We start from the raw sequence: 144,179 nt of genomic DNA, 5'->3' as shown, positions 1-144,179 counted from the left end.
AGGTGTTAAAGAAAGGGGCAGAAATGGTCAGTATGGCAAGTTATGCCAGAATGCATCGTCTCAATGGAAAAATAACTGTACAAATAAATGGGTTTGTTCTTGAAATGTGTCTTTCCTGACCTATTAATTATATTTGTCAAGTTTTGGCTGAATTCTCCTCCTGTAAGGAACGCCTGCTGTCAATGACTGCAGGGTCAGGCTCTTTGCTGGTACGTGTGTGCGGTGACGTATTGATACAGCTCTCTGATTTGAGGCTGCTTTCTGTGTTACTCTCCCCCTGTGCTGCTCTTGGTTTGTCTTACAAACCATCTTATTAAGCAAATAGTAGTGGCCTGTTCTAGTGAGAGTAGTCAAGCAGAGTTGAAGTGGTGGTTTTAAGTGTTTTAATACTCCAGGGAGGGTTTTCTTACTTCTGGGGGTTAAGCAGAACATGCAGTGTCCCATGGTCAGTTGTAACCATGTTTGGGGAAGATTATCGTTATTATCCTCAAAGATTCTACCCTGGGCAAACCCCAAAGATGATGTAGAATAGTCTACAGTGTTTGGACTGGGCCGTGTGTATCAAGAAGGGCAGCCTTTCAGGGTCTGGAATGTAATTGCTACGTGTCCTTGTTGCAAATGTGGTTGTTCAACACATGATCAGGTAGTGCCTGGTGTCCTTTCTTCATCTTGTCTTGGGCAGCTCCTCCCTTTGGAGAAATGGGAAAAACCATGATAAAACTGTGCAATCTGAAGGAAGAAAGGGGGAATGGAAACCCCACCTCTCTTTGGATGCTCGGCTGTGAAACGTGTTCCTTCTCTTGTTTCAGTGGTTTGCTTTGGTTGAATTTCTTGGGTGTTTTTAAATTCCTGTCAAATTTAACTTAATTGTCCGGGTTTGGATCTGGAGATAGCTCTCTTTGCCAAACGTGACCCATCCTGAGGGTCTTGGCCTGTGCAGCAGCACCGCACCAGGCTGTCTGACTTATGGGGTCTCCCTTGCTTTTTGTACTGAAAACAAAAAACTGAATGCAAGTAAACCTTGAATTGTAAAATGGACTGGTGTGTGTGTCCCTGGACTCTTAACACTGCAAGTAAACCTTATGGCAGGTGTCCGCGTGTATGTTAATCAAAAGAGTAAGCTGTCTGGATAAGATCCCTGTGCACCATACCCATTGTACTGATCCCCTCCCCTTTGATTCAGGGAAGGAAAAAAACAACCTTATGAACTGCGGAATTGCTGGCACTGCTTTCTGTAGCACCTGAAAGTGTCTTGGACATCTCCCAAACATGTAATGACCTGGTCTGGTTCTACTTCTATTACAGCTCAAGCACGGGAAGTCCTGAGGTCAGATCCTCAGCTGGAATAAATGAGCATTGCTCTGATTGCAGTCAAAGATCTCTGCCAGCCAGCCTTGGCTGAGCACCTGGCTGCTGGTTTTTAAGGGAAAATGTGGGCAAATGTAACCGGTAGCAAATAGGATACAAATGGCTGTAGGTTTAGGCAAGGTGAGTAAAAGCGTGGCAGGGGGCGTGAGGGGGAGAGGACGACAGCAAACACCCGAAAAAGCTGTCACTGCAGTATAGATTACTTAAGTGAAAACATTTACTCAGAGCACAAGTGGAAGATCTGTCTGTGTGGCTAAAGTTATGTTTAAGCTTGTTCTCTCGGGGGTGAACAGGGAGGGAATATTCCTTTTTCTACTTTTAAAAAAAAAACCAAGCCAACCCCCCTCAGAAATCCCCAGCAATGAGCAAACCCCCGTGCTGGCAAGGGGGTCATTGGGATGCAACTGCTCTGGCCCCCCGGCAGCTCTGCGTCTCTTTCCAGAGCAAATTGCTGTTTCTCAGCAGCTCGCTTGCCCTGCCAGCTTAATTTCAAGTCGGTTGGATTTCAGGCGTCCTCCTTTTAATCCCCACTTATTTCTTTAAACAGAAACGGTCAACCGCTTTGGGGCGAGGTGGATTAGTGGAAGCGTTGTGTGTGTTGGCAGAGAGCGATCTCTCGGTGCGGGAAAACCCACAGCGTGTTTCCTCCCCGTGCCAGATTATCTCCGCCGGTCCCTGCCGAGTGAGGAAATGGGTCATTGCTAATGTTGTTTAATTTTGTTTCTCTGAGATGGGCTGTGGCTGCCTTAGGTCCGTGCAGCTGGGCCGCATTCAGGTTGTCACTCGTAAGCCTCTGTGCCTTTCAATAGCAGGATGATACGGGTGACGCTTTCACAGAGCTGAAGTGGGTCAATTGTGGGGTTTTTTTACCCTATTCAGATGTTAGCCTGCACTCCTCGCTAAGACAAAAGTTCATTTTAGCCAAGTAAGACTTGGTGGGTTGAGAATCTAATCTGTTCTCCTTTTGCTTCTTACTTAAAGCCCGAAGTGGTACCTTATGAAATAGGCAATTGTGCCACCGCCTGCCTTACTCATCCCAGGCTTAGGGCAAAGTTTCGGGGAATAGTTTTGTTAATTGCCCCTGTAATGAAGTCTGTTCCCTTTGCTGACTGCTGGGTGCTCTGACACACCGCTACTCTCTAAATAAGAAGCGGTAGTACTAGCAATTTGCTGCCTTTTGTGAAGATGAGGCACACACAATATTTCCTTGGAAATAGAAAGAACACAGCAAGAAGCCCTGTTACTTTTTTTGCTCCAGCTCGAGGCTTTGCAAGTAAATTACTGAAAATGTTATTCTAGCAAACATCCGTGTGTGCTCCTGTGCGTTCACACGTGTGTGTGGGTAGCGGTGGGTGCCAGAAGCTTTGCCCAATGCGTGTTGCCTCCAGGGCTGGTCACTGGTTTGTCACAGGATGTGAATCTCACTGCTGTGACCGAGTCCCTCCTGTAGCGCTGGTGGTCAGGGTCTGGGTGCTTGCGCTTGAGCCTGGGTTCAAGCTGCTGTGCCAACCTGCCCAGGAGGCTGTCCTCCTGGTTAATTGAAAAGCAATGCCAAAGCGTGCTGTGGCTGCCCTCCCCATCTTTTGCACTGATTTAGAAGCTGATTATGTATCGAGTAGTTTATTCATCCTTTCCTCTTTGTCCCCCCTTACACTTTCTTGGTCTGTTTTCTGAACAAACATTAACTCGTATAATTTTATTGGCTGTCAAGCTGTGGTGGAGTTTATTTGGCTAGTCACTTTTTGTTTTGCAAAATTAATTAGATAAGGATAGATTTAAGCGACTGTGGAAGTCAGCAAAGAAACATTACATTCTCATTAACCAGAATACTACAGTTGCTCTGCTGTAATCTGCAGAATCTCTGCAGAGCCAACAAGATGAACGAGAGGAGAGGAAGTTTTGCAGTGACCTCTTGCCAAGGGGGTTGGCAATGGGATGGTCACTTGTCATCAATATGCCGCCTTTGGAAAGGGCAGCCTTCTTGGTCGGAGCTGCAGAGGGTAACTGGGGGGGCTGTTCTTGGCTTTCAGGAGCAGAGTCAGCATTTCTGGTGCATCTCCAAGGCACTTGGTTGTCCTCCCCCTCCCACCACTAAAAGGTTCCCTTGCCCACCCTGTCGCTGCAGACTTCCCACCGGGGAAGGCAAAAATAGCTCCTTCCTTTACAAATAAAGAAGAATAGAAGGGAAAGGAAAAGGACGAGGTAATAGAGAAAATCAAATAGGACAGAAGAACAAACCGCAGACTACGTAGCAAAGTGGGACTGAGTCTGTTCCCGTGTTCAGGTTGGTGTGTGTTCAGGCATGTGTGGTTTTGAGCACTTTGAGGTGTTTTGTTGTCATCGCAAATGCTACCATGCTAGAAATAATAAGGCTTTCTGTTGGGATGAATAAAGAACCGCATTTTATATTGGAGGATTTCAGTGTTGTGCTAGGTTTAGTAGCCTGAAAAATAGGTTCTGAGGACCCTGCTTTTACCCATTTAGAGTTCATATCTCTATGTGGAAATGGCTGTTGTGGAGACTAAATGGAAATCTTATGTCCGGGAGGATGGAGCTCTGCTTCTGCAGAGAAGATGAGCTGTCGTGAATGCCGATCTGCAGCCTGCAAGCAGAAAGGTGATCGAATTCCTGGAGCTGGAGCTGTACTGACATACGACTGGGGGCACGGATTCGGGGAGTGGATGAGTCCCTTCTATAAATAATTGCTGAGGAATACAGCACACGGGATGCAGAGGACAGAAAACAATGGCAAGGACAAAAATGCACAACTAGGGAATACTCTGAGAGAGTGGAATGAATCATATAGTGAAAAACAAACCTGAACAGGGGAAGGTGCTGGGGTTACAGCAAATAATGATGCACCTCTCCTGTGGAGTGCCTCAAATGAAAGGCACTTGGTGAAAGTGGTTTATAAGCTGTACACTGGATTGAATTCCCACTGAGGCCCGTGGAATTGCTCCCATTTATTTTTTTTAATGAGTTGATTTGGGCCTCGCAGGCCACGCTTTGATCCCTTGTACTTTGTGGATGTTTTCTTACTCTACTGGGCAAATACATCAATTGGTTTCAGTTGGACTATTTGAGAACTAAGACTGTGTTAATTGTGAGTTAGGATATTGCTGTTGTAGTTTAGGATTGTAAATGGTCATGGGATGAAGAACCTTTTTGCCTACCAGAGTTTTAAAATAGATGCTGTGGCCAACGCAGATGACGCTCCAGTGCGATGCTGGGTAGGGCTGTAGCTGGGGAGCAAGACTTTAAGGGAAGATAGAGAGCTGAGAATATTGCAAATGTGTGAAGAACTCAGCAGCAGCTTCTAGCTGAGAAGTCAACACTGGCAGGGGACACTTCTCAAAGCAAGACCCCCAAAGCATTTCTTATGCTTCAAAGCAGCATACGAAATTCACCCCGATTATTGTTACTTAGGCCATGCACCTAATTCTTTTATCCGCTAATGATACCAAGCGATTAGTTTGTCAAATGTTTGTAGCTGACTCAAAAATATAAATATTTTTTAGCTTTGAAACAGAAAAGATTATTTTGCTCTTCTCTCCTGAAAGGTGCCAGACATTCAGCTGACAGCAGTAGGAGTCTGAGGCAGCAGAATGCTGTCAGCGGAGACCGCGCAGGGTCAGGTTTGAACCCCCATCTCCAAACTGCTACTGGATCTTTAGCTCTTCCAAGCTGTTGGGTTTTTCCCTCCAGACCTTCCAGTTAGGGTAGTAGCAGGACACTGACACCTCTTCGGGTTGTTTTTTACTTCTAAATTACTAACCCGGGCTCTCTATGTTTATTTTAAAGTTTGTTGTGACCATGCACCACGTAATTGCAGATGTGAGTGTAAATCAGGGAAAGGCGCCTGGGGCTTGAGTTTTATTGTCAATAAATAACTGTAAGAATTTGGGAGCTGCAGCGCGGTGAGGAGTATCTGTGCACCAAAGGGGTAGGACACTGAAAGTGCAGTGAAGCAGGAGAGTGGAGAAAAAATAACTAATTAATGCTTATTGAATAAAACTATTTTGCTCTTGATCTGTGGGAATTAGATTTAGAAAGAATTAGATTTAGAAGAGACTTGAGCAAGCTGATTCGGTGACATGGGTTTTGGTGTAGCGCTGGGGCCGGTGTTGTTTGCAGAAGCACAGACACCAAGGTCGTGTCTTTGAACTACACTCGTTTTTGATGGGAATAAAAAAGAGACATTCCTGGTGTCTTTGAACTAGTATCCAAAAAAAAAAAAAAAAAGGAGCTAGAGGTCACAATGTGACAGTGAAGGAGTGGATGCACCCGAAATATTCATGACAAAAATTTCTTCAGCTGGGCAGAGCTTGGTACTGCAGAAGAAATCAGCTGCGTTAAAAATACCCTGCAAGAAAATGCTCAAAGGGAGAAGAATGGTTTTGTATTAGGAAAACAGTGTATAAATTAAATCTTGCCTTGTGTTTGGAGTGATGGCTGGGCTGGTGCCTCAAAACTCAGCTGTGGAAAGCAGCAGCAGCACCTGTGTCGCTGGCAGACACCGGAAGGAGGACATAGGACCAGAGAGGTTACCTCCATACTGTTGGTAGGAGAAGGATGCTCCTCTCCCATGCAGCTGGTATAGTAGAGAATACTGGTGAGTTGGTGGGCAAGGGGAGAGAGGCAATGGGAGGTATGTGAGAAGTTTAGTACTGGTTTTTCTCTTCCCCCTGCTCTTTTGCAGCTTGTCCTGGAATTTTCAGCCTTGCAGACATCTTGGTGTCCCAGCATCCCTGGCTGTCTGAGGGTGAACAAGGGTTCCTAGCACAGGGGTGTTGCTGGGGTCTTGCCCCCCAGCAGAGCTCCTTCCAGCATGGACCCTGCTGTGGCTTCTCACTTGTTGTTGGGACGTAACATGTCTGCAGCAGGATGGCCTGGTGCAAAGTCTCCCGAGATAAAGACAAGGAGAGTGTTTGAGGTGGGGAAGGCTGAGCCACATGTCTTGAAACAATTTATAGAAGTTAAGTATCTAAAACACCCAACTTTTTTTCCCTATTCTGAGCAGCAGCAGGACCCGTGCTGAGGCCACAGGCTGTTTCATCCATGCAGCCAGCCCCAGTGCTGGTTCTTCCCTTCCCGAGGGCTAAAGTTCAGCTGAAGCAGAGCCCCTCTGAACTTAGCTGAGCTTAAGGAAAAGGTTTGCATTGACTGTGGGTCTGTTCTTGGTGCTGTTCTTCATGCTTACTGACCTTTCCTGGCCACTTCCTCGCCTGTCCCTGATATGTCTTCCTCCTGTCTATGATTATCCACGTTATCCATCCATCCATCTAGGAGGGGTGCTGTTAGAAAGTGCCGTCACTCTTGATGATTGACAAAAGGAAGGGCATTTGTCCTTTTGTCTATCAGTGTGATAAGCAAATCCAGTGCCAGTCATTTGCATGCAGAGAGGACCGTTTCATTAAGAATTTCATTAAGATGGTAATGTTTAATGTTTCCTGGAAAAAATGAGTTTTTGGGTTGTTCAATTATATAATTAAAGTTAGAGAATTAGGGAAGATTGCAAGCTGCTTGCATAATGTGGGCAAGTTTAATGGTAAAACTTGTAAATAAGTTCAAAGGAAATGAGCTTGCTTTATGTTACTTGCCTTGAATGGAGTTTGTCCCCTGCAAGGGTGAGGGATACGGAGGAGGGCAGATGGGGAGTTAACAGGCTTTGACAGAGGAATGTATTAGCAGACGGATCTCTTTTTCTTTTTTTTTTTTCCCCTCTGAGTTTGAGCAACAGGAGACAGGTGACCTGGTAAAACACAGAAAGCGCTGCTAGAGAGCCTGCTGCGTGAGCTCTGCCCGTGGGCTCTCGGAAATCGTGCCTTGCAGAGGCTGAGATTTAAGAACATTTCTTCCACTTTATTTAGCACAGCGCTGGGTTACAATGGCATTGGCCTAGTATTTTGCAAGCTTTGCATTAATTTGTTCCCGGTGATGTTATCTCCGTTCCCACCACGAGTGGGGTTGAAATGCTACCCCATATGTTGTGCTAGAATTGTCTGCCTGCTGTGTGTGATTGTGTGGGCAAGGGAGGAGCATCCAACACTGACCTGAGTGAGGGCCAAGAGCAGGTGTATAACCAGGCTTGTAAGGTGAAGTCAAGGTATGTGAAATATGCGCATGCGTATATGTATGTATAGATCTACATATCTCCATAAACACATATGTATACGTGTGTGTTTATCTGAGAAGAACAGATTCAAACGCTGTAGTATTAATTCCTTAAACTAATAGAACATTCCTTATCTGCTTTTCGGTAGAATGGGTTTCCTTCAGGTCTCAAGGCAGTGGGAATGGTTTGAGAGGGATCCTTTTCTCTACAGGGGACAAACTTTTAAAGATAACTCTGCCCCATCAACACAGTTTCCATTGCAGCAGGCTGAAGACCTTCTGTCTCCCCGGTTTGCCCAAATCCTACCTGCTAGGAGGAGCTCTCCTGATCACACCCTGGGTTTTTCAGAGCACTAGAGGAGCTGAATCTGGAGTTCATTAGCATCCAGATGTCTCATTAGACTCCCTGAGTCCTGTCCTGCACCAGCACTAGTTATCATTCAAGTGATAGGGAGCTGATGTGCTCCTGTCTGCTGAGGGCTACCAGCTCCATGTAGTTACTCCAGAAGCTCTCTGAATCTTTTGGTAGCATCCTTTAAATGACAGTCCTGAAAAGGGACATAAAAAGGGAATTTATTAGGGGGAATTCCCAACAGAAGCTCAAGCAGTTTAACACCTTAAAAAGAAAATGGTGACCTGACAACGCTGCAACAATAAGTCATGTATTATGTGCTTCTCTTTTTAGTGCTTTATATAGCTTATTTTAAGGAGATGATCATTTTGGATGCACCATTATTCTTTATAAGGAAGACCTATAGTTGAGTGATTGAGAATAAGAACTGTTTCCTCTTTTTTTTTTATTTATTTTTCACAGTGTTCCAGTTCAGTTCATTATGGGCTTTTATTTGGTTTAATTTGTGCCTTTGAAAGCTGGCCAGCATATTAATAATTTCATATGGAAAATCACTTATGGATTAATTTATTCAATAGTCTTTCTCTCATTCAGCTTGTGAAAGATTCACAGATTTCCTTAAATTTCTTAAATCCTGTCATTTTTTCCCTTCAATATATATATTGCAACTGCAGCCTGGGTTGTAGGATAGTTTGGAGCATTTTATTTGGAGTATGTGTTGATACTACATTTTTGGACGTGAGATCAGGCTATGTTTTGGCTAGGGCTGGCCATCTGGTCTTGGTGGCAGGGTCCCTTTTAGCCCCCTAGTAAGTTTATGCCTCAATATCTATTCCCTATTCTTACAGATTAACACTTGATTTTTTTTTTTTTCCCTCTCCCCAACCTCTGTGCATTCAGCAAATCTTTTCAGTACATTGACAAGAATGATGCATAGGTCTTTCTTTATTATTTATCTGTAATGTATTATGAGTCAATGAATCACATATTTGCCTCCTGCCTGATAAATACTTGCCTGCAGGGAGAAATATACCCAGTCATTAGTAGTCAAAGAATGGTAATTCCTATGAGTTTACTACCGGGTCAATAAAAATGTGTCTAGGCATTATGCTGGACAAAAGGGGATTACTGGGTTACTGAATGGGAGGGGAGCGATTATCGATTTGAAGTATTTGTGTTTTGAAATGGGTTTGAATAAAAACATACTGCGCATGTTGTCACTTGCCAAACTCTTGGATTGTCTCTGTGACAATAGAAATGCTCCTTTTTGTGTTGCTCGTTAATCGTGATGTTATTCACCTGTTATGTTTGTAATGCAGGCTTGATCTGCAGGTCAGCTCTGCATTTTTCCCAATGAAACTGTGTGAATTCTGGGATTCACGAGATCCAAAATGTGCTGCATGGATTTTCCCATGACCAGTGGGACCAGCGAGGGCCAGCCCTTGTCCTACAGCTCAGTCTGGCAATCGCACAGCGATCTGGAGCCGCTCTCTGCTTTAGCACCACTCTTCATTTAACATTTCCATATTTGCTGTCATCATAGTGTTGAGAAGAGTGGGAATGTATTTTGCTTCCCAAATTCCCTGAAGGAACTGGCTCTCTTACTGCAAAGTAGTTGAGAATGCTGCATAGATGGGGAAGATTGATGAGCAGTAAGTAAAATATTTAAACACGTATGTAAGACAAGCTTTGCATGGTATCCATTTATCATCTTGAGTGAATTTCATTTCCAAGCTGAGTTCAGACTGTTAAAGGAGAAAACAAGAGCTTTCGCTCTTGGAGCGGCAGCTTTAGAGAACTTCAAGGAGCAGCAGCCACTGCAAAATTAGTCTATCTCTGGATCTTTATTGAACTGTTAGTGGTTACACATTTGTCGCTGCAAAGGCTTGGTGGCTGCTGATGGCAAGAGGGACACAATCAGACATTTCAATGGTGTAATTACTCTGGTGTGGAGGCAACAAAGTTGTTCCAAGGTCATGTTGTCACATCAGAGCAGGCTGTTTCCTGCATCTCATTTTTATGCCCACACACAAAGAGACACTTTTCTGGCTGATATTTATAGAGAAGTCCTACAGTCATTTTAATTATGCACAACATACTGATGCCTGCCTCACTGATCATAATTGCAGCTCTGACCTGTTTTATTTTGTGATTTAGATGCTTTCTCTTAAGCATTGCTCTGGGGTGTGATTTACAGTGGCAGGTACTGGAAGTGAGGAGACAGCCATTGATAACGCGGCTTCAGCTGGAGGAGGCTGAAATGTTGCTGTGGGCTGTCGCTGAAGGGCTCCTGCCTGTTCTTGAGGAAAGTGTTGCCAGCAACAGCTGGGAGGGGACAAACCAGGACCTGCCTGTCCCGTCCTGCCTGGATGACTTATCCTGTCTGTCCCCTCCAACTTCATTTCCCCTCCTAGCCCTTCTCGGCATGAAAAGTCCACAGCCAAAACCTTCACTCTCTGTCTATTCCTTCTGAAAGTGATTTTTTTTTTTTTTTTTTTTTCCTGATCCGAGTGACTGGTTGTGCAAAGGCAGGGCCAGGAGCAATTTGAGCGCCCTTCCATAGGCAGCCTCCTGCATCGTGGTGTCCAAGAAAAGCATTCCAGCACTATTACTGTGTCCCTTCCTTTTGTCACATTAAAGATTCAATAACCAGAGAAATCTGCTTCTTGTAAAACAAGGAAATGTGGGAACATGGCATCTCGCGAGCAGCAGTGCTGCCAGCCTGCATATCACAGCAAAAGAACCCCCAGGGAATATCTGGGAAGACTTAATTTTTTAAATCCCTTGTCATGTTTTTATGCCACTCGTTCAGTTACCAGCAGAGGTGTCAGAAGACAAGTCCCGTGGGCCTTCTGCAGAGCTTGGCAACAAAGCATTTGTCACCTAATGCTTTTAAGTGGTTATCCAGGACAGGAAAGTCATGAGTGTTTGGGAGAGAAGATGACCCATTTTTATCTTTCAGAAATCTTGTTTAGATGGAAGCTTTGCTAGCAGGGATTTCTGCTGATGGAAGAAAGCCAGGAGACAACAAGCCCTTTGGAGAGCTGCTCTTCTTTGGAGCCCTGTCTGCGGAGCCCTGTTTCGGTCGCTTTAGCCCAGTTAGAGTCAGTGAGGGCTTGCATCTGCTCTTTCTCTGCAGTAAAGTCCTGCCATGTTCAAATCCACTGTAACCAGAGCATCAGGACGTGGTCTGTCTGCACACAGACTCTTTGGTGGTTCTCGTGAGCTAAGTCTGGAATCCTGAACCCTAAAAATGAGTAATCCTGTGTCCTAGGGCTACAAATAAAGCTCTTCCAGCTGCAGCAAAGGCTTGTATTCCACAGTGGGAAAAGATCCTTATGCTGAACCAGGTGAGGACACTGCACCAGCCTCCCCCTTGTCAATGGGCAGATACAGAGTAGAGGCCGGTCCCTGTCTGAACTGGGACCAGTTCAGTTCTTTTGGGGGAAAAAAAACCAAACAAACAAAAAACCACACACCCAGAAAACAACCCAACCTAATTTAACACTTCCTCTGAATTCTTCACTTCAGCAAAGAACACCTGGTGGTGGTGGGGTAGACTGGAGAACCAGCTCTGCGGACAACAAAAAGTAAACTAATCATAGAATGGCTAGAGTTGGAAAGGACCTTAAAGATCATCTAGTTCCAACCCCCCTGCCATGGGCAGGGACACCTCCCACTAGAGCAGGTTGCTCAAAGCCCCATCCAGCCTGGCCTTGAACACTTCCAGGGATGGGGCATCCACAACTTCCCTGGGCAACCTGTTCCAGTGCCTCACCACCCTCACTGTAAAGAATTTCTTCCTTATATCTAATCTAAATCTCTTCTCTTCCAATTTAAAACCGTTGCCCTTTGTCCTGTCACCACTCTTCCTGACAAAGAGTCCCTCTTCAGCTCTTCTGTAGGCTCCCTTCAGGTATTGATAGGCTGTTATAAGGTCTCCCCGGAGCCTTCTCTTCTCCAGGAAGTGAAGAGAAGGAAGTCTTCTCTTCACTTCTTAATGAAGTGATGGGAAATGTGGCTCATTGCTTGCTTTGGTTCTCCCCTGGTGTCTATTTGACTGCATTCCTCTACATGGAGAAAGTCTGCTTTCTTTGGTACGGCTTACTCTAGTATTTTAAAGAAACATGACGTGGCATAACTCCTGTAGGAGAAGTGATGTTCAATAACGTAACACTTTAATCGCTGTGGAAGCGTTCAGCTCGGGGCACCTAATAGTCCATTGGAACGGGCTATGGCTTTTCTCACCTTCAGGTTAATAGTTTGTATTGCACTTCACTGCTCTGAAATGGGTGTAATGCCATGTGCTGAATCTAGTTTGGAGGAGAAGCCATAGTAAGAGAGGAAATGTTGAGATACATTTCAGCTGGGTTGTTTTGTTTGATTGGTTATTGAGTTTTTTGTTTGTGGTTTGTTTTTTTTTTTTTTTTCCTACTGGGGAAAGAAATGCAGGAAGTGCTAGCCTTATTCTGTAGCATTCCCAGGCTACTTCTGCTATTATTTTAGCAGGAGCTGAAACAAAAATTCCCCTTTTCTCAGTGTATTTCAGCACTACATCTTTATCCCAGGCTCGCTGCGCTGGCATGAGAGAGATGAGAGCAGCCTTTCACTCCACACTGACCTGAAATGTGGAATTCATTTTATTTAAGCTATTGAGTTGCTGTGATTTGTCCCTTATTGTGTGAGAGTAAACAGTATGGGAATCCTTTGTGTCCCCTCACCTTTTCAATATGGGAGCATCATATTGTCTGCTCTCATTTTGTCCTGCCACAAAACTTGTCAGAAGCTGCAATCCTGTACAGGGATTTCAAAGTGGTTCTTTAAAAAGCAAAAAAGGAGGAAAAAGAAAAAAGCTCCACCCACTGACATGCTGAATAGGGACAACTTAATTTACAATAACAGACAGGTGACTTCAAGTGTGGTCTTCAAGTGTCCTCAGTAAGAGAGGAAAAGTACCTGGAGTCCAAAGCAAACAAGTAGCAGCCTTGACTGGTGCTTCCTCTGCCTCTCTCAAAGCTGCACCCCGCAGCGACGACCTTACGCTGTTGTTTCATGCAAGCAGAGGGCTTGCAGACCTGACTGCTCCTTGACCAGGAGCCAGATGGTCATCTCTGCAGTGGCTGGACCTGCTCTTAACGGGTGAGAGTGTAAAACAAAACTAATCTGCGCCACCCCAGCTGCTTTCTTCTTTTTTCTTGGGCTCTTTCCCCACTGAGGCAGGAAGTCTGTGACTTCCAAAAGCAAATGCCTCACTCGGTCTGTCTCGGATCAAACTGCATCACAAGTGGCAGGTCCTTAAAGCAGATGTGACAGCTACAATAGGGCACATCCCCCCAGCTGGTGCCATCAGGACCTGGTGTGACAGCCACAGTGCATTGAGGGCCTGGCAATAGGCAGAAGAGCCCCTGGAAACTTCTCAGCACAAAACCAGCTTATGAATGATTGATCGTCAGAGTGTGGGCACCGCACGAAGTGCTCGCGCCAGCTTGACTGAATTCGGTATCTGCCGTTCTCCCTGACCGACTCTGCAGGGAGATAAGTGCTGCTTATTGACCTGAAGGGGACTATTGCCGGTTGACTTTGCAGAAGGGGGTTGCAAGATCCTGCCTGTTTCAGAGCTTAAACCTACCCCTTGGAGCACAGTGTGACTGCACCATGTCTGGGTGGATCTCGTTTGAATTGCGCTAAGAAGGCGCAGACTCTGCTGGTCTGTCCTTGCGCTTGGGAACTCATTTCAGATAGGTTCTCTGCTGGGTGCTCGTACCACCTCCGGAGTGCTGCTGGTGAAAATAATCAAGTGCAGAATCAAACTCCATCAAATGGGTTATGTAGGCAGCGACTGATAATCTATCTTGAGGAGTTAAAGCCTGAATTTGATATCCGATGTGCCCCTGCTACCTTGCTTGCGTCAAGTGGGAGTTATTGAGAAGTTAAGGTTTAGGCACTTGGCTGATCTCATGCAAGAAACACTTAATTGCCCTTCGGCTTCTGTCCTTACAACCTCAAAGTGCTTCAAGGTGTCAGCATATGACATCTTCTGTGTCTCCGCATAACGGAAAGAAGTCTGACAGTTTGGATAAATGTCTCTGGGTATCAGGCGCAGGTATGAAACAGGATAATAAATGTGATGAAATCTGAGGCCATTTCCTTTGCTATCTTGTGCACCTGGGAGGTGCTTTATTTTGATGTGTGTTTCCTGCTTTTACCAAAAAGTATTTCCCCTTCATTCTTAACATTTGGTATTCGCAGCTCAAACGAGGTTGGCAGGAGATGAGCAGAAAGCAACCGCTGAACTCTGGTGCTCTCTTGCAGTGTGAGAGCTGCAGACCTGTACTCTATGAAGCAGCGTTCTCCTGCCACAGGCTCTGACTTGGTCCCGATTCAAATTCACGTGGGCCCCAGGTTTTGTAAGCACAAAGCTTTCTGGAATAACCTGCCTCCATCACCCTTGTTGCAGCTTCTATGCATGTTTTTTTTTTGTTTTGTTTTTGTGGTTTTTTTTCAACACCAAAATGCTGCCTCTTTGTATATCATTGGACACTGGGGGCTTTGCAACTGTCAGTCTTTTCTTTCCAGAGCACAGCAATATGCTGACACCAAAGAGTTAGGAGAGGGGTAACGACATCGGCAGGACGAGTATGGGAGGCTGTTCAGGGTTGGATGTGCACAGAGAGCTTTCCCCAGCTCGCAGGAATTGCTGGACTCACCTTCCCCTTCCTATCTGGCAGTAATGCACCATCAGCTGAAAGCCGAGAGCTGTTTATTGATTATTACATGCTGTCATTAACCAGCACGTGCTGAAAGGAGGCATTGAAGTAGAGAGTGAAAATCTGGCTTTCGACTCCTGGGACTGATTTTCCAGGAAGGTGAAAGCAAGCCTGTAACAGTCAACAAATTGGGAAATTCCTGATGCGTCACACATCACTGCCAGCCTGTACAGCAGCTAGGGAGGACCTGACGCAGAAATACGACCCATTAGCAGACCTCATATGTTGTCAATATTCTCGTGAATGGGCCAGGCTGTAAAACTAGCCAGGCAAGACAACAGACTGCAAGCCTGGCACCTTGAGAAAGTTCATCTTCCAGAAGCACCCAGGAAGGGGTGATGTGACTTTGAATGTGCTGCCACTAAGGTGCAGCAACTGGTGGCCCAAAAGCAGCTTGGGCAGTGGAGATGTGGTAATTGCCAGCTCAAAAGGAGGAGGCGAACGTGTAGGCAGGCAGAGGAACAGGACTGTGTTTTCTGTTTGGTTGGTTTGTTTGCAGAAATTTGAGCTGTACACCAATTAGATGAATCCTTTCAGTGGTGGTGCCAGGGATTTTAGCTTCACCCCAGTGCTCTCCCAGCCAGGTCCTCAGGTGGTGGGAGCGGCGGTTGCTGAGGCTGTCACTGCTGCTCATCGCCTGAAGCACCTTATCGCACTGTAACGGGCAAGGAAACGTGCCAGTACAGGCAGGTGTTAGAGCCGCTTACTAATTTTTATCAAACGATAAATGTTTTCATTTATTCTCTGTCGCAGAAGAAGCCTTGGTTACTCTTTGGGAAAATTGAACAGAGATAATAGGTTTCTGCTAATGCTCCTCTTCTATCTTGCTTACCCAGAGCTGGTCCTGTCTCTACAATGGGGAAACCAGCTTGTCCGTTGAACATATCACTGCCAAAGCAAACTGTGGAAATCTAATGATATTACATATTGCTCTCAAAGGTGGAGAAAACATTTGTAATACTCTGGCTTATCACTAAGCTGCCCAGTCATGAAAGAAGTGGCAAGCTGATGCATTCAAATAATAGTATAAAAATTACAGAGGAGAAGAAAAATGTTTTAAGAAAACTCTGCTTGGTGCTAACTTTTTCTATCAAAAAGACTGATGCTTTGGCTAGGTCAGTATGATTGTTCCAGCATCTCTGAGATATGATTTGATGTGATATTTGTGGAGGTATTGTTTGGCAAGTTTACTTTTACCCTGCCAACCTCCTTCTCTCTTCTGTAGTTACACTGAAAAAATAATAATTGAGAGTGTGTATAATGCCTAAGTTTTTATTCATAGCGACTATCCACTGGTGAGCTTTAGTAACAATTATCTTCCTCCCAAAGTATAGGACTGCATAGCAAGAGATTAGATTGGTTTCGTGACTTTGCAACCAACTTTCTTTCTAACCTTGGGTGAACCTTTTGATCACAATTATGTCCCAGTGCACCAGTGTTATTAAATTTAATAATATTTAATAATATAATTTAAAACAAATACTGTGGTTTAAATGGGTACTCTGACATAAGCCTGCCTCTTTTTTTTTTTTTTTTTTTTCCCCCTCTGAAGATCTCAACTCACAGCTTTTACTGACTAGTTGACCTTTGTGTTCTGAGCTATTGGGTTACTTCATACTACAGTTCTTGATTGTCTGAACCAAGCATGAGCCTTCACATGGCCAAGGCATGTGGGCCATGTGAAATGTATGGGGCTGAGGGAGCCCAGAGCAGCACCTCTGCTTGGAGTGGACACCACAGCTCCTGCTGCATCCTTGCAGATGAGCTGTGCAGGATGCGTGGAGGGGCTTCAGGGACACCCAGTCATGGGCTGCAGCCGTTTTGCTTCACTTCCATCTAGGGCTGCAGGCATGGCCTGGGTGCTGCTCTCTACCACTGCAGGACTGGTATGTTGCTCAGGGTTGGGCAGTTTCTGGTGTTTAAGAGCCCCATGCTAAACACAGATCTCAGCCGAGGTGATTTTGTAATGTCTGTGCTACCTCCTTTGATGGATTTGATGCCTTTAGCCAGATTGAATTGGTGTCTTCTGACAATGGAAAAAGTGAAATGACCTTCAGGGTGCCCAGTGTGTTTGACGTGAAGTCCACAAAGAACAGAAATCATTGCTGCAGCCTTGGTCTCTCTTGTCTTTGGCCATTCGTGTCTCCCTAGTACAACAATATCCAGATAAAGCTGTCCAATTACTAGGGAAATCTCCTTTCCAAGCTCTTCCTGAGTCAGCCAATGCACCTACCCTGGACGTGCAGTTGATAACGCATGCCAGATGTAGCCCAAGGGACATCCTCTTGCTCCACCTCCACCTTTTGCCTGATTCCTGTTTCATGAGAGGACCTGAGGTTGCAAGGGGGGTTCCCAGAAATGATCAATCAGCGCGGTGAATCCTGTTGCTTCCTCCCCATCACTCACTCGAAGGGGATGCTGCATTGTAGATATTGAACTTAATTGCTTTCTGAACGGCTTCGCATTAGGTTTAATTACCCATAAAATTGAAGTACAGATACTTTAGGTTCAAAATAATTTTCCAGCTCAGTAATCTATATGTGGCCAAACTCTTGGCACAATGTCTTATGTTTCCAAAGGCATTTCAGGGTGCAACAATTACACACACATCCATCAAAACATTTTTACTTGGAAAAACTCCTTTTGCATTTGGCAGTTTTTTGGTTGTAATCAAAAAGCAAGAGTTTTGGTTGCAATCAAAAAGCTCTTGGCTAGCTTGCAACTGAAATAACCTCTAGGACTGCAAAGTAGAGGTAAAATTCTACCAGGTCAGAACAGTAGTGTTACCTTTTATCTTTTAGCTGATTGCTCTTGTAAAAAGTAAAAGTGGGAAAACCCAAGCCGATTAAAATAGAAGACATGCATCTTCTTTTAACTCTATTGATATTGGAAGAAATAAGCCAGATCAAATGCAGAGAGGGATAACTAAAGAGAAACTTTAATCTGCCTATGAGATCTTGTAAAATTAAAAGTAGTTCTTGCTCCTATATTGAAGTTATGAGCTCTGTGAATAGAAACAGGATGAAAAGAGGTATCCTAAAAGATCCTATGATTTTTTTTGTTTCTGTTTCTCTGCCCCCTGCTTCCAGCCATCAAGTTCTCCTGGCCAGGGTCCCTCTGGGGCATATCTGCTTGGGCACTTTCAACTGCATGGGATGTCTTCAGATTTTGTAACACGTTGTCATCTTGCTGGGGCTATGTAAGGAATTAAATTGGGAAGTGTTTAAATTGCATTAAAGCATAACTGAGATGAGGCTCAAGAGACGGAAAAGAGAGCCGTTCAACCATTTCTTCTTGTGCTTTTTTTTTTTAGGTGTGTTTTTTTCTGCACACAGGTCACTTACATCCATTGGAGATCATCACTACAAACCCACACCAAAGGTTTCAGGAAGGGAACGTTGTTATTTATCTGAATAAGAGTATCTGGAATTAAATAGCTAGTATTAGCAGCATTAAGGTTTTCAAAGAGATTGAGAGATGACTCACATTTCGGGGAAAAAGTCCTAAACAGTGAGTGTTATGAGCCACCTGTCCATGAACAGGCCACCCCAGTGGGAGTCCATAGCAAGGCACATTCAGCTACTCACTGTGGAATAATTGTTCTTTTGTTTGGAAGGAGAATAGTAGATCCTAGTCTTAACCTGTTTAACTGTGACTCTGTTCCCATTTCTTCTCCGGTCTGTGGGAAGAAAATGCAATGGAGCCTGTTATTCATGATGGCCCTGAATTCAAGGAATTAAATAAGATAGGTACAGGCTAGGTGAGCTCAAGCACAAAAGTGTATTAGTATTTCCATGGTGGCTGAGTAGGATTCTGCTTGTGCTGAGCTGCAGCTTTGCTTTTGCCTGCTCTGTATCTCAAAAACATCATGAGTTTTCCTATTGCTTTCCCTATAAATCATTCTTTGTCGAGCAAGCTACATACCTCACTGAGCAAAAGCTAAATATTCCCTCCTTAATCTGGAGTATATATTATTCTGCTAATGCTCATATGGCTACTTTTTATTTTTTTCAAGGTCATTAGTCACTCATCACAATGGTAAAATGTGATGAACAACCCTATGAAAAGTTCAATGAAATGAATAACTAGCTTTAAACTATTTTATGGAGGAAAAAAAAAGGCAGCAGTAAACTAGGCAGTGTGTTTCACGCAGATGAATTTTCTATGATTAACTTTGCTAGGCTGAAATTCAGTCTTCTACACTGTTTTTTACCATACCCTCATGAAATTACTCTAATGATCAAGAATTTCCTTTATTATTTTCTTGTACCTTTTAGTTTCTCAGACAAGACATGGGTGGCAACTAGAATTTTGCTGCCTCTGAGAAGTGATGCTAGACCTCTTGTGTATTTTAATAATTTCAGAGCTTTCCCCCATAAACCACAGAGTAGATGAGTAATGAACTGGTTTCAGTTGGAGCTGTTCTACTCAATACACACCATACTATGATGAATTAATAAATTCACAACAAAAAGGACTTATCACAGTGGTGGGTACCCTGATATAATGAGTCCCTGGTATTTCTGTGGGAAAGCTGCTATAAAGCTATCAACCCTGATGTTTGTATTTACTTATTGACCTGAATAAGTAAATAAATTAGGTGCAGCTGGTTTAAGAAGAAAAAAAAAAGATTAGTTTGTTACAGTGGCCTTCAGGTTGAGCTATGAGAATGACCTGTGGCATGGCACAAGCAAATCATCCAATGCTGTGAACACATCAACCTTCTCCTGTAGTGACACGGGGTATTGAAGAGGCACTTGCTGTGTTATCTAATGTAGAGGTGTCCAGTGAGACCTGTTTAGGGTTAGGAAGTTGCTCTGAGGTTTTGGCTGTAGGTTCTTCTGGCTGGGTAAAGCATTGCACTTATGAACAGAAATGGAAGTGAATATTACTTTTTTTCCCTAGTGCCTTTGAATGCTTTCAAATTCCAATGTTTTTAGTTCCTGCAAATTTTTGTTTCTTCAACTGCTGCGATGCACGCAAAGGTGAGGTTTGCCCTTCTGGAAAGGCTCAGCACAAGTACACTAGATTTACTCTGCTAAATCTTGTATGGATTTTGATTCCTCTTTGCATAGGATTGAATTTCTGCTACAACTGTGAGTAGCAACTTCAGTGATTTTTTTTTTTTTTTTTCTTATTGTCATATTCATATTCTAAATCTTTTATGATAATCTTATGGTATCTTTATAGATAAAGCCATCCAAAAAGGCATTTCCAAACCACGTTCTTTTGTATTGAAAAAAAATTGGTCTTGCCCTTCATGGTTACACAAGAGGTCTTAAGAGTACAATCGGAGAGTCTTCCATATAATGGAAGAAGACAACAAGACGAGAGAATAAGCAGAACTGCATTTTTGCTTGTCATGGCTGAAACCACTGTAATTTTTGAAATATGGAAGGTTCGGGGGCTTTTGAATATCTGTTGGTGGCAATTGTTATGACATTCGCATTCCTTCCAGTTAATGCACTGTGCAAAGGTAAAAAGGCACCTTAGCAACTCGCGAAGTGTTGCTGACCTGCCTGATGTCAACAGAATTGGGAGATAGGAGTGTATCCTGGTCACTGAAATGACAACATAGCTGTAGAGGTGACCTCCTTGAAGGTGGAGAAGGATATTTGGGTTGGAGATGCACAAAGCTAGCTAGATATCATCTCCCTTGAGTCCTGTAATTTTCAAAACATTACGTATGCAGTAATATAACCATGTAAATAAATGAAGGATAAAACCCCTGGTTCCATGGAGCTAAAACAGCAACACTGTGGAGATGGCTACTCCTAGCTTTGGAGTGATCGATGCCGGACAGGGCCAAATGAGCTGCTCTCTGAGGAGGCCTGGTAAAGAAATACATCTGTTTGTTTCTACTGTGGTTACAAGTGGCAAGAGTTTTCTAAAGATGGCTTCTTGTTGTCAAATTATCACTACTTATACTGTTGTTGAAATGCTAGACGGAATATCTCAAGTGCCACTTGAGACGTAGCAGCAGATTTGTTGGCGAGGGATGGAGACAGCAAGAGAACACAATGCTCGCCCAGGGAGAGGTTGAAACTGTCAGTTCGCTCTTTAATGGAGACAGGAAAGGTAATTAACAGCTAGCGTTGTGTACAGATTTGTATTTCATGGGGAAGATGACTCATTTTGGCTCTGAGCAAGTATGAGAATGAAATTAAACCAATGCCTGGTGCCATGCCAGCGACTCTGGCATTTTAAAAATATCTCCCCTCTGTGTCCCAACACAAGCTCACTATATTTTCAAAATCAGTACGTGCTTTGTGGGAGCAGTGTTTTCCAGGCTCTTTCTGTAGGTGAAATACAGCTTTTCTTTTCCTACTTGCATCCAAATTCATTCACTTAGTAACCTCATTGTGCATTAGCTGTGTGGTTTTTATGCGCATCAGCCTGTTTCCATAGAGTTTCGAAGTTGTGCTAGCTCAAGGTTAGATTTATTGGGACAATGGAGTAGTTTGTAGAAGAGTGCGTTGGGCAGGGCTGGCAGAACAGGATACGCTGAACAAGACGGCAGGAAAGGCTGTGATTATTCCTTCCATTTGGACCATGCTACCTACAGTTTTCTCCTGCATCCCTGATGGTCAGGATGGCTCAGCCATGCTATGCCTGGAGCTTCTCTCCATCTCCAGGGAGTTGTGGTGGGTTTTTTTTGGTTTTTTTTTTGCATGTAATGGATCAATGGGATACTCCAACAGAGCGCTGCAGATAATGCATCAAAGTTTGGGAAAATGCTGTGAGTGAAATGCAAGACAAACTAATATTTAGAGCAGTGTATTCTTTGCTCAGTGGTGTGGATTTACTCTATGTGTTATTGTTTTTGGGAAGTGATTGATGACAAAGGTCTCCAATTAGACCTGCCTTGTTCTTACTTCTCTGCCTTTTTATTCTGCGAGTCTTCCCTTTTTTCTCTGACAATGTATTATCTACAAGTGCCAGCTGAGGGGTGGCTGGATACCATCACCAGTTCGTGGAGAGACTCTTAAGTCGGCATAGAGGTCTACCTTGGCCAAGGATCAGTGTGGAACCTTTGTTGTCAGTGGGATGGAATAGGAAGAAGGGAATTACCTGCATCCTTGAGGAGGCAGTTGCCTAAATATCATGTTGTGACAAATAAGAAGGGAATGGCTGCGGAATAAACCATGCACTGGGTTAGAGATGGGGACAAGCAGCAGCAGCAAGCTGAGGATGGGACTATGTTCCCTTTGATGTGCAGAGCCCTGGGGCAACCATGAGGCACTGCCTCTGTGCTGTCCACAGTTTCTCCGGTGTCACTTGTGTTAACACCAAGCAAGTGTTGAGCAAACGAGTCTCAATTCCAGTATGTTTATATTTACCTTTCACAGCTGTAAAGGACTGTCCAGTGCCTTTTTACTACTTAGGCAAAGTAATAGCCAGAAATAAGCCATATTTTGAAATGTTCTAATATATTCCAATGTTATCTTTATTCTGTGAACTTTTTTTGTAAAAGGTGGTAGAGACCTTGATTATTTATTTTTATTTCATTATTTCTTTTTAGGAAAAAGCATCCATAAATAAACCTCTACTGATGGACTGATTCATTACCTCTTCCCCTGCCCATTTCCAAAATAACAACCCAGATTCAGTTCCCCACCAGCTTTACGACAGCAGGAACAGAATTTGGATAATGAGGGCATGAGGAAAAGGTTACCAAACAAAGCTAAGGGAGTTAAATTTAGAGAAGTAAGAGCTAACAGGTGGCCAGAGAAAAGGGAGGGAGGAAGACTTTGGAGAGGCAGTGAATAGAAATGTGATTGCATTCGTTATGAGGTTTTTATAATAGCGAAAATGTTGGGAGTGAAATAAACTCTATAAAGAACTATTTAAAAATGTATTGTTTGCAGAAAACTGTAATCAATCTAACTGACAGTCAGAAAGGTCTATTTAAATTGCAGGGCTTTTCTCCCTTGCTCTCTTACCAAAATCAGCTTCAACAAATCTGGAGGAGTATAGAAACAGCTAGTGAACTCATCCACCGACATGTTAAACCATTCTTAAGTCTTCACTGCATTTCGTGCCTCTCCCTTTATTTTATGGTATGATCTGATCCGGTTTTGGTCCAAGGGTTCGTTTTGGGATGTTAACACCAAGATCCAAGTGCCTTTCAGGGTTTGGCTTGCTTGTTTATCTTCGTACTAAGTTGTTTCTTTGCCCCAAAGACAACTTTTATCAAAGGAGCAGTGAAAAAATGGGGATCTAACAAAAGTCATCTACCCGCTGCTTTCATTTGGCAATGATAGCTTTGACCGCAACAGTGCACCGTGAACCGACTCCTAAAACAGAGATTAATTGTCCATGTGGGGGACTGAGATGTATCTAAAGAAAGAAACAGAAGTTTGGCCCGTATTCTGGGCAGTGCCCTTGAGCTCAATTCTTGTGATGTTGGAGGATATTGTCGGAAGGAAGGATCTGGTTCACTCTGTATGACAAGAGTGATTTGGTGACTAACTCAATGCTGTATTTTTTTTTAATTGGTACCGAGGCTTTCTAAATTTGTTTTATACAGTTTTTGAATAAAACTATATCTTGGCCACAGAGCTATTTTCCAGGTTTTTTAGACTGCAGAAACGGGATTTATCTTTAGCATTAGTCATTTGCAATGGTGCTTTTGTCTATCCATCAGTAATGGAATGAAAGGGATTTCCCTCCTGAAGTACATGGCTCTTCATATATGTGGTCTAAATGAATTTTCTTATGTAAATATTCACATTGTTGGTAGTTGAAGTTGGACAGATGAATCCCACATGATGTGCTCACTGTACTGAACTGGAATTTGGGAGTCTCAGTCGCACTACATTTCAGAGGTTTTTGTCAGTATAGCAGTATTAAGCCCTTAGGTAATATATTATTGTTTATACTTAGTGGAAATCCTCTAAGGATTACTTTCTTTCTTCTTGTAGAGTTTGTCTAGATTAAGGAGGTGTACTATGACAATGTTGTATCGCTACTCAGTTTTATCTGAAGGAATAACTTGTATTTCTACTGTCCCTGAACCGTGATCAGTTGTGCGTTGATATGGCTGGGGTGCTTTTATGTTACCTAGATGTGGCCTGTGGCTGGTGTGTCAGAACTCGGCGTTATCCTGAAGAGAACCTTTCAGTCTCTTTATGATTTAGGGACAACCTCTTGAATTTCTTCTTTGACATGATGGCAACTGACACCATTTTCAGAAGTATTGATTCTGAACAGGAGCATTTAGATAGTGCCACAGCCACTGTTACAAGGACAATAACAAGGTTTTTCTTTCTCTCTCCTTGATTAATCCCTAGAAAACGTAGCCCTGGCTACCCAAGCCAGATTTAAAAGGGAAAATGCAGCACATAGACTCTGTTCTTCACTTGGTGGAAATACTTTATTTTTGGACATCCTTTTTATTCAGAGGATTGGCACAGCCTCAGATGGCCTTTTGTTCTAATTCTGCCCTGGCTTTGATTGATGTTATCTCTCTCTTTGGGGATTGACTAATTAAGGCTATCCTATCTAAAATCAGTTTGCTTTGCTTGTTGGGTTTGGTTTTTTTGGCGTGGCTTTTTTCCACCCAATAATTATTTTGATTTTGAAATGGAGCAGGGCACCCTGTTGTACAACTTCTTTTAAAGTGTTTCCTTTCCCAGTGCTAAAACCAAATCAGATTTGAACTCTTTCCTTTACTTTAGAGTTCTCCCTGATCCAATCTACCTGTCCTTACTTAACAAAATCACCCTGTTTCAGATTACTGTGTTGCTAATTATAGTATTGATTACCTCTTCCTCTCATTCATTCTTTTTTCAGGCTTGTTAACGGGTAGCTTGAAATTCTGAAAGGGGAGTTTGCATAGCATATCCTTGAAATTACACTTGGAAACTATTACTTGGACAGTTACTTTAGAGGCATTCTTGGAGGTCATTACGGTTTTTGTCAAGAACAGTTTAATTCTCTGCCATTTTCCACTTTTGTTATTATTGTGGATTGTCATGGGAGCAGGTTAATTTGGTCCAATTTCCTCCTCATGTTCTGTCCCCTCATCTCATGAATGCAAACACGCGAAGGCTGGACTCTGCAGAAGATTAAACCTGTGGTGACAAGTAATTCCTGTGACAGAGGCTTTAATGAGAAGAGAAAAAGACCTTAAAATATCTTCTTTCACTTAATAAGAATAATCTAAAAAGTGGTATGAGAATTGCCGGAGGACAGCTCTGACCTGTCTGCTGGTCACATTACAAGCCACACTGGGACTGGCCTTTGGGCATGTACATATGGGGAAGTGACTCCATGGGTAGGCAAAATTAAAGCCTTTCTCTTTGAAAAGCAAATCAAGCTCCTCTATAGTGATCTAAGAGAACATGGGTCGGTGGTCCTGCTGTCTGAAGGCCAACGCATGAAGGGCTGGTTCCTGCGATCTTCCCATGCAGTGTCTTGGCTCCACACTGCTCTGTTCTCTGGCCCTGCTCACTGCTAAGGACAATGTGGAAGTAGCCATCACCTGGTCAGCTAAAGTCTGTCTAGTGGCAGATGCATAGAAAAGGCACAAGAAATAAATAGACATTGAACCTGCCTCAGATAAACCTTTCCAGTTTTTGGCAGTTGCTGGTTTAGAGGCTTTCAAGCCGTACCCTTAGGTACTAAGTCTTCATGACTTTGTCTAGTCCCTTATTAAATCCTTTTAAAAACCTTTGTCTTCTGCAATAACTTGTGTCAAGGAGTTCTATAAATTTACTGTGTAAAAAAGCACTTTATTTAATTTGTGTTAGACATGCTGCCTGATCACATCATCCAATTCCACCCCTCCCCGCCATTTATTAAGTTGGGAGTAGTTGCCCTCTCACTACCTTTCCACTCCTGATTTTACAGACGTCTTACTCCCCCCCTCCAACACTCCCACCACACTCTAGAGAGAGCCCTTGAGGAAACGCAGACCCGTTAAATGGGAGACCAGTTCCAAGCTGCTCCTCAGGGTCAGATTCATCAAGCAGCGCCGTGGACCTCAAAGGGAGTGCACTCTGTAGGAATGAAGTAGCACTTTTATCCGTGATGTTGAAAGAGGCTACTTGCAATGGGAAGCATTTACCATAGGTGTTGCCTTCCACACATACACTATTCGGGCAGGCATAAGGATGTTTTTAGGGTAACTTTTTCACAATAGGAATCAGTTAGTTTGTTGTCATGTGCCAGAAACACCTGCCCATCACCCTAGGGAGAAAATCATTACTTTCTGGAGTTTATTGATGGCAGGGCTCTGATAACTATTTCCAGCTCTGGGTTTCTCCTGAAAGTTGTCTCTTGCTGCTTCATCCCTTGACCCATCCCTAAACCATAGCATCCTTTGACCAGAGGGGCAAAGGAAGCAGGATAAAAAATAGCTGCCATATTTCAGTGAGATTGCCTGGTACATTGTTTGGATGTCCACATGAACTTAGCTCAGCAGGTCAGTCAAGCCTTCCTCCTGTGCTTGCTTCTCATTGACTGCTGTAAAAGCCAAGCACACATAAACCATGTGCTTACAGTTTCTCCCTGGGTCAGGATGAGAGCAGTCACCTTGCAGGTGGCTCAGCTGTAACACTGTGCCTTGGGTCTGCTGGGACTGGGGAAGCTGGAGGTTTTTCTGCTCCTGACCTGCTGGATGAGCTTGGGGAAAAGTCACTGCCCTGTTCTGTGCCTCCAGGCTCCCGGCTTGTCACTCGGAGCAATAAGTGTTCTGCCTCCTTGCAATCTGTGGCAAACCATCCCTGCGTAAGTTATAGCTGTTACTAAACGACTGTCATGGCAGCAGCTTGGAGATTACGCCCAGTATCTGAGAGGCTTTTGTTGTTGGAAACCTGCTCATTTATATGTGAAGAAATCAGAATTTTTATAAGCAGAATGTTTTTGGTTTTTTTTCCCAGGTCTGGATTCTCTCAAAAGCAAGAACGTTTCCACCAGGTATTAAAATCTGACTTTTGCTTTCAGCGGCAGGCAAGGACGTGTGTTATTACTGTACTTGGACAAAATGTCACTCAGGATAATACAGAGCTGCAGACAAGCATTGCTTTAAAAGCAGGCCCTTGTCTCTCTGTATTTCCTCAGCACACTGAATGTTTGGCTAAGCTCCAGGAACTTTCCAAACACAAACAAGCATTTATGTATTAAGCCTTTTTATCAGGCTACGCTCTGTCTGAGCTGGGATGCGGGCAGCCTTTCTAATAAGGTGTATGCAGAATTGTTAATGGCTTTCCCATCAACCCGTGCAGCAAAAATATCTAAACTTTTAAATATTAAATCACTAAAAGTTTTTTAGGAGTAAATCACTGTCTTCTTTTCACTAAACAGTGTTAGAAGAATGAGCTAATTATGGGTTTGATGAAAACCCTAATTTTTTTTCCCCCCAAGTAAATGGATTGCTGCATGTGTATGGTGACAATATGAAAAGCAGGTTTGAAGCTTTTGGATGTGGTTCCTGGTGCTGGAATGAACTTTGGCAACACTGATCCAGCCCTGTCCCCTGGTCAGTGGGTGACAGTCCCACCAGCTCTTGGGTTCCTTACATCAGGGGAGCTGTTGAACCTGGGCCAGGTTCCAGGCAGCAGATAATAACCAAACGAATAATGCTTGTGCAGTTGCTAGCATAAAATGGCCAATAACTTAAGATTTCTAAATGCATTTCTAACATAAATAGCGCTAGTTCCTTTCAATGTCAAGGATGAGTGGGAGCTGGGAAAGGTACAATGCTGTGTGATCTCTGGTCCACCAGCCCAATGCAGTGGGTGACTGCCCTGGAGCAGTTGTAATCACACTGGCATTTTGAGTTGATGAAGTTTGAATTGCTGGTGCTCAAGCTGAGCTTGTTGCAAACTCTAGTAAAGGATTTCAGGGCATTTACTCTGCTCTGTTTTCTTCACCAGACTCACTGAAATGAAAAAGATATGAATTTAAAATATATACATTTAAATATGTAGATATATTTTAGATTTGAAGATGCAATCTGTTGTTCGGTCCTTAGTTTACGTGTTTTATGTCAGTGGAATGATCTCCAAAAAGCTACTAACTCTCAACGCATACCACAGCAAAACCTGGCCTCAAATAGTGCCTTGAAATACAGTCTCATCAGCTGCAAGACGTGCTTTGTATTCACAGTGTCGCTCATCTTGACTCATTTTCCATACACTTATAGGTCCCATGCTATCCCTTCTGTCCGTAGACAGGAGGAGAGATAGTCCTCGAAAGAGAAGTTTAAGTGTTTGCCTCTCTGGACTCAAATTTTGTTAGCCTCAAATAGCATCTGAAATGATCTCATTTATGTTTTCATCAAATAGATAAGTTGGAGTTATCGAATAATACCCTGTGTCTCCATGGGGTGATTGATAGCAGTGAGCTGCATGTGGGCAGGTATGAAAGGGGACAGGATCAGGGCATTTCCTATGCTCCCCTCATCAGGGAAAATCAGGGGATCCTTATCCCCTAAAGTCAATAAGAAAGGGACATGATTGTGGTGGGGAAAAGCTAGCAGCAACCTCTGGAGAGCAGAGGTGGTGGTGGTAGCTGTTCAGGAAGGTGGGTTAGAAGCATCCACCAGGTCTTGTCTGTGTCCAAGGTGGAGGTTTCTGAGAGCTGTGTGGGGAGGACGTTTCTGAGTGAGCTGCTGTCACAGAAACAGGTTCACGTGCTGAATGAATGTGGCTTTGAGGAGTAGTCTTTGATACACCACACTGTTTCTGGAAAAATCAAATATTTGGGTTCAATCACAGTTCATTTTTAAATCTCTAAGGTATACTGTAGTTCGCCCCTCTCTTTCCTTCCAGGAGTATTTATTTTTTTTCTCACCCTTGTTTCTTGCTGGTCCCTGTTAGAATGCAGCTCTCCTTGTATTTAGAGATCAAAAAATCCTGTATATATGACAGGGCTATTGAAAGTAAAAAGGAGATAAAAGAGTGATAGCTGGGAATAAAGCCAATGTTGTGGTTTCTCAAAAAACATCCTTCTGAAGTGTGAGTGTTCAGTAAAAGCACCAGATGTGTGGTGTGTGTGTATTTTTAATATAGCTTTGACTAGAGGGAAGTGATAAAGATGGTTATCTCTAGAAAAGGGGATTCGGGGCAGGTAGGAGCTGAAGACCAAATGCTCCCCTTCATTTGTACTTCCTCTCGTCTGGGAGGGGAGGAACATTTCAGATGATTGATCTTTGGGCCAGAGCAGCTGTGGCTAGTAGACAAACAGACACTTTAAACAGCAAGTTTCTTTAAACTCTCTTAGTGTTAGTCTTTCTTCCTCTTAAATGAAGAGGAGATGCCCTTAGCATCTGCTGTGGCCTGGGATTGCTTTCTCTTGTGTGCTGGGATCCCTTCACATCTGCTTCAGGCAACAAACCTCCCCTGCAGAGCAGATCTCCAGGTCTGCCAAGAGAGAAGGAAAAAGTGATGCTTAGCCAGCTCTCCCCATCCTACTGTTTTGCTGAGGCCTGCACAGGCACTCCAGTTTTGGGAAATGAAGTACTGCTAGGGTTTCTTGCATGAAGTTTGGCTTTTGGAGGCCCGTCTGCAAGTAGGGCAATGCTCAGGGCTGCAGTGGAGGTCAGATTGGTCCCTGCAGTCCCAAGGTTGATGCTGGCACTTGGCAGCCGGTTTCATTTCTCCCAGGGACCTCTTCCTTTTCTTTCCCTTCCCCATTATAGCAGGGCAGGGGTTCCCTGGTTCCCCCTAGCTGGCTAACACATTTAGCTTTGACCCCTGTGCATCTCTCCTTCAGCAGAGACCTACGGCGAGAGCTCGTAGATGTGACCTAGGTCGGGCTGGGACAAGTACTAATGCTCTGCATTAGAAATCCCCGTGTTAAACGGTTCGCAGGCACGCGGCTGACATGACCTCGCTGAGATCAGAGGAGCTGTGGCAGGAGAAGTTTCTGCTCGGTGGCTGTGAATTATGTGCGTCGCCACCGCCGCGGAGGCTCAATTCTGTTTCTGAACACGTCTCCGCTGGCAGGATGAGCTGTGAACAGAACAAGGTGCTGGGAAGGAAGGAAGAGTCAGCTTGGTGGTCTGGGAAGGCAGAGAATTATTTTTTTTTTTGAGTAATTTTTCTGAGCAACTCAAATTACTAAATTAATGCCAAAGCAGCCTGATGGTTGCCACGGGGGTCAAGGAGCCGCTGTGTTTCTTGATGCCAAATCACTAACACTCTGTGCAACTTTTAAGTGAGGTGGGTCTCCCTTTCTTTGTCAGTCTTTTCTGCTGTATGAGAAAAGACAGTGAGAGAGAAGAGAAAGGGAAGGAGCAGGAATCTCCTGGAAAACCTAGGAGATTGCACTGGAGCGTGAGCCGTCCTGGGGTACATTAGCAATCTCAATGTTGTTTGTGGGTGTATCGTTAAGGAAGTGTTTCTAAATAATAGCTCTGATGCAGTTTTTCTACGTAGAAAGCTTACTTAACCGTGATTTCTCCCAGGACATCTAGTGCTTTTCTTTTCTTTTGACAAAACATAGAAGGATAAAATGGATCCTTCCACAAAAGCCCCAAAAGCTGCTGCTTTCACCAGCAGAGCTGGCTGTCACCTGGGATGGCCAGGAGCATCACTCATGGAGTATCTCAGTAATTGGACTTTGCCAAGGAAGAAGTAAATAAAAGTATCCAGTGAGGATTGCTCCAACAGCATGGATTTCACAAATTGAAAACATATTAGCTTCTGACAGCTCTGTTCTTCTATAGACAAAACAACTACATTCCCAGGAGCTCTGTGTTTAAAACTTTAAAACCTTTTCCCTTCCGGTGAATTCTTTGTGCATCTAAAGAAGGCTCCTGAAGTCTGATTTTTACACTCTTTTGCACCTTGGTTCATCATTCACACCAATGCCAAGAAGGCTCAAAATGTTCCGATGCATCTGATTTGGCAGCATTTCACATCCGCTTGGCACTGGGGCATGTGTTTATGTCTCTTACTCCACTGGGTATGAGACAGTAAAAAATTTGGCCCTCTAGGTATTTCTTACAGTTGAATACAGGGTTAGGTATATCCTCTGGGAGTCTGCAAGGTTTCAATTTGTTTATTCTTTACTCGGCTCATCTTGCCTCTATTCTTGGTGCCTGCTGATAAAATTAAAAAAAAAAATAAAAATCTTAAAAGTTTTGAAGATGCAAAATGTCAGGTGCATCTTAGAAACAGACTTTTAGTTCAAGTTCGTGGCTGCCCTGTCCTGCTAGGCTGTGTGCAGCGTACTCTGGACTAGGAAAGGTGGGGAGGAGGGAGACTGGTGCAGCGGTTATCATCTCATAAGAGCACTTTCTCAGGCTGGAAGAGGGGAAGCTCTGTGCTTTGCATCCATCTGCCAATATAGAGTTGAGTCAATAGGTGCCTTTTTTTCCCCTCTCCACATGGATGAATTTGGCTCATGGGTTTTCCAGTAAATCACTAGAAAACTATTTATGACTTAGCCTTCTTTGTATGACTTCTGCTCCGACTGCCAGTTACACCAAATAGAAAAACTGACAGCAGGGCAGATCTATGCTCCTTGTCTCGCTATAAATTGGGGCCATTTTTTGCCCAGTAATGGGTTGCAGCCAGCCCTTTCAGTATCCGTAAGAAGCGGAGGTAGGTGCAAGGTCATCCCGTTAACAAGTAGAGATGAGTGGAGCATGAAAGACTCCAGAGGCTATCTGATAATCTGCCAGGCTTAGCTAGGCAGCTTTGGGGTGAGCTTTCTCTCCTCAGTTTGGGTCTTGGTGAGCTCTTGAAGGGAGAGTAGCCCAGGGCTTACGGTGCTAGCCAAGCTCTGCCCCACAGGGATGATGGCAATGCCTATGGGGGAGCGCTGAAGGCAGGGGTTGACTCTAGTGGGAAAACTGAATCAGTGTCGCCTTTTGCACAAAGTGTGGGGGCAAACTGAGCACCTCCAGCTGTTTCTGTATAACCTGAAGCCACCAGACACCCCCCTGCTCTGAGCTTTGCCAAGCCAGTCTAGTTTGTCCTGTTCTGGGAGTCAAATAAATGGGTTGGGCAGAGGTAGGTAACCACCATGGTACAGCAAGTACCTCCCCATGCTTTCTGATGATGTCCTCCCCTGAAATGGGGACAGGAGGAGGCTCAGCACAGTCCTACTTTGCTGCATTGCTCAAACCAAGTCTGCAGCCTGTTTCGTGCTCAGCTGGGCAGCAGTTGGGAATACTAGAGAAAGGAAGCTGAACTCCTGGGACAGTGTCACGTAGCCCTGGCTCTTAAGCAACTGTTCTCTAACCAACCTGAGAAATGTGTTGACCAGACCTATCCTCTTTTTTGGCTGTGGGAAGAATCAGTGCAGTCTGTGGGGACAGAGAAAATAGATGGGAATGAATGGAGGATGTAAGGGAAGGATTTTGCACGACAAAGTCGTGCACAGAATCAATTTCAAAACAGGCACTGAAGATTGGTGCTTTTAGGGGAACCCAGGGAGCCATCCCCACATCCTCTGCTGTCTTCTCAGGAAGTTTTTGCACTGTGGTACACAAAGGAAGAAGCAACAAAGCCTCTTTCCCCTCTTCTAATGGCAGTGCTCAGCTCTTGACACTTAAACTGTGAATTGGCAGCCCCAGCACAGGTTGCAGAAGCTACTGCATTTGTGTTCACTACAACTTCACAAAGTCCTGCTCTGATCTGCGCTACTGTTGCTCTGCACTGCAATGGTGTTTCTGGAGAGGTGGTATTGAATTTCATGGTTTGTATCGTTTGGTGTGTTTTTCTGGGGACTTGGAGCAGTTTATGCCCTGGCTGCTGTTTGTGATCTGCAGTTGGAGAAGAGTTGCAGTAGCTCACCTGTGTGTGGAGGGAGCCGAGAGCACCATTTCCCAGGCTTCTTGGGAAGCTGCTGTGCTGCTGTTAAGGCATTTTCATGTGGATGTCCCTTGAAAACATCCCAGCCTCATATAAGTCTGTTTAGCCTTCAGTGATTGGATTCGTGTCTCGGGGAAACCTGTGCTGCAGGGAGGAACCCAAGAATTCATTTTTACTGGGCATTTACAGACACTGCTGGTTGGCTTTGGAAACTTCAGCTTATAATTATTTTTGATCATATCAGTGTCAGGGTTTTTATGCTAGTGTGCGTACTATGGGCCAGATGGTGCAACTGTTGTTACCTGCATTGCAGATGCAATTTGGCCCAAATGATGGTGTAAGTCACTCCCAAGTGTCTTCTGGGTGTCAGAGTTAAATATTAGCTTTTAAGAATATTATTTTTACCTCCTAGAGATGAAACAGGGCAAAATAGATATGGTGAAAGGAAAAAAAGGAACTAACCAGTACAGCTAATACAAGGCTAATCCTTGGCTGCAGCTTTGAGCTGTTGCAGCACAAATGAGCGAGCAGCCTTCAGACTTCGCTAGTCATCCAAAAAGGACAGGTCCCAGTCACCCACGATAGGATTAGGAGGGTACAGAAGCATAGAGCCCTTGCCATTTTTGCAATCCTTTCCATCCCCGTGAGTCGCTCCGAGCAGAGATATCCGGTAGACAAGGCAGGGCAGAGAGGCGAGGTTGAAGACAGCAGGAAATTTCAGTATTGCTCAAAGTGCCGTGTTTCTCCGATTCTTCCTCGTCAGGGGGATTTAGTGTGGTCGCTCTTAAAACGGGCATCTGGATTGATTTAACAGCTGTTGTGCTTGTGTGATACCTAATATACTTGACATCTAATGGATGAAAGGCAAAAAAATCAGGGAGGCAGGATAAAATGACCTGTAATCACAGTTGCTAACACTTGTGATTTTATCGAATGTCTTGGGGTATTTGGTAGCATTGGAGAGTCCTGTGATTATGCAGGACTGCTCCTTTGCAAAGGAAAAAAAAAGAAAGGGTATTTCAAGAACAAAGTGTTATGATGTGGTCTTTAAGACTCAAACAACAGGGAATAAAAATAACATTGCATGTATTTTGTTGTTGTTCTAAAAATGCATACAAAATATCATGACTTTAACCTCTTGATTTTCTGACCTATTCATGAGCTCTTGGAGTTGGTCACTCTAGACCTTTAGGAAGAGTGTAACAACAAGGTTTCAGTGCTGTGTGGGTTTTCAGTATTTTGTATTTCCAAAGCAGGTAGTCTGCGGAAAAGAGCTGAGACACCCTTTGTCTGCCACGGGCTTAGGCTGTAAGCTTTACAGGACTTTAAAGCTGTTTTAGGCTTAATCACAGAAGTGTGTGTTACCCCTCTTGAGAATAAACTGTATCGTATATTGTAACTGCAGCTCGCGTAGAGGAGAGGAGAGACTACCCTGGAAATCCGTGTAAAGCCTTTACTCCTTTCCCTGCTTTTTGTTGCTTTCTCCCAGGTGCTGTGACTGTCTTGGGGAAAGCAGAAATGGCTTTTAGAACAAATGAGACAAACACTGAAGTAAAGATCAAGGCTGCTTGAAATGAAGTGTAACATCCTCACACTCCTTCCTTTAATGCATTGGAAAATAAGTGCAAAAAGAGAAATATGATGTGCAATGAATTTTGACTCCTTCGATACTTGTTCAAAAGAACCAATGTTTTTGCTGGGACTTGGATTTCAGGAGTAATTGCTGTGTTAACCTTGCAGCATCAAATGCATTTCCTCTGATCTCTTCTTGCAATATAATTGTTGTATCACTCTGGTCAGCCGCATTCCCTCTTTCCGCAATTGCTTTATGCTTCCCCTGCAATAGGAATGCAGAATTCAGGATCCACGTTTCAGAAGCAAATCAGAAAAAGCATCTGCATACAAATGGCTCTGAAACACGTGAGCTTTTCCTCTTTGGCTCAGAGGTCTTCAGAGCTATAGCACCACTGTGAATATTTTCCTTGCTTGGTTTCTAGCAATGCAAGTAGGCAAGAGCCCATTTGCACTGAGATCGGAAGAGCCTCGTTATGTGACTTGCCGTACTTGTGTGTAACTGTGCTTCCATGTTCCCCATCAGTACTTCTTGTCTTTGCCCATATCAAAGGGGAGGCTGCTGCACTTCTGAAGGGCAGAAGTCCTTTCCCTTTCCCGGGCTGGCTTTGCGTCCCGGCAGTGGCCTGTGGTATCTGTGATGGAGCAGAGGTAATTCCGCTCTCCTCTTCTGCTCCCTCACCACTGTTTCTGCTGCGTGTCCCGATACACTCCTTAGGTTATTTGCTGCCAATGTTGTCTTACAGGTTTTTTGTCCTTAATGTCTGCAGTGCGTCCAAGTTTAGGCTGAGCCTTTTGAAACGATGGCTGGGAATTAGGCACCCACCTCCTAGGAGATCTGCTGGAATTTTCAGCATTGCGAAACTGGGCTTTGGTGATGCTTTTGGTGTATTTCACACCAGTGGTATGGACTTCTGTTGCTCTTTCCCAGGAGCTGTGACTGTCCTGTGGAAACAAGAAACAGCTGATTTTCTACAGAGCCCAGGGTATGCTGCTCCGTTTATACCTACTATTTATGATAAAACTTGGTTTGTGATCTGGCAGTCTTTAATCCCAGCAAAACCATCTGTGGCAAGATAGATGGGGTGACTTTTTGGAGTAATTTCTCATGACTCTCTAGTGTCCTTTTGGTACCACCTAATATTTTCTTTTGTTTGTTTCACTGTTGTACTGTGTGTAAATACATACATGGGAGCCATAGTCAAATGAGTTCAGTTCTTCAGGACTTTGGCTTTTCACAGCCTGCGCCTGTGTTTCCCCGGAGGTCTTCAAGAGAAGTTGGTGATTGCTAAATGTTTTGTTGCCCATGTGCCTTCTAAGCCTTTGAAAAGCCAGTCCCCCACTTGACGGGGGAGACGTTGCCATGATATCTGCACATCGGTGACTGGTGGGTTTGGCTGATTTGAGCCTTATAATGTGGTCTCTGATAGCAAATGTTCTCCAGTTTCAGGTAATAAAACATACCAGGGAACTAAAGCCTTCTCTTGCATCTCAGCTGTAAAGTTTCAGTTCCTGACCCTTTCTAAAAGTAGACAGAAATTTGAAGTAGATGAAATTAAATTGTTTTGTGTCTGGAAGGATCTCTCAGCCCTTGGACTGTCAAATGTTAAGTCTACTTGAAGATAAAAGGCTGATACGCTCCCATTTACACAACTATAAATATAATGAGTATCAGTATTCATGGGAGCTGTATGCAGGGTTTGGGGCCAGCATTTAAATAGAGTGGGGACACTTAGAAACTGAATTTTGCAACTATTGGCTTTATCAAAGGTGGGCCTGATCCAGCCCGATTCTGACCTCTGACATGTCTCTGACCAAGCAGAGATGGTTATTTCTTGCAGGACTCTTGTTTTTGTCATTGTAGGGGGGGCTGGAGCTGCTTAGCTTAGACCAGGGTTCAGCCACTTCAATTTAGAGTTTCACGGAGAAACGTTTGTTTAATTAGCTTGTTGGGGGATATTTAAATAGACTTAATGTGCTCAGTGCATGCATCCTTCTCCGATTCTTTTTATTTTGTGTAGCTCATGTTTTCCTCACGCTTCAAATCCGCCCTAACAAAAAAAAAGTTTCTCCTTTACTTAGACTTTCACAAAGTTTCAATACCTGTTACTTCACAGTGCATGAAAAAGCTGAATGCTATTATATTTCCTATTTACTGCTTGCAGTTATAATACCCCTCTTAATGACGTGAAATATAAATGAATTATGTGCCCTTATTTGTGGTTGCAAGTTGCTAGTATGAATAATGCAAATGGATGCTTGTGAGGTGGTATTCAAAATTTTTTTTGAAAAGAAATGATAGGAAGAATGGAAGAAAAGCAGCTTTTTGGTTGGCTTGTGGTTTGCAGTAACATTTGTGACTTAGCTGTGCAGAACTCTTTATTGACTCATTGCTCTATTTTTTTTTTTATTTAAATCTTTTGTCTTAAAAACTGCTTATATTCCAAAATGCCATTCTAGTGTTACCTCGACTTTCCTGTTAGCGATGAGAAATAAGTTTTAAAAATAAATTTAATTTCAGAATTTGTTTGCTGCAGGAAAATGAGAAACTTGATATATAAATCTTTTGCAGGGACTGTAGGAAAAAATGTTTTCTAAAGGATAGAGTGTGTGGGACTGGTTTTGAAACCAGTGAAGCAACAAAGTTGATTTCTTATACCTAGGATATCATAAATAATTCATTTAGTGTTGTAATTTATCATTACTTACATGAAACTTAATTTTTTTATTTGTATCTGCTTTTTAAAAAGTTTGCCAGCAGCATCTAAGAGCTGCATCTTTAATTGTAAGTACGTGGAGAGTCAAACCTGCTTGTACTATTTGCAAGGCTTGGGCTATATCCCCCTCCTCCCGGCAAAAACTTGCTGCTGCTTTTAAAAATGAGAAACAGATAGAAGATGACCTGAAGGCACCTGAAAAAAAAAAGTCCTCACCTGAAATTAATAAATTGCTCATGTGATTTCTATTATTCTCTTAAATATTTTGTTGAATTGCAGCTCAAATAGTAATATCTTGAGTGATGGGGGTATAAATACATTCTTTATAGCTTTATTCTCTAATAACCGAAATACAACTGATCATAAGTCTTCATTATGTGCTAAGTTTCAATAAAATCTTTTTTTTTCAGAAAAATACATATGTTAAACGCTGTCTGAATTTTGCAACTATTACATTAAAAGATCATCCTTCTTGTTCTTTTTGGCATTGAATTTTTCTCCTGTTTCTCTTTTATTCTTCATTGCCAATTTTGACTGCTCAGCTCAGTCACAGGAGTTTATCAAAATAAAAAATGCTTTGTTTTAGATAAGTGTGAACATCAGCTGTGAAATGATTAAATGAAAAGAGGAATGAAAAATAGCTCCTTGAACATCAGCAGCAAGAGTGAGGATTGGGATTTTTTTTTTTGGGGGGGGGGTTAAACTGCCCATTGAGTTTTTATTAAAATATCCCAATTAGCTGTTATGAGCAAGTCCTGCAGCATCTCCTTGTGCTTGCAGCTTTGAGGTTACTGAGAGTAACTCATGCCCACATTGGAGATGGGAAGCATCAAGGCTGGTTTAGGGATTTTGGAGTCTCTGGCTGCGGACTGAGCCCTCTGTGCTCTGGAGCAGTGAGCTGTGCCCCTGCAGCTCTGCCAGCGAGACATTTAAATCTATATTGAGTCCACAGTGGTATATTTTCCCATATCCAGCACTTGAGATGATATATATGGTCTCTAGCATGCAATGAGTTGTTAAGTTTTTCCAGCGAAGCCAATTCAGCGCTACGAGGCTGAGCTAAGGATGTATTTGGGGCTGCTGATGTGTTACAGCAACAGAGACGGTGCCACTTTTTGCCAGACTGGGTGACTTTCGGGGACATTTTGTCTTCTGCTCTCTCTTCAATGGGCCTGCTGGAGAGTGAATTCGATAAGTGTACTTTCCAGATGATGATGATCGAAGAAAAAGACTGCCATGAAATCACAACAAGGATCCTCTCCCCCTCTTTTCCTTGCACTCTACCTTCATTTATCTCGGCAAGCTTGAATTGCAGTCCCATTGCTATTAACCTTTCGACTGCTGGCATTTTACCCAGAGCGCTCAGCCCCAGCTGGCAGCGGAGAGGATTTGAGCAACTCTGTAGTGATGAATTGGCGTTGGCGCTTCACTCAATGGCCATGCTCTGGAAAGTCGAAAACTCATTGTGCAGCTCTGTGGTCTTAATACTATGTCTGTCCAGCCTGAAATCCAGGAGCAAATGAGAAGGGAGAACTGCAGCACCGCAAGACTTGTTTTTCTTTCTACCTTCCACAATCAACTGCTTTGCCCCTATACAAGGAGGCAAATTTTCTCAGCTCTCATGGCAGCAGCTGCCTTCCAGGCTGGTGCTGACGAATCAGGCTGGGTGGCTTTGCCTTCTGCTGAGGGGTGGTTGCTGGAGGGGAGCACCAAGTTATGGAATCATGGAATCAGGGAATTCTCAGAGTTGGAAGGGACCTCTAGAGATCATCTAGTCCAACTCCCCTGCTGAAGCAGGATTTCCCAGAGCACATTATTCAGGACTGCATCAAGGCAGGTCCTGAAAATCTCCAGAGAAGGGGACTCCACGACCTTCCTGGGCAGCCGGTTCCAGTGCTCTGTCACCCTCACCATAAAGAAGTTTCTCCTCATATTTAAATGGAGCTTCCTATGTTCCAGTTAGCCTGTTTCTCCCGAGGGCTGGCCCTTTCCCTCTCAAATCTGGTACCCAACTCCCAGATGTGACTCATTTTCTAGGCTGTGCCACCAGGTTTCAAGGTGCCTGGTGGACTGCAGGGTTGGTATTAGCTCTGTCATGCTGTTCTCTGTCCTCCCCGGAGCCCCTCGGATGCACAGCGTGATGCTCGGTGCTGTGTTGGCTGGGACTTGGCTGTGTAATCGCCAGTCCTGCCATCTGCTAAGCGCAGGGCAGGGAATATTTTGTACTGGCTTTCTCTGGCCTGTCAGCACAGCGCGCGGCAGGAGGTATCGTAGACCAGGGAGGTGTGATGGAGTCTGGTCGTGTTGCTTGGCAGGGGAAGGGAGGCTGCCTTCCACGGGTCCGGCCCCTGGGAGAGCTGTTGGCAGATCTGCCTGCGATATCGACCGTCACGCTACGGCTCTGCTGGGCCCTCGCAGGTACGTGGCTGGGCACAACAGCCTCTATTCTCATCTCTGCTCTAGAGAATCCTGCTAGATAAATGTCAACAAATGACTCGGTCTTCAGTTAATGAAGAGGGGCTTTTCTTCTAAAGAGCTAATTGTCCATCTTTTCTGCATAAGAAATGCAGGGCGCTTTGGCTTTTTTTTTTTTCTTCCCCCCTAGCAATGTGGCAGAACTTACAGATGTGCAAATACTGTGGGCAACATCTATTATTTAACTTTCATTACCATTAATATGAATTAAATTGATGGCGTTTGTCAGGATGCTTTATGTGTTGTAGCAGATGCCTTAGGGAACTGCTTTTGAAAAAGAATTTCAGGAAAAGAAAAGTTGATTTAGTGGCTAGGAGGAAAGGACTCCAGAGAATTGAGTTTAGCCCTCAGAAGTGAGAGCTGAATTTGGTTCTCTCTATGACCTCATGTAAATATTCAGGACCAGAGTTTCTGTGAAACTCACCTCCTCTTTATACAGCTTCCTGAAGTGGCCGGATTTTCAAAATAGGTCTGGTAACCCAAATGAGGTGATCTTGTGTCCAGTTCAGGAAAAAATGTGAAAATATAAGAACAGGTGGCAGGCAGAACACATGTGCTATTGGTCAGATGTGACCAAGAAGTGTTGGCTGTGATTTGCATGTTCTGTAGACCTGATCGTGAAGTGGCATAACAGGAATTTCTCAGTCTTATCGGCGCTAAAAGACAGCTATGTAGGAACGGACATGTGTGGTGAGGTCCAGGTATACTATCTTTGGAGTGTGAGGGTTGCAGCCATCTACTCAAGCATCAAATGGCATTGCTGCGTGAGCAGATTAACAGTTCAGAGGCTGAGTGATCTGCATCCAGTAGCTGTGGATGTCCCTCTGCTCTCATCTGCTGAGAGGGGGAGAGGAGGAAAAGAAAAAAGAAGAAAAAAAAAAAAAAAAAAAAGTAGAGCTTGAACAGAAGAGTTTCAATTTAAAGGTAGTAGAGGTACTGCAGTAGGACCTGTTTCCTACCTCTGCTGGCTTCTGCAGATGTGTGGCCAGGCCCTCTCCGGGGGCTCTGCCCAGCCAGCTCATCTGGTAGCACCTGCTTTATTTGTTACCTGTGTTTGTGTGGGCTTGGTGAATCGCCGTGCAGGCAGGAGGCCTGCCTCTCTTAATCCCTTTTACATTTCAATTCTTAAAAGCAATTTCAGAAACATTAGTTCTTTTTAAGGTGGATTTAAAGAAATAGGAGAAAGTCACTAGTATTATGCTTAAGTTAATGTGAGTGACTCAGTATGAGATAAATTAACCCAAGTGCCTGGTTACAGTAGTGCACATCTCACTGCAAGTGAGAGATTTGAGCTGCCATTTTCTCATCCTTTTTTCTCTTCTGGTGTTAATTTTATTTGCTGGACAATGAGTACTCCTTTAATAGAAGCATTGACTTGCACAGCAGGTTATGTGAAAGAGCCTCTAAAAATACCTGGGTAATTGGTACTAGGCTAGAAGTGAAAGACGACCCCAAATGCAGCAGTTTTTGCAAGTTCCACCTAAACCGCTTGGGCAGTAGATGGTTGCAGTACAGCACAGAAATGGTCAGCTGCCTTTCAGCAGCCTTGTTGGGAGAAGGAATCTGTCTAACTTTGGCCACACGTGAAACTCAACTTTGTCAGTCTGTAGACAGGGAGTCACTGTGTGCCTGCCAAGAAAGTGCATCAGTGTTTCTTCCGTAGGGGACCAGATAGGGTTGAGAGAACTGGTCAGTCCCCTTTGGCTCCCTTGCTTGGACTTGAGTGTTCCTGATGTTGCTTTGGGTGCAAACTTGGTGGTTTTATTTACGAAGTTGTGTGGAGACTGTCTGCTGAGAAACGTGTGAAGGCGTCACCTTCTTTCGCATTGAGCATGAAATAGTAGCAACTTTCTGAACTCTCTTGGTCCAGACCAGGGCTGAATTGATAAGGAAGAAACTTCCTATCTCATTGCCAATCCCTGAAATTCCACGGTTGCTTTTTTAATATCTACTACAATAAAAATCTATGGCCGTGGACCACCTTTTTTTGATTCCTATTCTAAGGGAGCATCCCCGTTAAAAAATTTAGAGGTTCTGGCTGCCACTTTGGTTTATATATTCTGTCCGTGTCCGGCAGTAGTTTCTGTAAATGTTGGCCCAGCCGCAGTTTAAGTTGCAGTTTATCTCAGTAGAGAATACGGACAGGAGCTTTTCTGAGGAGTAAACTCCCCAGACTGAAATAGCTTACGGTATAAGCTGAAAGGTTGCCAGCCTGTCAAAATATTCACAGCACTGATTTTTCAAGTCATTGTTCATACCAGGATGAACTCTAGACCAATTCAATCTCTCCATAGTTCCTAAATAATACTACTGGTCTAACTTCCTGTACCTTGGATCCAAGCACAATAACAAGAATAAGATTTGAGACAGGCACTTAAAATCTCATCTTCTGGGGCCAGAGATGAGAGAAGGAGCCCTTTCCTTTGCCTCGCTTGCCAAGGCAGGCAGGGGTGTCACCTCCTCAGAGAAGGCGTGGGACAGGTGCTACACACCAGACCAGAGGCCTGGGAAGCCCTGAAGAAATATCCATGCTGCATTTGAGTTGTTTATACCTATGTATTTGGTATTCTGGCTGGAGCTTGTAGCCTTTGGGCCACATCTCCATCTGGGTCTGCACCTTTGCTCTAACTTCACCACGTGTATGGTGCTGAAGAAGTACAGATAATGCTTGCCTTCATGTGTAGGTGAGGATCAAACATGTTGAGATTCATGAGTGAATGGTCCTCTTCAAGTACTGAGGCTCCATCTGCAAATTCTTCAGGAAACATTTCATTTTACATTATCAGCATTTTCTGAGAGGGAAAGAAAAGAAAAACTTTTTCAGAGAAACTACTTCAGGATTCACAAAACTTGCATAGGTTTTGTGGGGAAAAAAGTGTCTCAGTTCTAATCTCTCGTTAATCGAGGTTTTGACCAGATCTAATCAATGACAGCAGCTCACTTCTGTGTCAGGGCTCTTGCTTGGTAAAGGCGCAGTTCAAACTCCTGCTCTACATTAACATCATCTCTTCAATGTGAGACCGCTGCTGTGGGACAGGTGGAGTCCTCCCCGAAACAGCCAGCAGACATCGTGCCCTCATGGGCGTTAAAGAGGCTCAGAGCAGGACCTTAGCTCACATTGCTTGCATCCCATGCAGGTGTTCTCTTTTTCTATCAGGGGGGTTAGGATTACCTTCATGCAGAATGAGAAAACTTTTGAAATCCTTGAGAGATATTACAAGTTCCTAAATTTGCTATCCCCAAATTAGTAGTAATGTCCATGGCATGAGATGAAGTCTCTCAATATTGGAGTACGGTAGATCTGTACTCGTGTGAAAAACTAAATGCTGGTTTATGCTCTAACTTAATGCCTGTTTGAGGAAACTTTTCACTGAACTTCCACTTTCTGCAAAGCAGCAAGCATGGAGATGTTGGGCATGTAGTAACCTGGTATAACATCCAATGGGTAATTTGTTCTGACAATTTTTATGAGCAGGAAAAAAAAAACCTCATCAAATGTGTGTCACACTTTCTGACCCTTCTCTGTGGTTCATTTATCTCCTGGAAGAACCACCTGCTTTCTGCTTTGATGCTCCATTTACAGTACTTGAGGGAGGAATGATTATAGTGGCATGCAGCCACTGGTTAACTTCTCTCCAGATGTGTGCTCCAGATGGCAATCCTGAGAACCCACCCCAGACCCAGATTTCCTATTTAACACTGACAGACTTGATTCAAACTGAAACACAATCTTTTGCTGTACTTTCCTCCTTCCTAACTGGTAGCATCCACAGAGTGGTGCGAGCCAAACACAGTCCATAGGAAGCTACTCTATATCTGTGGTTGACTCACTGGTAGCATTAAAGATGAGGGTGTTAGCCTCTTCTTTTAAAGCTTGTCTCGATCTATACGAATGGCTACAATCTGCTGCATTTCATGGAGATCAACTGACCCTCTGAAACCTGGTATGTTGGCACTGGATGAACTGTTTGAGCAAATGTGAATGCTTTTTTTTTTTAGCGCGTTCACTGGGCTCATACAGAATAATAGCTTCTCTCCTTGTTGCTTCTCACATTTTCTGTTCCATCTCGCTGAACAATAGCACCAGCTTCTTTATTCCTGAGCTCTCTCAGGATGTTATTTGTTTATCATCTTTCTTTAGTAACAACCAGTGTAGCAGAGTGATATAATTTAGCTTTGTGAAGTCCCAACCACAGCAGAATGCAAAGTGGTTCCTCTCGTTTCTCTGGAGTTCAGGAAAACTGCAACAAGAGGAAGAAAGCAAGTTGTGCTCTCTCTATATGCTCACTTCTCTATCCCCTGCCTGGGTCCTTACAAAACTCTTGTATTTCTTCCTTTTTTTTTTTTTTTTTTTTTTTTTTAACATGGAATCGATATTTTCTTTTCCTCAAGTTCTGTTGATCACCTCAGGGTACATAGCAGAGCTAGGCTGAGCATCCTCCTCTCAAGTCACGTCCCCTGCAGATGTGATACTAGGCATAACAAAGCACGTCAGGTCACTGAATTTCAGTGTTGGTGCTCGTGCCTTGGGATCAAGTAACCTCAGGGCACAGTGTGACTCTTCTTCAAGAGAACATCTCTGCTGTGGCACCAGAATACAGTGCAGATCACAAGAAAAGACTGAAGCCTGGAGAACCCCAGCAAGCTTTGCTGTAGGGGATTTGTTGCCTTCCTACCAGGTTACAACATATATGATTACAGTATTTTGAGGTAATCCTCCTATTACCTCCAGGGGACTAGGGGAGACTCAACCTGGTACTTTGTAGATGAAATCCAACCTTTGAAGCTGGTCCTAATAAAGCCTCTCAAGCAACAGGCTGCTCTGATGTTGCTCACATCTCCAGGAATTAAAAAAACCAAACAAACAGGAAATTATAATCAACAGAGGCAGGACAGTCTGATGCTCTGTGTTGTAACTTTTAAAAGTCTTCACCCGTGATGTTCTGTTTCCAAGTTCCCTGGCATGACCCAGCAAGTGGGTACAGTGATTGCTTGGAGGATGTAAAATCTGGTCAATGGCATAAGTATACAGGTCCCCCCAAAGCCTGGGGGTTGGGTTGTGCCAAGGAGCCTGATGAACTCCAGGGAGAGTTGGAGTCACAGGACCCAGGGAGTCCAGCTACACGGTCACAGCATGAAAATGGAGACTTTGGAAGTGTGTGACAGCTGAAGCGTCCTGTGTGCCAGAGGAGGAGGGATGCTGCAGAAGGGGAGCAGCACTGTTTGCTGCTCTGATGCGCTCCTTTCCATCAAGTCTTTGGGAGTGCTTTCAACACCTTATTCCAGGAAATATGCCAAGAAAGGGCAAATATACTGGTTATTTATAGGCCTTCTTATGGCCGCCTTATTACTGCCTGGAGTCCATTGGGGTAGGCATTTTATGTACTGCTTTGACCTTTTCTGCCAGCTGAGAGAACACAGATCCTCTGTTTCTCCAATGACCTTCCAGTGTACTCTTTCTTGAGAAGACAGAAATAAGAAAAGAATCCCCAAGGATCCTCAAGGAAGAAACATTTTTCTCTCATTAAAAGATCTACTGTAAGTATTCATAATTGGCAAAGAAAGAGGTTTTGTAGGCTTCTTTCTTCCTTTGTCACGGGTGTGAATCAAACAAGGAATTTTTATTTTTTTTTCTGTCACCTCAGCTCAGGATGATAGAAATAATGTTTATTTGTATGAAGTCACTGTTGAGAATGTTTTCAATATCTCCTATGAACAGAAGCAAAACTCCCACAGCAAAGACTCCATTAATCTTTGCTGCCCTGATCTAGATTGACTTATTCAGTGCGTGAACTAGATCATTAGCAACACCAGGGATTTCCCTTCATCCTGTGGTGGAGAGATCAGTGGAAATAATAAACAAGTGTGAGCGACTATGCAGGATGATTAGTGTATACACATATTTTCATGCTTGGACGCTTTTGTAATATCTCCCCTGGCATTAGGTGCTGCTTATTGACTCTTGTGTTGCAAGAGGTCAGTGGTATCCCCACTCCCCAGGGCCACTGCTTATCATAGATGGTACTTATGTTTGACTAAACTTCAAAACAACTTTGACCTTTTAATTATTTTTTTATCTGTGCAATTTAATGTTTTTTGGAGGGTGGGTGGAAGAAGAACTCTTCTGGCAGCCTTTCCAAGAGTCACCCAGGGGAGCTGGGTTTCTTGCAAAGGCCAAGTTATCTCCTTCAAGACATAATTTCTCTGAAAATAGGATAGTTTAAAACCTAATTTTCTTACTTAAAAACTTGGAATCTCTAGTGTGCGGGTGAGAGAGATGCAGATGTTTTCAGGCACTTGGGAACTGCTCACTGGTTAGTTTAAAATATTTAGCTATTTGCATGCTTCGTTTTGAGGTATGCAAAATAAATGGAATCATAAATCACTCCTTAAATATTCTACTTGGTGCTGGGTGACTGGAAATAACAGATGGATGCTTACAGGCGGGATTTAATTTCGCTCTAAGTTAGCGATGGGTTAGAAACCAGAACACCACATCTTAGCCCCCTAAAGCTTTGGATCTGTTTGCATCTGTGTTGGGAACTTTCTAAGGCACAAGACTTGCATTAAATGGGTAACAGCTGCAACCCTCCAGATCAGAGCTATCTTCAACATTGGGGCAGTTCAGGTCCAAGCCTGGGGGAGTGCTCCCAATTTTATGCTTAAAACTGCTGTCAAAGTATGGTGGTATTTAAATAGCATGGGAAGGGCTGTAATTTCTGTCTTTTCCAGAACACCATTGAAAATAATACACCTGGAAAATAGGAGGGGGTTGGGGACGGCAAAAAATACAGCAATACAGCTCAGGTAGGTCAGTGATTTAAAGCGAACTTGCACACCGTCAGACTCCTTCTGGCGGTGTGTGTAAGTCAGTCTTGCTACACGGAGGGAGATAAGGCTGAATGCTGGCTGTGAGCACCTGCAAGACGTTGACATGATACCCTCGTTGTCTGTCTGCCAGCTGTGCCAATACTTTCTCTTTTCATGCAAGAAAAGGAGAGCGAGCGAGTGGGAGAAAAGAGATTGTGATCCTCTGCCAGGAGGCTTGTGCTCTTTGTACAGCTCCCCTTTGCATGGACGGCTGCCGGAGGGTGAGATTAAGTCATGAGGAGGGATTGCATGGGACAAGAAGAGAAGCAGTGTTATCCCCTGTTTCTTGCATTAATAAAAGCTAAGAGAGATGTAGAATTGTACCCACTGTCAGCTCACTAGTTTTAAAAATAGTTTAAATTGCAGATCCCGGCTAATGGGACCAGGTCTCCCTCGAGCATATCTCTAAGCAGGAGGAACACAGCTTGGAGCAGAATTTGGGCTGCTGGGCAGGCAGGGAGCTTGTGGAGTCCCCTACTCTGGAGATTTTCAAGACCCGCCTTGATGCAGTCCTGAATAATGTGCTCTAGGCAATCCTGCTTTAGCAGGAGAGTTGGACTAGGTGATCTCTAGAGGTCCCTTCCAACTCTGAGAATTCCGTGATTTAGGTGATGCGGGTGGGGGCAGGCTTGTGTGTGCATCGGCCACGGTGCTCACCAGTTCCTGTTGCAAGGCTAAAGCTGCTGAGCTTGAGAACCGCCCATTGCTGTGCCAAACAGTGCTTTTGTTGTGCTGTGTGTTAAGTCAGAACATGCCCTGTTTTCCCAGGGGCTGACTGCACCACAGGTAGTATCATAAAGATACTGGAATGCATTTGTAGAGACAAGGATTTGCCGTTACTGGGGACTGGGCAATCTGGGAGTGCACAGGGATACAAAGCTCTAATAACTGCTGAAAAAGATCATTGGTCTTGGGCACTGTCCTAATTTTTCTCACATCTACTGCACACAGAATTTGGGATGAGTTTTTTAGGCTCCTTTAAGCAAACTTCTGCTAATGTATCTAGAAATTTGCCTGAGGTTGAAAGTTTCCCCATTTGCTTATCTGTTTTTTTCTAGTAATAAGATTCTTGGTAACACTGAAGTTGAGAAAACTACAAATGATTTAATAGCAGATGTGGCTTCCGTTTCCATTTGCCAAGTCACTGCCTAGTTCAGTGCAAACATTTAGTTTTTCTTTTATCTGAAGGTGAAAGAGTCTCCCTAGCAGTAATCCTGCAGAGCCCAGTGTACACACTTCATCTTCCATGCTGGGCCCACAAGGCCAGCCCAGTGACATTTGGCTCGGAGAACTCTTTCCAAGTACATTTAAAGTTCAACCTTGACTGGGAGGATTCTCCATCACAACAGCATCTTCATTACTACCAACTTGCAGAAGGAGGGAGAGAAGGAACGGCGCTGTTGAGGTCAATTTGCAGGCGCAGTGCTCTTGGCTTGCTGAATAAACTGGGTTTCGAGATGGTGCTGATGATTTTGCTTGCATCCGCCAGAGAAAGGTTATTGAGCATTCAGTAAATCTCCTGGGGATCAGTTATAAAGAATGGTATTTACAGGAGGGTAAACCATAAATCTTTATGACCTTCTTGCAGTTAGTAGCATTTAAAGTTGCATTATTCTTTTCTTTTCCTGTAGACAAGGCTTTGATAAAACTATCTGTCAGTTAACTTAAATAATCCATGGACAACAGGGTCTTTGCTGGAGAAGAGGAGAAATGACTTAGTTGAATTTTAACTTGTTTGTTTGTTTTCTTGCCAATTTTTTTTTTTTTTTTTGGAGAGATTAAAGATGAATTTAATGTTTTGATGGGTTCTCTGCGGATCATTTACCTTGACAGGAGGTGAAAAAAAGGTCCCCTTAGGTCACTCTTGTCTTCCTTTCTGAACTTCTTGTCAGATAGGTGATGACAACAGGACTGTGGAGAGTTGAACAAAGGAATCTCTGTCATTCAAACTATTGCATGTTTGATCCCTGCTATCACACTTTCATGAATTTCGCATGCACAATGTGTGTCTCCACTTGTTACAAATTAGCGCCTGGTATTTTTCAGGCTACCTGGGATAACCTTCCTCTTAAATAATTGAAATTTATGTTATTCTGATTTTACTTTTTCAGTTTTGAGGCTTTTATTCTCAGTATTTCATTTACCTAATAAGAAATTAAAATTTTTCTCTTTTTCCTTGTTCTTTCATTAGTCCCTGTCAGTGCCATAATTTCTTGTCAATTGAGTTTCACTGGCTTTTTAACATTTATTGTGAACAGATTGCGTATCTTATTTGAATATATTTACAGACCTTTTGCTTCTGTTGAAGCCATGCAAAAAACTGTCTGGCATGGATACTTCTATTTTGTCTCTATATTTAGGCCTAATATTTATAAACAAGCTTTCTAAAACCAAACAAGCTAGGCTGCTGCTGTCTGTTGTATGGAGGCAATTAGATGGGTAAGAAGGAACTTTCGCTAGTCTTACTCATTTCTATTCTTGTATAGGAATATTTATGCCATTATAGAACACCTCTACACTAGTAAAATTGCATTCACATTTACGTTGCTAAGCTAGTGCTGCTATATCAGAGACCAGCTGTAATTCTACTGGAAGACTTAAAGCGGGACAACCTCTTCTTGTAGGCAAACCTTCAGGTGGCGTGGAGGCCAGGATGCCCTGTGCAACTCCAGCTGCAGGACTTGCAGATGTCTCTTGAGGACATGGACATCTCATTTCAAGCTAGTACATTTGCAATAGGTGTTGTTGTATAAGTAAATGTTAACGTACAGGGCTCTGGGCAAGTTATAGGCTGTTCAAACCTCCCTAAGAGGCAATGTATGATGTTAGGAAAGAGAGTCAAATTTTTAATCTAGGTTCTTCACAGTCTTTGGTGTAGTAATGGGAGTTTGTACGATCAGAAAACTGAGTGCCAAAAATATTCAGCAAAATTGGTCAACTTGAGTGCAGAGGAAACATGGACATTGGGTGGGAGGCTGGCATTGCTCTGCCTTTCATATATTTCTTTTTAAGAAACAAATGCCAATACAGGAAACTTTCCAAATCATTCTTTGACTTCCTAAAGCAGCAGTTTTAGGCTGCAGTAGGCTGTGGGTGCTTGAGAACAGAGCATCCACATATGAAGTTGTGTGTGATTCCTTACCAGAGGAGACATTAATATCTTAAAAGGAAGAGCAAGTATCTGTGACTTGGAAGTAGACAGTTTTGTTTTGTCTTCTGTAAATTATGCAGAGCAAGAACTTTCACAAATAACTGGTAATGTATAAACATTTACTGGCTGGAGCAAGGTTAATATATATATTTGTTTGAAAGAAACATACATGTTACTCCAAGGGTCTGGTTTGTGAAGCATTTAAGTACTTGCTTATGCCCTGCTGAAGCCAAAGAGAGATACTGTAACTACAGATGGAGCCAGCTTTTCCTATCAACTCCTGCTCAGGTGTGATTTGCAAATGAAGTATTTTGGCTTGGAGGAACACTTTCTCTGGAGAAGCTAATGGTGACACATGGCACAATCATTTATGGCTCTCAGGCATTGCGTGGAAAAGCATCACATCACAGCAATAGGGGAATTAACTGGTGCTGACGATTGAGTAATTGGGAGGGTATGGCACAGAGTGGATATAGTTGGTAGTGCCTCAAAGTTCTTTGTGCCCTTTGCTTTAAAATTAAGAAACAGATGGCCTGTTGGAGTTACTTGCTTCCCCTTCCCTCCTCAGGTGCTCGTTTTATGCTAAAGGCAGCCATCTGCTTAGGGCTGCCGACTTGTACCTGTGGAAAATAAATACCGAATAGGTTTCATTCTACTGTAAGTGACTTTTAAGCTTGGAACACCATACTGAAGTATTACCAAGTTCCTATTTGTGTCTGTTTCTGCTGCGGCACAGCGATGTATATTTAATACCCTAACTGTGTGGTGCGTAGGAACTAGCTCTGAAATACTAGTGCATGACATATGTTTTGTTTCTGTCTAGGGGGAGAGCCATACCCTGTAATGGGTATCTCACTGTGCTCCTTTGTACAGTGCAGCTGGACTCCTCTTTATTTACCCTTTTTATTCTAAAATTGTCTGCCAGTGCTCTTTTTGCTTGTGAACAACTGTAGGCAGACAGGAGTTTCCTGAAAGCCCCTGCTATATGTGAATGAAGGTACCGTGTTGTATTTCACTTGCAATCTGCTCATTTAAGCAAACACTGTATCATACAATTTTCAGGCTCCAAAGCAAATGCCTCATTATTTCCTTTAGTCTTCCAGGTCCCTGAAGATCTTCCTCTGTTTCTCTCTTTACCTTTGTTGCTGTCCTCTGTGGCGGATGCCAGGCTCCTGGTAAAACAAGCCTGACTGGTCTTTTCATTGGTGGTTTGCTTCCAGCTCTAAAATACAGCGAATTTGTTTTTGAAATCCTACAACATTGTGGGAACAATGTTATCCGGGTGCTGCACGCCTCTGTGGTCCTTTCTGTAGTGATTCGTGCCCAGGTTCCTGCCCTGCCAGGCTCTGTGCCAGTGGCCGGGCTCCCCCTTTTGTGAAGGCTCTGAAGCACAGGTTTTTTGCAGGAATGGAAGCATGAAATACGGTGGCATGAGCAAATATGTACAGAATAAAGCTCAGAGCCTTTGAAACTGGCTCAAAACTGCCTTGGAAATGCAGCCAATTGGGCTAGATGCATCCCAGGTATAAAACTGTGGACTTAAATTCACTGATTGCTGTGGTTGTCTGATGCACTCAGAGATGATTCTGGAGCAGAGATCATGGGCATGAGGGACCTATGTCTGTTTCTACTAACAGACGGACACCATGATCTAATGGTTTTGCATGGATGTAGGCATGTACATAAGGAGATCATTCCTGATCTTCTTACACAGAGTGCATGGATTAAATATTGGAAATTTTAGTAACAGGTTCTGGCTCAGACAGAAAAATTCCTTTGCCATCACCACCCTCTCCTCTGTATTGTAAATGGTGCAGCTTCTCCAAGTGGAGGGCACCCGAAAAATAATGAGCACTGCTGTCCATCAATTCCTAGCAGCAGGTCAGGAGAGATGTGAGATTGTGGCAATCGGCTAAAAACTTTGCTGAGAGAAATCATAATGGGGGTGAAGTACAATAAATAAAAAATGAAGGCAGCCAACACAGTACAAAAGGAACACAACTGAAGAGAGAAGAGCAGAATTTGAGTGGAAAACAGTTTAGTGAAATCATGTTGGAATGGGCTGAGTTTGCAGGTAAGATGTGCTCTTTACTTATCCCTTAGAATTGCATTTTGATTCTTTTGTCTGCTGCTTTGTGCAGCTCTGCTACCTCTTCTCAGGATTAAGAAAGTGTCCCCAAATGAGCATAACTAATCCTTGCTTGCCTACTTAATGCCTTCTCCTGGTTATTTGTAGAGCATCTTTTGAGAGAGCTGTGGCTGCTGTTGCAGCTCTTAATTCAGTCCTTCCAGGCTGAAGCAAGAGGAAAAGAGTCTGAACAGCAGTCAGTGACGCAGGAATTTCCTGAGCTTTGCTCCTGGGCCTGCATAGTACTAGATAATTCATTTTTTCAACTTGCTGCCGGAGGTCCTGCGGTTACCTGTCTCTGAGAAAGTGAAGCAATGTTTGCGTGAGGCATGTAAAGCGCCGAGTGATGCCAACAGTGTCGGTTTGGGATTAGCCGCTGCAGCGCAACCACCCTGGTGGCAGAGCTGGAGCTCAGAAGATGATCCCCTCCAAACCTGGAGTGCTGTAAGAGAAAGCAGCAGAGGAAATGGGGCGTTCTCTCCTGTCTGTAGCATTTGCAGCACTCAAAACTTTGCCCATGTCTGTTGCCTCTGTAAAAAACCAAGGCAGCATGAGGGGGGCGTTGGAAACACCATGTGGGGACATGGAGATGTTTGGTCTTAGATAGTATATTTTTCTGTTGTTGCAAGTACACTAGTGCCAGCAGCCCATGATGACAGTTCTGTGTTTCTCCCTATCACAGCAGAAAACAGGCGGTTTTGAAGGCTGGAGGTCCTTACAGCAGTTGTGGAGTTTTTCAGCAGAGTTTTAAGATCTGATGATAATTTCAAGTATCCAGCTTGGATGTGGCGAAATCAACTGTGTCCTTCATCTGTCATCTGAGAACAATTCAGGTTCTTACCATGACCATTTTCTGTGCTTAGAAATTACCTGCACTGACAGCAGATTTCACCAGCTAACATTATTATCCTGGGGATCAACAACTTATTTTTCAAAACATGACCAAAATGATCATAGAATCATTTAGGTTGGAAAAGACCCTTAAGGTCATCAAATCCTGCTTCTATATTCCCCTTGTCCCCTAAAGGAGGGTTAAAAATACTTGTGTTTACTATAGCCACATTCCCCATCAATATGGAATTCAGAAAACAATATGATACTCCACAGGCAAAAAAATATATCCTCAGTGATGTAAACAAATTTAAACAAATCAATCATGTCAGAAGAAGTAATTATTGACTGATAAACAGTTAAACCTTTTGGGTGCTGCTAGAGAGAGGAATGAAACTCTAGCCTGGGATCTACCTGAGACTGTCCTGGGTGAAAAGTGCCAACTGGAGAATAGTGCCAAGTGGATTTAACAGCGCAGGGGCTGGTCTCTGTTCCTCTCCCTGTTTGTTGCTAGTTTGGGCTCTGCTAAATGGAATGAAATCCATTTTCCTTCTTCTTTCCTACACTGCTAGTGCCCTGTTGATCATTCTATTTTCCTGACACGATTGCCAGCTTGCCTTGTGGAGGTGACTCCTGTGTCTGCTCGCTCCAGCAGATTATCTCTTGTTACACTGTTTGTGTGAGCTGGTTTTATGGAGTAAGATGAGCGACCAGACTGAATAAATATACATATATGTGTATATATACATGTGTATACCTACATACCTTTTGTCCCCAGTGATGTTGAACCCACTTGAGTTTTTTGAGAGCCCGAAAACCCAACCCAAGAAGTTCAGCTGGACACATCCTGTTTTACCAGCCATATTGTGTCTGTCAGCCTCACATCTTGGTACACCGTCCTGAAGGTCCATTTGGTTTCAGGTCTTGTCTTGCTTGCAAAATGGCTCCCAGTGCCCTTTTGAGAAGGGTGTTATTTATTACAGATCGTCCACATGCAGTTTAATGTACTCTGTACCAATATACTAGCTGAAAGCACTCATATATGTTATCTATCAGATCAGTATTTTAAATGCAAAAATGAATATTCTGTGTAAACTCATATGTTCTGTGTATTGGATTTCTGCAGATCTCTGAAATCCAGCAGGCTTAAAAACCTATTTTTGAGGGACATCTTGGGCTGACAATTGTTTTGGTGTTGGAGGAGGTGAATTGTGAATTCTGTCTGATATGCCACTCCAGCCAGCACGGGTTGATCTGCAGGGGGGGGCATGACTCTTGGGGCAGGGTCCGAGCAGCATCCTTAGCTACGAACCAGCTGCCCTGCAGTCAGGATTAGGGGCTGTGCAGTCCAGTAACCTCTCTGACAGTCTCAACCCAGGGTCTGCGTGCCTAGCAGGTCACGCTGCAATGTTAGGATCGTGCTCCACAGTGAAGGGACAACTGTCATACTTGTGATGGCTCAGGGGAGAAAGGTTTTTCTGCACTGCAGAACCAATTATTTTGAGAGATGCTCTTAGGTGCAAAGGCATCCACATCCAAGCTGCCTTGTGACCAAATGTGAGATTTTCCAGGTTGGCTAGTCTCTCCACCAGCTGGGGAAGCTGGAAAATGAGTGGTTGAGTGAGCCAGGAGAGAAGTCTCTTGATCCCCTTCCCCTGTTAGGATACTTGGTTTGGCGCTTTTCCAGAGGTAAGCTCTAAATACGAGCTTCTCTTTGCTTTAAGTGGCTTAGGTATTCTGTGCAGCGGTGAGAGAGGGAGAGATGTAGCTTATTAGCTTCAATTTTGCGGTATAGGTAAACGCTCATGCAGTATGTGTGGTACATAAATCTTGACCCATGAAGACTTACACAAAGAGAAAGAAAGTTGAATTGAATAAAAAAATAAGTTAACAGGTTAGTTTCTCTTCTCCTTTTTCTGAAAGAAGACGTTTTCTTTAGTTTGATTACATCTAGAAAGGAAGAGTCTTGTGATGGGAGCGTACTAAGCACAGTGAACAGAATTACACTCCAACTCCCATCCCCATCCCATGAATGTGGCAGCACAAAACATCATCCAAGGACAGATGCTACCCCATTGCGGTTGATACCTGGAATTGAATATGTGTATGTTCTGCTGTACTCTATCTCACTGGATGGGTTTTCTCTGGAAATTTGATTCTTTGGGGTCTGTCTCAGTAAGATGTATCCAGACAGATGTCAGTGTCACCTTAGGAAGTGGCAGCGGGCATGTCTGGAAGCGCTTGGCAGTGGGTGGGATTGGAAAATCGGTTTTGGAGGTCTTTGAACCTGGACTGTTTGCTTGATTTCTGGTTCAAAGGAAGGCTTATTCTGTATGGTGTCTGCTTCATGGTGTTTGGACTGTGTGTTCTGTCAGTTTATCTTCATGCTTAGAAAAAAATCCACAAAACAAAACCCCAACAAACAGCAGCAAAATGATGCCGGCTTTTACTGTATCTCTTATTAGCAATGAAAAGTGAACTAACTGCTGGGTCCTGTGGGACTGCTTCTGCCTTGATGATTTCTTAATATCTTTTGTTTTCTTCAAAGGTTAATCTCCTTTAGCTACCCTGTGGTATCTGGCCCCTTTCCACATGCACCTGCTTTTCTCAGCTGGGTCTTCAGTAGTGACCTTCTAACTCTGTAGACAAACATGATCATTGTTGATCTGTCAAATCCAATATCACCCTACTTAAATGTCAGGTGGATTTATGTTATTGCTTTGGGAGGCAATAATCCAGAAGGGAATTCGTTTTACAGAGAGGTCTTCTGCCTTGCTGAAGGGATGTTGGTTGGATGAGTCATCTGCCTAACATCATCCCAGTTGGTTTGCTGCCTCATTTTTTCATACATCTACTTGGTTCTCACACATAGACTAAGAAGCAAAGTCTGATCTTTCCATCTGAGACTTGGTAATCCCTGCTTACAGCCAATGAAGAAGTTTCTCTGACTTAGGCGTGTAAATATTGCACTGCTGAGGCTTTACTGTGTAATGCCATTGGAGAGAGGAGATAACAGATGAAGGCTAGTTATCATTTGGACCCTGCTGCTTCTTTGGTTGCTTACAACAGCATTTTTAGAAGCCAGACAAGTGAACAGTAGGGACAGCAAATACAAGTTAACCCAGCCAAAACCCACAAAACCAACTGCAATTGGCTGTGCTGGAGGCTTTAGGAAACCTCTGTATGTGTACGACTGTGATCTCTGCTGTTCAGACCTCCAGAGCAGTGCCAGAGATGTAGATTAAGGGCCGCTCTACTAAGCGTTATCACATGCTCTTCTTTCTAGGGGTGGGAAAAGTACACTGAGCTTAATGGAATAAAAATCTGTTGCAACAGAAAGGGACTGAAGTGAAATTTATTAATGGAGTTACATTTGATGATATCCTCTATGGCTGTTTAGTCTGGTTAAAAAAAAAAAAAATTAAAAAGAAGGTATTTTCCAGCTGGTTGTTGGTCTGGCTTGACTGGAAGAGGAATACACATGCATTCAGCATCCAGGGTTTGTGAGCTCTTGCCTTGAGTAACTGGGCTGTGCAGGAACATCTCTCTGGAAGCAGGGTGTGTTTGCTTGAGCTGCAGAGCTGATGGACCCTTCATTCCTGAGAGCCCGATGTCACCTTTGGCACCTTATTTAGCACCTCCTGCTCTATGGTTTCAGCAGGAGCTTTCGCAGTCTCCTTTTAAATGTAGCCTTTCAACATTTAGCTGAGGAATAGAAACAACTTAATGTGACTAAGAGTTTCTGCTTGGTGACCACGCATTCAGTTCAGACAATTGTTTCCCCTTCTGGCCATAGAAAATAGCTGTAAATAAATCAAGATCACCAGCACGTTAAGCACAGGCTGTTTCTCTCATGAGTATCCATGTGGAGTCCAGCCAGCCCAATGGAGCCCAGCTCCATAACGGAGCTGCTACTCAATGCAGGAATATAAACATTAACAAATGTAAAAAGGTTTCTCAGAGTGCTAGAAAACCAAAAGTAGCTTGGGGTGAGGTTAATTCATTTTACTGCAGACTTGTGAAAAGATGCAGGGACCAAAGCAAATGATGAGCTAATTATTTTTCAAAAGTGTTTACAGCTTTGGGTTATTTGTCTTGTAAAACCTCAGAATGTTGTTGCCTTTGTATGTAAGTATGTATTTGTTGTGTTGTTTGCACAAACCCTATCTGTTCACAGATTATATGCCCAGTTTTAGCCCAGACAGGTTGTAACAATTTTTTTGAACTGGTATAAAAGCAAAAAGGTTGCATTAAGGACATATGTGCATTTATTTTCTTAGAAGCGGCTCTATTATTTCAAGATGCATATTTTCTTTAACAGGATTAGTGTTGTGGGTGTTGGTGGTGGTCATTTTTAAAGGGATTATTTTGGCTCCTCTGACCTGATTAGCAAGGTAGCTTTAATGTAGTCATCTGTTAGAGATGGGACTCCTTATGAATTAGACAGATTGGGGGCCTGAATTGACCTGGAAAACAATTTGTTGTGAATCCCCTGAAGGAATGTTAAAATTTCAGTAGTAAAAAATTGCTCTCTGCTCACCTCTGCAAGTTGTGAGTCATTAGGGATAAACTCATTTTGTAAAGAGAGTTTTCGGTTGTTAAAAATTCATCCTGCTAAATATTGCAAGAGAAAATACATTGATAAACTTGGAACTTCTTGGTTTTCTATCTTTATGACAAATGCATACCATAGGGGCTAAGATATATTTTCCATCTCTTTCTTTTTTTTTTTTTTTTCCCCCCTTTTTTTGTCCCCCCACAACCTGTCATGGACTGCTGGGCCATTGGGACACTTGAAGCTACCGTGTTCACAGAAGCAGAACGTGGAGAAGGATCTAGGGTTTTGTGAAAGTGTTTTGAAAGACGGTATATGCTGGGCAGTAGCAGTTGGTCTCTGCCCTAGAAAAGTCTTAGCCCAGCTTTTGCAAGCTCAGTCAGAAGGTTGCTTTGGTTTTTTTTTCTTTTTTTTTTTTTTTTTTTTTTTAGGCTGGAAAGGCAAAGCAGCTGTGCCAGCACAGTGGGAACATCCTAGTCTCAACCTCAGTTACCTCCCAGCATGTCTTTTTGCCTGTCTGGATCGCTTGTCCCAGGTGCAGCACCTGTAGAGAGCCTTTCTGTCTTGTTGACAAAAATACATGTATCGATTGGCATATAAAATTGCAGCAAATGACATTTATTCCATTATATTCTACACTTGCTTGCAGTACAGCTATAGACACAAAGTCAATGGCACTATCAACGTTTGCTGCGTTTTGAGTACAGATGTTTTCTGGTATATCTTCCTGTGCCAGATGCATGTAAAAAACCTGTCACCGTTAAAACAATAACCAAAAAAAGGACATCAAATGGTGTTCCAATATTAAAAGAAATTTCAGAATCATTCTTTTAACTGATTTAGTTTTTTTACAGAATCCGTTTGGATGGTGCAATGAGTTTTGAGACAGATTAATATGGTACCGTGGAATGAGCTGAAGTAAAGTTTGTATTTCTGCATGCTACAGTACTGGAGAGATATTAGAGAAATAAATAAAACCAATGGTGGTCAGTATAATTGGGAAGAGGTTAAAAAATGGAGCTGTTTGAAAAAGTTTGGAAATTATGTTTTTTCTGTTAAGACAGAGGCAGCAGCTTAATGGAATAAGGGGTTAAAAAGCAAGAACTTAGGGAATGAACAAAAATAACTGTTAAAGGACTGCATGGAGCAAGCTCTCAAAGGTGATATCTAAAATTGCTGACACCTGCCTGTTGACTACCTATGACTTGTGCCGCAGTCAGGAAAGATGAGCATCTTCTGAAATTGCTTAAGAACCAGGAATTATGCGATTATGATTCACCTTTCCCACATCTATATGTAAGCCAAGAACTCTCTTTTTTATTCCTGGGATGCCACGTGTGACTCATGCAGGCAGCTGCTCGTCTTTTGCAGCGTGCGTACGGTCCCTTCCTGATGCCCTTTCTCAGCCTGTATTGCACCGGTCTCCTGCCGCTGATTGAGAGGTTTGAATGAGAAAGGACCATAAATCTTGGGTAGAAGATAGCACAAAGAAAGCCGGTTAGACAGCTAATGCAGGGCCAGGTGTGTGGCTGCACCCTCATCTGCACTCCCTTCTTCCCAAATCCAGCGTGCTCTCCTCTCCAGCTCCATCAGGAGCTGCATGGGCTTGGCTTTGTAGGGGCTTGGCACAAGGAGGAGGGTTAGGGCTGAGGACCTTGGGGACTTTCTGAGCTGGGATCCCTCTGGAGGGTCCTGCTGAACATGGACAAAGACTGGGGTCAGGACAGCTTAGCTCGAAGGACATGTGGAGCGGGGCACCAAACCTCTAAGCCCTTCTTGGATGGGGAAGGGCTTGAGGAAAAGGAAAGCAGAACAGCAGCTGGTTTTGTGAGTGAGTTTTCTTCATTCCTGACCCACCCAAACTGTCCCTGCTGTAAGTTTCTGCCGTTTCTTAGTTCTTCTCCTGAAATTGATCGTTATCTATTTGGAAGAACACTTTTTGTGGGTATTTAGCCAGTTTTTGGCTTTCACGAGGAGGGAATCACTTCAAAGGTCAAACACGTGCTTGTCTTGCGTGCAGCCTCACTTACGGTCCCGCTCAGCCCCGTGGCAGCAGCAGGCACAGCCTGCCTGCTGCATCTCCTTTTTGGGCCATGGAGTGTCTCAGGGATCATAGCTTTTATTTCAAATTCCCCGTGTTTTGATTTGAGTTAGTTGAAATATAAATACAATTAGAGTTAGCAGAATACCTCTGACTTCGATTTTTGCCCTCTCGTTTGTGCTCCAGGCATTATGCTTTAGGCAGCAGCTAAAATGGGATCTAAACCATTAAAAAGCCCACAGGTCCTGACTCAAAACTCTGTTTCATGTTTAAAGGGAAAGGCTGAGTTATCACCACTTTGTAGTGATGCCTGCTCAGCAGGGATGGTGCACTGAAACTTGCAGAGAGTTTGAATCTTCTTCTGTATCCGCAAAGAAAGCAAAAGGAATGAGGTCCGGTTTGATCTGAACAAGTGAATTTGTGGAATGCATAGTAAATTGTACCTAGAGACTTGAAAAGACCTGATGATTATTATTTTTTTTTTTTTTTTACGTGACTTCAAAAACGCAGACTCATCTACAAAACTTTAAGTTTCGGATTTTTACGTGTAGTTACAGAGCTTTGCATGCATAAGCATTTTTGTATAGTTTGGGGCTTATGTTTTCTCTGGATACAAATTAAGTTATAAAAGCATGTAATAAGTTCCTAGAAGGAAGGCTGCTACTTCTCCAGTGCTGCACTGTCACTCTACCTGGTTCCACGATATTTACAAACCGTGGTTTAAGCAAAGATGTTTCAGTTTCACTCGTTCTGCCTTTGCTGTTTTTACAGTTGTACGATTGAGGGTATAATTTTCTTATTCAGTTCAATTTGCATTGCTGCTATCTCTCTTTACAGCTATCTATTTCAAGCTATGCCCACTCACTGCATTAGCCTGTAAATGCAGACATCAGCTACTGGAACTTCCCAGAGATTGATTTTATGGAACTTAACTGGAAATAAAATGATACCAATAAAATCTTTTTCTTACTTTGCCTTGACAAACTGCAGGCAAAGTCTGCCATGCATCTTATGATGGGTTCTCCTTTAGTCTGTGAGTGGTCTTATTTCCCTAGAAAAAAGGGGAGCGCAGAGCACTACTCATGGTCTGTAGGGATACAGCGGAATCTGTAGCCCTGTAAATAAGGGGCGATTGCTCTCAACTGGAGTCATAAACTCTTCCACCTTTTTTTTTTTTTTTTTTTTTCAATTACCAGCAGTTGCCATCATTTGAAAGGTGGTAGCAGAGCTCTAGCTGAACGAAACTGTTTAAAAAATGAAAGAATAGTTTTTTCCTGTCTCTTATTTCCAGTGGGAGAGGACGAAAAAGAATCGGCATCCAGCACTGCTGAGCAGAGGAGGTCTCTGACCTTGGCAGAGCCGGTGTTTGAACCAAAGAGTCCCCATAAGCTTTGTGGGAATTAGTTACACAGGAAATAGGTAGAGAGAGGATATGAAAGATACTATCTAATGAAAATGAGCCTTATGAATACGAGCAATTGGAAACCTTACCTTTTAATGGAGAATGCTGTAATCTGAAAAAACCACAGTAGGGAGGTCTGTGTTAGCAACTCTCTGAATGAGGTAAATGCTAGGAGAGGTTATAGGGGAAGGGATGGGTCTGAGTAGACTGCATAGCGCTGGAAAAACTGACTGATTTGGGCACACAAACTCTTCTTCAAGAAACAAAAGCCACATTGGTAATAAAACCCCTTTCATTTGCTCGTATATTAGCTGATTGTGCACCTTTCTTTTATGCTATTTTCTTTGCTTTATCTCAGACCAAAGATTATTTTCCTCCTCTTCCCTTTCAGATATGATCAAAATACATTTATTTGTCCTTGAGAAACAGTATTGTTGTTATTTATATAGCGGTAGCTGTGTTCACAGGGGTAATGAAATAATAGCAAAGCCCTAGTTTGCTGAGATAGAGAAATCTGATATGTAGGAAAATAGTAAAAGTATGGTGAGTGGTTGGGGTTTAGTTATTTATTTCCAGTGTTTTTCCTTGTAATATTTCCTACATTGTCTCTGCATTAGAATATTTCTTTTTGTTATTGCCATTTTCCTTTTAGAAATTCAAAGACCAAATGTTCTTAAGACAGCTGTTTCCTAAAAAACATGGAAGTAGTTGGACCATCACTGTAATTATGAACAAACAACATTCCTGATGTAGTGGAGCCCATTAGAAGGCTGGTGCTTGCTGGACAAGCTCTGTTGTTCTTAGGTATGTTTTTCTCCTTGTGTCTGGTAAATGTTGCTACTAAGTGCCTTCCTACTACAGAGGCAGATGCAAAAAAACCCTGAACATAGTTGAGATGACAGCTTTGGGACCCCTTCAAGAATCCTTTAGTGTTGGTGGAAATTCCTCATTAGGGAAAATTCTGCAGGGGTGGCAAGTGTTACCTTCTCAAGTCAAAGCCTGGGATGGAGCATCCTGTTCCCAGTCCGGATTTCAGATGTGATGGAGGTGCTGGTGCACAGCTGAGGCAGGTACCCTGCAGTTTCCGAGCACACATGGTGAGCGTCTGGTGGGAGCTGGCAGAGCACAACCCTGGCTCTGCAGCAGCGATAGTCTCCATTGTGGTGTGATTGCCATCTCATATGTCTGTTTCCTAGGCCTGCTTCCCTTTAAAGCTTGGTTTTAAATACTGTTGGTTTGAAATGTAAGATGTAGACCCGAAATCAATTCTGCTGTAGTACCTTTCTAATCAACTGGCCTCTGGCTTGCGTTTCTCAATAGCTGCAGGGATTTTGTGGCGTGGCAGGTCTCGGAGTGGGCTTGTGCCTTTCAGCAGAGAACATTTCTATGGAGGGAGAACACCTGCTGATTAATCTCCAGTGTCCTTCCCAAAATTGGCTTCTTTCCATCACAGCTCACTTGTGGCTGCCACCGAGTACATGAAAATCATCTCATTAGACACACAAGAGGGCCTGTGCAAGTAACACACTGAATTTTTCTTTTCAGCAGGACAATGAAATATGTGATATTATCAAGATCTGTCCTATTTACATCCTACTGCTCCATCATCCATCCATCATTCCTGGATTTGGCTAAATGGTCCAATGGTCCTCCTGCATGCAGGAGAGAGGAAAGCTGATGTGTTCAGAATCCTTCTTTCAGAAAGTGTCATGGAAACTGATAGTTTTAAACTTTGCCGTCTAAAAGTTGGACCCTATGGTGGTGTATCTTGATCAAAGTGATCCTAATATCAGGGATTGGCCCTCAGTTGTCCATTTAGAAGGTCCCTGTACCTTATAAAGAGGAGGATTCCTAACCACGAACATCATCCTGCTCCTTTCATGAATGTGTCTCCTCTGGACTGAACTGCCTTCTCTGCTTGTATGAGATAAAAGTCCAGAGCATGTTTGCATGGTGCACCAAAATGCCAAAGCTTTAAATTATACAGGTTATTAAAATCAACTGTAAAGCTGCTGTCTTAAGAATGACTTGTTCAATGCAGCTATTGCAGGTGCAACCACTTGCAACACTGGTTGTTTCAAGCCCAAATGACTTTATTGGGTCTATTTGGGTGACTTGCAGCAAAACATGTGATCTTGAAAATCAAACCAATGCTGGGCTATTGACAGGTTATGACTCGGTGGCCGTGTAAATGAACATTGAGCAACCGCAGGGACAGTGTGGCTGTGACAAACACCCCACCATGGCTTCAAAAAGCTAGGGAGGATTCTTGAAAGTTTGTCTCTGATACAAAATAGAGCGGACTGAGGGCACCATGCGTGAACGGGATTGTGCTGGCAGTGTCATCCAAAATGCCCTTATCAGCATAATGGCATTTTACCAAACAGTCATATTTAATAAGCTTTGCCACAACTTATTCTTGCTTACATGTTCCCTTTGTTGGCTCTTCCTCTGAACAAGGATGATGTCTCAAAAAGAGCTGAATTCATAATTTTTATTTTTCGTTCATCAGCAGCCATTCCACTTCTGCAGAAAAATTCTATTCTGTGAATTACTTAATCTGAAACCAAAGCTCAGGGAAAGTCCTTGTAATCACAGTATGGGTCAAGTAGGGCCCCTCAGCTGCTCATTTAGGGAGAAATAATAAGTAGCAGGTTCCAAAATTGCTCAGCTGGGAGAAACTTGTTTGTGGAAGGAAGTTAGTCTAGAAGAGTGACAGAGCACCCGTGCCTACTGCTCACCCACTTTTACATAAAAACAAGCCCAAATTGGAACTGATGCTCCCAAAATCTGCTGAAAACAGTAGATGCTCAAGTTCTGTGTATTCTTGCTTTTGAAAATCCATTCATTTGCATCAGTTGGGAAGGAACTCAAAAGGAAGCCATTGAGCTGATGCTCAGTTTATTGCTGCTGTGAAGCAATGGGATTTTTCTAGCACAAAGTGGTGAAAGAAGGTATTCACAGCAAGGAGAAGACCATGCACTGAGCGTTCATCTCACGGTGCCTTGGTTCCTCTTCTTTCTCTGCAGTCTGTGTTTTGAAATAGATTTTCGGTGAGGTTGTTGCAGGGAACCCTCTGCATCACTTTATCAGCTTTTGGGGCAAAGTTGCTTTCGGTCCCTCGGCAGAAGGGGGCAGAGAAGTCCCAGTCCAACCAGATGGATTTTATTCTCACCTGTTTGGCATTTGTCTCTTTATTGCCTTCTTAGCATCTTTTTCTTTTCCTGATGGCACTCCCTGCTTGTCAGTGGTTTAGATTGGGGCCAGGAGCACATCTTTGTGGGTCAGACATACTTTCTGATTTTGCCAGCTTTTGTATTGTGCCTTTTACCAGTATAAAGTCTGCATCTCTATTGCTAGGCTGCAGGATAGAAATTATATTCAAAATTAAGCTGGTCTTCCATTTGAATATGCACTTTTTATTATGTATTTAGCTGATGGCTCTTCATGTTTATGGCTCGCTTTCTTCTCTCTTCTGCTCCACCCTAGCAGAGGTGCTGCTGGCAGGATCATACTCAGCACCTGAGTCTAGTCTTTAGCTGGGAATTATTTCAGAGAAACTCCAATGAACAAAAAGGACTTACGCTTGAGGAAAAACAAGGTGATAGCAGAAGAGAAGGCCTGGATATTTCCTCTTTTTCCTTTCCTCTGAGTGCAAAACTGTTTTGAGTTATTCTCTATGTTTCAGTTCAATGTTTGTTGTTTCCTTTTCTATTCCATTGGTTAGTGGTACAGTGCCTCCAAGATTTAGCCTGAAGCACCTGCAAAAAAGAGGCAGCAACGACAGGTCAAAGGAAAGGCCAGGAATACACAGATATTTTTGTCTTCATTTGATCCATTTTCAACATCTTGTCACAGCCCTGCTCTACCACCAATGTTTCCAGTCCATTTTTCTGTATAAATTCTTCATCCTTCAGCTTTGCTGCCAGTACCTGAGGCAACCATCTGGGATTAGGAGAAGGACTTTAATTGGCTGGTTTTATATCATCTGTAAGAAAGAGATGATATTTTTATCGTCAGGCCAGCAACAATGCTTCGGCAGTTATATAGCGCTGTAGACTAACAAGCTGATCCCCCTTCGTCCCCCAGCCCCCTCCACCTCTGCTCTCCCTGCTGCGAAGGAGAAAGCCAGGGAAGCTGCAGCATCCTAATTTTCCAGATGACAGTGCTCCCAAGCCTCCCAGGGAGCTGCAGATGGATCTGATCCCAGCTGCGTTTGGCTCCCCTCAGCTTGTGGAGGCTGAGCCAGGAGATTGCTGCTTCCTCTGGAGGAACGTGCGCCTTCCAGACTGGCCTATAAATGTGGGAGCTGCCTCAACCCCCCGAGCAAACAAGGAACAAAAACTGTAATAAAACATATTAATATGCCAAGAGTTGGCCAAGTTACTAGGGCACATACTGGCAGAGCTGTAAAGCAGAGAATGAAGTCCAAAATGCTTGCAGTTATTTACAAGCTTCACATTGTTTTACAGAACAAATTACTTCATGGTGGTTTTATACAGAAAAGGAGACAGGGGGCAGCTCCTCAGCTGCCTTCCCTGAAACATCTTGAAAGGAGTCTAGCCCTCCTGCAAGGTCCTAAATAGCAAACCAGGCATGGGTGAGGGAGGAAAGGGAAGGATCCCCATTAAGGAAGCAAACTCAAAGACACTTTCTTCTTCTTCAATTTTAAAAATATGTTCTTTACCCAAAATTGCAGTGTCTTCCTCAGGTTTTCTTGTTCTTTGGTTCTAGAATGTCATTTCAAAGATAAAGGAAATGTCCTTGGTGGTTGAGATGTCACCCTTTCCTTTGAGCAGGCCCGTCTAATGCTGATGTTTGCCAATTCTGCCTGCAAACTTTTAGTGCAGCTTGAAATTGTACCCTTTCCAAGTAAGTCAAAGCCATCTTTAGAGAGAAAGGGTAAAAATGGCTCTACAACTGGTTTTAATGCTTTTCTGAGCCACAGATCTGATATGTGTTTTCTTATTAATGTGGTGGGGGAGAATTGCTGGGATTGTATAACTCAAATCTTTTTTTCTCCCATGAGATATGCATTTGGTACTAACCCACAGCATGAAATTTTCCTGTCCTGTGGCATTTTTACCCAATGCTTTTTTGTTACCAGATGCATGTCTCTGATTGACAGAATTACTAATCCATTATAATCATATTTTCATAATTAGTCCCACTGAGCCTCCAATGCCTGCATGCAAGCATAGGTAAACTACAGCCTGCCACAATATGTTTTTACTTACTGACACCTCAGTGTGAAGGAAATGTCTGTCTAGTTCCTGCAGCGGTTATTGGAGTTGCCTTTTGTTTTTCCTTTCACTCTTTCTTTTTCTTGCTTGCTTCTTTTTTTTCCAAGTCTCTGCTAATGTGGACTCTTTGTTGATTTTAAGTCACCATTATCAACTTCTAATCCTTAGGAATATCAGGAAATATTGGAGATTGGAACTTCAAAGTCACTTTTGAATAAAAACACATGGAAATGCATAAATTATTCACCAGGTAAAGCCTGAGCAGACATAGATGCCAATAACTGTTTGTTTGCCTGATGGAGGAAAGGTTGCCAAAGCTTTCAGATTTGTCTTTTTGCATCTTTCACATCACGTCGTTATGGCTGTGTCCTACGTGCCATGCAATCTTGTGTCCTATCCAGCCTTTTCTCTGTCTTGGATGACTTTGAGGCATTAGCTCACTTCTTGGCGCCTCATTCCAGGTTTGGTTCTGCCATGGACGAGTCCTTGGAAGAGTGTAAAGACAGTCCCACAGAATCCATCTGAAGGGCTCTTTGGCAACAAGCACTATTCCCCTTACTCTCCGTGGACCTCCTGCCATTCTCAGCTACTTGCTCTATTCTTCTGGACTTTACAACCACGTGACTTCCCTTTTGGTTTCAATAACTTCTTGAAATTTGCTTTATTTCTAACAAACTTACTGTAAATCTTGGATAGTTCTTGAAGTAGCATATTTTAACTTAAATGATTAAACAAAAAGTGTTAAAGTGTTTAATAACCCCTAAATAAAAAGAAACAAACAAACACACACACAAAAACAACCTTGCTAAAAGATGACGGTTTGAATTGGCCAAAACCTTAATTAGAATATTCTGTCCATCTCTTAAACAAAAGGTTTGAGAAAGTTCATCTCACTTCAGCCTGTCTTGACGTTTCTACCCCCTGTACCAAACCTTTTTTTCCAGAAATTTAAGCTTCAGACATTAAATCTGAGCACCTTTATTACCCTGCAAGTTCTTGATTAGGACAGAGGGCTGCAGTCCCCGGGCAGAAAGATGTGAGGTATTTGATGCATTCACTGATAGATAAGTCACTGCTGCAGGGATTGTAAGGAGTTACCTGGCCGCAGGAGAAGCTGAGGTCTGGAGGGGTGCAGCAAGGATTTTTCATGTGAAAATCAGCTACCTCCTTAATTACTGCCATCATAAGTCATCTGCACATGCCATACGATCTGTTCTGATCACACAGTAGGTAAGAAAGACAGCGGGAAGGGCTGTGTCTGGCTCTGCTTTTTGATCGGCACACAGCTCTGCTGATCCCAATTGCAGACGTAACCTCCTGCCACCTCTGTGACCTTTAGGCTGCTGCAAGGGGAAGATGAGCTTCCACCTTTTCCATCTCTGGCTTCCCTGATACTCAGAGCTGCTGGGGCACCCCGTGTCTGCTCTGAATCTCCTCCAGTGACAGGATGTGAAATCCCCTAATCTCAGAAGGCAGTGTTAGGTGGTGGAGAGCTCACATCAGACTCTCCTCGAAGTGCTCCTGTCACTGCAGCTTCTCCTTGTGCTGCTCATCGCTCCTGTATGGGCAGGGTATGAGGATCGAGCACACCAATGGCACCCGTACTCTTAAGGGTTTTGCTGGGGAGTGCTGGGAGCAGGACACCTCTTTTTCTGCCTCCCTTAAAGAACACAAGGGAGATGACTTCTCTCTAATTCCCACATCTTGTTATTATGGTATCAGAGATCATATCTCCCACTGTGCAACTCCCAGGAGCAACTTGGCATGCCTTAAAACAAATATGTGCTTGTGTGAATCCTAAGTAATGGATGAGTACCATGCTGAGCACTATTTTGCTGACACGTTTATTTCCAGTAAGACACCAGGGACTCCAGGTGAGACAAATCGCTCCTTAGGAGACTCTTCTTCTGCAGAGACTCCCAGTGCTAATTCCTCAGCCACAGAAGTCTGATTGGGTTTGGTTTGCTTTTTGTTTTACAGACATTGCTTAAATAGTGGCCTTTCTGCTCTCTCTGGTTGTATTAAGGTCTGAGCTGGGAACAGAAGCATCTCTGGGCAGTGCCTGGCCAGCACCCTTTCTTTGTAATGAGAGATGCAGCACACAAACAACAAAAAATAAAATTACTTTCCCCTGCACTTTGTGACCAGAGCAGACCCAGCTGCGTTTGGGCTGAGGATCTGGTGATACAGCTTTTTGTGTGTCTGAAGCTCCAGCTGTAACACTGAGATATATTTATGTTTAAGGAAGAGGGACTTGGGCTCTGATCTCTGAAGCTGCCTGCCCCTTGTATGGCCTTCTGTGCCTTTATGACCTGATTCTTGCTTTTTGGCCTCACCGTGGCACAGCGGTTGAGTTGTCAGCCCCCTCAGGCCTCTGTAACAGATTTCATGGCCTGCCTTCCCCAGAGTTACCAGTCTTCCATTTTGGAAGACATTCAAAAGAATTTTCTTATGCCTAATGCACATTGATTGGAGCATGGTTTTTAATTTGCCTTTCAAAATAAGCAAACAGTAGTGGATATTTCTGTATCTCTAGACATTCTTGAAAACCAGGGTGGAATGGAGGACTTCGACTTTTGGCGTATCATGTCTTGCAGTTGCAAAGCAGGTGTCTTGAAGCGTGAGAAGTTTAGGATGTACGTAGGCTCTGCTAAGGTCTTCACTGTTGTCGATCTAATTAATGGGGGAGATGGTCTGGTACTCTCTAGGGGCAGTACCTGGCTAAGATGTGTAAAAAGGCACTGAAGCAATAGGAAAGGAGCATCTTGGCTTTTCTAGTGAAAGTCATAGGTGAGTATTGGTTAACGAAGCCTGTGCTGGTGTTTGATGGAAAACTCAGGCCTTGAAGTCTTTCATGAATAAATTCATTAGCAAACCCTTTAAAAAGGTCTAACTCAATTTTCCTTCCCATTACCCCCAAAATGGATTCTAGCACAAAGCCAGTTAAGAGCAATAAGGAGGGCAAAACCTGACCAGAACCTGCCAGTATCTTTTCTCTAGGTCGGATGGGAGGTGAGGCTGCGCATGTGATGGGAGATGATTGCATCCCGCTGTATCTGTGCTTGCAGATTCAGGGCACAGGGAAGGGCTGCTCGGGGAACAGCCACTGCCATGGTGTTCTCTCCAACTCCATGTGATGACAATGAAGTAAGACCAGGATTGAAGGTGTGAGCTGGTAGCATTGCTTCTGCAATGCTCCTTGTTAAAATCGAGCATTTTACCAGTAATAACACATTTGTGGGAAAATAAATCAGTATAGTGTTTTCTTTTGTCACAGAGCAAAGACTTTCAAGCAGAGTTGGAGGCCAACTTGGTTTGAATGCCTGGAGTCAGGAGTCCCTTACCTGTAGAGCTGGGGCACTACAGAGAATCTCTATGGAGAATACTCTATGAAGCAAAAGTGGATGTGTTACCTGTTTTCATGCATTTCCATGCATTGCCGTGCATTTCCATGGGCTGTGTGGGCATGCAGGGGTAGGTATTCCTTTCTCCTACCCCAGGGTTGCGGCAGTAAATCTCTTCACCTGCTGTGGGAAAACCACAGATGGCTGATCTTTTGAGGAGAGTTCAGCTCAGGGTTATATCGGTAGGTCTGTTAGATGCTGAATAATGTATCCTGGCAGCAATGTTTCAGTCAGTGACACAGATGTGACATTTGCCTGCATTATGTCTTTTTTCATCCGCCTCCCTTAGATCAAGGAGGCTTAAAATCTCTCTGGCGTTTTGGATGACTGGTCATCTGTGGAAAGGGGGCCAGTTGAAAGTGAAATGGCTGAGACGGTTGCATCAAAACATCCTTGGAGAAGCAAACAGATCCTGAATGTGAACATGGGCCTTTCCCCAACTACTTGTATGTGACATGTGGCCATGAAATGAAACATACCTGGAAATAAAAGCGATGTGGCATGGTGCACACTGATGCTTATTTGAGGGCTTTGAGGATCACCTGTCTATCAGGGCCATATGGTTCTCTTTGAAACTGCTTGGGGTAAGTACAGACTAAGTAGAGTCAGATCTGCAACTCCAAGTGCCACAGAGGGAGTAATTCCTGTCATCAATCAGCTCACAGCATAACTTCTTGGGGTGGCTGATAACTAAGCGGTTTTCTCTAAGGTTTAAAAAAGGATCAAGAGGAATAGGTACAGCCAAAATATCCTGTGCATCTCTAATTTATGCTTAATTAAATCTAATGGTTGGCAGTCCCTCAGAGCATTTTTGGTACTCTATATATCTTGATTTAAGTAATGTAGGCAATAATACTTCTGTACTGGGACAATGAAATCTGTTCTTGGTAAAACTGGGTCAGAATCAGGGTTTTGCATGGTTCAGCCCATCATCTTTTGGTGAAACTTCAGGGAAACTAGATTTCACAAAATTGTCTTCAGGGCAGTTGGCCTGTACTGGCCTTGCTGTCTACCAGAGAGGTCCTGCTGAGGTTCATCGCACAAGTCATCAGATTTTTGTCTTCTGCAGAGAAAGAAAAAGGGATTACTAACCTGTGAACTATCAGGAGTTTGGTCATGACAAATCCTTAACTTGCAGCCCTGAGGCAGCCTACCCCAATTGCAGCCTCAAGAGGAGCCTCCTGAAATCTTTTCCCTTCCTTCTTTAAACACTATAAATTCATCCTTTCTATGTGTCTCCCAGTGGGACTGATGCCCTAACACTGTTTTCACCGCTTTTCATAGAAAGCAGATCTAGACGGTAATAGTAAATCTGAATGGAAGAGTTTAGTGACTTGCTGGTCACTCTGGTGGTGACTTCTGGCCACCCTCCAGATGGATCCCACGTCTCAGAGAGGATTACCCATGTGGGGGACACTTGGGCAGCGACCTGGCAAGCTCTGTGGGAAAATATCTTGTATGGTTGTTTTCCAAATCGCTCTGCAGAACAGAATAGCGTTGAGCTGCTCAGTTACTTGAGATGATGAGCAGAAAATGGACAGAAAAATCAAGTAAAGGTGATTTGATCAAATGAAAGCTATTGCAAATAAACGTCCCCAAGGGAAGAAACTAACTTAGCTGCACATTTGCCAGCCTGTCAGTTTATCTCCCACCCTCCGTGCCAGACTATCCAAGCACTGAGCACTGCAGTGATTGCTTCAGTTTACTCAGTCTACATGTACAGGAGGGGATGGGGGTGGAAAAGTCGGTATTTGCCTCTGCATCAAAGTGAGAGAACTGGGGAAGCAGAGTGCGCAGAGCAGTTCCCAGAACCACAGACTCTGAGGGATAATTATAGAGAAGACCAAACACATCGCAGAAAGACTAATTGTAATAAATTGGCCAAGAAACTTAAAACTTTGGTTGTGCATTGCAGCAAAACAAGAATTAATTCCTGGGAGCAGACAGGGCCCCAGGTTGGCAGAAGACTAATGTAATTGGCTCTGGGTGCGCTCAGACGGCACTGGCATCTCAGTGCCTTGGCATTTGAGAGGGTAACAAAGAAATGAGAGGCTGCCCTGCCAGCTACAGCACTAGAACTGATTGGATTTGGTGCATGTTAAAGCAACAATGATCCTACACTGTGGCCTCCGGATGATCACAGAACAAGTGAGCAAATGTAGATAATCACGCAGCAAGAGCCATGGCAAAGGAAAGGCCAACGAGGCCTCAAGCTGGGAGAACAGAACAGGCTCTATGTCCAGGAAATATGGGATTGCTGGCTGAGAAGTGGGACTCCACCTGGGCTGGGAGGGTTTCAAGCATCAGGCTTTGTCTTGTCCAGCTCTTACTGAGATAGATTAGCAAGGAGAAGCTAGAGCATGTGCTGGAGGTGCTTTTATGGTATGTTGGTTTGGCTTTATTTTTGTTTGGCTGGGTTGGGCTTGTTTGTTTTTTTTTTTTAAACTGTAGCTGCTCTATCCTTCCGTGATGTGAAGGGGATTAAATGCTGGAGTAAGAAAAGTGGAGGTATCAGTCACAGTTTGCTGGAAGGGCTGTACTTATGGAAGTCTGAATTAGTATACTGCTGGGGAAGGTGATCTGGGGTAATCCACATCAATTAATTTAAAACCTTTTCCTCCTTTGCCTCAGCCTGGCTTGTGGTGAAGACATGATACAGTGTAGGGTTTTCCATGCTTTACAAGCCCTGAAAGAATTAGATGTCACAACCATCTACACGGAAATAATAATGGGTGGACTGAATATGACACTTCAAATTTGCCAATGGAGTAAAAGTATCTCCTGTAATAGCGCGGTCCTGCCCTGTGGGCTGCAGTGTCCTAGACCATTCTTGCCTCTTCTGAACCCCTCGCCAATATTGGGGTAGTCCCCCTACAGGAATTGTAGGCTTGAGAATCCTCCTTTTTTTGCCTTTGTTGATACCTGGAAGAGCTGATGTGCTTACTGGGAATGGGATATACCCATTTTTTGCAGCCCTTCGTATATAGTTAACTAAAAAAAAAAAAAAGGAATACATGTTTCACCTTGTTCTTTCTCTTGTTCCACCTTCGGTAGTCTCCCTAGGGCTACCTGAAGCCTGTTTTGTTTCTTTGTGAATTATTTGTTGCCCAGGGTCTGAAATAACAGATCAGTAGTTCTGCCATAAGTGTGTGTGCTGTCTGTGAAACATGAAGCCCTTTGTTCCTGGGATACTGGGTGCACCTGTAGTCTTGAGAGACCATGAGGGACTCAGAGAGAGCTGCATGGGGAGGAGATGCAGAGCTGCTGCTGCATGCACAGTCACGCAGAAGCCAACTATTGGAAGAGGAGAAAGCACTTTCTCTTATACCCTGTGTATATAACGGGCTTGTCTTATTATTACATGTAGCAGTGTCAAAATTTTCTAAAAATCCCGTGTTGCCTTATGCACATTAAATAGGCCATGCTGACAAAAGCTCCTGTGTGCCGAGGCCCTGATAGATATTCGTATCCGTGAACTGGATTCTTCTTTGCTGGCTAATATCTACAAAAGGGAGTTTGAACCTTTGTAGCTGGAGTTGGTTGGTCTCTTTACGTATAACTAATTCTTTTATCACCAATCATTGTGAATAATTTGCCTCTGGATAACTTCTGATAATTGTGCCTGAAACCTGATGGTGGGGATGTTTGGTTGTGTGTTATCTGTGTCGTAGCTGCTGACCTCTTACCCTTCTTATATATATATTCTATGCATGCATGTATTTGCTCCAGAAGGGGCCTCAGGAAGATGTATTTGAAGTACATGTGTTATTTCTACGCTTGTCCTGATTAACTCTGGGGTGAACAGGGTACACGGGCCAGTGACAATGGAGACAATTTCATTTACTGTATTGGCTTCATGAGAGATGCAGCGGACCTCTGAGTCTGTGTTTCCAAGGGGTCATGCAGATTCTTATTTCATTTTTATCTGCAAAGCAAAGGGTAGTTATTCCACTTGAGCTATTGCATCAGGAGCACAGTTTAGGGAAATCCCTCAGGATTGCTGCATGCTACATAAGACCTGACAGAATGACTCCCCAGAATGACTCCTTTCTGTCTCAATTTCCCTGTCTGGATGGTCTCTGTGCAGGATGGGACCCCATCCTTTTTCAGACAGTATCAGATTTGAGAGCAGTTCTGTCACTGCTCTCCTGGGTCTCTCGGTGCTGGATGCTGCTCTTGGAGTCCTGTACTTGTGCAGCTCATACAGAAGGTCCACAGACTCCAAGCATTGCTTTTTCTTTTAATCCTGCTACTGCAGAGCTAACAGACCAGTGCACTAACCTGGTGCGCAGATGTCTGTGTTGCCTGAGAAGAGCTTTTCATAGAATCATAGAATGGTTAGAGTTGGAAGGGACCTTAAAAATCATCGAGTTCCAACCCCCCTGCCATGGGCAGGGACACCTCCACTAGAGCAGGTTGCTCAAAGCCCCATCCAGCCTGGCCTTAAACACTTCCAGTGATGGGGCAGCCACAATTTCCCTGGGCAACCTGTTCCAGTGCTTCACCACCCTCACCTTAAAGAATTTCCTCCTAATATCTAATCTAAATCTCCCCTCTTCCAATTTAAAACCACTACCCCTTGTCCTGTCACTACATCTCCTGACAAGGAGTCCCTCTCTGGCTCTCCTGTAGGCTCCCTTCAGATATTGGAAGGCTGCTATGAGGTCTTCCCGGAGCCTTCTCTTCTCCAGGCTGAACAACCTCAGCTCTCTCAGCCTGTCTTCATAGGAGAGGTGTTTCATCCCTCTGATCATTTTCGTGGCCCTCCGCTGGACCCGTTCCAACAGGTCCATGTCCTTCCTGTGTGGAGGACTCCAAAGCTGGACACAGTATTCCAGGTGGGGTCTCACGAGCGCAGAGTAGAGGGGTAGAATCACCTCCCGCGACCTGCTGGCCACACTTCTCTCGATGCAGCCCAGGATTCGGTTGGCTTTCTGGGCTGCCAGTGCGCACTGCCGGCTCATGTTGAGCTTCTCATCCACCAACACCCCCAATAATTTTCACCCTCAATAATTTAGAGATGCGTTTGTAATAAGATATGTGATGAACTGTTATAACCTGACAATTCATCACAATCATAGGAAAATGCCTATACCAGGTGTTTTAAGAAAAAAAATATTTTAAAAAGTAAGTCTTCTGTGGTCCAGTAACTTTCCAGACTACTTCAATGGTATGAAATTACCTCCACAAAATGCTTCTGTACATAAAACAGTAGGAACTTCTCTGTTATAAGTATATTTACAATGCATATCTCCTGGGTAGTTGCTAAATGCATGAACATTCCACTGGCATTTCCTCTTTAAACATTGTCATTTTATTGCTTTATCTATCTAGAGGAGAGCAGAAATTATCCTTTAATTACAATGAATTTAATGGTATTGGTTATGCGGCATTTTAGTTCACACACAGCATGACAAAGCTTAGGGTTTAGCATACTCCTATCATGCATCACTGATTCATCTTTTCATCCTGGAGTGCTGAGTCTTTCCTAAGTCTCTGCTAAAAGCAGGTAAAAGATTGTGAGCTGGAGATGTTTATAATGTCTTAGTCAAAAAGAATCAAAATTGGACTAGAGGGAGGCATGGGCAAGGTAGGTCGTGCTAATACTTTGCTATGCTGCTCCTGAGAAGGGAGAGGAAAGCATGGGACTAAAATGCTTGTCATTATCAAAACACAACAGTATAACATGAAGAGGTGGAGTAATTTATCTTTAAGTAACAGGCTGACCTATTCAGAACTGTAATTTTAATGTAAGGCTAACCTTTGAAAATAGATCAAGTGATATAAATTATTAAGGAACAGACATTCGTCAGATAGATGGTCTCTATTAGTAATTTTATGCATGAATGGTTATCTTCAAAGGTAGAGTTGCTGTCTGCTGAGAAAGAAAGTGCAAAAGCAGGTTACCTTAAGCTGATGTGTGAGGCTGACTTTTAATCAGTGTTTTTCTAATCCAATCTTAAAAAAGGCTGAAGTGGGGTCATCTCTCTACATCAGGCTGCTCAGCCTGTGTAGTTCTTGGATTTTTTTGCTAGCAGAGGAAACTCCTGATAATGTTGCTGATGTTTCTAAAATATCTTCCAGTAGTTTTAGGGCTCAAACAAAAGGGCGTGTGTCCCCATTTGAGAATGGCAGCACCCATGCTGGGTGCCACTGGGTTGTCCCAGCCTCTGGGCAAAGGAGAGCTGCTACCCAGATGGGGGTGATGCCTGCTCTGGGTGAGGCGTGGGTCCCTTTTTTTTTTTTTCCTGCAAGTATTCAAGAAGAATGTTTTATAAAGTATTAGCATCTGTCACTCTGATGATGTTTGGCCCACATTTTCAACTTGGAATAGGAGAAGAAAAAGAGAGAGGTCAAGCTATTTGTGAAAGATACTTTTCCTCCATCTGATCACTCTACCTTTTTTTTCCCCCCTCCAAATTACTCTCTCCATGAGTTTCCTTCTGCTTTGTTTGCGTGTTATTTTATATGCAAACTACCCTGATGCCCTTGTGAACAAAGTACTGCAGTGCACTTAATGTAAAGCTAAATCCTTTTGAGAAGCTGTTGGTAGGAGACTGTAGTCATAAACTTGATTTTCTCTATACTCCATTCTTTGCATATGCTTGGCATGGAAAAGTAGGAAAGTAAAGGTAACCTTAAGCTATATATTCCTAGCCTGTTTGGTCCTGTAAACAGAAGCAACTTCAGTTTTTTCTTAATTTTTTCGGTCTGCAGCTTTTGTTATGTCTTGTCTTCCAGTCACAGATGCTGCTGCTGCTCAGTTTTTGAATGGGGTGTGCACAGAGGGTCTTATAACCCTTCCTCCATCCTTTAGCCACACTGAAGCCTGTAATACCTCTGGAGAACTTGTGTGTACACTGAAGCACATCCCTGTTGCATGGGAGCTGTACCCAGCACGTGATGCTTCACACAGTCCCTGCACTCCTTATTTTGCACAGTGTCTCTTAGCCATTGCATTACCTCTATGGCATAATATAATGTATTTGATCTCTTCTGACATCTTTATTCACTCAGAAGGTGAAAGGGGAATAATCTACAATATTTGGTGTCTGCAAATTCTACGACACTTTGACAGACAACATAAGCAATCATATCAGGGAGGGAAAGACTTATCTGGCCAACTTTAACTTCCAAAGAATCTGGAAACTGCACATATGTACAAGAGTATCTCTTCTCAGCAGGAATCTTCCTTTTCTTTTTTACCAAACATCAGTCTCATCTATATTTCCATGTGAATTAAGGCCCCAAGACTAAGGTTTCTAAGGAATTGAAATTTATGACACTTTTGACAGTATTTACGAAGAAATTTATTTTCTGAATCCTATTCTCTTCAACTCCATTTGAACAATTGGCAGGGAAAAAAAATGGAAGTATAAACAATTACTCCAGTGTGTGGAGTCCTACTGACTTCTCTCTTTTTCTCTTCTTTCTTCACCTAGTTCATTGCTATGCCAGGATGAATGGTTTGTGGTTAAAACACTGGAGTGGGATGCAAATTATGCAAGTTTAAATTTCCAGATATGTCGAAGGCTTCCTCTATAACAACGTTTAATAGTCCTGTGATCTCTGTATGTTCTTTAGATACAAAAGGTATCTAAAAATATGACCTTTTCTTGCATTCTTTTTGTCTGTTTAGACAGTCATAAAACAGACTCTGGATGTTTGAAACCCCTTCACTTTGTTTCTTTGAACAAAATGCCTCCTGTTTGTGTTGAAGTGATACAGGTTAACACTTTGAACAAGAAAAAAAGATAAGCATTCTGTGTACTAATTTCAGGAGCAACTGTTTTCAGTAGCCTGGAACTCTTCTGCAGTATATTGATGTTTCAATTTGTACAGAGTAGCAGCTGCCCTTAATGATAAAGAAAAGCGACTGCTCTGCTCTGCTGCTTGATGATTTGACATGGCAGCAGTAGTCTTGTGGAATGTGACATGACAACTTGAAGTAATGGTATGCAGATACGATGCCACAGACATGTCATGAAATAACATAAATTACTAAAAATGATAGGAAGGGAAAACCATCTTCAGAGCAAAAATATTGAGACAAAAAGTTGTCACTCATCACATCTGAGGTTGAGACAAATGTGCCAGTTAATGTGATTCCTACTAGAAACAGTTGAGTTTAAATGGTCTTTTATAATTGTGCTTTCTTAAAAATCAACACAGTTACCAGTAGACTCTAACTTGTTTCACAGAGAAGATGATTTTCTAGCATCTGCAATGCTTTTTAGTATAAATTCTTTCTGACTATGGATATGTGTGTGACCACGCTCAAGCGGCTGTGAAGGCTATGCCCACAGAAACAAGTAATACATCTTAACCAAGAACACATCTGCAGAGAAAAAGGTCCTGCAGTGCTGAAGGTCCAGCCCCCACACTACACACATTTTGTAGGTTTTTACTCCTGGTAGCTGTAGTTTGACTGATCTGCTGCCCACCAACTGCTGAGGCACAGTAGGTGAACTCCTGGAGTGCATCTTCCAGTTTAATGTTATGCTGAATTAAAATTGGGTGCTCTAAGCACAGGCTGCGATGGGAACCAAAGCCCTGCAAGTAGAGACAACCAGGACAGCATCTTCAGAAGCACATCCTTGGCCCACAGTGAAGCATTAATACACCCATGTCCAAAGACATTTGGGATCTCTGAGTGCTTCCAAAAGACAAACTAAATTGTTTATTTAAACAATCAGATTAATCCTCCTGGAGGTAAGAGAATTATCATTGTGCTGATTAGAATTGGATCCATGGATGATCCTTTTATCCAGGAGCTTCCTTCATCCAATTGGGCTTTGTTGGTTCAAAGAAAATGGAAATTGTCTCTGAACCATCTCTGATGTTGGGTAATGTGAAAACCAAGGTCTGAGCTCTTTGAATCATTTCCATTACAAATAATGTCAGTGTGGTTCCTTAGACATTCTTCCGGACAAATCTTTATGCCAATATCTACTCTGAACTTCCTGCCTCCCTTCCTGCTCTCTTCAGCCTTCTCTTTCTGTAAGAGAAGAGACTGTGCTTCATTCTTCTCTGAAGGCTTCTGTTAAACAAAAGCAATTGACTCTGAAAGTCATACTCTGACATCAAACCCTTAGACTTTTCAAAGCAATGCTCTGGGTTTCAGATGTGAGGCTCCTATTGAATTTAATTGGAGCTGTGCAGCTGCACCAAAGCTTTCAAGATGCACACCCTGAAATATTCATGTTGCCTTCCTCTCTTTCCTTTCTCTCAGCCGCATTTGTTTAAGTTTAAAGGAAGTGGCTTCCAGTTCTTGTAGGTGCAAATTTGTGCTTGCATAGTCTATGAAGACATTAGCATTTAGACACTGAACATCCTTGATTTGTATGCACCAGTCACTTGGTAAACAGCTGGAGTGGCTGCCTATGTGCTGTCAGTAAAGTCTGGCTACAAAAATGTATTCCACTTTTAAAAAGTCAAGCCCTACCAGGTACCTGCTCTTCTGTTACTTGCACATAAAATTATTTTGATTCTAGGATTTTAAAATCCCCCCTGTCCAGGCAGAAATTTTCTGTTGCTGGTTGGTTTGTTCTCAGTTTGCAGGATCCCAAGGTTGTCCAAGGTTGCTTTCCTTTCAGTAGGGAGAGCATGACACAAGACAAAGGTGAGGTATTAAAATACGGACATATTCCCTCAGTTTGTGTAGCACTCTTGAACAGAAGATCTGGGGGCAGAGCTTGATTTTCTGAAATGAGTTTGCTCAGTGTCTGAGAGAAAGAGTACGTGAGTGCTAGGCACAAGAGCACCACAACCTAATAAGGATGATATATCATAATAAGGATGGTATCACTCATTTTAGAGCCACACATGTAGCGGGTGTCTATCCCAGAGGAATATCATCTTCAGAAATTAGTTTAGAAATAATTATACTCAGTTGTTCTGTTTTAACTATAGACCCTTCAGAATTAGCTATCATCTTATTTTCAAGCACATCCACATCCACAGGTTGACTGCAAAGCAAGTCTGCTGAAAATGCAGTCTGCTAGAAGAAGCAGAAGTGCTTCTGTTTATAGGGAAAAGCTCAGGAAAAAATAGCAGGAATGCAGCTTTCTCTTCTCTTCCTCTCTCTATGTGCTGCATAGCCTTGATTCAGCAACCTGTTGTCGTCTCAGTCTGCCCATCAGTAAAATGGGTATAAGGGTATAAGTAAGAATAATAAAGGGCAATCTGTGGCAAAAGCTGACTTTATCATGGCACTGACCATTTTACAGAGTTGCTGATACTGCAATCTCGTGAGTTCCCGTGCTTCAGAATTTCCTGCTCGTTAGCTGTACTGAACTAACTGACCACATGCATCGCCCTAATCTATTGCAAACACAGAGTAAAATGCATTATCTTTAAATACCCTGAAGGCAATCTGGGTGATAAGCAGAAAATCAGAAAGATCTGTTTACTCGTTTGTTTGTAATTGTGAGTCCACACCCATAACTAATGTTTCTGGGCTGCTCTGAGGCCTTCAGAAGCAAAGGATATTAGGAGAACTTGTACTTTTGTTTGTTGTTGTCAGGCTTTGTAAAATCTCTTGCATGAACTGCCTTCAGAAATACTGTTTTATCCTTCAGCCTGGGAAAGATTTGCCTCGTCAGCAAGGTGCTGCTATTTTAGCTGCCTACCTTTCTAATTGAATTTAGAATATAATAGAATCATCACTAGCAGCACTGCAAACCTTCCCGGTTTGCTTTGGATAATTTTGTCTCGCTGCTGCAGGGTTTTCTGCATACTGTTGGGAATACCCAGGGAAAAATGCAAATTGTGACATAGAATTACTTAGCTCTCCGCAACAGCCGACAAGATCTAAGTACGTTCTCTGTGTCTATCTCTGCTTCTGATTTCATTTGTTGTCATGTGTTTAGATTGGCAATTGTTTTGTACAGATAGACCTGTAGTGTTAATATCCTGCTTTGATGATATTACTCTTCAGGAATATTAATGAGTGGCTTCTGCATGTGGCATCTTTAAAAGCTTCCATTGCTGGTATATTTTTATTTTTATTTTTAAGTGGTGAAAGAGCACTGCTGAAGGCCCCTTGGGTAAATAGTGTTTAAAGTAGTCCATGCATTTTAATTAGCAAAGAAATACATAGATAAGGATGAAAGATTTGTTTTCCTCAGGCAAGCCAGGAGAACATCAGGCCCACAGGTAGCTTAGTTTAACTCCAGAGAGATTACATTTATATCTCCTCATCTAAATCTTAGAAATGCCGTTCTGTTACAAGCAGTACAAATTAAGGAAAGATAAAGGTGTCTTCTCTGCTGGAGGTTTAAGGTCCTTTTTGCTGCACATTATTAAGGTGTCCAATACAGGAGGGAGGTAAAAAAAAAAAAGCAAAACTAGAAAAAGAAAACTGCAGCATAATCTGTGTATGAGACTGGGTATCTTTTTGCGTGTAAAGGAAAAACATGGGTTATTTTCAGTAATGACTGGTCACAGAAGTGGGTTGATTGTGTTTCCTGGTCATGAACTAGTGGGTTCTTGAAGCACGTTTACATGTTTTAATTATTGAACATCAGGTTTGTGTGTTAGCAAGCTTCTGGTAGATGATGTACCCCTGGTACTCACCTTTGCTGTGTAGCCACAGGTTAGTCATTTAACTTCTTGAGTTGTGGGGTGGTTTCTTTGTGGGTTTTTTGTTTGGTTTTTTGTTTTTTTAAACTTCAGGTTTTTAACCTCTCTTGAGGTTAAAACCCTGATTTTTAACCTCCTTTGAGATGTTAAATGACTAGCCTGTGCCTACACAGCTTATACATGAGCACCCGTATGGTATACAAGGGGTATGTTTTGAGGCAGGAGGTTAGCAATGACTTGTAGAGCCTTCATCACTTGATGGAGTTCTAAGCAAGGGTTACTCTTTGCTTCTCAGGAGGAGTAACTTAAAGACTGAAAGAAGATAAGGCCATGCATAGAAAGGTCTGAGGAAGGATGTTTTGCCGTGAATTACTTTTGTAGCTGCTGTAGCATTTGTCTCTCTGAAAGGGCATGGAGATGGCTGCGTTTTGAGATCAACAATGTCAGGAGGACAAGGAAGGTGCTGCATGTGCAGCATGAGCTCCTCATGGGGCTACAGCTCCATTTCCATGCTATTTTCTAGATTTCCAGTGAGGTCATCGGCTCAGGAGCAAGGGAATCTGCCTGACTTGGCTGAGATCGAACGGAAGGGACACAAACTGATCAACTGGAGGCATCAGAGGGCCTCCTGGTTCCCAGTGAGAAGGCAGGGCCATGGTTGCTGCTGCTCCCTCTTCCTTCTGTCTTTCAGAAGCAGCTGGACTTGCTTGCGCCAAAACACAGCGAATGACTGAAAGACAATGGTGAGATTTTTCTAAATGTCTGCCTTGAGACCATTATCAGCGCAGCTCAGATAAAGATGCCAGTTAGTTTGGAGATAAAGGAACCCATCGTACCTTGCAGTGTTCATTGTGTAGGAGCTGGTCTTAAAAGGTGTCTGGTCCAGTCCTGTGAAAGGCAGCATATAGACCCAGTGCTGCCTGTTATATTTTGTGTCAAGAGGAGGCTGAGTATGCCACAGAACTTGATTGAGATCCTGTGATACCAGAATAAACTCGTGTAGAGTTATTGTGCTTTATTCAATGAAGCAAAACATTTCTGAAAGGCATCATCTCCAAGTGCATGCAAGATCGATTTGATTTCCAGACCTAAGAGAGATTATTTGGTGTTACTAAGCCCGAGACCGGAATGGGAAAGGGATGCTGTCTGCTCTCTAGGTTGTGCACTGATCTAGGTAGCCCCTGGGCTGCTCTAATTAATCTCTCCCCTGCTTTGGGATATTCAGAGCAAGAAGGGCAGGCTGGCATCCAAAACCATGAGGTCTGTGCCAGACAAGGGTCCCACATGCTGACGGGGTCTGTAGCTCTGCCCCCCAGCCCCCTTGCTGTGCTGATGCCATCCAAATGGGGCAGCCCAGAGCCGAGAAACGTGAGCCTTTACATGAACAGCTCTGAAAAATGTCTGCCAGGGCCATAACCATCATCGTGTGTGATTATGGCACACACACAGGTAGATTTGTGAAACAGAGTGCAAGGTGGAAGAGCCTTCCTCTGCTTAAGCAGAAGCCTTTTTTATAGAAGCCTCTGCTATTTACTGATCATTTGTTGTGGTCTTTTGAGAAATAAGTCAGTGCTGTCTCCAACTTAATTACCAGTGTAGAAGACAATTTATCACTTACCAAAGCTTTGATTGCTTTTTCAGCCTTGCACGGCCTCTTGGTTGGTAGGTGGAATTGTGTACAAGATTGGCATTTTTTTTTTTTTTTAAGGGAAAGTTTTACCAGAAAAAAAAAAGAAAGAAAGGAGCCAAAAATTCAACTTCCAGTTCTGTGCTCTAACATCTGTCTGATGTTTTTCATTTTCTTTGAATGTAAGTTTATAATAGTTCTCGTTTAGAAATCGGGAAAAATAAAATCTCATTTAAGAAGTCTATCTTTGGGTTCATATTTTTTAAAAATTTTGCCCCTGAGAATGAAGATGCAGCTTCCCATAGCCTAAAATGCAAGAGTCAGCAGGAGAAATAGCTCACTGGAAAAAAATCTGAGGTATAATTATTAATTAATGTACAAAAAAAGATTTGGTGTGCAAAAATCTCTGGCTTTTTCTCATTTCTATCACTTATTTCCTCTTCTGGACTTTAGATGCAACTCTGAACAAGCCGTCTTGTGTCATGTTTTTACAGATCAAATTATCAGAAGAAAACAGGTCATATGTTTTGATAGATACCACATAAAAGGAAATGTTTAGACTGCTATAGCCATACTCAAATTTGATTATAGGGAATTAAGTTTCTTCAAAGCAAATGGCTTTCTTTTTCTTCTCAGTATTTCTCATGCAATTAGCAAGTTGGTTATATTAACTTGGTTGACAGACGATATTACTGATCTTATCAACTTCCACTTGTGTATACAGGGCTTTATTAATTTCTTGTTTGCTTATGAACTTCTTTGTCAACAATAAAATTGGTGGGTAAATGTGGAACATACGTGTCATGGTAATGTGTTGTTTGCCTTGCTTATCAGTAAATAACAAACTTTTGGCAAATGAATAAGGGCAACAAGGGACCAGGTGGGTCTTAGGGGTTTCTTTTGCCACTGTTGGCACTTTGTCATGTTGCTAAGTTACAGAAGCTTCTGGCTTCCACTTCAGAGAGTAGAAGTTATTTTTAAATGTATAATGAATACAGTACCAGGGACTCACAAAGCTGTTCTGGAAGTGGCTGTAATACAGGAGGGATTGTGAATGTGGTCTGAAGGCCAATTCTACAAAATACTGGTCTGACACAAAACCAGTTCCTACCATCGCATTACAATTACAAAGGTGTGCACTTTATTTATTTTCATAAAATGCCTTAAAAATAGCAAACAGCAATAATTAACTGCTGGATTGGACAGTACCTGCCTTCGACTCGCAGAGTATAGGTTGAGCATGGATATTCTTCTGAGAATATAGCAATGATCATGACCAGGAGTAAAAAATTCCAAATTAACATCCATGAAGAGAGTATTCTCAGAATAGATTCTATTTCTTTACTGAAAACTTAGTTCTTTATATCACTAGTCAAAATTTTTTATTCCTCATGTTGCAACAGTGATTTCATTATACTGCTATGGAGATAACACCCACCTCCCAAAGCAGGAATTTTGAACTCGTTCCAAAATCACCCAGCAAGGTCCTTGCTATTCCTTCTTCTGAGGCACCTGAGGGAAACCCAGTGATATTACTTAGAGTTCAATTGGTCTGGTGGCATTACAAAGGCTGAAGCTCTGAACTCAAAAATGGTATCAGCGTTCCTATTGAAATTGGAAAATACGTACAGATTTTTATTGATATTCCAGTTGGTGAGAGGAAAACATCATTTTCCTGCTGGTTAGAAGTTGCACTCTACCATCTGTTGCTGGACAATGTAAGCCCTTTGAAAGGGCTGGAGTTCAACTCCACTTGGCTTCAGGCTTAACCTGCTTCTCTCGTGAAGGAGAGGAGTCCAGGGGGTCAGATGGTGGGACCATATGACTCAAAGCTGCTGGGAGACATTGGAGGATGGCCTGAGTCCAGGGACATGAGCACAGGGTAGCTTAATGCAGAAAATTGTTAAGTAGTGTGCTTTGGCAGCAAGTTGTCTGTCTGAGAACCGTGAAATTGTATGGGGCAGTGAGAGGATGCCCTGTAGCAGGGGATTGAAACCCCAAGAGAGCTTGAAACCAGTGAGTCTACGGAAAAAAGATAGGTATTTCTGGCCATTGGCTGAACTTCTGGTTTATGTCAGTTAATAATTTCCAGGTGTAAAGTTAACTCAACATACTACTTGCCAGAGTTAGATAGTGTTTGGTAGATCCTAATGCCCTGGGAGGTGAGACCCTGACAGTATGTTCTCTAGTCTGAGTACTTCTACCTGAAGATATTCTTTCATCCAGTCTTTCTTTTTCCTGCTGAAATGGGCCCTGGAGGAAGGGTTTGGTTTGTTTGGTACTTTTTTTTTGTTTTTTTGTTTGGGGGTGGTGGTTGTTTTTTTGAATTTTTTTTAAGAATTCGTAAAGTTGGCTCAGGTCTGCTTCTGATGAAGTCCATAGGTGTCCTATCCCTGCTAAAGATAATTCCATGGGGATGTAGGGAATATTCTTGTCTGTGAGAGGGAAATGGTCTTCTCTGCTGTTGGGAAGCTGATAAAAGACTGCCAATGTTTTGGTTTTTTTTTTTCTGGCTACCTCAGTTTTCTCTCAGGGTGAATTGTCTAAATTCTATATTCTTATATGTAAGAAAAGAAAATATGTGAAACCTCAGAGACACAGCTGGGGAGAAGCAGCAAGCCCTAGGACACCTGTCTAAAGGAAAAATCAGAATAGCTGTAAAGATGACACTAGTACTAAGCATTTCTTTAGCAGATGGTTATAGGTATAGACTGACTCACATGAGGACTACCTGAGGCACTTCTCCCTTTGTGCCCCCGGGAGCCCGCTGGGATGTCTGATTCATCCCTGCAGGCTGAGACAGAACCATCAGACTCTGAAAAATGGATTTCAAGGGGATTTCACTCGTTGTCTCAGCATGGCACTCTTCAGGACAGCTAGCCCTCTGCAGAAATCATCATAATTGTGCCTAGGCTTCTCAAAGGAGGTTGTGCTGGGTTCCTAGCCTCCCCTGGGATCTGGGATCATTATGTGGTGACATGGCTTCAGAGACATCCTTTCTTCTTAGAACAGATGAAGTCAATAGGGGGTCTGCAGAAACAGGCTTTTGAAAGAAAGTTGGTGAATATAATGGGGAGCAGGAAACTTTCCATATGATTTTAAACCTGCCCTTCCAGAGCTTCAGCTGATTACATGTATGCTCAAACTTTATAGGTAGGGCTCTAAAATGCAGAGAGAAGGCCTCTGTCCTTCTCTGCTCCGCACCATCAGGGGTATTACAAACCAAAACGAAAGCAGAAGATCTCAGTGGAGTTGCTACGGGTGAACCACAGGGAGACCCAGAGGCCAGAGCCAGGTCTGGAGCTTTTTTTTTTTCTTTCTTCCCATAGAGTAGTGAGAAATTCTTGTATCTCCCACAGGACTGATCATGGAGGTTTGTTAAATGTGAACCACAGCTCGGTATTCTCAGAGATTCAAGAGCAGACCTAGCTTAGAGCTCCTACCATCTGTTACTTGTCACCAGCACTGTCCCTCCAGGCGAAGCCGTGGTGGGGCAGTGCTGCAGCAGCCAGCTGTAAAGCCATGAGTGGGGAAGCGATGCAAAAGGATGATTATTCACTGGTTTTCACAATAAGGGAATTAGGGAGCATCTGAATCTCACAGCAGGTTAATAACTCGGAAGAAGCATTATTTCCACATAGCGCGTAACGGAACTGTGGAGTTTTTTACTCTGTGATTTGGTGGGGATAAAAAAAGTTTAGTTGACTTCCAAAAGCCATTGGGAAACATTATGGAAGGAAAATGCACTGACTGGTAACCTCAGACTGGCAACTCCTCCCAGTTCCTCACCATGGAAGGATCACTTTAGATCTTTTCTCTACACCCCTTCAGCTGATGCTCAACAGGTACTGCGTTAGACCTCAAGTGCACATAAACCAGTATGACAATTCCTATGTTTCTTATGCTGGCTTTACGCCAAGAAGAATTGTGGTGGAGGTGATTTTGGACTCCTTTTGATACTCAGTCTCAGGCCAAAAAATGGCCAAGAAGGATGAAGAAAGAAGGGCAAGTATGTAGGATTTATTACCGTCATTTGATATGGAACAGCCTGGCAAACCATTTAATTCAGCATCCAGTTTTTAAAATAACATCTGTATCACCGTGCAGTCTCTATATTTAAAGATTTTATAACTGAAGTAGTCAGATATGATGGTGAGGACAGCCACAAAGGCATTGCAATAGGGTGGTGACTGGCCGCATAAGAAGATGGGTAGATGGTCCTGCTTATCTTATCAGACCGGAGCTGCTGTCAGCATGGTTCACAGGCTTCTTCAAGCAGTAGCAGTTCATAGAGATGCTTGGCTCATCACAAGTCCAAAGTAAAACATATTAGCCTCAACCTAATGAAGGAGGTTAGGATAAACACATCATCATCTTTGTTGTGAGCTGAGAGCATGCATACGAGCAGTTACTGCGGCTCAGCTGATGTGTGGTAACTCATTACACTGCAATAGCTTGATCATACTTCTGAGCCCTTGAGCTTCTCGGTTTACTGCAAGGATCTTCGTTTACTGCCAGGATCTTCGTTTACTGCCAAGCTCATACCTCCTCTTTGTTTTTCAGCAAAAATTCCTCTGGCGTTTTATGCTCTTCTCTACTTTTACCTGCAATTCCTTTGACATTTGTCTGAAACACACCTCAAATCCCAGTGTCAAGATATAGGAACTAGTAGATCTTGTTGTTCTTGACCTTTTTTGGAACCTCACAAGGAACAGCCCTGGAGCTGTTTCCTCTGAAGTACACTCACCCATTTATATCTGTGACAGATGCCTGGGAGGTGCCAAGACACAGGTTTCCCACCTTGGGAAGGAGCAAAGGTCTGTGCTCATTCAGCCCTATGGAGGGTTAATTATTGTTTTGCTTAAAAAAGCATTCGGCTGCCCTTAGGTATAGGAATTTATTTAAGCCTTATCTGCATAATTATCATGTTTATTGCTCAACACAGCTGGATGGATATGAAGAGTATGCAGTTTTTGATACACACTTTATGTCAGAACCATTACAAGGGAAAATGATCATCTCTTACAGCCCCTGCAAAGAGGCTGGCAGTAATAGTTAGTTTTGTGACTTTAAAAAACAAATCCTAGGACCAGATTTATTGGGCCTATTTACATATTTTTGATGCTAAAGCTTTTCCTCCCTTTATGGAAATGCATGCTGTGGTGATGAAGTGATGAACAGCCCAGGATTTTGAAGGGTGATTGGTGACCCGAGGTGCTTGGCTTAATAGACTCAAATTGCAAAGAGGAGGGAACTGCATCACGTGAAAGTCATTCACTTCTTTCAGGGACTCCTGTCAGGCACCCGAAATCACCATTTATCTTCAGAAATCTTAGCCACTTCTAACATCATCAGTGTTGAGATACTTAACATAGAAATTCTGGAGTAGCCAGAAAAACACAGAGAGCATTTTAATCTATGAGTTTGGGTTGGTTTGGGGTTTTGTTTGTTTGTTTGTTTGTTTGTTTTTGTTTTTTACATCTCTGAAGACAGCTATTGCTCTTTTTGAAAGCATAGTATGTTGTGTCTTTTATAGGTAAACTTTTATGAGGCATTGATGGGTATTTCTGTATTTGTAATACGGTGCAAGCATCTAAATGGTTCAACTTTGAGTCATTCATTAGAGAGTGCTTACTATTTCAGATTCCTGTTATTGCATGAGGCAGCGTACTGCAGTCTGAGGGCTTCCTGCTCCAGCCTGCAGTCTGCAGAAATCTTGCAAATAGCTGCATCGCACCACCCTGGGGCAGCAGCTGGCTCACATGCTGGTGTGACTGCCAGTGATCTGGAATAACCCTTGAGAATGAATACAAGAGACACACAAGTGCAAGCAAGGGCAGGACAGGGACCTCTTCTGTATGTTTTAGCCACTAACAGCCCCTTTCTGTCCAAAGTGGGGGCAGGGTGCTATATTGGCAAAATGAACATTTAGCATAATTCTGACAAAGCTGATATTATCACCAGATAACATTTGATCTCAGCGACTGGGTTATGGAATGAGAATACATAAGACCTAAAAAAGTAGCATTTTGGTTACTATCACCTTCATCAGTGAGAGCTACTTAAATTAAAACCTTGATTGCGTATGGTGGAAGTAGATATCAGTCAGCCTGTTGACATTAGTTGGAATGCTAGCTACTTCTGATTTTTGTTTGTTATACAAATGAACATTTTAGTTGTGGTTGGGAAGAAGATGAATGTGTTAAAGTAACAGGATAGAAATTTTGCATAAAAACCAAAATAGTTAGAAGGGAGGGAGGCGAACACCCATCAGTTACGACTTCTCTTCTCCTCCACTGATCTCTCCATGTTCCATGGATGATAAATTACCTATCACTCTCTTTCTTTGGGAGATATCTCTTCCCATGCTAACACCCTGCCCCTACTCCTCAGTTACCCAAGCACCTTCTCTCTTCTGGTCTGATCAGTATCTCTAGTCAGATAAATTGCTTTTCACCTGCTTACTCTGAAGAGTGTGTGTGTAACTTCCAACAGTATGAACTGGTCTTATAAAAGTTACATTATCTCCAACCACAAACATTACCTGGCTCTCAGTTACAACTTTGTCCCTATATAATAGGTGGTGTCATTATGGCCTGATGATTGTGGTACAAACTACCCACTGGACTAAAAGGCTGTTTAGCAGGAGGTGGTTCCTGAAGCTCTTACATGTGTATAAATCCCTTTGGAATGACCTCCTGGGCCACAGCAGAAAACCTTATTTGCCCGTTATCCTACAGGTTGTGAAATTTGGGAGAAGGATATAGAAAGTATCATTATCTCTCCAGAATGCTTTTCTAATGCAAAGCTATTTCAGAACCGAGCAGTTGTTTAATCTCCTTTACCATTTCTGCTTTACAGTTCTGCAGATCAGCACAAAATGTGAACAATTTGTTGAATGGAGCAGGGGATCAGTGTCAAAATCAAGAGTCTGAGCCTGGGTTGTGAACTTGCGACTGTCTCAAGCTGAAGGATACAGTACTCTCAAGCAAACTTTAAAGGTATGTGTTTTAATTGCTCCTGGCCACTGCCCAGTGACTTTCCTGGGTTTGCACATTAGCCCTGCAAAGAGGTCCCCTGCATTCTTTGCAAAAGTGACAGATAAGAGTTCTCACTAGTAGTTTATATATTTGGCATCAGATTTAACAAGGTCTGCAAATACATGACTAAGCCTGTCATTCAAAGATTTTTTTCTGAATCTTTTTTTCATGAACTTTTTTAATTATTTTTTTTTTTTTTTTAATTTTTACCCCAATTTCACTTGCTGTTATTCTGATTTGAAAGCTTTGGGATGAGAAGTCGGTGGAATGTTTTCATTACTCTTAACAGACTGACCATGGTATGAAGAGTAATGTTACATTCCCAGTTAAGAGACTTTATTCAGCATTTAATAGAACGATCATCCCAGCTCGTCTTGTTAATTTACCATCACACTTTCAAGGTGTTGATTAGCTTAGAGGGGTCTCCAGTTTATCAAAACATCTTCCTCTCTCTTCTGTCACGTTTCCTCACCATGAGATAAATAAGACTTTCTACAGGTGATCAGAACAACATATGGCCTCAAATTAGGAAGCAGTGACACTTGGCCGTTTCCCTTGTTGAGGAGTACCTTAGTCCAAATAAAGTCTCATTGGAGCAAACGTAACCCTGTAGAGAGACATGGAGGAGCTGCTCCTCAGATTACTTTCTTTTAATTTCTTGATATGTAGCTTGCTGTAGGGTGAAATAGGTGTTGTCTTGTGAAGAGCAGCCAGTGACTGAGGCTCTGTCTTACAAGCATTCCTTGTGAGGGATGGTTGAGTTGAGTGCCCTAGGTGGGAAATTTTATGGAATTGCCTCATTTGAACCTTTCATACTCTGGACCTTGATGCTTGGGATTGGAATTCCTTGTAAGAAGATGATGGATCTGCGTGAAAGTAGGAAAAGTGTGTTTGGTTTGGTGAGGGTAAAAGAAATATGAGAGATGGGAAAAATGAAAACCATAAAAGTTTCATATAGACGATGAAGAGTTTGGTTTCTTGGGGACTATTGAAGGATAAACTTCTGAGACATTTAAGGCATGCTCCTCACTAACTACATTCAGAAATAGATCTTCCTTCTTCCCTTTAAAGACTAGCACTACAATCCTCTGACAACTTGCATTACATTCAGCAGGACCACGCAGTATTACATCATGTCATGGGTTTTTTTTCTACTGGCTGGTGCTAACAGGAGCTGACATTACATGAGTGAGCTAATGTAGCCAAAGTAGCTGTGATGGTGTGGGCTGTCACCTGAACTGAAGTCAAGAGGGTGAAAAAGACTAAAGCAAAGAAAAAAGTATTCTGTTCTTTGGAAAGGGCACTAATTTTGCCAGCAATAGGATTCAAAGTAGACATTGCTGAACCATTAGGAGAGATTTCAGCATTTTTTTCTTGGGGGGGAAGGGGGATCTTAACACGATCTATTTCTGGTTTTTCAGGGTTTATTGTCCTAAAGTATTTGCCAATGGCTTATAGAGTGTCCTTAAATATTCAGTTTACTTGTTATTTTTGGCAATTAGTCACTGAAAGCATATGTTATAATTTCTGCACCTTGGTCAGCTAAAAAGGAACAATAAATAAACATGGAATTTGGCGTTATTTTTGCTAATTGCAGGCTTCCTCTTAAGGAAACACTTATGACCTGTGGTTGTTGAATCTAACAGAAAAAGGCCCTCAGGAAGAATTTGCTGATACTGTTATCAAAAATGTCTTGAAATCTTGTGTTAATTCCAACAGCTTTAGGGGAGACAACAGCACTACAGGCTCTTTGGAGTAGCAATCTATTAAGTTCTGCTTTAGGAGCAATGTCTCCCCATGCCGTTATTCACACAGCTCCAAATGCAGCTGGCCCCGAGTGGCAGGGTCTCTCTCTGATGCCAGAGTTTCGTGCTCCGTCTCATTGATGTTAACTCACACCTTTTTCCGGTGTACCAAGTCTCACCCCAGAATCGCCAAGATTCTGGTTAGTGGAGATGCTCATTCGATATTTGGGTCCAGGCTGTGGGTCTGCTTGATTCAGAACATAGAAATGAATTCAAATATCCCTTTGGCTGGGCAGTGTGTTGGGGTAGGTTACATCCCTCTGCTGGATCAAGGAATGTTTATTTTTATCAAGTAAATAAAATACCCCATTAGAAGACAGAGATGTATTTTTTGTGAGGTGGTGTGAATGTCATATCTCATTTGAGTGGAGTTCTGATCTGAAGCAGGTTTTTAAATGTGGAAAACCAGCTTTTGGCCACTCTGGGGTGGTTAAATGTGTCTGATTTGTCCACAGACTCTGTACTGGACATGGGAAATATTTCTTACTTAAGGACTTGTCTAAACTGATACATATTCAGAAATTTTGAATCAAAGTCTTCTAGTATAAAGCCCGCTGTTCTTTTATACTAAAACGAAACTCTTTAGAACTCCCTTTATTCTGAATTCTTGTTGCTTTTTAAGTTTTACTGTACTCTACCAGTGAGACACTGTTATGTGCAGAGCACCTCTAATTTCAGACATCTCCCTTCAAGTTTGTTAGCATATTCCTGATAATGAGCTCAGAGAAGAGCAATAAAATAGTTATGAATGCAAATAAATGTAATTACACAGAAAAATTAAGATTGTACAGTGTGATACCCGAGTAAAGAATGATTAAGTGGTGGGAGACAGTGAAGTTCTTAGAATTACCTACAAAATATGAGCTTTGGGGAGGAAAGAATTATTTACAGGTAGAAAGTATAAGGGAGAGTAATATAATGAAAGAAAGGAAAACTTGGTTCGAGTATCAGCCAAACTTCTGACAGCGAAATGTAGTGTGTTATGATACGGTCTGCCTGGGCAAGTGGCAGTAGTTCAGTATCTGGCATGTTTAAAGCTAGACCAGATAAAACACTGAAAAATGAATAATGAGGAGCAATCCTACAGTGACAGGAAGACGAACTGGAAGACCCAAGTGGTTGCTACCAATCTCAAGATCCCATGCTATCACTCCACAGATGTAGAGCCAGGGAAAGAGGTGTTTTTCTGTATTCATGCAAAGTTAGGATGTTTGACTATGCTATCTGTAGTGGTCATGTCTTGGCTGAGATGAAAGGAAAGGTGAGGACTCCAGTAAGCTTAATTATTTTCCTTAAAAATATTTTTTTAAATTCTGTCTCAAAAAAAGAAAGGTTAAAATGAAGGAGTCTTGCATATCTGCTTGCCCCTTAGGACTGAAAAATATGGATAAACTGTAAGAAAAACAAAAAAAACCCCCAAACTACATTGTGTCTGATGGATAATGCAGCCAGAGCCTGGGGATGTGTCATCTCTCTGAAGCTCAAGAGAATGTATACTTATAAAGTAGCAACAACAACAAAAAAAATGCCAAGAAATGATTGGATTCCCCACCAAATATCAGAAACTTTAAAAAATGTGAAACTTGTTTTAGAGCTAAGCTAGAAAACGCCAGAAGTGTATGTTATACTCCTTAAACTTCAGGGTGAACACTTGGATGCTTTTATCAAGCAAATGCTTGATTTAGTAGAAAAAAGAAATATTTGATGCTTCCAAGGGTTTTCGAGTATGTTATTTCTGTGGAGATGGTGCTGAGCATCATCTCACCAGAGCAGGAGTCTCCCATCCCAGCTCTGGGGTAGTGTCTCGCAGCTGGCCTGAGCTCCAAGCTTAAAGGTCCAGCTGGGAGCAGCCATGTGTGTTGGCTGTGGCATCTGAAATATTTCAGTGAGGAAACAGAGAACAATGAAGTGGAGTAACCTGTCAGACTTCTGGATGTCTGAATAAGTGATTTCTCAGGTGGGACAAGTCCTATCTTCAGGATTGCTAACATGGACCAGGGTATGCTTTTCCCAACCAGGACAGAGGGGAATTCATGTTGTCTTACTTGAAGGGAGCATCTCCAACTCCTTTCAAGGTTTGAAGGACTGAGAGAGGTTTGATGGAGCTCAGATTTAAATCCCGGAGCTTGCTGGTCCCAGCCTGCTTCTGTGCCAGTTAGAGAAGGCTGCCACTCTCATGGCTGATGCATAATTTCAGTCAAGGGCATATGAATCAGCATAGTATTTCATTGAATGTAAATTCTCTGACTTAACCTTATTTTAACCTTTGCATGACTGTAGAAGGCTGTTGGTTTGAAGAGATCCCATGGGGGGTGTTAAAACTGTCCATGTGGGAGAGTTCATTTTATAAACATAAACTGTACAGGCAGTTTGCTAGGAAACTACATAAATTATTTGGTAATAAACGGTACTTGTGATTTCAGGAGAGCACTGCAGATTGATAAACTGACTTCGGGGAAAGGTCAGCAGCCGTGACTTAATTGCTCCAGGGCCCCCACTAATGATCTCTCCCGCGCGCCCCGTGCTGCGTTGCCCTGCCTGAGCGGGGCTGGCGGGCGGCAGGAGCAGCATCTTCCGGAGGCAGACGTCGTGCCGAGGCTGTTAGAACAAGTGATGCCAGGTTCAGTTTTCAAACCCGGTCACCCAACAGCCCTCAAGTTGTCATCGGAATGGTTTTTAGAAACCCCTCAAACAGCTTTTTGTGCAAGTCCAGGCTGTAAAGAAAATTAATTTGGAAACTCTCTTTGCCTTTTCTTTTTTCCCTCCTATTTTACCTTTTCCCCTGGTACACCCTGACTTTGTCCCAGACTAGTCATTTCACACCTACCCTTGTCTCACTGGCCTTTTGTTATGTTTTGACTAAAAATATCAATTATGGATGCAATTATTTGCATTGCTGAAGAGACTTGTGTGCCCCTCTAAATCTCCTGTGTCCACAATTCTTTTAATTAAATTTGCATCTTAGTTTCCTGTTTCCCAGGGCTCTGCTCTGGCTAGTGGCATTAGTTTGAGAGTGATGGAGCTCTATTTTTCCAGAACTGTGAAGGATTTTCTGCGAACAGGTACATCTCTCTCCTTGTTAAGCTATCAATTTTGTGAGATAAAGATTCGGAAGCGATAGGCTCTTTTGCAGGCTGTACAACTCAGTAATTTTGGACGTTGTGACTCGGCTGTTTCCATATTGCTGACTTGTAAATTTGGGTTCTGCTGAATGGCGAGTTTTGATTTTGCCAAGTTGTGACGTCCGAAATTAGAGTTGTGCAGTCACAACTTGCTGAGATCTGGAGATACCTGAGGTGCTTGGGTTTCTGAGTGGCAGCAACAAAGTTTTTTTGTTGAAGTTCTTAAATTTGCTTCTCAAACAGGCCTCAGCTTAATTGTTACATTAACAAAAAAGATATGGAACGACATATTTTTATTTTATATAGGTAACTGTCCTGACCCTTCTAAGGAGAGTAGCTCTCCCTGGAGATCTCTATCCTCACCTGCTAATGAGAAAGGAAATACCTGCATTGATTTCAAGGGGTGCTGGATTTGGCTTCATAGGAATCTTCTATATTTTATATCCTTTTAGTATGAACTGTTCTTTTGGAGGTAGCAACCTAAATATCAGACCGCTCTGGCCCTCTGACAAGCCACAGGTACTGCAGGCAGATCTTCAACATTGCTCCAGAGTTTCCCTTGAAAAGATCCATTTTAAAAGCGCAGGTGAACAGGGAGCATCCAGGGCTAAAGAGCACTGAAGTGCACAAACGGTCCTGATGTCAGCCAAATGAACTGGATCATCCAATTATTTTCAATTACAATTCCGATTCTTTCCTTAATGTTTTGCTATGCTGATATCTGTGTTGGTAATGTAGCCAACTCTGGCTTTATGATCCCCCTTGTTGCAACGTGCTGTGCTTAATTACTTTGCCTCCATAACAAACAGACATTCTGAACAATTAGACAATAATACGGAAACCGGAAAGGAAAATAGCTCAAGATACTTTCATTTTAATTATGCTGATAGTGCACCCCATGGTTTTGAATCAAGGCTGGAATAATGTTCTTTTGATAGTCTTCAATAACTTTAAACGAGATCTAATAAATTTGTATTTTTATGTGAAGTTTAGAAGGAAAAATCCCCTGTTGTTGATTTTCCTTTCAATTGAAAATCACAACTCCCATGATTTGTACTCTTGTGTTCTAATTGGATGTCCACCCTCATTGAACAAATCACTTAAACACCTTAATTACTATACTGGAAGGGATTACACTTCAAGCACATGTTTAATACTTTCCTGAGTTGCTGCCCTGTTGCAAAAACAACCCTCTTGCATTTTAGAAATTGGTAAAATAGGAAGAATTATATTTAGGGCTTTTTTCCCTATAGACAATCACAAATTTCTAAGTGTATATTTTTTTTTTAAGCTAATAAGTTGACAGTAAGCAGAGTAGACTCTTTGCAAGTAGGAAGGAAGATTGGTGTCATAAAGTGAATGTCCAGCTGCTTTGTTCTTTAAAATTAAATGAAGCTAATTTTGGAAGGGCTGCTACTGAGCCACGCTGACATTAACACACAAATTTGCTGTATTGTGCTACACAGCCACAGGTGCATGTTTAGCTCCTTAAATCTTCTTCACCAATGTCACAATAATAAAACAAGAAGCACTAAACCAGCCAGTTTTCTGAGATGATATGGGAAGAAAACAGATTAATTCCTTTGTTAATACTATTTACATGGAATTACCATAATTTCTAAACTACAACTTTTGACAGTTCTCCTAATATAAAGAAATACCTAAGGCACATGGAAAGCCCCTGTGAGCTGCTCCTGTAGTCTTAAATAAAGCAAGGAAAATGTAAATAGGGTATTTTAAAGCTCAGAGGATGTGATAAATCTGTTTCCATCATTGTGAAATGTTTAGGGCATTTAAGGAGATACTTGAGTGTGCTGTGCTGAGTTTCTAATGAACTCAGTAAGGATTATGCTGGGATACTGCTAAACAAAGGTTCATTTCACTCATCTTAAACTCCCAGTCTTTGCAGGGAAATGCCTGGAAGTCTCTGGTGTTTGACTGTCCAAATTCAGCTTTGCAAGATTCAGCACCTCTTGTCTTTGCACTTGTAACTGAGGGCAGAAACTGTCTTCAAAAGCCTTAGTTTCGTGATGAGCACCCTCGGGAATATTTGGTTTGGTAAAGGGTTTGTACTGGTAAACCTGGTTCTGAAAGCTCCAAGCTAAATTTGCACAGCAGCGTAGAAAAGGAAGGTCTGAATAAGCTCCCAGTGCCTACGGGATGGCAATATGGCTGGCCAGGCTTGTGCTCATGGCAGCATCCCCACCAAGCCCTTGGGGTCTATCTGCCGGCTGGTTATGCAGGCATGATCATGGACCGTATGAGCAATATATGCCTAAGGAGCCAGAATAATTACCTTCAATGGGTTCAAATTATTACAAAACGGGTATAACTTTAAAAGAGAAAGAAAAAAAATCTTTGCTCATTGGATGATTAGTACTTTGAAATTCCTGTCTGTAGCTGCATTTCTTAATAAAGTCTGGCCTGTGATGCCCATTAAAGACAGACAGTGCTTTGGTTACTGCTTTAGACTGCACAAGTTTTTACAATTAATTTGGAAAAAAGAGTTTCAGCAGTGGATTTATAAATGGATAATCAAATTTAGAGTGTGTGTATAAGCATGTGCAGGATGCGCTTTAAAAAGCGGGTGAATGACACGTACCAGCCTTTGAAAAGGGGTCTCATTCAAGCATGTGACATTGGCTATCAAAAAAAGAAGGCTCCAAAGTTATTACTCACTACTGAAAACCTTGGCTGTGCACACTGCACTAGATCAGGCAAAACCTACATGATTATTTTTATTGCTGCTCAACATTGTGGTTTGACCCGACTTCTCCAAAATTGAGTGTAACAACACTACTGCTTAGATGGATATATCTTGTCAAATGATTTTAGAAACATAAATATATTATGCTAAGCTTTGTATCACTTGGTATACAGCTGAATGTAGATCCCAGATATTCAGGTGATAGCGTTCCTGCTGTAAACTCTAGACTGACTTCTCAATAATTCACTTTGCCCATGGGATCCCGTAAGCAAAACTTTTGGAAGAAAAACCACAGATCTTCTTGATTTACAGTGATCAGGTAGACAAGTGTCTCTACTTTCCAGACTGAAAGCTGTTTTCTGTGAAGCAGCAGATATAGCTGTCAGTGGGGAAAATTATTTGATATCGCCCGAGTTTCTCAACCACAGCATAAGCAAAGTGTTTCCTGTAATATGGAGCATTTATGGATATTATTTGTAGAGTAATTGCTATGCAATCACTGCTCCACTGCCAAAGTTTTCAGTCAGTTGTTATGAATCTTGCAGTAACAATCCAGTCTGGGACAGTGCGATGAAAACATCACAAGCATTTGGGAAAATGATGTGAGGTCAGTTGGTTTGATTTGACTTGATGTGGGTATTCAATATGCTGCACTGCCTGGTGTTGAGAGCGTTTTATTTTCAAATCTGAAAAAGGAGAAGCGTTAGATGAAAAATTAGTGGGAAGCTGGAATGCAATTACCACTATTCATGGTATCTAGAAAGAAACAAGAACCTGGTGTCCTTTGGGTGACACCATGTGTTGTGCTCTTTTGGAAGAGGAGCAAGAAATCCAGGTCCAAAATACTGATTGTTTTTTTCTTGGTACATAGCATATTTTCGATAAGTGTCCTTATCCTTTTCTTGAAAAGTGCAGCCTTTTTTTTTTTTTTTCATTTGTGGAAATCAGATTGATGGCAAATCCAACTGAACTTTTCTTTGAAATTTTCACCTAACAGTAGAAAAATCTTACATCTAATCTAAATCCAAGGTCTCATATCTTTGATTTTTTTCTTATCTAATACTGAACAGTGGCCCATTGTATTTAATTTTAGTTCTGAGAGGTCATTGCTTTCTTCTGCCTAATGATAAATGTTTACTCTTTGCTACGGAAGATCAGTGATCCTTCCCTGCAGGATACTCCTTCATCATAATTTTTAGCACGTGTAATCTTACTTTTTTGACGACTTTCACTGGAAAGCAGTGAGAAATGGGATCTATTGTCAGCTTCTTTTGTGACTTTTAGAAAGTTGAGGCGGGGTGTGGTTTCCCTGCCGTTCTGCAAGCTGTGCACTTTCCTGAGTCTCTTGTGCTGAATCATCAAAAGCAGAATCTCATCATGTAACTTTTGCTGTCTACGTTACGCAGCTACATGACAGTCAGTGTTTTACCCCCGAAACCGAGCTGTCAGAGTAGCGAGCTGATTGTTTCTCATTAACGTTCGGCAAAATACTCAGCTGTGTTTGGATGAATTTGCTGTGAGGTGTTTGCAACTTTCCCTGACCTTTAATTTAATTTATTTGTTTTTCTGCCATCAAGGTTCTCCAAGTCAGCAAAAGAAATATTCCTACTGGGCTGATTAACCCAAGGAAGTGTCTCGCTTAAACAAGAGCATGAGTTAGGTGAGGGACTCTTTTTGGCAGATGGAATTCAGTGGAGATAAAGCAGCTTGTCTGGCAAAGGCTGGCTGGTGTGAAATGAATTGTAACGGAAATGGGCGTTTTGGTGCAGTTTCTATGGCAAGATGTCTTCTTCGCCACATTATCACATTCAGTGCCTCCTGCTGAGCTCTGCGTAGAGCAGCCAAGGCTGAAGTGGCCAAGGACTGGTCTTCCATCCAGAGGAGGGCACCTCCTGGAGGAGGAAGGCAGGGGCTGGCTGTCTTGGCCTACAAGAGCGCTCCTGAATGGTGGTGGGATTTTTTTGCTCAGAGAGGAGCAAACCCTAAATGCTACTAATGCTGTCATTTCCATGAAAACTTCTTCTTGTGGAACTGAATTTTCTGTTTGCTGCTTTAACTTCTTTGGTCCCTTTGCAAAGATTTTAGTACATGCAGAGAAGGCATTGCTTTGGGGGCACTGTGGCTCTATGTCTGAGTGTGTGATGCGGAGGTGGTCTTTTGGTCTTACCGCTTTCAGTCCTGCTAGTGTCTGCAAATCTTGAGGCTGGATTTTGAAACTCGGTCACTCAATGTCTTAGACTGGCCATGCAAGTGCACAATGTGTTTGCTGAGAGCTGCTATTATGTTCTACTGAGCCTTTTTTGTTTAAATTTTTTTTCCTCCTCAATTATTCTTTTTTTTTTGATGTATTTGACAAATTTCCAGGGGCTCCCTTCTCGGAGAGAGCCATTGAAGGGTCTTGATCCCCAAGTAACCTGGAAATGGTCTTATTACTAATATTTTTCTCCACAATTTCTGTTTATGAAGCCTTATAATCGAGTGTCCAACCTAGCCCAGGACTTAGATCAAATTTTGTATTTGTGGTGATATCTCTGTTGTAAGCTGGTGTTGTTCCCTTAACCTTGGTAGAATTCCAGTGGGGATTTGTGTATTGTATTTGGGGGGGACTGCTTGATTCTTCCCTTCACTGATCTGTTTTTCTTATCAGTATTTGCCACGCTCCAGCAATGTTATATTTGCTCTTTCTGCAGAACACCAACTTCTGTTCTGAAATTTCTGTATTTTATGCTCCACTGGGGTAAGGAACGGATTTCGTCTTGTTGTATAGCAGGGATCTGTACAAATATCTTCTCCCTAGCACTTGAAGGAATCTAATAGCTTAAGCACTTCATTAGCAGAGTACCACAGTTGCTGCTGTTTCTTGTTGGCAGAAGGTGAGCTAGAATTAAATATTAAGCATTTATTTCACCCTTTGCTTTTTGTGCATCCACAGAAACAAGGCCATATTCAGCTTTTCCCAGTGTTGTGCTGGAAAGGTTGGCATTTTTATTTAAAACAGGAATGTACTTTTGCATTCCGTCGTTGCAGAATTCAGTAAGATAAAGTGTGTAACATGGACTTGTAGAAATCAATTCTGTGGTTGAAGAAGAATCGATGACCCTAAACAGAACTAAAAATAAGAGTAGTGCTCTTTGGAGTGTTTGCACTGTCACTCTAGAGAAGCTATTGAATACAGGGCAAGTTGGATACTGTTTGCTCATACCACCACACGATCTCGAGAGTGTCTGCCTTTCACTTATTTGAAAGGATTCCTGTAGTTTTAGGTGAAATTAAAGGTTTTGTAGCTAAGTTGGCAAAAATGGTCTGGAAAAATGTAATATCCCACAGCTGATTAACTCTGGAGCATATGATACTAGAGTCAAGATGTGAGATCCTTTGGAAACAAATTAGCTTAAATTTTATTGAAAATTATTGATTTTCATGGTCAGGGGTTAACGAAGTTTGCTTTCATTTAGCTTCCCTGCTCTTGGGAGAATAATGAAATTGCCTGAAGATACAGACCATTCAATTAAAATCAACAGATGAGTCAAACATATATTAGAGTTGATTTTTGGTACTCTATCAATTTTTGTTTTGTGCATTTTAGTATCTTGGGCTTTTGAAGAAGCATGTGAGGGGATGGTTTTTGAAACACATGGCATCTATCAGTTTGTTTTCTAGATAGATGAGCCTCTGACGCCTCACTGATAGGAATGCACCCTGAAGGCAAAATTATGTGCACTAGACTGACAGATCAGGATTGATTAGATAAGTGTGCTGGGGAGAGGGGATGCATATTGAAGAGAATAGTATCAGAAGACAGCAGGATTTTTTTTTTTTACTTAAAAACTTCATTAACGGTTTCAGTAGTATATACATACAGCTAAAACATGCCTTTGTGTTTAATTTCTGATATTGTGTGAATACAAACAAAAAAACAGCCTTGAGCAGCATGGTGCCTGACGGCTGCAACGCTGAGCCTGACTTGTCTCTCTGCTGAGCCTCTGCATCTCATTCCAGTAGCAAGATGCCTATTTTCCACAAAATTTTGAAGGGACCTAATACCTATGAGATTCCTGCACCTCTGCCAAACTTGAGGTAAGCTGGCCAAAAGGAAAAAGGCTCCTTGTGAAAGAGGTGGTATGTTTTTTCTCTAGGGGAGGACTGTAAAGTCTTCCCTCCCCCCGCCAAATTGAATGTAGTGATTTAACTTTTAAAGAGTTCTGTCACTTTGATAAGATCTGTGTCGTTCCAGCAGAAACAGCTCATGAAACACCAGCTTCAGGGGCTGAAGGCCACCAGAGCACCGCGTGCTTGTGCCACGCACTTTCTCAGCATCGGATAATGTCATTTATGTATTGTGAGGGAACTGCTTAACCTTTCAGATGGTTCTGCACACCCCTTAGGCTCCCAAATACTCGGGGAATCTTTGTCTGTCTCTTTGTGGCAACTGCATTTCACTGCCTGCTCTTCCAGCTGTACCAAGTGTCAGAGGTGCTGGTGGGAAACCTGAGGGCTCAGCGTGGCATTTCATGCATTACAGCTGCTTCTGTTCAGAGGAGCTGCTTTGCACAGACCCAGAAGTAACTTCTATTCAAAAAGCTTCACATGCTGCTCTGTTTTCCTGGAATAAATTGGGAGTGATTGTGCTGAAAGCTGTGGAGCTGCTGCCTCCCTAAAGGAGAAGTAGCTGAAAGTAAAGCAGCCTGACTTTTTCCTCCCTTCATTTCTCTTCCTGTGTAGCCTCCACGTCATTTCAGGAGAGAATGAGGAGAAAATAAAGACAAAAGCAAAAGCCTTTGGTGTACTTCTGCCCCATCAATATTGTTCATGTCTCAAGGGCAGCATGCAGTTCAGATGCCCTTCTTGTCTGTTGTCCACTTGGATTAGAGAAGGGATTCCAGCCAACCCAAGCAGTTAGCATGTCCTTGTCAAGTATCAAGCTGCAGGCCTTCCTAGATGTTCTCTTCAGTACAAGAAGAAATGCACCGGGGCTCAGAGTTTGCAGTGGTCTGTGTACAAGGATGTCCAGTCCACATGGAGTTCATAACCACCCTGAGGTTTAAGTTACCATGATGGCTGAAGGAAGACAAATACATTGCTGAACCACTGCAGCAATGCTTTGCTGCTTGTTCTTAGTCAAAGAGAGATAAATCCATCTAGGGACCTCATGACAAAGCACACGGGAAAGGCTGAGATTCTCAACCCCGTCTTCACCTTGGTCTTTGCTCGTAAGGTTTACCCTCAGGAATCCCAGGCCTCTGAGATCAGTGGGAAAGTCTGGAGCAAGGAAGACTTATCCTTGCTGGAGGAAGATGAGGTGAGGGTGCATTTAAGCAAATGATGATTGGGAGTGGTCAGTATGGATTTAGAAAGGGAAATCATGTCTCAGCAACCTGATAGCCTTCTACAATGAAACAACAAGCTAGTGGATGTTGTCAATCTGGACATTAACAAGGCTTTTAACATTGTCTCCTTCAACATCCTAATTAACAAATTGGTGATATGTGGACAGTGAGGTGGATGGAAAACTGGCTGAACTGTGCAGCTCAAACAGTTGTGATCAGCAGCACAAAGTCCAGCTGGAGACTGGGCACCAGCTACACACTCTGGGGATAGGCACTGGGGCCAGTGCTGTCTAATATCTCCATCACTGACCTGGATGATGAGTTGCACCCTCAGCAAGTTTATAGGTGATACAAAACAGGAGTGGTTGATAGGTGCTGCAGCCTCATCGTTACCAGCAGTGGAGGTGTTCTACCCTTCGCACTCTGTCCCATGAGGATGTTCATGAAACTGTCACGCTGTTGGGAGAGCCGATAATCTTCACATAACCTGGAGGAGCTGGTAACATTTGTCAAGGAAATTATTATCTTGAGGGTTTTCCCTTTTGTGTTCAGCTTCAGCAGCTCTGGCATGGTCCAAAAGATGGATATCCATTAGATGTCCTGCACAGACCCGCCCTGTTCCCTGACCAATCGTGGGCTACAAGGAAACTAAATTTAATCAGTCTTTCAAAAGCACGAGAAACTGAGGCTCTTTTTCAGTCTGATTTCATTCCTAGGGTGTCCATAGCAGCAGAACATTGTAGAAAAATCAGCATTCATGCTCTAGCTTTCAACAGTTACCCCATGTGAATATCATGAACACTATTTCATCATCATGAAGATTAACCAAACGAAATAGAAAGGTCAAATACTAAAAAACAATTAAATGAGCATTTCCATCTACTGACAAAATCAATCAAGAATGAAATTTGGTTTTCCACTTCCAGTAACCTCAAACATATTCGAATATGTATCTCTGAAGAGCTGAAAAGACAAACTGCTCCTGTCCCACGCCTCCAACAAAACACATTTTGGTAGCAAAGGAGAAGTGATGGTTTTATTTCAGAAGTGCCAAGCACCTGTACCTTCCACTCGATTCAGAACAGGCTTCTTTGATGGCTTTGAACTACAGACAACAGGTTTCTGCTTTCCACATTTTGCTGACACATTTTGATGTTTCTCTCATTCCGTGACATTGGCCATCCCTGGGAGGGAAGGGTCCATGTGGCCCCAGGTCATCCTCCCAACAGTGAAAAGAATAACAAGAAGAGTTGCTTAGGAAAGGGATATAGGCAGCAGGACATGTGTAGAGCAATCCTTCTCCTCCCATCTGCTGTTGCCTAGCACCCAAGCTTGGTGCTTTTGGATCATTGTGTTTATTGGTCCTGCTAGACCTCTTCTCTGTAACAGCACATGTTCTCCTTTGGAAACTATTTGTCCTCTTTTGCCTTACCCAGGTGCATTAATGATGGTTTATATTTTTTTGGTTAAACCTTCCCCAATTCCTGATATTTTACTAGCCATTTTGATTACTGTTGAGGATTGATCTGATTTTCATTGGAAACTAACAGAAGGCTCCAGCATCCATCCACTGAATGGCAATTGTTTATGTAGAGCCTATCAATTTGTGAATATAACTATTTTTCCCAGCATGCAATGCTTTCTTCAGCAAAACTGGATTTCATCTACCGTTTTATCATCCAATTGCTTATACTGCAAGTTCCTTATGCAATAGTTCATGGTCCACTTTAGATTTGATTATTCTGAATGATTTTGTACCACCTGCAAACTTTGTCTTTTCACTATTCATCTCTTTTTCCGGATCATTTATGAACAGAAGTGTACATTTTCTAGTCCTTAATGATCCACCTTCAGAAACATTGATTTCTGCCACTGAAATTTGCCTTTTGAAAAAGCATTACAGAATTCAATAAGAATTGCCAACTTTCACAGAATGCTTTTTGGGCTGTTTCATGAAATACCTATTTTCAGTAGCAAAAACTTTTGAGCAACTGCACTATTTTTTTTTCTTTTATAAGAAGAGTTGTATGTGTGGAAGAGGTTGTTATTTAATGAGTTTAGTAGTGACTACATGAAAGGGTAGAGAATTTGGCTTTGTTTGGTTTGTGGTGTTTGGTTTTTTTTAACTTCCCTCCCCCCCCCCGGTGGTAGGAAAACGGCCAAAAATTTAGAACGACAAAACTTTCTGCCTGTATGTTTATTTTCTATAGGTTTGAGGGATTTTTTTACGTTCACTTTTACAGACTTAAGCTCTCTCTCAAAGCAGTGAAATTTCTGTCCCTAAGAGTAGAGACAAGCCATCTGGTTTTACTGGGCTGTCCAGCTTTGCTAGAACATACTGTCTAACTGCATAGTTTAGAGCACAAGGTACAAAATTTCTAGCCAAAATAGTTATTTCCATAGGAATAAAATTGTTTGGAGTTTCTTTTCCTGTACCTGACCCCACTGCTTCTGGGGAAGTTGTGGTCATTCACTTTCTTTCTTGGCGTGCACCAAGACTTTCTGATGTCCAGGGACAAGATACTACAGATTTCAGAGTCTCAAAGCCACCAAATCAGGGTTTAAAGCTCAAACTCCTTCATTACTTAAACAAGTTTCCTATTAGATGTAGTCACCCTGAATCACGTTTTACCTTCATCATGGATAACAAAAGAGGAAAACCAGGGCTGAAGAGGCTTGTGGAATAGTCCTGAAAATCAGTGTGGAGTTACTCAGGTGTCTGCAACAAGTGTCCATTTCTTGTGCTCCCTTCGTTTACTTCTGTTTCTGTACTCTTGTTTCAAACAGGCTTTCGGTTCTGGCACGGCATGTGGTCTTCCTCGCACCTGAGAATCACAAAAAAAATATTCTTCTTTAAACTTTGCCATGTGCCATCACTGATAAACTACAGGTCAGCTTCCCACTTTGATACTCCTGTAAAGAAAAATCTGAGTTCTGGTGTCATTCAGCCAGTAATTGGGTGATGATCGCAGTTAATGCTTGTCTGGAGCGCACCGTAATAAAAGCTACTTTGACAAGATTAAACCATATTCAATCCCTATTACAAAACAGTGCAGCTCGATGCAGACCCAGTCCATTCTGACAAGATACCCAGGTCTTGAATTTATTTTTATAGTTTACAGAATTAGTTCAAAGGACTGAAAATCTAGAAGTGATATGTCAGCATTCCCTGGCTACTTAACAATCCACTATTGTGGTTTAAAATATCTTATTTAAGTCTTCATTTTGCTGATAGTCAAATAGATGAGCAACATTAGCTATTATGCAAGTGTTACTGCCTAAATGATCCAAACAAAGCAGTAACTAGGCACAAACAGTAACTTCACCTCTCCTAAAGATAATTATTTTTGTGCATGTCAGGTATTCAAAAAGACCAGGATTTTATAATAGCAGGCAGTTGCATGGTGGCTATGAAACACAAATGCTTTTATAACATGCGTAATATAAAATAGTATAACAGTTACTGATCAAGCCATAACTGCTTCACTGAGGTCAGTCGCAGTTTTTGCACTGACAGCAGTCAAACTGGAATTTAACCCTGCAAGTTTAACACAGCAGTGGTGCTTTGTCATTAACACCTCGGCTCCATCAGCTGAGGATGAATCAATTCTGCATTAGCACTTTCCAAACCTCAGAACAGTTTTCACTGGAGTCGTTGCCCTGGAGAAGCAAGCTTCAGGCTCAATCGGATTACCTTACACATGCGAGTCCATCCACCAGAACAGTAATTCCACCGTGGTGATTCTGCCTTGCCTCTAATCCTGTTTTCCGTACTGTAACTCTTCTAGCTTTTTTTGCAGTTATTTCTGATTTAATTTGCTATGCGTATTGCATCTTGTTCCTCTGTCTTGAGTGTAGGCAGAGCTATTGTTTCTTATGGGAGACTCAGCAATGGGAGGCAGCCAAGTAGGATTTCTTGTTTTCTATCTAGAAACTTGCAAAATACCCCTCGTGGTGCTTTGCTGGTTCAGCTGCAGGGAACACTCAGCTCCGGTGCAAGACCAAAGAATTCTAAGCGTTTTCCAAAAAAAGTGTTAGGGATGGTGACAGTGCCACCAGACTTTGATAAGACCCATTTGAAAAAGGCTTAGCGCTCGTGTTGCTACAGCAAATGACATCCGTACATGTGTGCCAACCTAATGTGACATGTCTTTGGCTTCAAGACAAGAATATCAGCGCCATCTAGTTAGCTAGGGAGTTTGGTGCAAAATCGTTTTAAGCAAAGGTGACACTTCTGGCATTAGTTGTGACAGCTGACCTTTCTTTAGATCATTGCACTCCTAATGGATCTCTTAACATAAACGGCACTGACACATGACAGAAGTCCTTAGGCGTTCAGACGCTCTGCACAAGTCCATTAGATGTTACAGTCGACTGTCAGCTACAGTCAAATCCTGCAGCTGCTGCTGGGGAAACGGCATCTCTGCAGGTGATGGCAAGAATATGTCACCAAGCTAGTAGTCTGCACGGTCGGTGTGGCTGGCAACTCTGTCAAGTGCTCTCAGCCGAAGAAATCTGCCTTCCTGGATTGGAAGGGACAGCCGTGTGAGACGGAGCTATTCTTTCCTTTGTGCCTCAGAGATACAGTTAACTTTTCTGGTTATGCTGCTATGGTTTTCAGACAGCGCCAGTAAGACCGGTCTTGAGAGGTCACGGTGTAGGGCTTGGCTTCCTATCGCTCAGTAAGCCCGTGGTAGGTCTGCAGCTGAATGAATGCTGATGCACAGGGAATATGCTGAGAGGATTGGCTTGGGGCATGACATTGCTTTGTGCTCCCTCCAGAGCCTACCTCTGGCATGATTTGTGTGAATGAAAGCTAAATGTGTGAAGTTTTGATGTATTTCACCTCTTTTACCCCACTGCGCTGGTACAAATCTTAACTGTGACATTTTCCTGTCTTGCACAGGGACCTCCTGGGTGTTACTTCTTTAGCTTCTCTGTGAAGTTAATTCGGAAGGTCTCTCCTCCTGCCTTTAGAGGTCCTCCTTTAGCATTTCCTGCTGATCTCCTGCCCAGCAGGATGCACTGATTAGGTAGTGGCTTATTAGTCATGGGGTATATTTCTTTCAGTATTGCTTGAAATTGTTTCTAAGATATAAAGTTATATTGTGTCATATCAATCAGCACAATTAATACCCTCGGTTTCGATTACATTGTATTGGTTTTAGGAAGAGGAGAGCGATGGGGTGTTTTACCTAGCTCTTCGAGAAGCTTTCCACTGACTGGCCACCTTCGTAAACATTACCATTAGCAGGGCTGGGGATGGTCGTTGAAGCAAATCTTTTTGATTTCTAGCTGAAGCCGTTGTCTGCTTCAGTGAAACTGTGAACGTTAAAGATCCAGAGATCCTCTGGTCTGCATGTAACTGATCTAGTTAATCAATTATCTGTTCTGTAATTAATCTTCCTGGATTAAGTGGGAAGCCCTGTAGTGGGCTGTACAAATTGAGGAGTGTTGTTTATGCGATGGCTTCCTTCAGACTACGGGCAAAGCTCAGTGGGTATTTTAAGAATCCTATTTTCCTATTTGTGAGTCTTAAATAGTATTTGTGGCGAGAGTAAAAGAATATTCTTTCAATACCTGTCAGTTTTCTTCTGAACAGCGCCGATGAGAGATAAGTCCAGTTACTGAATTGCAGGAATTGGAAAAGGCTACAATTGTGATTGACTGAAATTTGAACTATCATTCACAAATGCACTTTTTAAAGTTGAAGGTGATGCACACAATGCATGTATTTTCTCTTGGTAATACTTGAGGATAGAGCATATGTAATTTCAGTTTTGTGCTTATGAATGTAAGTTTCCACAGCAGATAGGAAAAAAGGAGTAGTCCTTCTTCCTTCCCATGCTGCCCCTTTTCCTACAGTTTTAACGTTTCTGCAGTCTTACAGTGATTTTTATCTGTCCATTGATAGAACTAAATATGAGCCCTGCAAAAAAAAGCGTAGCTTTTAATTGGAGCATCACACTGATGGAACGCAGTGTGCAGCTAACCCTGGAGAAGTGAAAGGCAGGAGCTGTTACTGAGAGCGAGCAGGGAGAGAGGCAGGGCAGCCCCTTCTGGTCATCATATGGATTGTAGATTGATCAGCTGCAAAGTTTCACCTGGACTTCAAGGATTTATTTGGGGATTCTTGGAAAAGTCTGGGCCCCTTCCCTTAAAGTTTAGGGACTTCTCTTGAAGTTTGTTTTAATGAACAGATGACAACTTCTGTAGTATAATATACTGCTGCCATTGTAAATATGAGTAACTCTTTCTATTACATAAAGAGTTTGTGCGAGTAAAATAAACCTTCTCGTGTTCCAGGAAGGACGAAGGGTTAGAAAATTGACAAAGTCTTCAGGAGAGTTTGTTTTTTGATTCTTCTAAACAGAAATTAGTTTAACTTTACATTGCAAAGACTTGATGCCCTGCCTGGCATAGTTGAATGCTTTTTGCATTTGGTGGGATGGGTATGAGCAAGTTGCACCTCTAGAGCACATAAGGTGAACAGGACGATGCTTTCCAGAATACTTTGTGAAAGCAAGGTAGGTAGTTTGTGCTATGTTTCCACCTGTTCTAATAAATCTAGATCAGGTGCTAAGAAATAATGCAGCTACCTGTCTCCTCCTCAAGTGTCTAAAGGCATTAGTGCGTTTCTCTGAATGAAATATGTTCACTTCATATCATGTTACAATACATCATGTTGTAAAACAACATGACAGTGTGTCAGGATGTGACAAACAACTGGTGCAATGCATTAAGAAGTTTAAATGAAAATTAGTTTAGACCATTTTTCTTCCCATCAGCTGGAAGAACAGGAGCTTGATCTGACATCTGTAGATCAGTTAAGTAACAGAGAGGAGCTGTGGTTTTATCTCTCTGCAGTTCCTAGTGGGTGGTCTGTGGTGGTGGGCATCTTTGGACATCCTTAATTGACAGTAATGATGGGATTCTGTGGTGGGTTAACCCTGGCTGGATACCAGGTGCCTACCAAAGCCACTCTATCATCCCCCCTCCTCAGCTGGAAGGGGAGAGAAAAATACAACAAAAGGCTTGTGGGTCGAGATAAGGACAAGGGAGATCACTCAGCAATTGCCGTCATGGGCAGAAAAGATTTGATTTCAGGAAAACTAATTTAATTTATTATGAATCAAATCAGAGTAGGGTAATGAGAAGTAAAGACTAAATCTTAAAACACCTTGCCCCCACCCTACCCTTCTTCCTGGTCTTAACCACTCCTGATTTCTCTCCCTCCTCCCCCTGAGTGGTGCAGGGGGATGGAGAATGGGGGTTGTGGTCAGTTCATCACATGTTGTCTCTGCTCCTCCTTCCTCCTCAGGGGACAACTCCTCACACTCTTTCCCTGCTCCAGTGTGGGGTCCCTCCCATAGGAGACAGTTCTCCATTAACTTCTCCAATGGTCCTTCCCATGGGCTGCAGTTTTTCACAAGCTGCTCCAGCGTGGGTCCCCTGTGGGATCACAACCTCCTTCAGGCATCCACCTGCTCTGGCATGGGGTCCTCCACGGGCTGCTGTCCATGGACTGCAGGTGGATGTCTGCTCCACCATGGACCTCCATGGGCTGCAGGGGGACAGCCTGCCCCACCATAGTCTTCAATACAGGCTGCAGGGGAATACCTGCTCCACTGCCTGGAGCACCTCCTCCCCTCCTTCTTCATTGACCTGCGTGCAGGGTTGTTTCTCTCACATATTCTCACTCCTCTTCTAGGCTGCAGTTTCCATTGTGCACTTTTTTCCCCCTTCTTAAATATGTTATCCCAGAGGCACTGCCACTGTCACTGATGGCCTTGGCCATCACCTTCCAACTTCTCTCGCTTGATCTTCTGCTGGACTTTCTGAGTTAAATTTTATTCTTGATTATTTTGGGAGTAAACAGACTTAGTTCCTTAAAAAAATATTTCCCTTTATTACGGTAAACAAAGAGTGGAATCAGACCTGTAAAATCATGTCTTTTAAAAATTAGATCCAGCCCATCTTATTATAGAAGACTAGGATAACTAATAAGATGAGTAGTGATGACTAGGATGACTTATTATAGAAGACTAGGATAACAGGATTAACTTCTGTTAATACTATACTACAATGAAAAATGGCCATTTCTTAAATCTTGTGTGTTAGTTTAAAAAACTAGAATCTTAATTAAGATTCAGAACTCATTCCCGTTTCTGAGTCCATGACTGCATAGTTTCATTAACAAAATCTTATGAAAAGCTTCAGGAAAGGTTTAAAAAAGTGAAAGTTTTTGGTGAAGTTGGTTTTCAAGACTTTGCTGACCCTTCGGAAGAATTTCAGGCTTGATTTTCCTTTATAGACTTTGTGCTGATATCCATTATGTGATTCTCATCTAGATACTTTATAATTCCATTTTTAATTGACTTTGAATTAAGTATCCATTTTTTTCATTCAAAATCACTCTCTTATCAAAAACTCCTTAGCCAGTCTAGATGGCACTTAATTTACCATTTCAGCAGTTTCTTGCAAGAGCAATATTATGTAAAATGATTTCAAATGTTAATATTACAAGCTTGGGGGGAAAGGAAGTTTAAAAAGTAATTATTTGAGAAACAACTTATTTCAAAAGTTACTGGAAGGAGACAAACAACATGTTTGCACAAGCCTTGTTTCTTTAGAAAACCAAGCTGAAGACAGGCTCTCAAAACAGCTGGACATCTGATAAACTTCACGTTTGGTATGGAAGAGTGTGGGAGCTAGTGAATCTATTTTTACATCAAACATTTCAGGAGCACCCAAAGCAGCATAATTTCTTTTTATACATAGAATTGGGATATTTAACATTTAATGTGCTGTATTTGAAATGAAAAACATATTTATTTATTTATAATTGGACCTTCAAGATGGGTATAACTTCAGCAGATGTTTTTCCCCCCAAATAAAACAGATCTTCCTCAAACAAAGCAAGCAGGTAGATTTCTTATCATTAATTTAAAAGGGATCAAGATCTGACAGGGGGTCCTAGACTTTCTCCCAGTTTAGTGGGTGGCTTGGACAGTTACCTGAATTCTGGGGAAAATCCTTGAAGGAAAAAACTCTCAAGGGGAGCTTCACCTCTTACAATAGCAATTGGGAACTTCACTAGAGCTGGTGAAGGAGGTAGTAGCCACAGGAGTTGGAATAGGTTGTCCTTCACACAGGAGTATGAAAAGCTGTGCTGTAAATGACATTGCTGCTCTAGGAACACTTGGAGAATTGAGATGACAACATTTCAGTGTGTTTTCCAGTAAGCAGGCTCCCTTTTTCTGGGCAAACTTTCCACCTGCACCTATAAGTGCAAATCTAGCCTTGTCTGTTGAACTTTTGGCTTGTTGCTTTGTTGGTATAGAACTGTAAGGGTAATTGAAGGGCTGAAGTTATTGTTCAGTCCTTTGGAAAATGCATGTTTTTGTGCACTCAGAAATGGCCATTTTCTAGTGCTCTGACAGCTACCTCTAATGTATTAGCTATAAAACAAATGTTCATTCAGGTAATATGTTGCATCGAATACTTTCTGGAGATTGTAAAAAGAGATAATTCTCGCCACTGCGTGCTTTTTCTCAGTTGGCGTATAGGGAGCCATGCAGCAGAAGAAGGACTGGGGATTCCAGGGAATGATTGTTTCTCTTTAGAGAACCCCACCGAAATACCTCTTCCAGATCTACAAGAGTACTTTGCAAACAGGGAAAGCAAATAGGTTGGCAAAGGAGAGCAGCTATCACTTGCTTGCCTCAGATACCATATCCCTAGGCTTAGCAAAAATTAGGCAGTCATAGTTCCGTGGACTATGCATGATGAAATTCATTGAATTGATTTCACATCCCACCTCTCCAAGCAGGACCATCAAGTTTCTGGAACTCATTTACCTCTCACTGCGTTCTCTCCCGGGACTGCTACTGAACCAAGGAAGTCATCTCTGCCAGGACAAATTTTCCTGTGGTTTAAGGGCAGGAAAATTGCACCGTCTGTTCCCTCTGACACATTTTTGGAAGAAAACTCAGTAAAAAACACCCTTGCAAATGTTTGAGTGATATTTGGAATAGATGAAGTGATTTGGTTGCGACTTTGTAAAGGTTCTCCCTTTTTCTCTTTGTCATTACGAGTGCTATCATGCAGAGTAGTTCAGTCCCTGTTGAAGACAGTCCCTAAATGTCAAACCTGAAAAGATACAGTTCTTTAATTAACAGGGCCGTTTTATTCCATGGATGCTCCTTTAAAGCTTCCCTAGACCCTATAATTTCTGCTCTGATAGATTGAGATTTTTTTATGTTCACTTCTAAATGTCTTTGTTTCTTTTGTAATGGATTAAATGAAGTTTTAACAAGGCTTATGGTGAGATTCCTCATCATTAAAATAACAAATGGTTGAAAAGCTGCCTTCTGTCTTGCAGAAATCTAACAGCATTAGTGGACCATAATCCAGCTGGTAACTGATTGTTGAACAACTGCAAAACCTTTCATACTTTGAGATGCTATCAGTACATAAAATATGTTTTCATGTAGTTTATTGAGCAGCTTATTAGAGGATGTTAAGGCAACGAAGCTTCACAATTCCATTTAGCATTCAAAAATATTTTATCTGAGAGTTTCAGATATTTCAAGTTTAATTGAGTTTCTTTTATCTAATCTGGATACATCAAGGTAATATTTCCTGAAAGATGTGCAGCGTTTTCTGGTTCTAGGTTAGTGGGTTTTTTTAGTTCTAACCAGATTTGAGAAACTAAAGATATTTGTAGCCTCCAAGGATGGATCATTTTCTTTTGTTCATATTTTAAGGTTCGTGCTTCATCGGGATTCTCTGGTCTCTTCCTGGAGCAAAGCACTAAAACGTTACCGACATAGTCCCAGGTATTCTGTCCTCATTTTACCACTTCCCTTAAAATCCTCCCCAGTGAATGTGCTCCATCCTAGCTGACTTGCCTGGGGACACATCCTTCCCAGCTGGAGACCTTGTTCTCCATTGCATTGCAGGTCATTGATGCCATTCCTGTAATGTGAAGCTGACACATTGCTAGGATTCCCTCAGGCCAAGGGGAGGCACTAGCTGATGCAGGGCTGCACATTTTCTCTTCTTCCCAGATACAGAAGTAACAAAGTACACGGTTGTAGGAAAAGCACGCAGGCATCCTCCAGCAATTTCTGTCTGCCCTTGCAGTTTCTTGGGCTTATGGGCACCCAAGCACAAGCTAAAGTTTTCCTGAGGCTATGCTTGTTCAAATCACAGATCAGCAAGGAAAAGTGCTTCATCCCGCTGCATCTACTTGAGGGACAAGGCTGGAAACATGACCTTTGTTATCTCTCTCTATTTTTGACAGCCAGAGCCTCTCCATCAGGCAACTGGCTGGAAGAAATCAGTTGCAGCTCCTGCTCGGTCCATCTGTCTGTCTGGATCCCTTGATTGTGAGAAACACAGTCTGTGGACGCCCTTTTTAATCCATCCTGTTTTATACAAATCACAGCCCTTCTTCTGGCTACCGTTACAGTCTCATCCAAATTTCTTTCCAGAGAGTGCCAGCCCGTTCTCTAGTTTAATCTAGTGATCAAGCCTTTTGTAGTGTGTTAGCAACAGCATAAAGCATTTCTTGACACTTCCTCTGCCTTCTGGACACTGAGTGCTTGACAGCGAGTTTTATGGATTGTTGGCAATGAAAGTTATGAGTGCTCAGTTCACAGCTAAGAATGGCAGCACACAATTTCCTCCTGGAATTGTAATTTTCCTTTCTTTTCTTTAATTCTGATAAGTAAATTGGGTCCTGCTTCCGTGCTCTGCACACTGAAGGAAAACCAGTGAGGGGGAATTTTGTTATTGTTTTTAATGCTGCCAATGTATCAGGCCCTAGCATTCAGATTACTGGATCCAGTACAGCCTCACCTATACAGAAATTTCCGAGATCCATATTCATCTTTTGTCTCATTTATTTGTGCATCCTGGATACACACGGAGAAACACCCTGTTACCTCAAGGCTTTTACATTTAGTGTGTGTGCGTGACTTCTTGTTTTCTCCCCCAGGATTGCAAAATCACATTTCAGGTGGACTGCTAGGTTACTGGGACCGTGTAGGAATTTCTTAAATCTCTTTGGAGCTTCATTTTCCTCAGACTGTAACTTCTGGGATTATTGATCAATTCTTACTACAGAAAGGAGGTCTGCTCTCAGAACTCAGTCTAAGGAACTAAACACAGTTTGCACTTAAACATGAATAAGCTATCTGTTACAGCTCTGTAAATTTCTGTTACAAACGCCCTTGAATTTTTAAAATTATTCTTTATTTCTTAGATAAGCAATGACCTAAGCAGATGATTAAAAATATTTTCACTGCATTCTGGCTAGCAGATCCAGAGACATAAATGTTGAGGAATTTTTACCATCCAGGATTTACATTTGAAGCCATTTCATGAATTTGATGTTAGGGACTATAAATGTCCTATTAAACTTCAATTGAAAGACTGCTTGAAAACCTGTAACCATTAAGTATTACCCCAGACTTGCCTTTCTGATATAGCAATATCACAAAAAAAAAAAAAGGGGGTTTGATTTTCTCTAGAGGTGCTTTGAGAGAGCTCCGTGTAAGTGAGCTCCAAGGTCAGTGCAGTACTGTTTTGGAATGCCTTTAAAAACATGACTGGCAAGAGATCCTCCAAAATTAAAAGTCTCTGCACAGATAAAATATGACAGCCCTGTCTACTGTGATTACTTCAGTTCTGCAGGGTTGTCATTCATTCCCAGTCATTCCTCTGACTTTCGGAGTAGCGCTCTCTGTCCTTCCTCACCTCCGCCTGCCCACCCTCGGGCAGTTCTGGGAGAAGAAGGGTCTCATTCAACTCCTTGCTCTTACCTCTCCTCCCTTTTATTTCTGTGTCTGCCTTCCTGTCTTCCCCAGATAACAAATTTTCCTTTGCCTGTCTTGTCCTACTACGTCTTGAAACCTGAAGGTGCTCAGCCAAAAGGGATAAGGTATTGGAGAGAAGAAGGATTGTCATCTCTGCCCTTCAGCTCATGAAAGGATATGTAAGCTGTTCCAGGCTGGGAAAGGAAATCCCTTGTAGGTATTTTTATTTATATATTTATATACACTGCGGCACATCACAGGCCTGCTGTGCTTTATAGCTTTCTCCTCTCCTCTGGCATGTCCCCGTGGTCTTCAAATGTCAAGGGGAAGTCATTAGTTTTATCTCCTTATCATGATTCTGTGATTCCTTGAAGAAACTTGGTGTCTTTTGTTCAAGGCTTGTGTGTCCTCTGGCATCTCCTGTGCTGTAGGTCTGTGGGCAATGGGTGAGTTCTGAGCAGCAGGAGGTGTTTGTGTGTGTCCAGAGAAGAAAAAGGAAGCATTTTTATGTCCTTCCTAAAATAATTCTAAGCTGCTGCTGACTTGTGTGTTAAAAGGTAGGTTGTAGAACTTTAAAAATGAGGAATGCAAGTAAATATCCTTTTACTGCCTCATTACAAGAGGGGAAAATGGAGAGAGGTCAAGGCATGAGGGAAAGGCAACTAAGAAGCGAAGGTTTTGTGCTCAGCATTAATCAGTGTGGCAAGCAGTGGAGATACCAGGGGGGCTGAAATGCATCCAATCCTCAGAAAGTGCAATTAAGTCTTTGGCAGAAAAGTTGGCCGACCTGCTTTTGGGAGTAAGGGCAGGGGAAAAAAAAGGGGACAATCTTAACAGCATCTCCCCCATCTTGTTGCCAGTCTCTTGGATGCAAAGGTATCCGGAGACCTGGCTGAAACGTGACAGCTGCCCTGTCTGCAGTAGCTGGCCTAAGGCTAGGCTTGTGGCAAGAAGAGGGAAAAAAGACTGCTGGCCTATTAAATGGAAGTGTGTTTGTAGATTAAATTTAGAAACTGTACATAATGTTGTAGAAATTACACCTGCAGGAGAAAGGACCTGTTAGAGCACAGGCTCTAGTGTGTGGCCTCCATCTCTTATTCAGTGTGCACGGGTAATACCCCTGTTCACAACATTTCCTCTTAAAATCCCCAAAGCTTCTCATCAGAAGCCTCTCAGAGTGCCAAGCAATTATCAGCGATGGAGGAATTTGCACCTTTCAAGAAATGCCCTCTGATGCGTGTACTATGATAGGAGAGTCGTGCTGAGCTCTGCTGTGGTCCCATTCCCTGTGCCTGTCCCCTCTTCAGCATGGCTGGATAACTGTAAAGCTACATTTTGAGAACTTACTTGCCCAGTTTCAGTTGGATTTGGAGACAGTTGGTGCTTTTGCAGTTTGCTGGGGGTGCGTCTTGTACCCCTCTCCAGTGCCAGTTTCCTTTTGGTGAGCAGGACATCAGCCACAGGCTTGGGTGAAGAACCACTTGGTCGAGCTCAGTAGTGAGAGGTCAACTTCCAAGCATTTTGGTAGGTACCAGAGCACAGGAAAAAGCGCTGGTGGTACCTCTGTCTCTGCTGAGGAGCCATATCTAATTGTGCAATTTTGCAATGAGGGAAGGTGAATCTGGTAGAAATCAGAAAGAGACCGTGAGCCGAGAGGTGCATGTTGGTCCTGCCCTATACATCAAGGCTTCTTGGTTCCTGTACATGACATTCTGTCATCTCAGGGGTCCAGAGAGATTGCAATGAGAAAAAGACATGAACCTCATCTCAGCTACGTGCCTGCCTGTCTCATTTTGCCAGAACCACTTGTCTCTTCCTGAGAAAGACGTCGGGAGAGGAGTGTGTTTCAGGTGCCTGTCACTCAGGACAGTGGTAAGAAGCTGTGCATCTCGCACTGTTATTGATCATGCAAAATGCTTTAAGTTAGCCAAATGTTCCCCAGAACTTTACCATGTTCTAGCAGGATTAATAAGAGAATTGATAAAGGCATCATTCTTCTTTTGACGCTTTCTATTCCACTAAATTCACCTTGTGTTTAACACCATCGCTGGGAACCAGTGAAGGATTGTTGTAGTAATGAGGATAATTCATAAAGAAGCTTTGTGCTGTTGAGAGCTATTAGAGCCTGAGGTACAGTGGGGGCTGTCCCAAAGTGGGCGGAACACACTTCCCCGTGAACTTCTGAGTGTGTATGTCTGGGGCTTAGCGTATAGCAATTTTAATAGCATTAGGGACTCAGGAACACCATGTCAAGCCTGCTTCTAGATGCTGTTGCTGTAATTGAGCATGCTCATTATTTATAGGCTTCCAAATTAAGCATTCATTTATGCTGTATTTGGAATAAATGAAATCAACAACATGCCTTTTGGTGAAAGAGCTGCAGATGCAAACAGAAGCGCTCACAGCTTTCAAGTCTTGTGTTTGTTTACGTCAGTGAATGTGGACTGTTAGAACAACTTCCACCGCTGATTATTTTCAATTAAAGCTTCAGGGATTTTGAGAGGAAACTGTCACAATACTGTGATCAGGGATATTATAGCCTCTGGATGCAAATTAGCTACCAAACTTTAAAACAACAGATTTACAGGATCTGTTTCAAATTAATTGCCAACTGGCCGTAAGCACCTCCAGCTCTTGAAGTCTGCCTCCACAGCTGATGGAAAAGGTACTGCGAGTTTACCGAGCTGCTGGGCTGTAGGCGGTAGTTTGCCTGGGAGGAGAAAGGGATGTGAATGAGTTTCTGAAGTGTCCTTCAAGAACCTTTTCCACCAGAGTCTTCTCACTGCTGATGCTGGATGCAAACCCAGCTCAGGTTCAGCTCATAGGGTCATCTCCCCCTCCAGCGATCACCCGTGAGCACCGGGCAGCCCCCGAGCATTGCAGTCGGGCAGGAGGAAAGCAGGAAGCCAGGTTCAGATCACATCAGCTGGTTCCAGGCAGGCCAAGGGTGTGTTCTTAAAAATGCACTGTGGCATGGGATTGGAAATGGAGAAGACTGATGTTGTTCAGGACTGAGGTTCTCTGGTAAGACGCTGAGAAAATTGACTTGTTGCCTTTTTGCACTCAACAATACTTACTGTCTGCTTCTGTAAGCATTTTGGCGTTCTGTAAGCATATGAGTAAAAGAAAATACAGTCTTTAACACTCCTCGAAGACATAAGCACCGTCTCTTAGATTTGTGTCTACTGCATAGCCAACAGAGAGAAATCATTTTTCATTCTTCTTTACTATTACTCATGCCACAGAAACTTCAGATGTTTAACAGTTTGTGCATTTATTTTTAAGGCAATAAACCAGCCATTTATTCCCACAAAAAAAGTCCTAATAAATTTTGGCAATTAGTGTTTTTAATTCTAATACACATTCTTTATTACAATTTCTTAGGGGAATCAGAGTAATTTGCCTACTTAATATTATCTTTAGTAAATCTAAATAAAAGAAACTTGAGTAAGATCTCCTGTGGCTCTGGTAGATTTGTGTTTCCTTGTGTCACAGTCGCAGAATACAGGCATGAAGTTGATAAAGTATATTTTATTTTTCTTTTTCTCCAAGAGTGCATAATACTTACTGACAGAGGCTGCTGCTTAAATTCAGGAGGGTTTTAAAGGCCATCAGGGGTAGCCCTTGATAAATATGCAGTGTTTGTATATCATCTCAGGTACAAATATGCAGAAAGTATGGAGAAAAAGGATGAGTTGCTTTTACTTTAGTGCCAGAGCTTAGACCAGGACAGAGTTTGAATCTAATAGAGTAGTTGTCCTTAATTTGAAGGAATGAATAAGTACCACTAGTGCAGTGACCACATAAAAAAATACAGCAGGTGCAAATCAGTCATCATTGCCCCAAAAACCCTAGTATGTGACTATTTAGGTGTTTTCCTGAAATGGGGGAGATTTGAAGTAGAAGAAAGCTTCATATCAGATATGGCCCATCAGTTTGCAAATTCTGGCTGGCAGTTGCATCAGACTGAAACATACTGTACGGACTGTCTCCGCATCAGGATTTCATTCCTCAAACGGGAGCCTGCAGGAAAAGGGAAAACATTTAACTGATAACACTTCTTGCAATGATAAATCATGACCCTTAGTATGAAGAGCGTCACAAGAAGTTGTTGGGCTGTTTAGCGCTGTGACATTATGCAGTAACTATATGTGATCAACTTTCTATTATTTTGTGTGTCATTGTCTGGTGCTTAAATAATATAATGATAGGGACGAGATAGGAGCTGCAAGGAAATAGCAAACAACTAAAAGAAGCAATTTGGCACCTTCTAGGTGATGTCTATTAAGACAGTTCAGCTTTCCTGTGTATTTTACATGCCATGAAAGGAACCTTGGGACAAAAGACAGAACAGTGTATGAAATTAGCACTAGCACATTTAGGTGGAAGCAAAAGCAAACCAGAAAAATGCTGGGTTTTTTGCATTGTCTACCACTAAGTGTCTTTATGGCTCTGCTGTAGCGCTTAGTTTCCCTTCATCATAAACTAGAATAGATTAATTTCTCCAGCTGTGTAGACTGTACAGCGACACCAGTAGTTTTATGTTCAAGTTTAATGCAGTAATCAGTCTTTTAGAAGATGATCAGCAATAAACAGCATGCAGTATTTGAAGACAGATGCCCTACTATGACCTACGGTAGGGTGGTTGTGACAGAATAGCCAAAATGTTGTTAAAATGCTTAATATTTAATTTGAAAGTTATGAAAGGTATTATGCTATCTAGCGATTAACATCATCCCCACTGAGACAAACTATTTTTACCAGACACAAGTAATTTCTTCAGGCCTCTTGTCTTTAAAAAAGATGATAAAAGCAAACATTTTGCAAAGATTATGCATGAGTTTAAATTATGGTAGGACTCAGACTACCAACTTGACCCTGTGTTAAACTGCATGACACAGCTGCGAAGAGCCACAACTCCATATTAGAGCAGCATAAGCTCTAAGAGTAGAAAACGTTGTTTCATGTTTGTTTGAAATCAGTGGTCGATTTTGATTCAGCTGTCATTGTCATCCTTTTGTGTTTGTTTTCTGTAAATGTGTCTGTGCTCAAGCTCTACTAATGAAATGACATTCAGGAAGTAAATATTTATCTAAAACAGTCACTGAAATCAGATTGTGAACTCCATAATAATTTTTGGCATTGTCAGTTTGTACTGTTGTGACCATTACAATCCAAAATCCATGCTGAAAGTCCCAGGGAGTCATACAACATTTATATAAATTACAGCATAGATGAGGAATTATGAAAAATTGATTACTGTGTACGTTATTCAATTACTCTGCCAACCAAGATTATTTGCCTCTGACAGGCACAAGCACATGTACCAAAGTGACATACTGGGTAGCCACCAAGGGGAAATGTTCAAGGGAAGTTGGGTTTTGGATATCTTAAAGCTAGTTCAGATACTGACTATACAACCTTCTTCAGTGACTGATGAAACTGAAATGCAAAATGTTACCAAAAAATGCAACTTTCTATCCTTAAATAGATTTTTAATTTTTTTTTATTCCTAAGGGGACTATGATTTTCATCTATTCTCACCAGCTGTAAAATACCTGCAACGTAGCTTATCATCCACAACATTTGCAGTGAGCTTTGGGCTTTTGAGTAAGACAAAAGGCATCCATTTCTTATCCAAATCAGAATAAACTGCTGGTCTCTTTCTAATGGAGGGACGGGGGCTTTTGGATCTTGATCCAAAGGTTTAAGAGCTCTACTCTTTTCCACGTATGTGAAGTCCAGGGTGTATCTTATCTACCTGGGAAAGATGGAAATCAATAGGATCCATCCTGCAGCTATGAAACATGCTCAGCTTAGAATAATATTTTCAGGATAGTTTAATGAAATAGTATGTTTTCTTTTTTGTGGGGAAGCTTTGAAAGAAACCTAACAGCATTGTTCTCAAAGTGATAAAGTACAGCCACTTGTATAAGAAACACATGGTGGAAAAGCATAAGGAGGAGAAAACTTGGCAGAAGCAACAATCCATAATTTAGAAATGATGCTGTCTTATCACATTCTGCAAATATCATTCCTACTGGGAAGTTAAATTACTGCACATTGAAAGTGTGGGTAAAGAGAGCAAAATTATGACCCAGAAGAGGTCTTGCTCTCACATGCCTGCGTGGGTGCGTTCCCCTGGCTCTATGCAGGGCTGGATTACTGCCTGTGTGCACAGTCCCTGTGCTGCTGCAATGCTTGTGTACCAGGGCACATGGGTGTTTTCCACCTCTAACTATGTGAAAAGCACCCCAGAAAACTCCAGTCTTTTCCCATGCAGAATTATCCTTGATCATGAGCTTTTTTTGCTTTGTCTTCCTAGTGAGAAAACATGCTGAGGTCAGATAGTTGTTTAAAATTAAACAAGAGGCGATGCAAAATGTTTTCAAGGATTAGACTAAGGAAAGTGATATAAGCCACGGGTATAGAGTAACTAGAGGCTTCTCGTTAAAGCATGTAAAAATTTGGTAAGATTGCCCTTAGTCTAGGTTGTTGACTGCTGCGGCTGCAGTTAATTTGTACCGCAAGAGCAAATCACGGCTCTGAGCAAGGAATAGCTGCCCGAGGTCTTATGCACCAGGTATAATAAGGCATTTCCTCTTCTGAGAAACTTCGGGTACCTTTAACCCAGCAGATTCAGATGTATCTGTATCTCCCTGCTCAGGTATAAGCCAGCTCTAACCTTGACCATGTCAAGACTCGTTTGGGCAGGACTGTGTCCAGGTTTGCACCTGCATTTGTTAGTCTAACCCCTTAGCTCAGCCCCATTGCTACACTAGTGCGGTTGTTCAGTTTTTATCCCAGAGCCAGCTGACATCTGGCCAGATAGAAACACCAGCCGTGGGGCTTAGATCCTCTAGCACCCGCCTCAGAATTGTGCCTTTAGGAAGATTTCAATATAGCTTAATTTTCAGGGGTAAGGGACAGAAAAATGTTCATGTTAAAAGTGTTTCTTAATTAACTACATCTGAGTAAATAATTCACAGTGAATAATTAAGTGATGAATTTAGCCTGTCTCTTTTTCTTTCTCTTTTTTTTTTTTTTTTTTCCCTGTGCACAAAACGTCCTTGAACAGATTGCAGGTTTCTTAACTTGCTGCAGGAGTGTGTCTGATATTTTATCTGCCATTTTTATTGGGTTGTTTGGAACGGGTCTGTTCCCTGCTTGCCTTAGTGAAACTTTTAAAGGCAGGAATTGAAGAATAGAACTAGTGGTCTCTGCAGGGCAATTTAAGGACCCATGCTAGGGGGGAAAGCATTAAGGAATTTACAAGATTTAAACACTTTTATTTTATGGGTAGCGCTCTCTTCAAGGTCTTAATTTTATGTCTGTACGTAACAGACAATGGTATTTCCTTTGGTGAAGTCCTTTGGTTTGGACTCGTCTTACAAGACAATTGCTTTTGCAATTGTGATTGCAGTGTTGTACCACAGAGCTGGGCATTTTGCATCAAGTGAAATGTCTGTATTCCACACCTGAAATTCATTCCTTTTGGTCTTCACGGGTCTTTTCCTATCTGAAATCTCCTGGCAGAATCAAGCTCATTGCTAAAGAGAGAGCCTCACCCTGTGCAGAGGCAACGTCATTACTCAGTCCAAATTTGCCCTGCAGGACAGTGTTATCACAGCAACTGTGTGCTGCGAGGACGGCCAGCCGAGTCTCGGCAGGTTAGTCCATCGAGAGGGTGGGTGTTTGCCTTTCATTTGGGAAATCATTGCTTTTGGGGATTAAATAGTCGCTGCCGGCTCAACCCATCTGTCTTTGTGGTGTTGGTTTTGCAGCAGCAGCATCCAAATGTAGGAACTCCTCCTGCTTGCTTGCAGACAGACAGATGCAGCATATATACCTCCTGCTTAAATTAGCAGAACATTTTGCATAAATCTTTCTTGGGCATATCACTGGGAATGTGCCCCAGAGCATAACACAGTTGACTGGCAGTTTTGTATGGCTTAGCTGACACTGTGATTTCACCTGTTGCTGCAGGAGGCAGAGAAGAGAAGGAGGCCAAGAGGCTGCAGGTCTGGTGATGTCTCTGGGTTGATGTAAATATGGGGCAAAAACAGTGGGAGACCAAAGTGTCCACGTTCAGCGTGTGGGTGGCAGCAGATCTTTCACCCCATCCCTTTGGGCTGGTAAAAGATGCTTCTGAATCCCTGGTGAGAAACATTTTCATGCCTTATGACGGGGCCGCAGGCACTGCTCTGATGGAGACGTAATCCTGGCATCAACCCTCTAAGCTTTGACTAGGAACAATATGGGGGAAAAATGCCCCAAACCTGAAGTGCTCCTTGTTGAATTAGCATAATGTGAGGATAAAATAAAGTAGGGCATTTGCAGCTGCTTTGTACACTGTAACTGGGGCAGGATATTTTAGCATCCTGCTGGAGATATTAGCCCCGTACCGTCCTGTAGCTGCTAAGAGAAAAGGCTTAGCGATATCGGTTAATGAACGTTGTTTCTCACACAGGAAAACCAGCAGAGAACAGCATATGGACTCTGTGACAAGAGTGACTGTAGGGTGCTGGACTCCACTGACTTGATAGTTTTCCTTACATCCTACTTAGCCGTAAAATTCTAATAAAGAAGAAAGAGGCCATTATATTAATGGTGTTATGGGGATTGCAGCATGATCTCTAGGACCCATGGGGATTTCTCTGATGTCCAGAATAAATGCTCTTCTATTCTAACGACCATAAATGACCTCTCTCCAAACCTGGTATTGATGAAATAGCTTTAATGTTTCAACATCAATACTCCAAGCTTTGCTGAACAGTGACATTAATCTGATATTGCATAGCACATGGGGAAGAACAGCCAAAAACTGTGCTGGAGCTTATAAAGTTATGCAGCTTTCTAGCCTGACAGCAGCTTTCATGCTATTTTCCCACCAAGTGGAAACAAGTCGTGGGATACAAATGACAGAGAAGCTTTCCCTGAAAACCTGATGGAAGGAAATCGCAGGTGGTTGGAAACTGCTCGTAATTTCAAAGGGTACAGTGTAAACAGAGGAAGTTCTCTGAAAAGTTGGTGTACCACGCTCCTGTGTTTGCTTCTGTCAGGTTACAATCTTTCTCCTAGCAAACATTTTTGATTACTTAGCATATCTTAATTAATATGCAAACACAGACATGGATTCTCAGAGCATAAAAACAGAGGCATTGGCTGATTTATGATTTTAATCAGGTCAGCCTTAGCTGATATGCAGTAAGAAATAATTAGTTAGCTGTTTGTACACAGAATTGCACTGTATCCAACCCATAGGAGACAGCTTTTCCTGACACTTCAATCCCCTGCTGACTTTGTTTTCTTAGCTTTCCTTCTGGTCGCAAAATAAGAACTGTGTATAATAGATTTCCACCTCTGAGATCGTTGCCCTCTATTCTTCGCTCAGGGTAGGCAGGCCATTTGCAGGCCTTAGGAAACAATTTTGGTACAATTGGCTGAAATACTGAAGTAAGAGTTTGACTATTAGTCACAGTGGCCAAAAGACATTGTCCAGGAAAATCTCTTTCTATGTATTTAGTAGCAGCTCTCGCTCTCTGCCTTGCTGTTTCTGAGATTACCAATGCCTCTAAAATGCATCTCCAAATTTCTTAAGTATGCCCAAGGGCACAGAGAAGCGTCATGTAGACCAGACAGTTGTGACATATTAGTATTGACTGGTCTGAACTGGATTCCAGCTTTTCAGAAACTGGAGCATGGACCCAAGGTTCCCCCAGAAAGAGAGGTATTGAAGTCGCACAGAGGGTGACTGTTTCCCCCACTCCTCCCCCAAAATCCCAGCTGTGCCAGTGTCTCTAAGCCGCAGAGCCCAGGTAGGTGGTAATCAATTATGTCACTGTATCTGTCCTGTGAAAAGAGAGGTTTAGCCTGCAAGGTTATCAGTTTAAGCGGTTTTAGCAGCAGCTGAATGTGGATTCTGTGTGCCTGGCACTGCCTCTGTAGCGACTAGACATTTCATGCCATTCTGTACCATATGGGAGTGTAAAGGCTGTGTATCTGTGGCTCTTCCTTTTTGCCTCTATGCTAACAAAGGAAATCTGCAAAGTACTGAAACTTGTCGTGAGTCTTGAGTTTCATTAACCCTTTGTGAAAACCCATAAGCCTCTTGCATTGGAGACCAAACAGACGACATGGTTTCTAATGTTGCTTCTCTGCAAACTAATTGATGTATTTGGCACCAGCCAACAGGCATCAAAATGTTTGTACAGATGTGAGGGTCTGTCTAGACTAGATAATTGCTTCCCCTTTTGGCTTGATTTCACCGATTGCCAAGTTGGGTAACATTTAACCTTGAATTCTGGAGGCACGGTCACTGCCCAAGCCCTCCTAACGAGGAGCCATCTAGCAAGTTGACATGACAAGACCGTGTTAATCTGAGTCTTCTGCCTGTGAGTCTGGTCACATTGCGGTCAACGCTGATGTATTTGCATTAATCCTGTTTCTGTCCATACATCTTAATTCACCCTGAGAGCACTGCTAAGTTCTTCTGTTAATCGTTTTCTCCCTGTCTCCCCCCATGAAGCGAAGTTCATTCTGTGAACAACGCTGATGCAGCCAGGTTAATAACTATTGATGTCGCCATGTTAATAACCATCTTGCTGCCCATGAATCTGAGCCTCTGCCTGACGAGGTGGAGGACACAAGCCACTTAATCATTACATCTCCCTGTCCATGGATCTCAGTTCGCCCTGTGAAATTTTAATCATTCTGACTAGCTAATCACAATAATTTCTCACTGTCCGAGGGTGTGAGTTCTCCCCATGACCAGCTCCAATGTCCTTCTTAATCATTGTAATCTTTTACTGTTCACAAACTGCAAAACGCAGGGATGCCTCTGCCTATTGTCACTTCAATACCTTGCTGTCTGGGGGCTGGAAGAGCTCCCCGTGCCTTTGCAAGGGATGCCCAGGGCACTTGATTCTCCTTCTGCCCCCAATTCTGGAGCCACAGCAAATGCTGCTCTTCAACAGCAAAGTTTTCCTGGCAGCTGCCTACACGCAACCAGCTGTGTGCAACCTCTCTGAAGTGACATGTTGAATAACAGAGTGTGTTTGCATGCCGAGCAGCCTGGCTCTGTTGGTTGAATGGTGCTTTCTTGAAAGGTGAGCTCAGAGCAGGGAGATAAGCATTAAGTCAATGAGACATTTGGGTTCATTCTGCTGAGACACGCCATTGTCCCGGGTAGGTCTGATAGGACTGTAAAACTAAATAGGTGTTGATGTGGTGCTACACGCTGTTCCCTTATGTTGGTTCCAGCATGGGGCCCAGTGCTTTTAATGAACACTTACAGCTGTTAATGCCTCAGCCTGTAACATCCTGAATCATTGCAGGAACCTGACGGACAATGAGAGGGAAGATCAATCACAATTTTAAGGCATTGTAAAGTCCCACCACGTTTTCCACCTTATGCCGGGAGAATGTGGTCCTGGTTGAAGCTTGGGAAGGGCATAAGGGAGTTTGTTGAAACTACGCAAATTGCAAATGTTTTGCAAACTCAAGCCCACGTTCTTTAACAAAGGCACATGAATTGCAGTGAAGACTCTGGAGCTGCATGTAATATTTGAATGAGAAACTTGGCTCACTTTCAGCAGGTTTCTCCCATGTGCTCTGTACAGACCCTCCCAGGGCTCCTCGAAGTGCTGGATTTGTCTCTGAAAACCCAGCTACCTTCAGCTGCAAGTAGAATTAAGAAGTGGCTTTAACAGAAACTGCTAGGAGCAGCTTTGTGAGCCAAAGAGGTAGAAATAACAGCGTGAAGCAAAGTCTAAAAGAAGCCACCTCCATCTTCAGAGAGCCACAGAGCCAGTGTCACCAGTCATCTTTTGGAGGCAGTAGGCAGAGGTCATCTTCCCCATGGAATCTTGAGTGATTGCTTTTTTTCCAGAGACTTTAGCTTGGGCAGCTTACTGCAATGTATTAGAAGAGACAGTAGACTTGTCAAGATTTTGTTTCTTTTTTTTATTTTATGTTTTTTATTTTCCTCCCTCTCATCCCTCGATTGGTTTGGGAGTTTAGATTAATAAACAGAGAAGCAGTTAGTTTGATTAAAAGTGGCATATGTTCTGCTGTGGCGGAGACAGACTCAGGGGTGTTCATGCCTGCGTTTTGAGAATAAGAAACCACTGTCACTCTTGGGTACGATGGTAAATAACTGTTTTCCAGTGAAACTCTAGAAGCACTTTCATGCAGATGATTTTGCTCTTTATAAAAATCTAAGGGAAGGGAAGACTGGTGTCTTGGAAAACAAAACAAACCAAAAAATTGGAGGGAGTGAGACTTACACCTGAGTGAAGCTAATTAGCATTAAAATAAAGCAGGCTATGAAAAGGTGAAACTAAATGCTGCGGAAGTGCTGAATTAAAGGGGCAGCCGTTAACAAAGATGTCTTGAAAAGATTTATGAAGGTATTTTCCATCAGTCTAGTCCAAGGGGTATGGAAAACCAGTGCTGCTCCTTTTGCACAGTGCCAGGGAAGAAGGGGTATATGATATAGGGGAGAACTTTGCAGTGTAGGGTAGATGGTTGGACTCGATGATCCCAAGGGTCTCTTCCAACCTGGGTGATTCTATGATTCTATGAAGCAGAGACACCCTTTTTTCTTTGCTGGTGTTAGACTGTCAGCAGCCTGGCCGAGGTGGCTGGAGCAGCCACAGAGAAGCCGGAGGTTCTGCAGGCCCTTCCTGGGTAATCAGAAATTACAGTCCTCCCGCGCCTGAGCCACCTCCTCTGCAAAGGGAGGCAGGTAAACATCGCAAATTTTCATTATTGTTTGTAAACCTCTCATTTGCAAACACAAAGTGTTTTTCGGACTTAACTTCTGGGATGCCCTGAGCACACAGCTCCCAGCCTCTCCCTTCCCTGATTAGCCCCAGAGTGAACCAGCCCGGCCTCAGCTTCCCAAACAGCTCTCTTCCTTCGCACAGATATAAAACATCTCCATCGCTGCAGCAGATACATGGTGCACAGGCAGGGAAGTAACATTTTTTAAAGGAGCTCGGGAACCGAAATCTCATTTCTAAAGATAATTTCAGCCATGTCTGCACTGCAATAAAGCTCGAGACTAGGAGCCAGCCCGCTGTTTATATTCACCTTAAATCTTAGAGTGTAAGCTTTTAAAAGTTGGGTTTTTTTCAGCCAGGACAGGAAGCTTTCCCCAAGCCAAGATCAGAGCACACTGACTGTATTTACCACATGTAATTCATTCTAAGGAGAGTGACAAAAAATACTTATCTCAAGAAACATGAAAACTGGCAAAAAGAAAAGGCAGCAGGGCCATGAAATATGAACTATCACAGCTTTTCTCTTAAGTGTAGCCGTATGATAAATGGAAACATTTAATTTTCTAGTTTGGGCGTGTTATTCTGGATAACCCCCTTGGCTTCAGATGGAGATCTACTGCAAACAGACTGGTGTAGGCATCAGGAGAAGACAAAAAGTGCTCTTATTAGTGCCATTAGGATCTGTTTTGTGGAATGACCAACTATCATTCACTGATGTTGCAGTTTTTCTCTTGTGCAGTTGTATTTATATCACACACCCCTAACGGTAAAGGCAGATAAAGCAGGGTGTAAGCTTAAGGTCATTGAGCTTTTTAAAAATGACAACAGGTTTGTGTGTCCACGTATGCGATGCTCATGGCATTTGTAAGGCCAGTCTTGGTATTCATCACTGCATCTTCTGACCTTGCATTCCTACTTTGTAACCTTGTCCTGATGGTTGTGGTCCTCTGGGACTCACCTGCACTTTGGATCTTCTGTCTTCAGATCTTACCTGTGACAAATGCCAGCCAATGGTGGCAGCAGGTGTGGAGGATTTCAGTCCACCCATGTTCAGCGCTTGGGATGCACATGACAGGATGGTGACTGCAGGAAGATTTTCTCTTCTGTGACATTAATTGCGGGTTGGTCTTCTCCTGTTCCGTATACCATGCACAGAGGTAGGTGTTAGGTGTTTGCGGTCCCCGGTACTGAACATACATTAACTGTCCTCTGTTTTGGTGAGGTTTTTGTAGTAGAGATTACAACAGGGTCTCCTAGTGTGACAATTCAGGTATAATAACTTCTCATCCTCTGATGGGTCTGACTTATGAAATCTATTAAGCCGCGTGGTTCTGGCTCTATTCCTGGACTCCTCAAGATAAAGGCTTTTTAGTTTTTTGTTCAAAGTAAATGTTTATTTGTTATCAACAGTTTAGATTCACCAATTACCAGCATTTTGAACCTGCAGATATCTCTGACTAGAAAACATTTGTATGTTGACCATCTAATGCCCACAGTTTAGGAGAAAAAGCCAAGCATGGTACTTAATCCAGTCCCCGCAATTTCCTCCATCTGAAACTTTGAACTAGCTCAAAATCAAGGGGTAAAATAAAACAGAGGATCTTCTGTCTTAAGAGATTGGAAGGATTTTCTCTGAGTATAACAGTTTCCTGACACCGCTTCAGGATTTGATTCTGCAATACCCTGCTCCTATCCCTGCTTAATACAAAGACTTTCAAAGTTATTAAATTCTGTACTTCCCCTCATCCTCCTCCCTGAGAGCTCTGCAGATGGGCTGTCACTGAACACTAGCATCAGGTCATGTCTTCCAATGAGGCTACCTGTGTCAGTGCCATCCCCAACCCATCCCTTCTCCATCTCATCCCAGCTGCACTTGGTGCAGGCTCCTCACTCTTAAATGGGTGTTTCTCTGACTTCCAGGATCCTCTTTCTAAGCTGGACAGGAGAAGTTAATGAGGAAAATGTCTTTTGCGCAGGTCTGCCTGCAACTATCTATTATCTGCTTCTGTCCATTAGACTTTTTCAGGGGGAAAAAAACCCAACCCTGCAAAAGAAAAGAATGGGAAAATAACCATCAGCTAGGTTACATGTAACAAATATCTTTAGGGGTTTGATGCAAATGAAAATGTGGAGCCTTTTGGGAAAAATACAGATTTTATTTTGATTTTATATTAAAACACTCATAGTCGGTGGAAATTTGCTTGGATTTGCATAGGCCTCTGCGAAATTACTTTGAAAGAAAATATAATTTCCAAGCCAAATTATCTGTTGGGATGAATAATTTTCCTGATTTTGAGTGGATTTTTTCCAGGAGAAAATCTGGCCAATCTTGCTTAACCAAATCGCAACTTGGACTGTAGGCCTGGAAGCAGGATCATTTGGATGTTTTAACCTCCAGTGAATAGCAAATAGAGAATGCTGATGTCATGCAGTGCAAAATAAAATACAACAATATGTGTAATGAGCTAATTTAAAATGCAGCTTTAAAAAAATCACTTTGCTTTTTCTCACAATCCATCAGGGCATCAATAGGTCTTTCATTGCTCCAGCACATAGTTTTTAATAGTGCCAAAAAATGCAGATTGTAGGCTTGGGGCTTCTGTAAGTTTGCTACGGGTATTCTAGGAAAAGTAAAATGCAAGTTAGATATGCTGTAGCAAAAGGGAAGAGAGGCCAGGGTGGGCAGTGTGGGAAGCAGAGCGACATGCTGGCGAGCCCTTGGCTACATGGAGATGCTCAGGCTTTGTCCCAAATAGTTGCACCTGTGAATTAACTAAATCAAATAAAGCCCCATATGGGTTTCCCAGTTCACAATTGTGAGCGGCTTTGAAGAAATTTCATGAAATTCACCTCCAAAGAGGTAAATATGAATTCAAGTATGGTCATTCCTAATCAGAACTTAACCTGGCCACCATTCTGGTTAATACAGTAAAGGGAACAATTTCAAAAGTTAATTTGGATTTGCTTTCCTGAGGGCTCCTCTGTGGGTAAATCCTGATGCCTGTCAGTATGTCCACACAACCTTAAAAAAGTCTTAATTTGCAGTGTTTTCCTGTCTGTTCACATTTCCTACTGCTGTTTAGAAAATGTCATACCTACCTATCCGTCCTCCACACCAGAGCAAACTTCCACTCAGTGAGCTTGGTGTGTTTTACTTCTGACTGGTGAATGCCATTCTAAATTTATTACAAAAAATGAACAAAAGATCGTTCTTTTGTTCCTGATGTCAGATCTTATTTTCTTTTGAACTGTAGCAACTACAAACCTAATGGAGATAGTGTATTTTGACTTTGAGGTCTCTGCTGATTGCTAACCTATTTATAAGGAGTACTGTGGACTGCAGGAGTATTTTATAGCCTTTAAGAAGATGTTTCCCTGAATGGGTCAATTTAGGACCTCCATTAAAGGAAGTTCAGGGTATCTTTCAGTTTCTGGCTGTTTTTGTCAGCCAACAAAGCATAAAGACATAACTGCATTTTACAATATTAATGATCGGCTGTAAAATCCTGGCATAACATTTTTATAGTTCTATAACTAATCTTTTTATTATCAAGTTACAATGGTTTGCATCGAATATGTATCATCTGTAGTTAACTTTAAAACTTTTACAAGTTGATGGTATGGAATATTGTTGTAGATTAATTAAGTTTATAAATATATGGTTTTGTTTGAAATAATTGAAATTTTATATGAAGGGTGTAAAAACTTTGATTGAAGTCGGTCCTGTGTGTCAAACTTTTCCTACTGGAATGAGAGCGTATCTCAGTTCACAGGTGGAAGCAGAGCCTGGGAGTTGACTTATGGCTTTGCCTGGGATGTTAGCTAAGGGCACAAATCTGTCTGCTGGGATCGTAAACTGAGCTTATCTATTACTTGACCCATTAATAGAGCTTAAAATTCACCAGTGCTGGACTTGAGGGGATGTAGTGTTGCCGTGAACTCCTGGGAGTGTAGCTTCCAGAGGTCCTGCATAGTTACAGTCCTCTGGGAATTTTCATTCTAGAAGAAATAAGAGGGAAGGGGGAGAGGATACGGAGGGAAGGCTGTAAGAAAAGCTCTCTGGACTCATGGTTAATAGACTATGGGAAAGCAAAACAGGCAGAATCACAGTGCCTTGGCTAAATCTCATAATGGAAGTGCTTGAGAGAGAATTAAAGGCTATTTTAAACTGCTTCCCCATGTTTATTCTCAGTGACTCGCAATAAAAAGGAGCAGGAGAGGGAACTGGTACAGGCTCATCAGCAACTGCTTTTTTTCCTTTACCAGAGCAAAATCTACCCTCTGGCTGATGCTTAGAAAGTGATGTATACTTTGGCTTCACCGCCTGTTTAAAGGTCTCACAGGTTTTGTCCCCTCTGGGGTTGCTTTTGGAGGGAGTCTCAGGAAAGGTGGAGGGACCTTCTCTGCATCCTCAGCACCGTTGATTGGGGCGTAGTGGTACCGTGCTGGGAAACCTGGCTGCTCGCACTGTCCGTACAGACTCGAAATATCTCCTGTGGAGCTGGTGTGGATGGGGATGATCAAAATATTTGCTTGGAGCTGCTGTAATTGTCCCAGCAGTGGCCCTGAAATGAGTCATCTTTTGTGCATGAAGCTGAGCCACTTAAAAACACTGCACAGATTTGATCCTGTTCCAGATGTATTGGTGCTGGCCTCCGGAGAGGAAACCAGACTATCCTGAATATTCGTGACATTTTTTTATATGTTTCCAGCTCACTAGTACCGATGATGTAAAGGTATGAATGAGCTGTCCTGCTGACCACCTGTACAGCACTGGCTGCATCCTTTTAGCAGACATGTAAGTTAAAAATCTGGCTGACTTGAGAGTCGTCACAAATTGGAGCTTAATTACAATGCCTTGAAAAGATGCAGGAAAAGCTCAAATGATCATGATTTCTGGGCTTTCGAACCAAAAGGGGGATTCACTAAAGTAATTTCACTTCATTACAGATATTCTAAACCTGCCTTGCCTGAGTGAGTTTAATTTTTTTCACCTGTCACTTATCTGCTTTTGAGAAGCATAATTGAAACATTTGTTCAGAGCTATAGGCCTCTGAAATGGGAAAGGGATTTTTTTTTTTCTGTGCAAACATTCAAAAACAAAAGGGAAAAAGAGAGACTATTTTTAAGACAGGCTTTGCCACACACACGTGCCTGTGCACAGACGTATGGCCTCTTTTAGGTTTTCTTTCTTAATTTTAATATCTTAAAAATACATATATCTCTGGGGGAAGCTTAATAAGAAACAGCCAGCTGAAGCAAAGATTTTAGGAGGAAAAAGAAGTCAGGGGACTTGTGCAGTAGAGACAGCAGTTCAAACAGTGAAAAAGAGGACACAGCTGTGCACATCAGAAATCCACAGCTGGGGAAGTGGAAAGAATATTCCCACATCTGCCCTTATAAATCATCTTTCACCTTTCAGATCCCTTATTTTTCTGTTGTGTTGAATAATTTTATATAGAGGGAGAGGTATTTGCATTTTTCTCCTCCTGCTGTTTGTGATATCTAGGTCAGTTTTACTTACCAAAGCACCAAAAAAGCACTGCGGATTTCTTCGGTGTCCTTCGTAGCAGGGTGTTTTTCTTACCCTTCAAAGTCAAGGATTCTCCAGCAAAAGAACAAGGGAGGCCTTAGCAGCAGGTACATAAACCAACATACAGGGAAAAATAAGAGGAAAAGGCAGCAAAGACTCTGCCTTCAAAAGAGTCGTGCTAGAAAGGTCTAAGGAAAAGGTGGAAGAAGCATTGTTTTAAAAGCACCTCTCTGGACCCCAGCTGAGCCATAAACCAAGCCAGACTTGGACACTCACTATAACTCTTGTGGGAGCAGGAGTAAAGGAGCAAAGCACTGAATCTGCTCCAGCCCCAGGAATTACTGATTTCCTCTCCGTTCCTAACCACAGCTGAAGAAAGGGCAGCACAGACGCTGTTTACACTTTGTCAAGGAAGGAGTTTCAGCACAATGGCTAAAGCAGTTTTGGTAGAGGAACTGGTTAGGCTGCGCGAGCGCTCATCATCCTTTGGGACCAGGCTAGGACAAGGCACTTTCAGCCACGGTTCTGAATCGTCCAGCAAATACAATCCCTGCTGTGGCATAAGCTGTGACCAGAACCAAGAGTACAAAACAGCCAGATCAAAAGGTTTTGGTTAAATTTTCCACAGAGCTCTGCAAACTTGGTACTGTACCATCAGGTGAATAAATTTTTAGATGTTGAATAGTCAGATTACCTTTTAAACTGAAGATGGACTTGGAGGCCTTCAGTCTTCCTGCGTCCCTGGGATTTGATTCAGAATAACAGCTCATAAAATCTGGGAGGGGCCAGTCCACATCTGCAAAATCACACATACCATAGCTCATATACTATTAATTATGCTCCAGCGTTGAACCTTGGTAATAGCTTACATGATAATGGAAACTAGAGAGTTTTGCTTCTCCTGGCTAAAATAAGATGTTTCCATAGTAAGTAAAATACTGAAGTGCCTTTTGCTTGAATAATACATTCTATCTCAAAACATTTAAAGGAACATTTCCAGCAGCCAGTTTTGACGTGCTGTATTCCAGCCCTTCAGCTGGATTCATTGTAAAATTTAGCAGAAGAGAGGGAGAATAACACATCTACCTTAGAACGGTGAAGGAACCATAGTTAGACAGAAAAAAAAAAAGAATGGCATCCTGGCCGCGTCCAGGTTGGAAGTTCTGCCTCACCTGCTATAGTCAACTGGAAAAATAGCTTTAAATTTAATGATCATAGAAATGCGATAATTTGGGAACACACCTCTCCAAGTTCTTAGTGAGAGATTTGGCACAAGTTGTTATGGTTATTCGGGGAAGAAAAGAAGTTTGGGTATATGTCAGTATAATAAGAGTTTATCTATCAGTGTAGTGGGAGCATATCTTTCTCATACCAAACGTAAGGGAGTTAATGTGCATCTTGGTGTTGCAGAGTCGGGCTGAATACAATCCCTGATATAATGCCAGTAAAGTTATGCCAAGGATAAATTATGCTATTGGATAACTAGCTCGAGAAGTCTGTGGATAATGCCAGAGACTAAAGAATGGACAAGCAGAACTCACTGTATGATAAAACCTCTCCTGCTTGTCTGCCTTCTCCTGTCCATGCTTTACATTGAATGAGACAGTTGGCTTCCCCAGAGGTGGTTGAAAGTTCTGTTTTCCACCAATACTAAAAAGAGAAGATAAGAATTTTGCAGTTTATTTCAGGGATTTTTTTTTATTATTAATGAGAAAAATAACATGTATGAAAATGTTTTATTTTTGTGACAGGTCCCCAGAAAAAAAGAATGAAAACTGATAACTATTCCCAAGTTTCTAGTTAATGTTTTTTAATGCTTAACTTGAAAACAATATGTAAAAAGACAAATTAGGTCTAGGCTTTGTAGTTATAAACACCCTGAAGACATTAGATACCAATTTATAACAATGAACCATTTCAGTTTCTGAAAGAAGCCTGTTTTGAGAAAATATTTTTAGCTGTTCAAGTCAGTGTTTTTCAACAAGCAAATTCACTGTAGGAAAACATTTTAAAATGACCAGCAAGTAGAAATCGGAGTAATCTGAACTTTTCCCCAGAAACTGTAAGCTTCCATTAAGTGCAAGGTAGGCTAAAACAGAGGGAAACATAATTATTACGGCACAAAATAACAGAATATTGATACCCTGTCATTGGATCAATCGAATCTGTTCTCCAGGCTCAGTTAATAAATTGCTGTGTTAAAATATGATTTCTTCTTATAAAACACATTTATTTTTTTCTCTCAGCATTTATTTTAATAACTTCTCATACCAAGAATTTTTGCGTACCTGCTTTTTTCAACACTGTGTGTACAACGCCTTCCATGAGGCCATTTTAAAGGGGATGTGAATCTCAGCATCTATGTCTCCGTGTCCTTGGGTGATGAGGGACAAGTGGCAGGATGGCTTGAAGCATGCAGCAGGGTGCCTTACAGCAGCCTAATTATCTTATGTCTGGGTGCGTATCTACCGTAATCTAGACAAGTTTCTAATTTGTTTTTCGGTACTGTAAGATGAGTCAACTTAACTCTAATTAAACATTGTCCATTGCGTAGTGTGGCCAGAGAGCCAAACGAGACCACAGTCTGCCATGATTACTGATTGCGGCCAGGCTGCTTTTCTTACCCTTTATAGGTTGAGTATGGTCATGAATGTGTAGTAGTAGAATGGGGCAGATATTATTTTGTGAAGCTTAGGAAAATGCTTGTGTGCTGCCTGGCCAGAGGGCTGTCAGTGAGCATGGAGAGCCATGGAGATGCCATGGGTACTGTTTCCTCCGTCTCAAATACACAGGTCAAAATCCTGCTCTGATTTACACCAGGGCTCAGACTTGTGAATTCACATTTTCTTATCTATGTAACATTCACTCCTAAGTCCCCCATTGGAGCTTCCATAGCCCAGAAACCACACACCATCAACAGAGCATTGCCTGATTTTCTCATTCCAGTGGTGGGAGTAGCTAATGGAGTTAATGTCGCAATATTTTCTGCTCTATCATAAGCCCAGTGATAAGGCACTTCAATTTATTGTTCCCTCATGTAAGGGATCAAGTGAGTACCTGAATTACGGGCAGGCCCTAGAGATGCCTGTTGGTTGATGGATGTGCCCCATTTCCAGAAGTCGCGACTGGTCTGGCCCCTTTTCTTCTTCCTCACCAGACATAGACGTGCCATCACGGACAGCACACAGCATCATCCTTCACTCTGGTTCCTGGATATTGCACATCACTGAGGTCTCTCCAGATCCTTTCTTTTCACCCACCAGCCTCCATGCTGCTTCTCCTTTTCCTTTACGTGTTGTCTTCTCCATTTGCTCTCTTTCCAGCACTTTCCTGGCCCCAGCATATCAGTCTTCTGTTCCCATATGACTCCCACTAATTACAGAGCTATCTTGCTGCTTAATGCTACCACCTCTTTCCTCACTAGTTCTTTAAAAAGGCCGTTAGCTAGAAATACATCATCCTTCAGCTTTGAACCTGAAGTCCACTCAGTAAGCATTTTATACAGTCTTAATAAATGAGGAGAGAAGAAGAAAACAGCAGAGGAATACAAAAAGGGTCCCCTGGGAGTAAGGTTGTCAGAAAGTCATGGCTACTTTATAACTCTGGGCATTAGTCATTTTTCTTACCATGGGTGGTCCTGGTATGGGCTGAATTTTGAAAGGTTTTTCTTAGCGTTCAGCAAAGATGTGACATTGCAGAGCGCTGGAGGAGAGGTGAGACCCGCAGGTGCCAGCACTGCCATGCTGTGCGAAGGATGACTCTTTCCCAAAAACTTTAGAGCCTGTTTGTTCTTCAGGTTGCTTTGGTGCTTTGCGGGAGGCCCTAACCCTGCCAAGAGGAGACCATCACAGCTGGGCTCAAAGCAGGGGTAAATGAGAAGTTTGACCCTTTGTGTGGCTGCTATGGAAGGCTGCTCTCAGTGCTGTGCCTCAGCTCCAGCCTGGTCCCAGAATGAAGGACCACCGGCAAAGCTGTAAGAGATGACCAGAGAACAGCCTTGAGGATTTGCTTGTGTGTGTGGCTATGCCACACGGGGGGTGATTCCCACCTGGACCGGCTGTCTCCACCTCTCCTGGGGAGGGAACAGGGCTCAGCCCCTGTGTTAGTGTGCACCTGGACTCGGTGTATCACAGACCCTGCTGCTCCCAGACCCCGCAGTGTAGCAGCACTGAACCATCACATTAACACAGGTGCCAGGAGGTGCTTGCTGGAAGCTGGGAGGATTTTGGAAGCTGCTGGTTGTATGCAGGAGGCTGGTAGGGCAGCACCGGCTGCAGCAGCGTGGGCTCCCTGGGGGACTGTTTCTCCTGCTGAGAAGCTCCTCCAGCAGCACACAGACTTCCCAGCGGGATATGTGAGGCTCCCTCCTGAGCCTGCCTGCGAGGATGCTGGTTCAGGTCTCTCCTCACTCCTCTGTGGTCTGGAAGTAGATGTAGCCTTAACCTTGGACCAGAAGAGATCCTGAAGTACAATTAATTCTTTAATTTTTTTCAGTTATTTTCTTAGTAGCAGGCTTGTGCTGTGTCATTTTCTCGTCTGCATTGCCAAAATACAGTGTTAGGTGTTATAAATTTCTATGAAGGACCAGAGGAACTTTCTTTCTGTTGGGTGGTGATTTTTCATTTGTGTCCAAGCCCAGTTTCTTGGCTGTTTTGCCTCACTGACCCAAGAAGACAGTTGACCAATAAGATAAGTCTCAAGGTAGAAAAAGGCCAATTATGTAGGCCTGATTAGTTGCTGCAATAATCCAGATGAATGAAGTACGAGCAGTGTTGGAGCTGCTGGCGATGCTTGGATGATGGAGTGGTCACTGCTCCAGAATGTGGAAGAAGAATCTGTTGATTTTTTAAAAGACTATAAAAAACCTCTTTGGTTGAGTGGTTACAGTGAAATTTGGATGCGTGGTTACTTCCTCCCCCACATTGCTTGAGCAGGTTGTGGGGAAGCACAACCCCATTTTGCACTGTTCCTCATGTCAGACAGAGCATCACGTGCAAACTCTTGTTCTGGGAAGCTGAAGTCTGCTGGGACATGTGTCTGTGCTGTCTTTCTTTGGCCAGGCCTCCTATACTGTGGCTCTGATGGCTGTGGAGCCCATTGCAAAGCAGACAGGCTGACCAGAACGTCTGTCCCTCTTGCTTTTATGTGCCCAGATTCGACACTGGTCCCAAATGGCTGTATGCTGCTGTGTCCCTCCTGAATTCAAATTATACCCACAAGCGGCACTGTGCATTTACTGAAGCTCATTAGAATGAAATGGGAAATACACGTATTTCAAAAGTATTTGATTTGGAATACTAATCTTATTTTAGAATTCACGTTAAGCTGTTGAATCCTTGGCAACTAACGTGAAAACACACTGAATCATAATGAAATACAGTGTTACTGTATTCCATTATACACTACACCAGCATGACAGCAGCTTTTTCTCTTGCTGAAAATAGGATTGCTTACATTTTATTTTTATTTATTTTAGGGGAGCAAGTAATAAAGCATTTCATAATAAAATCCAGCTGTTAGCTCATATCTTGCTGCATGTACTAGTAGCTGTGGGGCAGGGAGAGGGAAACTGATGACTGCACTGAACTTTAGTAGGTGTTCCAGTGCCTGGTACTTCCATTCTGGGCGATCTGGACCTCAGTTCAGGCTGCAGAGAGTCAAATTGCACAGAGCAGCGTTTCAGGCGCTGGGCTGGGGCTGCAATATACAGCACATCAGCCAGAGAAGTGATCCAATGTGCTGTATATCATCATAATGCTGTAGGTAAAGAATACTGTGGTGATATAGGGGAATAATACATGGTTGATGCCACTTTATGGCAAACAGTCGCTGTGCAGTCATATATAACACTGTAGGAGTCAACACACCGCAAACTTCATCCTCTGCCCTCTTGTGGAAACAAGCAGCTGTAGAATAAGGATTACCGAGTACACAAATCAGTGTGAAACTCTTCTTATCCCTTTCCCTGGCAGATGTAAAATTGTGGTTGAAGACTGAGCCTTGGTTGCTTTGGGAACTACAACTCAGAGGTACTGATGGAGCAGAGAAGAAATATATAGCACCCTGAGTGGGCTGAATCATCCCAGTTGTTTCACTCCCTTTTGTGCTGAAGCATTTTATTTTTAACAAACAGCCTGAGAAACAGAGATTTAAGGCCCAATAATAGCATGACGCGAATGAATTAATCTAGTAACGCCAGAGACTGCATTGGAAATGCGCTATGCTCACCACAGTAATCACTAATTTTAAGAAAGTAGATTATACCAACTGCTCTATATTTTTTTCTTTCTGTTTTCATGAGGAGTGACGTTTGTATGGGACACAGCAGAGAAAATATCAAGCTTTAAGAATCAAGGAAAATTGTAAAGAGCAGAAGGATAGAAAAAACTTAAATGTAGGGGTGTTTTATTTGTATTGTGGTTCAAACCAGCTCCAAGTTGCCTGTAGGCTGTGGGGTCCTGTCCTTAAAGATGGACCAAGAGTGATCCAGCTCAGGGGAAATGTTAAGGACAGTCAGGACAGGATGCGATGTACATTCTCTCTTCTCCTGCCAAAGATTTCAGTCATAAGTTAATTTTTCTCTGGCCTTCAGTTTGCTTTGCTTGCTGTGTCTTTCCTCCTGCTGGCTAAGCATCTGAAATACTCCCTTGCACTGGGAGTGCACTCTGCTTCATTAAAGAAGTGAAAAAGCGGGAGATGCTGCATAGATGAAATAGGAGTTATAAGAGTGGAAGGGACCTAGGGAGATCATCTAATCCATCTCTCTGCCTCAAAGGAGGTGAACATGTAATTAACTGCTCCTGGTGGCTGGCTGTCTGATCTGTTTTTCAAAACTTACTGCATGGGGATTTCCGTCACCTAAGAGTTTAGCCCAACATTTCACTATTTTCATGCTAGAGAGTTCTCCTTAATCTCTAACTAAAATCTCCTTTGCTTTTATTTAAGCCCCTCGAGACTTATTCTCATGCTTTTTGAGAACTTTGGTTATTCTTGTGGTTCTCTGTTGGACTTTTTCTCATTGGTCTGTAAACTTTCATCGTATGCTCTGGCTAAATCTGTCAGTGTTGCCCTCAGCACTGGGAAGAAGAGAATTTTTTCATGTATCATTTCCAGGTGATAGCTGAACCTATAACTTAAAGACATCCAGCACTTCTGCAGTTTGGTCACTAAGATCTTCATTTCAGATAATTCCACTGAATAGTACCCTTAAATTTTCAATTTTCCCTTTTTGAAAAACCTTACTGACAGACTTTTTCTTTAAATTTTCTTTCACTTTGAAGAAAATAAACTCATGCTGATTCACTTATAACAAAATTATTTGTTATAAGTAGGGTTCCTATCTGAATTTATCACTTCCCTAAAGCCTAGTATTAAGCATCTTGTTTACTTAGAGTCCGTGCAGCAAAGAAATGTGTTGGTAACCACAATCAAGTGTCTGAGGCCCACTGTAATAAGTAGCATTTGTTCTCCAATTTCCATCTGGAACATTAAAGCCTTCCTACTACAATTCCTGTAACCACAGCTCTGGTATCCTTCATATCTCTAATAACATCATACAGATTTCTGTTCATATCATATCAGATATAACAGCGACTCATCTTGTTTTTCATCTCTGTCTTCAAGGAAGACAATCATTGTTCTGAAGATGGAATGATCGGCTTATCTGAAGTGTCCTGAAGAGATACTGGCTCTTTTAACACCATTTTTATCAGCTCTTTAATTACTTGGAATTTTGTCATGCAGTCTGTGAAGCCATGTACACATCATGAAGATTTTGACTTTCCCTCAAGCTGCTAAAACAAAAAAAGGCGTTTGCACAGAAAGCTGTTTCAGATGACCTGCTGCTGAGTACCCAGACAGAAGTCCAAAGGAGAGTTTTGCACACAAAGAATTTGGACTTTCCTGACATCCGACACGGATCTCAGGACCAGAGGAAATACCCAGCTGTGGATCCATTTGACCTTGCTTAACTCCCCTAAAATGCCTCTCAGCTCTCTGCAGTGTGCTAACAGAGGATCCCAGACTTTTGCATGCTCAGAATGTCTTGTTCTGCCTCAACAAGCTTCAACTTGCTGCCTTCACCTTTAAAACGCACCACTTTCTCTGGGCTCCTTTCCCCCAACCCACTGCTCATGTATTTCCTGATGAAGACTAGTCCCTTTTTTTCAAACCAAACAGTGTCAGACAGAAATTGTCTCTTGCTGGCGTAGAAGTGCCAGTTTATCAGCCTTATCTAAGTAGTGACAATCTAATATTAATGTAGCCCAAGAGTCATTTTGTTGTTTATTGGAGACAAAAATCCCATCTGAAGTCCATGGATGGTTTTGCCTAAATAAATGTTGTATGGTAGGTGCAGATAAAAATAATCATCTGTCTAGTTAAAGTCAAAGATGTCAGCAGGGATTCTGTAGTTTTTTGAGCTCACTCTTGCTAAAAAAGCAAAGTTTATCTCTTGTTAAACAACCAAATCCATTTTTGTTTAAAATTATGAGTTTTCCTGCATGGCAGCAACATGGAGACGCTCTTTAGTACCCTTGTCCAGTACTCCTGTGCAGACAGCTCAGTGAATGGCAGCAGAGAGGTCAGCACAGCTCTGGCCCACAGAAGAGAACCACAGCTCCTGACCACCGCAGCTGAGAGCTACAGAGATTGCTGTGGGTATGAGGTGTCCCTCTATCATCAACAGAAGGGCAAATTTGGCCAACGACCAGGAGCAAGGATGAGCTGCAATGCAAAGTGCCTAAATGTTTTCAGTTCTCATGCAGGATGGTTGCATTTGGCTCCAGAGCTTGGTGCCTGTTAATCCCAGCACAGTTTGCTTAGATCTTTCTTGGAAGATGCTCATGGAGGAAACGGCAGGAGGCCACACTATTGTGGGGCAGCCAGGCAGCACTGATGAGGTGTGGGTTCATTAGCTTGGCAAGGAGCTCTCTTGCATAGGCGTCCTCAGCAAGTTTGTCTACCCAACCTTGTATTGCGTGTGTGGAGGTACCAGGTGGAGTTGGCTTTGGCTCATGCCCTCTCTTATATGCATTTTGATGATGGAAAGTTGAAGTGTTGGTGTATTTTCATCCCTGGGGCTAGCAAGCATGTTTTCAAAGAGTCTGGCTAATTTTTGTCCCAGCCCTCTCCAAGCCTTCTTCCTACCTTACCTTGCAAGCCAGATATGCTGCAGCAATGGAGCAAACCTGCCTGCCTCCTTCTAAAGTTTCTTGCAGTAGCAGCTCCAGAAGAGCCCCGGAAAAATGATTTGCTTCCCTTAAAAATGGTTCCTTCTTCCCCCGGGGAGCAGTGGAGTGATAGAGCTCCTGTTTCCCCAGAAGCCTTCTGTGAAAACTGAACAATAAATTAAAAGAAAGGTATGTCCTAGTTCAAGGGAAGAAGATTGAGCTTTACATGAGAAGAACTGAAGTATGCATATTCTGGCCCTGTGTGCAGAAATCCCAGCAAGCTCACTGCCTAGATCTCTAGCTGCAGAGATGTAAATTTCCTTCTTTTTTTTTTTTTCCTTTTTTTTTTTTTCCCCAGAAGCTTGACAAGTTGAGGAGGCAGAGACAGTGATGTCTTAATGTATTAGACACTATTTTTGCCTGTACACCTGAGCTGGTGCAAGGTTGCCATTTCCTAATTCCTGAATTTATGGGAAGAACTATTAAAACTGCTTAAGCCATAAGGAAAGCAATGAAGGGCTGTGCATTGAGTATGTGGGTGAGGGGAGGTAAGCTGCTAACCAAGGGGTGCCTAAAATCCAGCAAAGAGCACACCCAGCCCTTTGTTGTGACCACTGCCACTAGACAGGAAGATGGCCAAAGTTCCTAATTTATCTAGGATAAGATCTAATTTATTCCGATCAGTTCATAACAGCACAAAGAGGCTCCTGGAGTGTTTGGCTCCAATATCAGCTGGAGCAGTAATGGGGAAAGAAAGGAAAAAAAGAAGTCAATTATAAAATCTGTCCATCACACTGTGAATACAGGCTCAGATATCCCAAGGTTTTTAAGTAACTAAACTTCCACTGACTTCTCTGAGAATTTAAACCTTTAAGTAAGAGGAAGCACCAGCATATCTTTACAGATCTGATGGTCAGAATCCAGAGCTCAGTCACACGTAGCACCCTGTGAGAAGGAGATAGGTACACATGACACCCTAGAACAATGGTATAAAAAACCCTAGGTGCTGAGCAACCCTAGTTTATTATGGAGAAATTCAGCCTTTCCAAGCGGCCCATCCTCCCTACTGTAAGTACAAGAAGGTGAGGTTTTGTCATGACAGTCCAACCATTCTTTGCTTTTCCCAAGGTTTCTTAGAGGTTTCCTAGTCCCTTTTATCCCACGGCACAGTCGGGTCGGAGTGATACAAAAAGGGATTGGAAAATCTCTGATGAGAATGACAATGGTTGCCCTGTCAGGTGTGATTAACACCAATGTGGTTAAACACCTTACCAAGGAAGACCTGCAGGATGTGTGTGAAATTTTAAAAAAGCTGTTCTCTTTCCAGTCATGCCCTCTTGGTAAATTATAATTTCAGTATATTAAGCAGAATGCTGATGAAAAATTTAATGTGGAATCTGGCAATTCTGACAGCCCAGCAAAGTCTACAACAACCCTTGAAAAACTCTTCCTTTCGATATCATGAGGCAGCTTTTCAACACTGTCACGTCCATCCCACTGTACGCTGCACATAAGAAGTTTATGATTACAAGTAAAATTAAATGTTTCTCAAATAAGCACAACAAAGGCAGATTTACTCGGCACTTTCTTTCTCTCATGGAAAACCCCCTACAAGAAAGTTCACTAATCGTAACGAAATTACAGGCTGCTTTCTGCTCTCGTGTTAACTGCAGAGCTTGTGACAAGATGAGCTGTGAGCAAGGCAGCCTTCACTGGGTGCCGTGAGCGGCACGATACAGCACCACATCACTAATAGCGGAGTCAGGGCTCTCGAGCTGTCATGTACAAATCTTGTTATAATGAGAAGAGCATTAGTAATAGAGGCTGAAATTTCCAAGCTGCCTAAGGGATTTAGATGCTCAGTTCCCATTAAATTTAATGGGATGCGTGCCTCA

The sequence above is a fragment of the Numenius arquata genome, chromosome 11 (assembly GCF_964106895.1).
Source record: "Numenius arquata chromosome 11, bNumArq3.hap1.1, whole genome shotgun sequence".
In the NCBI taxonomy this organism is placed as follows: Eukaryota; Metazoa; Chordata; class Aves; order Charadriiformes; family Scolopacidae; genus Numenius; species Numenius arquata.
This window is presented reverse-complemented; position numbering follows the sequence as displayed.